General features: G+C 47.6%; 1 protein-coding gene across 1 annotated transcript; it reads left to right on the top strand.

Annotated features, from left to right (window-relative positions):
- The first annotated feature begins 38,423 nt into the window (after positions 1-38,423).
- Positions 38,424-128,498, top strand: LOC139229623 (apolipoprotein L3-like). The gene is made up of 4 exons (XM_070861137.1): positions 38,424-38,488; positions 39,318-39,411; positions 103,574-103,657; positions 127,731-128,498. Exon 4 carries the CDS (start codon positions 127,753-127,755, stop codon positions 128,488-128,490), a length of 738 nt encoding a protein of 245 aa, XP_070717238.1. The 5' UTR covers positions 38,424-38,488; positions 39,318-39,411; positions 103,574-103,657; positions 127,731-127,752; the 3' UTR covers positions 128,491-128,498.
- Positions 128,499-129,742: the final 1,244 nt, after the last annotated feature.

Genomic DNA, 129,742 nt, shown 5'->3' with positions numbered 1-129,742 from the left:
TCCGTACTACGGAAACGGAAAGGCATCGGAAAAGCCGTTTTTTAGCGTTCAACGCGCATGCGCTGAAAACCGACTTTTCCGTTCTGTCAAGTTTCTGGCTTGACAGATCTTGCGCATATCGGGAGCGAGGACATTTGCAAGGGTAAGATTGCAGTATTTACGCACATCTTGCCCAGCAAATGTCCTCAAAACTCTTGCGCCTGATAAAAGCACGCGCATAGCCTACTTTCACAGGCGTAAGAGTTTTAAACTATACAAAAACATTTTAAAATAAAGTTATAAAAACATATTTTGTTGTTAAAAAACCCTCCCCACTACAGTAAGTTTATTTTAAAGCATAATTTTAAAAACTTTTTTAAAAATTGGGAAAATATATATTTTTTAAATACATAAGCAACTAATTTAAATTAATAAAAATGTGTTGTGCACTTTTTCTATTATTATTACATATTAGTGTTTTGGGGGCTGTTTCTCATTCATAATAATGGGGACTCCAACTTACGGAGTTCCTATTATGAATGAGAATATACTATACCTGATTGGCTGCCTAGAGCCATGTGACTCCAGCTCCAGGCCTGTGCACATCCCAACGTGAACGCGCTCCATTGCGCAAGATGAGGCCTCGACTCCGGGATCTCTGGCGAGCATTCGACCAAAAGGTAAGTGCGCATCTTCTGTCCTATTTTTAGTCGAACGCCCGCAGGAAGAAAAAAACGGGATTTCTGGGCCATTGCTAACAACTAATAGTTCTTCACTTGGAAGACAAAAAGATACTTAACAAACCAAAATTCATACATATAAAAAATTATGGCAATGCGTAAGGTTTGCAAAGATATTTGGCTAAGGGCACAGGAAGATGCCAGGGACCGGAGACTAAAACTTGAAGCACAGGAAAAGGCGACAGCCAACTACGGTTTTGAATCGATGAGGGACATTGATAGCCTGACATAAGTAGTGGGGAAAATGTTGGAATCAATGATTAAAGATGTAATAGCAGTGAATTTGGAAAGCAGTGACAGGATCGGTCCAAGACAGCATGGATTTATGAAAAGGAAATCATGCTTGACAAATCTTCGAGAATTTTTTGAGGATGTAACTAGTAGAGTGGACAAGGAACCAGTGGATGTGGTGTATTTGGACTTTCAAAAGGGTTTTGACAAGGTCCCACACAAGAGATTAGTGTGCGAAATTAAAGCACATGGTATTGGAGGTAATATACTGATGTGGATAGAGTTTGGCAGACAGGAAGCAAAGAGTAGGAATAAACAGGTCCTTTTCAGAATGGCAGGCAGTGATTAGTGGGGTACCGCAAGGTTCTGTGCTGGAACCCCAGCTATTTACAATATACATTAATGATTTAGACGAAGGAATTGAATGTAATATCTCTAAGTTTGCAGATGACACTAAGCTGGGTGGCAGTGTAAGGAGGATGCTAAGAGGCTGCAGGCTGACTTGGACAGGTTAGGTGAGTGGGCAAATGTAGTATAATGTAGATAAATGTGAGGTTATCCAGTTTGGTGGCAAAAACAAGAAGGCAGAATATTATCTGAATGATGACAGATTAGGAAAAGGGGAGGTGCAACAAGACTTGGGTGTCATGATACATCAGTCATTGAAAGTTAACATGCAGGTACAGCAGGTGGTGAAGAAGGCAAATGGCATGTTGGCCTTCATAGCGAGAGGATAGGAGCAGGGAGGTCTTACTGCAGTTGTACAGGGACTTGGTGAGGCCACATCTTGTGCAGTTTTGGTCTCCTAATCTGAGGAAGGACATTCTTGCTATTGAGGAATTGTAGCGATTCCCGGGATGGCAGGACTAACATATGAAGACTGGATTGACTAGGCTTATATTCACTGTAATTTAGAAGAATGAGAGGGGATGTCATAGAAACATATAACATTCTGACAGGATTGGACAGGTTGGGTGCAGGAAGAATGTTCCCGACGTTGGGGAAGTCCAGAACCAGGGGTCACAGTCTAAGGCTAAGGGGTAAGCCATTTAGGACCGAGATGAGGAGAAACTTTTTCACTTAGAGAATTGTGAACCTGTGGAATTCTTTATACCACAGAAGGTTGTTGAGGCCAGTTGGTTAGATATATTCAAAATGGAGTTAGATGTGACCCTCATGGCTAATGGGATGAAGGGGTATGGAGAGAAAGCAGGAATGAGGTACTTAAGTTGCATGATCAGCTATGATATTGAATGGTGGTGCAGGCTAGAAGGGCCGAATGACCTGCTCCTGCACCTATTTTCTGTTTCGATGAAAGTGGACATTGTAATGTTTAAAAGCTTTTCTGATTTACTATAAAAAGGAGCATTCATGGAAATATGTGGCCTGGATTTTTGAGCAAGTCTCGATTGGTTTCGATGGGAGAAATTAGCATCTGGACAATGCTCTAGGTTTCACTCAAACAATGGGCTCAGATTAACTTCATGGCCTGAATCAGAAAAACGTTTATCTGTGAGCCGACGACCAGACACACCCATCAACAGTAGGAGGAAACCACACTAAGTGTGTATTTCAGGGAGTGGGAAATCTGGCAGACTCTGCACATCTCCGGTGGTTGAATTCCCGGTTGATGATGTGTGAATGTCGGCCATTCTGAAACTACGGTTGGGGGAGGGCTTTGTGACCAAAAGACTTTGGGCCGGATGTTCCTTTGAGATCACCCCCGCCTGATCCTTCGCGGTGTTCCGGCGGTTGTGTCTTATTTCACCACTGGAATGCCGCTGGAGCGTTCTCCCACGGTTTTCGGGTGCTCCATGTCGGCGGCGGCGAAGCGGTGCGGGAGCGAAGCGGAGCGGGCGGTATGCGGGCGGAGGCCGCTCGACTCGGGAATCTTCGGCTCCCAAGTTGTGCGCACGCGCGCGCGGCTGTCCAGCTCCGCCCCCCGCGAGAGGCCAGAGACTGCCGGCCTGAGATCAGGGTCGCGGGGGGAGAGAGATTGCTGTGTGGGGGTGGGGGGAGAGATCGCTGTGTGGGGGGGGAGGTGGGGGAGGAGAGATCGCTGTGTGGGGGGGAGGTGGGGGGAGAAATCACTGTGTGGCGGGGGGAGGAGAGATCGCTGTGTGGCGGGGGAGGGGGGAGAGAGATCGCTGTGTGGCGGGGGAGGGGGGAGGAGGGAGGAGAGATCACTGTGTGGCGGGGGAGGGGGGAGGAGAGATCGCTGTGTGGTGGGGGAGGGGGGAGGAGAGATCGCTGTGTGGGGGGGGAGGTGGGGGGAGAGATCGCTGTGTGGGGGGGGAGGGGGGAGGAGAGATCGCTGTGTGGTGGGGGAGGGGGGAGGAGAGATCGCTGTGTGGGGGGGGAGGTGGGGGGAGAGATCGCTGTGTGGGGGGGGAGGTGGGGGGAGAGATCGCTGTGTGGGGGAGGAGGGGGGGAGAGAGATCGCTGTGTGGGGGGGGAGGTGCGGGGAGAGATCGCTGTGTGGCGGGGGAGGTGGAGGGAGAGATCGCTGTGTGGGGGGGAGGGGGGAGAGAGATCGCTGTGTGGGGGGGAGGGGGGAGGGGGGAGGAGAGATCGCTGTGTGGGGGGGGAGGTGGGGGGAGAGATCGCTGTGTGGGGGGGAGGGGGGAGAGAGATCGCTGTGTGGGGGGGAGGTGGGGGGAGAGATCGCTGTGTGGGGGGGGAGGGGGGAGAGAGATCGCTGTGTGGTGGGGGGAGGGGGGAGAGATCGCTGTGTGGGGGGGGAGGGGGGGAGAGAGATCGCTGTGTTGGGGGGGCGGGGGGGAGAGATCGCTGGGGGAGGGGGGAGGAGAGATCGCTGTGTGGGGGGGAGGTGGGGGGAGAGATCGCTGTGTGGGGGGGGAGGGGGGAGAGAGATCGCTGTGTGGGGGGGCGGGAGGGAGAGATCACTGGGGGAGGGGGGAGGAGAGATCGCTGTGTGGGGGGGAGGTGGGGGGAGAGATCGCTGTGTGGGGGGGAGGTGTGGGGAGAGATCGCTGTGTGGGGGGGAGGTGGGGGGAGAGATCGCTGTGTGGGGGGGAGGGGGGGAGAGATCGCTGTGTGGGGGGGAAGGTGGGGGGAGAGATCGCTGTGTGGGGGGGGAGGTGGGGGGAGAGAGCGCTGTGTGGGGGGGAGGTGGGGGGAGAGATCGCTGTGTGGGGGGGAGATGGGGGGAGAGATCGCTGTGTGGGGGGGAAGTGGGAGGAGAGATCGCTGTGTGGGGGGGAAGTTGGGGGGAGAGATCGCTGTGTGGGGGGGGAGGTGGGGGGAGAGAGCGCTGTGTGGGGGGGAGGGGGGGAGAGATCGCTGTGTGGGGGGGAAGTGGGGGGAGAGATCGCTGTGTGGGGGGGAGGTGGGGGGAGAGATCGCTGTGTGGGGGGGAGGTGGGAGGAGAGATCGCTGTGTGGGGGGGAGGTGGGGGGAGAGATCGCTGTGTGGGGGGGAGGTGGGAGGAGAGATCGCTGTGTGGGGGGGAGGTGGGGGGAGAGATCGCTGTGTGGGGGGGGAGGGGGGGAGAGAGATCGCTATGTGGGGGGGGCGGCGGGAGGAGAGATCGCTGTGTGGGGGAGGCGGGGGGAAGGGGGGAGAGATCGCTGTGTGGGGGGGGGAGAGCGCTGTGTGGGGGTGGCGGGGAGAGATCGCTGTGTGGGGGGGCGAGAGATCGCTGTGTGGGGGGGGGCGGGAGGAGGGGGGGGAGAGATCGCTGTGTGGGGGAGGAGGGGGGAGAGATCGCTGTGTGGGGGGGGGGGGGAGAGATCGCTGTGTGGGGGAGGGGGGGGAGAGATCGCTGTGTGGGGGGGGAGTGGGGGAGAGATCGCTGTGTGGGGGGGCGGGGGGGAGAGATCGCTGTGTGGGGGTGGGAGTGGGGGAGAGATCGCTGTGTGGGGGGGCGGGGGGGGAGAGATCGCTGTGTGGGGGGGGCGGGGGGGGGAGAGATCGCTGTGTGGGGGGGCGGGAGGAGGGGGGGAGTGATCGCTGTGTGGGGGAGGAGAGATCGCTGTGTGGGGGAGGCAGGGGGAGGGGGGAGAGATCGCTGTGTGGGGGGGGGAGAGCGCTGTGTGGGGGGGGAGGGGGCGGAGAGATCGCTGTGTGGGGGGGGGCGGGAGGAGGGGGGGAGAGATCGCTGTGTGGGGGAGGAGAGATCGCTGTGTGGGGGAGGCGGGAGAGATCGCTGTGTGGGGGGAGGGGGGGAGAGATCGCTGTGTGGGGGCGGAGAGATCTCTGTGTGGGGGAGGCGGGAGAGATCGCTGTGTGGGGGGGGAGATCGCTGTGTGGGGGAGGCGGGGGGGAGAGATCGCTGTGTGGGGGAGGCGGGGGGGAGAGATCGCTGTGTGGGGGGGGAGAGATCGCTGTGTGGGGGGAGGGGGGGAGAGATCGCTGTGTGGGGGGGAGAGATCGCTGTGTGGGGGAGGCGGGGGGGAGAGATCGCTGTGGGGGGGGAGAGATCGCTGTGTGGGGGGGGGCGGGGGGAGGGGGGGAGAGGTCGCTGTGTGGGGGGAGGAAGGGAGAGATCGCTGTGTGGGGGGGGAGTGGGGGAGAGATCGCTGTGTGGGGGGGGCGGGGGGGGAGAGATCGCTGTGTGGGGGGGCGGGAGGAGGGGGGGGAGAGATCGCTGTGTGGGGGAGGAGAGATCGCTGTGTGGGGGAGGCAGGGGGAGGGGGGAGAGATCGCTGTGTGGGGGGGGAGAGCGCTGTGTGGGGGGGAGGGGGGGAGAGATTGCTGTGTGGGGGCGGAGAGATCGCTGTGTGGGGGGGGCGGGAGGAGGGGGGGAGAGATCGCTGTGTGGGGGAGGAGAGATCGCTGTGTGGGGGAGGCGGGAGAGATCGCTGTGTGGGGGAGGCGGGAGAGATCGCTGTGTGGGGGGGAGATCGCTGTGTGGGGGGAGGGGGTGAGAGATCGCTGTGTGGGGGGGAGAGATCGCTGTGTGGGGGAGGCGGGGGGAGAGATCGCTGTGGGGGGGAGAGATCGCTGTGTGGGGGGGGGGCGGGGGGAGGGGGGGGAGAGATCGCTGTGTGGGGGGAGGAAGGGAGAGATCGCTGTGGCGGGGGGAGGAAGAGATCGCAGTGTGGGGGGGGAGGAAGCGAGAGATCACTGTGGGGGGAGGGGAGGGAGAGATCGCTGTGGGGGGGAGAGATCGCTGTGTGGGGGGGGGGGGGGAGGGGGGGAGAGATCGCTGTGTGGGGGGGGAGGAAGCGAGAGATCACTGTGGGGGGAGGGGAGGGAGAGATCGCTGTGGCGGGGGGGAGGATGAGATCGCAGTGTGGGTGGGGGGAGGAAGGGAGAGATCGCTGTGGCGGGGGGAGGAAGAGATCGCAGTGTGGGGGGGGAGGAAGGGAGAGATCACTGTGGGGGGAGGGGAGGGAGAGATCGCTGTGTGACGGGGGGGGGAGTGAGATCGTTGGGGGTGGGGGTGGAGAGAGATCGCTGTGGGGGGGGAGAGAGTGAGATCGTTGGGGGGAGAGAGATCGCTGTGTGGGGGTGGAGAGATCGCTGTAGGGGGAGGGGAGGGAGAGATCGCAGTGTGGGGGGGGATGGAAGAGATCGCAGTGTGCGGGGGGGAGAGATCGCAGTGTGAGGCGGGGGGAGGAAGAGATCGCAGTGTCGGTTGGGGGGGGGGAGCGGAGCGGGAGAGATCATTGTGGGGGTGGGGGAGAGATCGCTGTGGGGAGGGGAGGGAGAGATCGCTGTAGGGGTGTGGGGTGAGAGCGAGATTGCTGTGAGGGGGAGGGAGTGAGAATGAGATCACTGGTGGGGTGTGGGTAGAGAGAGTGAGATCCCTGGGAGGGTGGGGTGTGGGGGGAGAGCGAGATTGCTGTGAGGTGGGGGACGAGAGTGAGATCGCTGGGGGGTGGGGGGAAGTGTGAGATCGTTGTGCGGTGGAGTGAGACAGACTGGGAGGTGAGATAGACTGGGGGGTGGGGGTGCGTGCGGAGAGAGAGACTGGGGGTGAGAGAGTCTAATGTGAGTGAGAGAGACTAAAGTAAATAATGCTTTATTAGACCATTTATATTATTGCCTAACACTAGAAAATACTACAATCCATTTAAAAATACATCAAACTATGGAGAACTATTGAGATCTGTGTAAAATCAAACAACCCAGTCAGATCCGTGTCCACACCGCCCACTTGAGATCCAGTATGACCTGCTTTTTCAGGATGGTATTAAGGTCTGGTGGTAAACGGATCTGAATGATGAAACTTCCCTTTTAGGTGGAATTTGGGCGGTAATATTTGGGTGGAAAGTATCGAATACCGCCCAGCGGTAATGACTGTGAAATTTACTGCCGGGCGGCAAATGAGCGATTTGAGAGGAAACTCTAGCCCATAAAGACGGAAGGACATGGACAGGACTCGCTCTCGAGGACTGCGGAGGTCAGGTGAAGACAGACAGGGACCGCTCATTCCCAGCACCAGGGCCCACAATCAACATCGGTGACGACCAGCCCGATTGGGTGGTTGTATGTTTCAACCAAATCTCTCAGGGGTTTTGTGTGTTTTGTTGGTTTTAATAAACTAATAGTTTTGGGTTGAGCCTTAACCTTTGTGTCGTGTATATTTTGTTCCTGTAAATCCCAGAGTCAAAGAACTGGACTAAGGACAAGAAAAGCAAAAACCTTACCGAAGTGGTGACCAGCGCAAGACTCTGAGGTTTAGAATAAAAACAGGCACAAAGTGTGGCAAGAAACACGAAGGAGGCCGAGGCGGTCTCAGGGAGGCCGAGGCGGTAGGTAAATATTTCCAAGCCAGGGGCAAAGGAAATGAACTCTCCGCAGGTAAAAGCGGCAGAGTGGGTGGCCAGTGGTAGTTGTAGGAAGTCTATGGAGGCTAAGGCAGCATCCTACATCTAATAAGTTAGACATTTCTGAGTCATGGGCACGAGAAATGTTACACTCTGAGGACCCGCAGGAAAAAGCAGCAGAGTAGATGGTTAGTAGTAAGCATAAAAGGTCGAGAGAGAAGGCAATTTGGCTGATGTGCCTACAGAAGCAAACACAGCTTCTCAGGGAAAAGGTGAGACAGCCGGAGGACGAGAAAAGAGAACTGCAAAGCAAAATAAGTGATAAGGACGCCTTAGTAGAACAGCTGACGAAAGATTTAAGTGAGGAAAGGCAGAGCAACAAGTGAAGGAGGAAATGGTGCGGAACAATCTAGAATACTTGCAGTGTCAGGTGACTGAGTGCATGAGACAGCAGCAGACTTGCTGCGAACAAAGTGAAAGAAATCTAGAAAGAGCCAAAGAATATAAAAATAGTGTAACAAGTAGCTCAGAATCAGCGTCATGAGGGGGCCTTGTAAGGAAAGGATCCATCAGTTAACCTCAGACCTAAACGGCCAAAGGGGTGGTTTGTCTCCTGGCGCCTGGAGAAGTTGGGGAAGACTGGGATCTAGAGGGGAAGGAATCAGACGATGGGCCCCAGTATAGCGAGCAGCGGTCTGCTCCTGAGGCACCAGGACCCCCCCCCCCCCCCCGAGACCGATGTGTCCCCTGTGACAGCAGAAGTTCAGTCCGCCCCACAAGGTGATGGATGGGGTTAAACTGAAGCAGGGAGGGGATGCCTCTGTTCATTTTGCCAACCTGGAGCAGATAGGGGGCATTAATAACTGCAATGAGGACGAGATGAGGAAGTTGATACTGCTCTCCCTGGATGGGAAGCTATATCAGAGTTTGTCGACAGCCACTAATTTTGGGGAAGGAACCATGCATGGCTGAAAAGAGGACATTTTGGTAGCTTTACGGCACAGAAGGTAGTCCATTCTGGAGGTAGAGCAGACTAAACAGCAAGTAGGTGACGGTCCCTCAGTCATGGGTAGTAATCAGCAGGATTACTACATCCAAAAGGTTAAAGCGCATTCCAAGACAGAGCCTAAATGGGAAGGGAATCAGAAGGCTGATATACTGGCCAAAGCAGGGAAAGGGATATCTTGGGTCCCGTACCGATCTGGACAGATTATGGTTGTAAAGGGAAAAGAGGGACCCAAGGAGGTACACTTGTCGCCCGATTTAAAGCAGGCTCCTTTGTAAGATGCAGATCTTAAAATGGTGATTAGGGATAAGGTAGGAGGGAAGCCTGGAGTGGGATCTTTCGGAGCTGCAGACGTAGCAGTGAAGCAGGGAATGTTATTCAAGGGAAATAGATGGGTCGTGCCTGTGCGGTGCAGGGAAGAATTTTTGCAGCTCGCTCATGGGGGTCCGGGGTCCTAGAAACTCCGAGGAATACAGGGAAAGTGGCATGTGGCATATAACCCCCAATCATCGGGTCCAGTAGAGAGGACGAACCACACCTTAATAGAGAGGCTTAGGAAAGAGATAGGTGAGATCCCAAAGAAATGGGATGAGGTCCTACCCCTAATACTGATGAATATCAGAGCCAGTCTCTCTAAAAGTACGGGACACTCCCCGCATGAGCTGATGACAGGGAGGTCAATGAGGACCCCGACTCATGTGTTGGCACCAGTCCTGACCGAAACACAGGTTAAAGAGGTCACACGGGACAAATTTGTCAGAGATTTCTACGATACTCTGAGGGGGCTGCATTGGGAGGCAGCTAACAATATGGGAAGGCAGCAGCAACAGAATGAAATGTTGTTGGAACCACGGGTAACACAAGAATGGAAGGTCGGGGATCAGGTAATGGTCAGGAATTATGCCAGAGTAGGAGCATTTGAGCCATTATATAAAGAACCATATAACATCGTAGAGAAGGCGAGTCCTATGGTCTATGCGACCCAGCTGCCGAAGTGAGTAAGATGGTTTCATATAAACCAATGCAAGCTGTATAACCCGTGAGAGAGAAGTAAAGGCCCAAGGAACTGCGATGAGCTTGATCAATGTAAGTCTTCCGCCCATGCTGTGGGATGATGAAGATGAGGAAAACTCAGGGGACGGAGCGGTGAGATGGAACGGTCGGGTGCCAAGACCCAGGGTGCTTTGGACGCCTCCTCCTACTCCACCCCTGAGCCTCAAGAAGCCCAAGCATCCGGACAAGGGAAAGGTGAATGGTGATCAGAACGTGAAGCGTATCAAGGCATGAAGTGTAAATGTGTGTGTAATTTAAGTGGGACCTGTGAAGGGGAGACCCCTCACAGAGCATTGCTATTCTTTTATTTTGTTATTATAGAATCGAATCGACTCGAGGACGCGAGATGAGGTGGAGACTGCGGATGAGCGTGTGGATGATCCTGATTAAAGCAGGGTGGGGAGATAGGGGAGACATCGAAACATTCCTTACATAGGGGTGCATAGGAGGAACCGGCCCCACTATAACTCAGGCAGAGGGGGCGGGGGGCAATACGAAGTAATAAGGGTACAAGTGCCTATGCTCACGCTGGAAGTTGGCCAGGGTGGCTAGGGTTAAACTCGACCAAGTACTCGAGGCAAACCGAAAACAAACTTGGGGAGGTATCAGTGTCCTGCCCAAAGGTGGACATTGTTGTGTATCTGTAAAGCATGCACTCCCATGTTCCGCTACCAGGGAGCTTATCCCCTGAAGTCCCAAGGGATCCCAGCATCCCTTGGGAGCACTGTATATAAGCCGGCCCCTAAGGCCTGTTTCTCACTCTGGAGTGTCTTATTAAAGACTGAGGTCACTGTTACTTTAACCTCCCTGTGTGCAGCCTCATCTGTGTTAGGAAGACAATAACCGGCAACGAGAATACGAATCCAACACAAAGATGCAGCAAACTGTGGGCATCTCGGAGGGTGAGGACTCGGAAGCCTATGTCGAACGGCTAGACCAGTACTTTGTAGCCAACGAGCTGGACGGAGAAGGAAGCGCTGCAAAAAGGAGAGCGGTCCTCCTCACAGTCTGCGGGACACCGACCTACAGCCTCATGAAGAATCTTCTGGCTCCGGTGAAACACACAGATAAGTCGTAAAAGGAGCTGTGTACACTGGTTCGGGAGCATCTTAACCCGAGGGAGAGTGCTGATAGCGAGGTATCGGTTCTACACGTGCCAGCGACCTGAAGGTCAGGAAGTGGCGAGCTACGTCGCTGAGCTAAGGAGACTTGCAGGACAATGTGAGTTTGATGGCTACCTGGAGCAGATGCTCAGAGACTTTTTTGTACTGGGCATTGGCCACGAGACCATCCTACGAAAACTTTTGACTGTAGAGACACTGACCCTCAGTAAGGCCATTGCGATAGCACAGGCTTTTATGTCCACCAGTGATAACACCAAACAAATATCTCAGCGCACAAGTGCTAGCAATGTTCATAAATTAACTGGAACTGTTTGCGAGCAGAAATGTACAGGGCAGAACCCACGAGTCTGCAACTGCCATCAGGCCTCAGATGACTCAGAGTCCGCAACAAAGGATGAATGCAAGGCAATTCACACCTTGTTGGCGTTGTGGAGGCTTCCATTCAGCCTATTCATGCCGCTTCAAAAGGATATATTTGCAAGAGCTGTGGAACAATGAGGCACCTCCAATGAGCTGCAAGCTCTCCAAAACCTGCTAACCACCACGTGGCAGAGGAAGATCGGTCCATGGTGGATCAAAGCAATTTCGAGCCTCAGAGAGAGGAGGCAGATGCTGAAGTACACGGGGTGCACACATTTTCGACGAAATGTCCAACGTAAAATTGAGTGGCTTACCCGTAGCCATGGAGCTGGACATTGGCGCTAGCCAATCCACCATGAGTAAAAAGATGTTTGAGAGACTGTGGTATAACAAGGCATTCAGACCAGCCCTGAGCCCCATCCACACGAAACTGAGAATGTACACCAAAGAGCTTATCACTGTCCTGGGCAGCGCCATGGTCATGGTCACCTACGAGGGCTCGGTACATGAACTGCCACTCTGGATTGTCCCGGGCGATGGCCCCACACTGCTTGGAAGGGGCTGGCTGGGCAAAATCCGCTGGAACTGGGATGACATCTGAGCGCTATCACATGTCGATGAGGCATCATGTACCCAGGTTCTTAACAAATTTCATTCCCTTTTTGAGCCAGACATTGGAAACTTTTCCGGGGTGAAGGTGCGGATCCACTTGGTCCCAGAGGCACGACCCATTCACCACAAGGTGCGAGCAGTACCTCACATGATGAGGGAGAGAGTGGAAATCGAGCTGGACAGGCTGCAACACGAGGGCATCATCTCCCCAGTGGAATTCAGCAAGTGGGCCAACCCGATTGTTCCAGTACTCAAAAGTGATGGCACGGTCAGGATTTGTGGCGATTAGTAACTAATAAAGTAACTATTAATCGTTTCTCGCTACAGGACCAATATCCGCTACCTAAGGCAGACGACTTATTTGCGACGCTGGCAGGAGGCAAGACCTTCACCAAGCTCGACCTGACTTCGGACTACATGACGTAGGAGCTGGAGGAGTCTTCGAAGGGCCTCACCTGCATCAACACGCACAAGGGACTTTTCATCTACAACAGATGCCCGTTTGGAATTCGGTCGGCTATAGCGATCTTCCAAAGAAACATGGAGAGCCTACTCAAGTCGGTACCACACATGGTGGTCTTCCAGGACGACATATTGGTCACAGGTCGGGACACCGCCGAGCACCTACAAAAGCTGGAGGAGGTCCTCCAATGACTGGATCGCGTAGGGCTGCGGCTGGAGAGGTCGAAATGCATCTTCAAGGCAACAGAAGTGGAGTTTTTGGGGAGAAAGATCGCGGCGGATGGCATTCGGCCCACAGGCGCCAAGACAGAGGCTATCAGGAACGCGCCCAGGCCACAGAACGTCTCGGAGCTGCGGTCGTTCCTGGGACTCCTCAACTATTTTGGTAACTTTCTACCGGGGTTAAGCATCCGCTTAGAGCCCCTACATGTGTTATTGAGCAAAGGTGAGAACTGGGTATGGGGAAAAAAAAACAAGTAATTGCTTTTGAAAAAGCCAGAAACATTTTATGCTCCAACAAGCTGTTTGTATTGTATAACCCGTGTAAAAGTCTTGTGCTAGCATGTGACGCGTTGTCGTACGGAGTCGGGCTAACTTTGCGGGGAAGTTGCACCCTGCCGCCTATGCTTCCAGGAGCTTGTCTAAGGCTGAGAGGGCCTACAGCATGATTGAGAAAGAGGCATTAGCGTGTGTGTTTGGGGTAAAGAAAATGCATCAGTACCTGTTTGGCCTCAAACTTGAGTTGGAAACCGATCACAAGACCCTCACATCCCTGTTCGCTGAAAACAAGGGGATAAATACTAATGCCTCAGCCCGCATACAAAGGTGGGCACTCAGCGTATAACTATACCATCCGCCACAGGCCAGGTGCCGAGAACTGTGCAGATACTCTCAGTCGGCTACCATTGCCCACTGCGGGGGTGGAAATGGCGCAGCCTGCAAACTTGTTGATGGTGGGACAGCCCGCAGACTTGTTGATGGTCATGGAAGCATTTGAAAATGATAAATCACCTGTCACGGCCCGCCAGATTCGGACATGGACCAGCCAAGATCCGCTGGTCTCCCTCGTAAAAAACTGTGCACTGCATGGGAGCTGGGCCAGCATCCCCGTTGAAATGCAAGAGCCAATCAAGCCGATCCAGCGGCGAAAGGACGAGCTGTCCATTCAGGCAGACTGCCTGTTGTGGGGTAACCACGTAGTGCTACCCAAAAATGGCAGGGTGATGTTCATCTCGGATCTCCACAGCACACACTCGGGTATAGTAATGATGAAAGCGATAGCCAGATCCCACGTGTGGTGGCCCGGTATCAACTCTGACTTAGAGTCCTGTGTACGGCAATGCAGCTTATGTGCTCAGTTGAGGCACCACTAAATTTGTGGTCCTGGCCCTCCAGACCATGGTCGAGGATCCATGTCAACTATGCAGGCCCGTTTCTCAGTAAAATGTTCCTGGTGGTGGTGGATGCTTTTTCAAAATGGATTGAATGTGAAATGATGTCGGGAAGCACCGCCACCGCCACCATTGAAAGCCTGAGGGCCATGTTTGCCACCTGCGGCCTGCCTGACATACTGGTCAGTGACAACGGGCCATGTTTCACCAGTGCCGAATTTAAAGAATTCATGACCCGCAATGCGATCAAACATTTCACCTCGGCCCCATTTAAACCAGCCTCCAATGGGCAGGCAGAGCGGGCAGTACAAACAATCAAACAGAGCCTTAAACGAGTCACAGAAGGCTCACTCCAAACCCGCCTGTTCCGAGTACTGCTCAGCTACCGCACGAGACCCCACTCGCTCACAGGGCTGCCCCCGGATGAGCTACTCATGAAAAGGACACGTAAAACCAGACTCTCGCTGGTTCACCCCAACCTGCATGATCAGGTAGAGAGCAGGCGGCAGCAACAAAATGTAACTTAAGGGGTTGACTGTGGATGGGCAATGGCAGACATTTAGAGACCACATGGATGAACTACAACAACTGTACATTCCTGTCCGGCGTAAAAATAAAAAAGGGAAGGTGGCTCAACCGTGGCTATCAAGGGAAATCAGGGATAGTATTAAAGCCAAGGAAGTGGCATACAAATTGGCCAGAAATAGCAGCGAACCTGGGGACTGGGAGAAATTTAGAACTCAGCAGAGGAGGACAAAGGGTTTGATTATGGCAGGGAAAATGGAGTACGAGAAGAAGCTTGCAGGGAACATTAAGGCGGATTGCAAAAGTTTCTAGCGCTATGTAAAGACAAAAAGGTTAGTAAAGACAAACGTAGGTCCCCTGCAGTCAGAATCAGGGGAAGTCATAACGGGGAACAAAGAAATGGCTGACCAATTGAACAATTACTTTGGTTCGGTATTCACTAAGGAGGACACAAACAACCTTCCGGATATAAAAGGGATCAGAGGTTCTAGTAAGGAGGAGGAACTGAGGGAAATCCTTATTAGTCGGGAAATTGTGTTGGGGAAATTGATAGGATTGAAGGCCGATAAATCCCCAGGGCCTGATGGACTGCATCCCAGAGTACTGAAGGAGGTGGCCTTGGAAATAGCGGATGCATTGACAGTCATTTTCCAACATTCCATTGACTCTGGATCAGTTCCTATCGAGTGGAGGGTAGCCAATGTAACCCCACTTTTTAAAAAAGGAGGGAGAGAGAAAACAGGGAATTATAGACCGGTCAACCTGACCTCATAGTGGGTAAAATGATGGAATCAATTATTAAGGATGTCATAGCAGCGCATTTGGAAAAAGGTGACATGATAGGTCCAAGTCAGCATGGATTTGTGAAAGGCAAATCATGCTTGACAAATCTTCTGGAATTTTTTGAGGGTGTTTCCAGTAAAGTGGACAAGGAAGAACCAGTTGATGTGGTATATTTGGACTTTCAGAAGGCTTTCGACAAGGTCCCACACAAGAGATTAATGTGCAAAGTTAAAGCACATGGGATTGGGGGTAGTGTGCTGACGTGGATTGAGAACTGGTTGTCAGACAGAAAGCAAAGAGTAGGAGTAAATGGGTACTTTTCAGAATGGCAGGCAGTGACTAGTGGGGTACCGCAAGGTTCTGTGCTGGAGCCCCAGCTGTTTACATTGTACATTAATGATTTAGACGAGGGGATTAAATGTAGTATCTCCAAATTTGCAGATGACACTAAGTTGGGTGGCAGTGTGAGCTGCGAGGAGGATGCTATGAGGCTGCAGAGTGACTTGGATAGGTTAGGTGAGTGGGCAAATGCATGGCAGATGAAGTATAATGTGGATAAATGTGAGGTTATCCACTTTGGTGGTAAAAACAGAGAGACAGACTATTATCTGAATGGTGACAGATTAGGAAAACGGGAGGTGCAACGAGACCTGGGTGTCATGATACATCAGTCATTGAAGGTTGGCATGCAGGTACAGCAGGCGGTTAAGAAAGCAAATGGCATGTTGCCCTTCATAGCTAGGGGATTTGAGTACAGGGGCAGGGAGGTGTTGCTACAGTTGTACAGGGCCTTAGTGAGGCCAAACCTGGAGTATTGTGTACAGTTTTGGTCTCCTAACTTGAGGAAGGACATTCTTGCTATTGAGGGAGTGCAGCGAAGATTCACCAGACTGATTCCCGGGATGGTGGGACTGACCTATCAAGAAAGACTGGATCAACTGGGCTTGTATTCACTGGAGTTCAGAAGAATGAGAGGGGACCTCATAGAAACGTTTAAAATTCTGACGGGTTTAGACAGGTTAGATGCAGGAAGAATGTTCCCAATGTTGGGGAAGTCCAGAACCAGGGGTCACAGTCTAAGGATAAGGGGTAAGCCATTTAGGACCGAGATGAGGAGAAACTTCTTCACCCAGAGAATGGTGAACCTGTGGAATTCTCTACCACAGAAAGTAGTTGAGGCCAATTCACTAAATATATTCAAAAGGGAGTTAGATGAAGTCCTTGCTACTAGGGAGATCAAGGGGTATGGCGAGAAAGCAGGAAGGGGGTACTGAAGTTGCATGTTCAGCTATGAACTCATTGAATGGCGGTGCAGGCTAGAAGGGCTGAATTGCCTACTCCTGCACCTATTTTCTATATTTCTATGTTTCTATGTCAACGATGGTCGCGCCACTGTGTCACGGGAAATTGATCTGAATGACCCTGTATGTGCTAAACTATGGACATGGTCCCAAGCGGATTGCGGGCACGGTGATAGCTAAAGAAGGGAGTCGGGTGTTTGTAGTCAAACTCGACAATGGACAAATTTGCAGAAAACACCTGGACCAAATGAGGCTGCGGTTCACAGACTGCCCTGAACAACCCACAGCTGACACCACCTTTTTCGAGCCCACAACACACACCCAAAGGATCAACGACACAACCCCGGACCAGGAAATCGAACCCATCGTGTCCAACAGCCCAGCAAGGCCAGGCTCACCCAGCAGCCCTGCAGGGAGAACAACACGCCAGCCCAGCGAGGGCACAGCCAACACACCAGAACAGACATTGGTACCGAGGCGGTCCACCAGGGAAAGAAAGGCTCCCGACTGCCTCACCTTGTAAATAGTTTTCACTTTGACTTTGGGGGGTGGGGGCGGGGGGGAGTGATATTGTGTATCTGCAAAGCATGCACTCCCATGTTCCACCACCAAGGAGCTCATCCCCTGAAGTCCCAAGGGATCCCAGCATCCCTTGGGAGCACTGTATATAAAAGCTGGCCCCTCAGGCCTGTTCCTCACTCTGGAGTGTCTTAATAAAGACTGAGGTCACTGTTACTTTAACCTCCCTGTGTACAGCCTCATCTGTGTTCGGAACACAATAGACATGACGACCAAGAAGAGTACGGGTGAAAGAGGGTCGGTGGGTTTGTCTGGAAATTAAAGGGATCACACATGGTCGGGTGGTGGTGGTTACGGAAAACACACAGGAGTAAAATTAACGCATCTGTGGAATGGGAGAAGTTGGGTAATAACTCAAACAGGCGGGATGAAGTTGTGTCGGGAGAAATGGTGGGAGACAGAGCAAGGGATTTGTGTGTGTGTGGTCGGGTCGGGCCTAAATTGCAAGGGGGGGTGTGGCCATTGTTTTTAAACAGCAGTGGCAGGATTCCGGGTCGGTTATGAATTGGACACAGGGTTTTGAATCTTGCGTGACCTTGGATCGTCCAAAAGCAGTTACGGCGACCGAACTAATCATGAGCAGGTTGAAGCCTCTACCAAAAATCCCAGAGACTCAGAGTAAGGAAGTTAAATGTCCCATGACGACATCCGGACCTAAAAATGTGCTGGTGTTAATCCCAACAGAGAAAATGCTGTATCATACCGTGTATTATGAAGTAGCGTCGGTTATTCTTAATCTAACTGAGTACCAATTGTCCCAGTGGTGCCTGCCAGAGATGGAAAAGCTATGAGCTGTTGTTAAACAATTCTACCAGAAGAATTACGGAGATGAAAGTCAGGGGGAAGCATACAAACCAATAAACAACAGCCACACGGGCTGGAGGCGACAAAAAAGGGGACTGATTAATGATGTGGCTACGGCGTTTAGTACGGGGACGTCACTGGTCAATAGCATGGGCAATGCGCAGTTGTAATTGCAAGTAAATTGCAAGTAAAGGACCAGCTAAAGAAAATACTTGGGGAGGGTAGTGACATTGAGAGTCACGAATTACAGGAAGACCAGGTGATTTTAATTCATCTAAAGGAGATGATGGCTGAGGTGGAGACTCACGCTCAGACCATCAATGTATTAATAAAAGATGGTCGGAATGTGGCGGATTGGTCTGACGAAAATGATGTGTGTGTCATGTACGGAGCCTGGTTGTTAAATGAGGTGCTCAGTAATTTGGAAGATTTAAAACAAGGCCACGTACCATCATGGATCAGTAACAAGCACCTAATGGCTTTAAGTGTTTATGACAACCTCTTGAATCCATGTCTATAATGGGGATAAGCACATAAGAACACAAGAAATAGCAGCAGGAGTAGGTCATACAACCCTTCGAGCTTGCTCCGTCATTCAATAAGATCATGGCTGATCTGATCATGGACTCAGCTCCACTTCCCTGCCTGCTCCCCATAACCCCTTATCGTTTAAGAAACTGTCTTAAATTCATTCAATGTCCCAGCGTCCACAGCTCTCTGAGGCAGCGAATTCCACAGATTTACAACCCTCTAAGAGAAGAAATTTCAGTTTTAAATGGGCGGCCCCTTATTCTCAGATCATGCCCTTAAGTTCTAGTCTCCCCCATCAGTGGAAACATCCTCTCTGCATCCACCTTGTGAAGCCCCCTCATAATCTTATACATTTTGATAAGATCACCTCTCATTCTTCTGAATTCCAATGAGTAGAGGCCTAAACTACTCAACCTATCCTCATAAGTCAACCCCCTCATCCCCGGAATCAACCTAGTGAACCTTCTCTGAACTGCCTCTAAAGCAAGTATATCCTTTCTTAAATATGGAAACCAAAACTGCATGCAGTATTCCAGGTGTGGCCTCACCAATACCCTGTATAGCGGTAGCAAGACTTAGCCTGCCTATGTCCTTTTGCAGATTTTTTGTGTCCTCCTCACGCATTGCTTTTCCTCCCATCTTTGTATCATCAGCAAACTTGGCTATGTTACACTCAGTCCCTTCTTCCAAGTCGGTAATAAAGATTGTAAATAGTTGGGGTCCCAACACTGATCCCTGAGGCACCCCACTAGTTACTGATTACCAATCCGAGAATGAACCATTTACCCCGACTCTCTGTTTTCTGTTAGTTAGCCAATCCTCTATCCATGCTAATATATTACCCCAGCCCTGTGAACTTTTATCTTGTGCAGTAACCTTTTATGTGGTACCTTGTCAATTGCCTTCCGGAAGTCCAAATACACCACATCCACTAGTTCTCTGTTATCCACCCTGTCCATTACATCCTCAAAGAATTCCAGAAAATTGTCAAACATGACTTCCCCTTCATAAATCCATGCTGACTCTGCCTGACCAAATTTTGCTTTTCCAAATGTCCTGCTACTGCTTCTTTAATAATGAACCCCAACATTTTCCCAACCACAGATGTTAGGCTAACTGGTCTATAGTTTCCTGCTTTTTGTCTGCCTCCTTTTTTAAATAGGGGCGTTACATTTGCAGTTTTCTAATCTGCTGGGACCTCCTCAGAATCCAGGGAATTTTGATAAATTACAACTAAGATAGTTCTTAGGATGCAGGTGATAGATCAGTCGCAATGACTGATATCAGATGGAAAACATTGGGGTAATTCGGAATGGGGTACATGTGAAACATCATAAAACCCCTCAGTATGTGGTGAAGTTGAGAGACTCGATAACCGGTACTAGTCTGGAGGGACGTCAAAGAGAAGGTACATATGTGGTATTGTGCCCCTATCATTTGAATCCTTTCGACTGGCCGGTATGTGGGTTTGTGGATTTGAGTACATAGATGGGCTGCCTTTTAGCTGTATCATGAAAGTAACTCACAACCATGCCCTGCCCTAGGTTGCATACAAGGGTAACGGAACCTACTGTGTCACCACTAGCGAAAGTTGGTATAGAGTACACCATGACACTTGGTGCCCAGTGAAAGATCCCACCTTTTGCTTCAAACCCCAGGTAGAGACACAAGTAGCACAAGAAAGGATAATTCCTATCCTAGACCACAAACATGTCAGTATTACAGTTAATGGTACTTTACCGAACCTCAGGAGTACATATCGTGTTTTGGGTATGATATCCCACCATTACCCAAACATTTGAGTAAAGGACAAAGAGCTGTCCCACAAACATTATTACATACTACACCAGAGAAATGAGAAAGCAAGGGAGGAAACTGAAGAAATGATTACCCCCTCCATGGTGGGATGTGGGACTCAACATTGAGATCCCTCCTTGGATTCGAATCGCATCACATATGTTGGTGTTTGTACAGTTGATTATTGTGTTATATCTGTTAATCTTGTCATGTAAATTAAAAAGAAAGACAAAAAGGGGGAACCTGAAAGGATTATTTGAAGTGGGAGGGTGAGAATGTATGAACTGAAGTCAGATGTATGAAATATAAAGATTTAGTTGAGATCGGCAATGCACTCAAAGGCAAAGAAGAAGGAGAAGTCGCCTGGAGTAATGTCTCTAGTTTTAAGAATAGATATTAAAGGGGGGAATGTAAGGTTCGCAGAGATATTTGGCTCAGGGCACAGGAAGATGCCTGGGTTTGGAGATTAAAACTTGAGGCACAGGAAAAGGCGACAGCCAACTACGGTTTTGAATCGATGAAGGACATTGATACTGGACATTGGAATGTTTTAAAGCTTTTTTGATTGACTATGAAAAGGAGCATTCATGGCAACATGTGGCCTGCAATCTTGAGCAAGTCTCGATTGGTTTCGATGGGAGAAATTAGCATCTGGACAATGCTCTAGGTTTCACTCAAACAACGGGGTCAGATTAACTTCATGGCCTGAATCAGAAAAACGTTTATCTGTGAGCCGACGACCAGACACACCCATCAACAGTAAGAGGAAACCACAGTAACTGTATTTCAGGGAGTGGGAAACAAACATGAGGAGTCATCTTCAATCTTGCAGACTCTGCATATCTCCGGTGGTTCAATTACCGGTCGATGATGTGCGAATGTCGGCCATTCTGAAGCCCAGCAACTGAAACTACGGTTGGGGAAGGGCTTTGTGACAAAAAAAGACTTTAAGACGGAAGGACATGGACAGGGAAACACACAGGAAGACTGTCTCTAGCTCTCGAGAACTGTGGCAGTCAGGTGAAGACAGACGGTGACCGGTCATTCCCGGCTTCAGGGCCGACAATTGATATTGGTGACAACCAGCCCGATTGGGGATTGTATCTTTCAACCAAATCTCGAAGGGGTTGTGTCGTGTTTTGTTGGTTTTCATAAACTAATAGTTTTGGGTTCAGCCTAAACCTTTGTGTCGTGTATATTTTGTTCCAGTAAATCCCAGAGGCAAAGAAGGACAAGGAAAGCAAAAACCCTGCAGGAATGTTAAAAAAATACATCAAAATGCAGAAACATCAAGATGGAGGGGAGGTTGAGGGCGCCTGCCTTCGATGAGACGGAGTTATCTGCCCTTCTGGAGAACATAACAGAGAGGTACTCCGAGCTAACCAAGGGTGGTATTGGAAAGCACCCCCGCCACCCCCAAGGAGTACAAGCGAATATGGAACGAGATCGGGGAGGCTGTGTCCTCTAAAAGTATGATGGTGCGCACCGGGGAAAGGGGCCGTAAGAGGTGAAATGATCCAGTGAGGGTAACAAGAATAAGTAATTACTTTATTTCTGCACACCCCCCCCGCCCATTTGCTATGTACCATATAAATGTGGGTTCAGTGTCACAAGGATGATGTTATTTATCTTAAGGTTACGGCGATGTATTTGTGCTTTTCAGGCAATGACAAGAGGATCAACGCAGTGCTTTATTAATGTGTGTATGTGTGTGTGTGTGTATCTGTGCGATATTAATTGGATTGAAAATTTTTCCTTTGTGTAGTGTGCCCCGTGTCTCGATTACTCTCCCTTGAGTCGACCTATGCTTTAAAACTCCCCGGTTCGGGTTGTTTCCCTTTGGATGGCAGAAACTTTTGCAATAGTTCCTGCCCAGCCCGTCGATTAGCGGTCAGAGAGAGAGAGATCAAGGTCTGATAGGTCTTCTCCTATGCCCCAGTGGGATTACTGTGTAATCTGGTCGTGAGCGGATGCCACACCGGTTGGTCTTCTGAAATATACCGCAAACCACAAGCCCCACAACATCCAAGTTCGGACCCAAGGAGTTACTATGGATAGATTATAATTGACTCAGCCAAAACAAAACAGTTCAGATTGGTCAAAGATCGATTCCTTTTATTACACTCACAAAACGACAACCCCTACTCCTCTCGCTTATGGCTTAAATAGGTGACTGTGGCACTAGCTTAAAACTTTAGACTAAATATCCACCCTGTTGGCACTTTATTAAATGCTTCCTGGAAGTCCATATAACTAACGTTCCCTCAGATCCAACCCTATCTGTCATTAAACCTGCTGACAATGGTGGTGCTGTTGTTGTTTGGCGAACCGACCTCTACCATGCGGAGGCCGAACACCAACACTCTGACACCTCCTCCTATCCCCCCCTGGACCATGACCCTATTACCGAACATCAAGACATTGTTTCCAAGACTGTCACTGACCTCATTTCCTCTGGAGATCTTACTCCAAGGCCACCAACCTCATAGTTCCCCAACCCTCCTTCAACCTCCTTCCCAAGGTCCACAAACAGGACTGCCCTGGTAGACCCATTGTTTCAGCCTGTTCTTCCCTCATGGAAATTGTCTCTTCCTATCTCAACTTTTTTGCTTCTCCCCTTGCCCAGTCCCTTCCCATCTATATCTACATGGGTTACACAGAACAAGCAGTTTGTTTGAACATAACAGATTTCTGGCTTTCTCAAAGGCAGCCTCTTGTGAATTCCCCCATACCCAGTCATCTCCCTTGCGCAGTAGCACCCGGGTTCTAGCAAGGTGCTTAACCCGGGTAGGAAATTACTGAAATAGTTGAGGAGTCCCAGGAACGACCGCAGCTCCATCACGTTCTGTGGTCTCGGCATGTTCTTGATGGCCTCCGTCTTGGCATCAGTGGGTCTGATGCCGTCTGCCGCGATTCTTCTCCCTAAGAACTCGACCTCTGGCACCAGGAAAACACACTTCGAACGTTTCAACCCGAGTCCCACACAATCTAGCTGACTTAGACCCTCTTCCAGACTCTTCAACTGTTCAATGGTGTCCCGACCTGTGACCAGTATGTCGTCTTGGAAAAACACTGTGCGAGGAACCAACTTTAGCACGCTCTCCATGTTTCGTTGGAAAATTGCCGCAGCCAACCGAATCCCGAACAGGCATCTGTTATAGATGAACAGACCTTTGTGCATGTTGATGCAGGTGAGGCCTTTCTAAGATTCCTCCAGCTCCTGCGTCATGTACGCCAAGATCAGGTCCAACTTGGTGAACGTCTTTCCTTCAGCCAGGGTCGCAAATAGGTCGCCTGCCTTGGGTAGCGAGTACTGGTCCTGTAGTGAAGAACGGTTAATCGTTACTTTATAGTCCCCACAAATTCTGACCGTGCCGTCACCTTTAAGTACCGGGACAATCAGACTGCCCCACTTGTTGAATTCCAGCGGCGCGATGATGCCTTCATGCTGCAGCCTGTCCAACTCAATTTCCACTTTCTCTCACATCATATACGGTACCGCCCGTGCCTTGTAGTGGATGGGTCGTGTACTGGGAAGCAAATGGGTCTGCACTTTCGCCCCCGAGAAACTTCCAATTCCTGGCTCGAACAATGATGGAAATTTGCTCAGAACCTGGGCACATGAGGCGTCGTCAACAGACGAAAGCACTCGGATGTTATCCCAGTTCCAGCGGATTTTTCACAGCCAGCTTCTGCCGAACAGTGTGGGGCCATCCCCTGGTAAAATCCATAGTGGGAGTTCGTGCACTGCTCCATCATACGAGACTTTGACTTCTGCACTCCCAATTACAGGGATCAGTTCTTTGGAGTAATTCCTTAGCTTGGTGTGAATGGGGCTGAGCTTGGTTGGGCCTGTGTGCCTTGTTGCACCACAGCCTGTCGAAGGCCTTTTTGCTCATTATGGACTGACTTGTCCCCGTGTGCAATTGCATGGATACTGGAATTCCGTTCGGTTCAACTTTTAACATTATTAGTGGACATTTCTGCCTCCCCGGTTCGAGTCTCTAGTTCAGCGTGATCCACCGTGGATCGATCTTCCTCTGCAACGTAGTGGTTTGCAGGGTTGGCAGCTCACCTGCACATTCGCTGGAGGTGTCTCATTGTTCTGCAGCCATTGCACACATAGTGCTTGAAGCGGCATTGATGGGCCCGCTGATCACCTCCACAACGCCAACAAGGTGTTAACTGCTTCGCATTAACGATTGATGGCGGACGCTGGGTTATCTGAGGTCGTGCAGCAGCCGGCGTATACGGTCTGCCATGTATATTCCTGCTCAAAAATGACGTCACTTTGTGCACAGTACTGGTCGAAACCTTTTTATGCTGCAAAATTTGTTCAGTGTTATCGCTGGTGGACATAAATGCCTATGCTATCGTTATGGCTTCACTCAGATTCGGTGTTTCAACAGTCAATAGTTTGCGAATGATTACCTCATGGCCAATGCCAAGCACAAAAAAGTCTCTCAGCATTTGTTCTCGGAATCCATCAAATTCGCTATGTCCAGCAAGGCGCCTTACTTCGCCGACGTAGCTCGCCATTTCCTCGCCCTCTGACTGTTGACACGTGTAGAATCGATACCTCGCCATCAAAACGCTTTCCTTAGGATTTAGGTGCTCCCGGACTAGCTTACACAGTTCTTCATAGGATTTGGCTGTTGTCTTTACCGGAGCTAGAAGATTCTTCATGAGGCCATAGGTTGTTGCCCCACAGATGGTGAGGAGGATTGCCCTTTGTTTGGCAGCATTCTCGTCCCCTTCCAGCTCGTTGGCTACGAAGTATTGGTCGAGGTCTCTCCACGAAGGCCTCCCAATCATCCCCTTCTGAGAACTTCTCCAGGATACCAACTGTACTTTGCATTTTCATGCGGTTGTTCATTATCTCGTCGCCAATTGTTACGCTCATAATAAAGGATGAAACTGAGTACAGTGAGCAATGAGTAAGTGTGACCTTAGCTCCTTTAATTAGACTGCAGCGTGCAGGGACCGCGTGGGTGGCCTGCTTATGTACAGTGCTCCCAAGGGATGCTGGGATCCCTTGGGACTCCAAAAGGTAGGCCCTCTGGTGGTGGTGTGATACAGGTTGCCAAGGGTTAAATACATAACAGACGCCCTCTGCCACTTTGTTTCCAGTTTCCTTGCCCCAACTGTCTCCTTTTCACAGTGGGTGGGACGTCCAATCCCTCTAAAACTCCATCTCCCACCAGGACAGCCTGAGAGCACTCCGCCCAACCAGTCCCCATCCATCACCACCCTCCTCCTCCACCTGGCTAAACTTGTTCTCACATTGATCAACTTCTCCTTTGATTCCACTCATTTCCTCCAAATTAAAGATGTTGCTCTGGGAACCCACATGGGTCCTATCTCTGCCTGCCTTTTTCTGGAATATGTGGAACATTCTTTGTTCCAGTCCTACTCAGGTCCCCTCCCTCACCTCTTTTTCCGATACATTGATGACTGTATCGGTGCCGTTTCCTGCTCTCGCCCTGAACTTGAAAATGTCATTCACTTTGCATCCAATTTCCACCCTTCCCTCAACTTCATCACTGACTCTTCCCCTCCCTTCCTCAACTTCTCCGTCTCCATCTCTGAGGATAGACTATTGACAAACATTCACTATAAGCCCACTGACTCCCACAGCTACCTGGACTACACTTCCTCCTATCCTGCTTCCTGTAAAGACTCCATTCCATTCTCCCAGTTTCTCCGCATCTGTTGGATCTGCTCTGACGATACCACCTTCCATACTAGTGCTTCCGATATGTCTTCCTTTTTCCTCAAACGAGGATTCCCTTCGATTGTGGTTGACATGGCCCTCGACCATGTGTCTGTTCTAATTCCACACTTCTGTTTCAACTCTTCCCCTCCCTACCAGAACTGGGTTAGCATTTCCCTTACTTTTCACCCCACCAGCTCCACATTCAACAAATCATCCTCCGCCAATTCTGCCATCTCCAGTGTGATCCCACCTCTTAAACACACCTTCCCCTCCTCTCCCCTTTCAGCATTCTCCCTCCGTGACACCCTGGTCTCCATTCTTCAATCATCCCCAACAACCCTTCACCTTCCCACACCACCTACCCGTGCAAGCCCAGGAGATGCACCACCTGCCCGTCTACCTCCTCCCTTCCCATTGTCCAGGGGCTAAACACTCCTTCCGCATTAAAACAGCGATTTGCTTGTACTTCTTGCAATTTAGTGTACTGTATTCGTTACTCATGATGCAGTCTCCTCTACACTGGGGATACTAAATGCAGATTGGATGACCGTTTTGCGGAACTCCTTCGTTCAGTCCCTAAGCATGACCCCGAGCTTCCGGTTGCCTGTCATTTTAATTCTCCACTCCACTCCCACTCGAATCTCTCCATCCTCGGCCTCTTACACTGTTCCAATGAAGCTCAATATAAGCTCGAGGAACATCTTTCAATTTGGTACTTTGCGGCCTTCTGGACTCAACATCGATTTCAACAATTTCAGCCATAAACTCTGCCCCTATTTTTTTTTCTCTTATATGGCAGCTGTTGATGATTCTGCCATTCCCATTTACACCTCATCTAGACTCAGCTTTTCTTTTTTAACTTGCCCCATTACCATCTCCTTTTGCCTTGAACCATCATTTATATTAACGACTTGGAAAAAGGGACTGAGTGTAACGTAGCCAAGTTTGCTGACGATGCAAAGATGGGAGGAAAAACAATGTGTGAGGAGGACACAAAAAATCTGCAAAAGGACATAGACAGGCTAAGTGAGGCAGATAGAGTATAATATTGGAAAGTGTGAGGTCTTGCACTTCGGCGGAAAAAATCAAAGAGCAAGTTATTATTTAAATGGAGAAAGATTGCAAAGTGCTGCAGCACAGTGGGACCTGGGGGTACTTGTGCATGAAACACAAAAGGTTAGTATGCAGGTACAGCAAGTAATCAGGAAGGCCAATGGAATCTTGGCCTTTATTGCAAGGGGAATGGAGTATAAAAGCAGGAAAGTCTTGCTACAGTTGGACAGGGTATTGATGAGGCCACACCTGGAATACTGCGTGAGTTTTGGTTTCCATATTTACGAAAGGATATACTTGCTTTGGAGGCAGTTCAGAGAAGGTTTACTAGGTTGATTCCCAGGATGAGGGGGTTGACAAATGAGAAAAGGTCGAATAGGTTGGGCCTCTACTCATTGGAATTCAGAAGAATGAGAGGTGATCTTATCGAAATATATAAGATTATGAGGGGGCTTGACAAGGTGGATGCAAAGAGAATGTTTCCACTGATAGGGGAGACTAGAATTAGAGAACATAATCTTAGAATAAGGGGCCGCCCATTTTAAACTGAGATGAGGAAAAATGTCTTCTCTCAGTGGGTTGTGGATCTGTGGAATTCGCTGCCTGAGAGAGCTGTGGAAGCTGGGACATTCAATAAATTTAAGTCAGAAATAGACAGTTTCTTAAACAATAAGGGGTTATGGAGAGCGAGCAGGGAAGTGGACCTGAGTTCATGATCGGATCAGCCATGGTCGCATTGGATGGCGGAGCAAGCTCGACGGGCCATATGGCCTACTCCTGCTCCTCTTTCTTATGTTCTTATATTCTTATGTATCATCTCTTTTGTCTTTTAATCTCTCCTGCCTTCCATCCTATCACAGACCTTCCCTTTGTTCTTTCCTCCCCTCCCCACTTTTCCTGTCCCGACACTTGCTTACAATCTGTTACATCTCTAATTTTTTCCACTTCTGATAAAGGGACATTGACCTGAAACATTAACTCTCTTTCTCTCTTCACAAATGCTAACTGACCGACTGAGTATTTCCGGCAACTTCTGTTTTTATTCCATAGACATTCCCCTTTCAACGACTGAATTCACCTCTTCAAAAAATTCAATCAGGTTTGTCAAGCATGCAGGCTCTCTCCGATCTACTGAAAATTTTCGAGGTGTTCATCCAACCTATCCTTAATTATAGACTCTCATCATAGGCAGTCCCTCGAAATCGAGGAAGACTTGCTTCCACTCCAAAACTGAGTTCTCAGGTGACTGAACAGTCCAATTTGGGAATTACAGTCTCTGTCACAGGTGGGACAGACAGTCGTTGGAGGAAAGGGTGGGTGGGGAGTCTGGTTTGCTGCATGCTCCTTCTGCTGCCTGCGCTTGTTTTCTGCATGCCTTCGGCGACGAGACTCGAGGTGCTCAGCGCCCTCCCGGATGCTTTTCCTCCACTTATGGCAGCCTTTGGCCAGGGACTCCCAGGTGTCGGTGGGGATGTTGCACTTTATCAAGGAGGCTTTGAGGGTGTCCTTGAAATATTTCTTCTGCCCACCTGGGGCTCGCTTGCCGTGTAGGAGTTTCGAGTAGAGCGCTTGCTTTGGGAGTCCTGTGTCTGGCTTGCAGACAACGTGGCCCGCCCAATGGAGCTGGTCGAGTGTGGTCAATGATTTGATGCTGGGGATGTTGTTCTGATTGAGAACACTGATATTGGTGCATCTGTCCTCCCAGGGGATTTGCAGGATCTTGCAGAGGCATCGTTGGTGGTATTTCTACAGCGATTTGAGGAGGTGTCAAATGTATATGGTCCATGTCTCTGAGCCATAGAAGAGGGCAGGTATCACTACAGCCCTGTAGACCATGAGCTTGGTGCCAGATTTGAGGGCCTAGTCTTCGAACACTGTCTTCCTTAGGCAGCCTAAGGCTGCGCTGGCGCACTGGAGGCGATAAATAAGAATTAGGAACAGGAGTAGGCCATCAAGCCCCTCGAGCCTGCTCCGCCATTCAACAAGATTATGGCTGATCTGGCCGTGGACTCAGCTCCACTTACCCGCCCGTTCCCCATAACCCTTAATTCCCTTATTGGTTACAAATCTATCTATCTGTGACTTGAATACATTCAATGAGCTAGCCTCAACTGCTTCCTTGGGCAGAGAATTCCAGATTCACAACCCTCTGGGAGAAGAAATTCCTTCTCAACTCGGTTTTAAATTGGCTCCCCCGTATTTTGAGGCTGTGCCCCCTAGTTCTAGTCTCCCCGACCAGTGGAAACAACCTCTCTGCCTCTATCTTGTCTATCCCTTTCATTATTTTAAATGTTTCTATAAGATCACCCCTCATCCTTCTGAACTCCAACGAGTAAAGACCCAGTCTACTCAATCTATCATCATAAGGTAACCCCCATCTCCGGAATCAGCCTAGTGAATCGTCTCTGCACCCCCTCCAAAGCAGTATATCCTTCCTTAAGTAAGGTGACCAAAACTGCACAGATTACTCCAGGTGCGGCCTCACCAATACCCTATACAGTTGCAGAAGGACCTCCCTGCTTTTGTACTCCATCCCTCTCGCAATGAAGACCAACATTCCATTCGCATTCCTGATTACCTGTTGCACCTGCAAACTAACTTTTTGGAATTCATGCACAAGGACCCCCAGGTCCCTCTGCACTGCAGCATGTTGTAATTTCTCCCCATTCAAATAATATTCCCTTTTACTGGTTTTTTCCCCCCAAGGTGGATGACCTCACACTTTCCGACATTGTATTCCATCTGCTAAACCTTAGCCCATTCGCTTAACCTATCCAAATCTCTTTGCAGCCTCTCTGTGTCCTCTACACAACCCGCTTTCCCACTAATCTTTGTGTCATCTGCAAATTTTGTTACACTACACTCTGTCCCCTCTTCCAGGTCATCTATGTATATTGTAAACAATTGTGGTCCCAGCACCAATCCCTGTGGCACACCACTAACCACAGATTTCCAACCCAAAAAGGACCCATTTATCCCAATTCTCTGCTTTCTGTTAGCCAGCCAATTCTCTATCCATGCTAATACATTTCCTCTTGACTCCGCATACCTTTATCTTCTGCAGTAAACTTTTGTGTGGCACCTTATCGAATGCCTTTTGGAAATCTAAATACACCACATCCATCTGTACACCTATATCCATCATGCTCGTTATATCCTCAAAGAATTCCAGTAAATTAGTTAAACATGATTTCCCCTTCATGAATCCATGCTGAGTCTGCTTGATTGCACTATTGCTATCTAGATGTCCCGCTATTTCTTCCTTAATGATAGTTTCAAGCATTTTCCCCACGACAGATGTTAAACTAACTGGCCTATAGTTACCTGCCTTTTGTCTGCCCCCTTTTTTAAACAGAGGAGTTACATTAGCTGCTTTCCAATCCACTGGTACCTCCCCAGAGTCCAGAGAATTTTGGTCGATTATAACGAATGCATCTGCTATAACTTCCGCCATCTCTTTTAATACCCTGGGATGCATTTCATCAGGACCAGGGGACTTGTCTACCTTGAGTCTCATTAGCCTGTCCTGCACTACCCCCCGAGTGATAGTGATTGTCTCAAGGTCCTCCCTTCCCACATTCCTGTGATCAGCAATTTCTGGCATGGGTTCTGTGTCTTCCACTGTGAAGACTGAAGCAAAATAATTGTTTAAGGTCTCAGTCATTTCCACATTTCCCATTATTAAATCCCCCTTCTCATCTTCTAAGGGACCAACATTTACTTTAGTCACTCTTTTCCATTTTATATATCTGTAAAAGCTTTTACTATCCGTTTTTATGTTTTGCGCATGTTTACCTTCGTAATCTATCTTTCCTTTCTTTATTGCTTTATTAGTCATTCTTTGCTGTCGTTTAAAATTTTCCCAATCTTCTATTTTCCCACTAACCTTGGCCACCTTATACGCATTGGTTTTTAATTTGATACTCTCCTTTATTTCCTTGGTTATCCACGGCTGGTTATCCCTTCTCTTACCGCCCTTCTTTTTCACTGGAATATATTTTTGTTGAGCACTATGAAAGAGCTCCTTAAAAGTCCTCCACTGTTCTTCAATTGTGCCACCGTTTAGTCTGTGTTTCCAGTCTACTTTAGCCAACTCTGCCCTCATCCCACTGTAGTCCCCTTTGGTTAAGCATAGTACGCCGTTTGAAACACTACTTCCTCACCCTCAATCTGTATTACAAATTCAACCATACTGTGATCACTCATTCCGAGAGGATCATTCCGATGTTGAACATAGAAACATAGAAAATAGGTGCAGGAGTAGGCCATTCGGCCCTTCGAGCCTGCACTACCATTCAATAAGATCATGGTGATCATTCACCTCAGTACCCCTTTCCTGCTTTCTCTCCATACCCCTTGATCCCTTTAGCCGTAAGAGCCATATCTAACTCCCTCTTGAATACATCTAACGAACTGGCATCAACAACTCTCTGTAGTAGAGAATTCCACAGGTTAACAACTTTGAGTGAAGAAGTTTCTCCTCATTTCAGTTCTAAATGGCTTACCCCTTATCCTTAGACTGTGACTCCTGGTTCTGGACTTCCCCAACATCGGGAGCATTCCTCCTGCATCTAACCTGTGCAGTCCCGTCATAATTTTATATGTCTTTATGAGAACCCCTCTCATTCTTCTAAACTCCTGTGAATACAGGCCCAGTAGGCCCAGTCGATCCAGTCTCTCCTCATATGTAAGTCTTGCCATCCCGGGAATCAGTCTGGTGAACCTTCACTGCACTCCCTCAATAGCAAGAACGACCTTCCTCAGATTAGGAGATCAAAACTGAATACAATATTCCAGGTGAGGCCTCACTAAGGCCCTGTACAAGTGCAGTTAGACCTCCCTGCTCCTATACTTAAATCCCCTAACTATGAAGGCCAACATGCCATTTGCCTTCATCACCGCTTGCTGTACCTGCATGCCAACTTTCAATGACTGATGTACCATGACACATCTGCACCTCCCCTTCTCCTAATCTGTCGCCATTCAGATAATATTCTGCTTTTCTGTTTTTGCCACCAAAGTGGATAACCTCACATTTATCCACATTATACTGCATCTGCAATGCATTTGCCCATTCACCTAACCTGTCTAAGTCACCCTTCAGCCTCTTAGCATCGTCCTCACAGCTCGCACCGCCACACAGCTTACTGTCATCTGCAAACTTGGAGTCACAGCACTGAGCCCTGCGGCGCCCCACTACTCACTGCCTGCCATTCTGAAAAGGACCCGTTTATCCAGACTCTCTGCTTCCTGTCTGCCAGCCAGTTCTCTATCCACGTCAGTACATTACCCCAATACCATGTGCTTTGATTTTGTACACCAATCTCTTGTGCGGTATCTTGTCAGATGCCTTTTGAAAGTCCAAATACACCACATCCACTGGTTCTCCCTTGTCCACTCTACTAGTTACATCCTCAAAAAATTCAAGAAGATTTGTCAAGCATGATTTCCCTTTCATAAATCCATGCTGACTTGGACCGATCCAGTCACTGCTTTCCAAATGCACTGCTATTTCATCTTTAATGATTGATTCAAACATTTTCCCCACTACCGATGTCAGGCTAACCGGTCTATAATTCCTTGTTTTTTCTTTCCATCCTTTTTAAAAAAGTGGTGTTACATTAGCTACCCTCCAGTCCATAGGAACTGATCCAGAGTCAATAGAATGTTGGAAAATGATCACCTATGCATCCACTATTTCTAGGGCCACTTCCTTAAGTACTCTGGGATGCAGACTATCAGGCCCTGGGGATTTATTGGCCTGCAATCCCATCAATATCCCTAACGCAATTTCCTGACTAATAAGGATTTCCTTATCGTCGCTGTCTGCCCTTCCTTGTCGTTGATGTCTGCCGTTGCTGATAATAGGCTCCCGAGGTATGGAAAGTGGTCCACATTGTCTAGGGCCATGCCGTGGATCTTGATGACCTTGGCGGGAGGTGGGGAGGCGGAGCGGGAGGCGGGGGGGGGCGGCGGGCGAGGAAGACAGTACTGTGTGACAGGGTCAGATTGGCAGAGAACCTTTGTCTTACGGATGCAATTTCCCGACAACAGATGTTAGGCTAACTGGTCTATAAGTCTCTTGTTTCTCTCTCTCGGCATTCTTAAGAAGTGGAGTGACTTGTGCAGTTTTCCAATCTAAAGGAACGGTTCTTGAATTGAGATAACTTTGGAAGATTATAGTTAGGGCACCTGCAATCTGCTCACCTACTTCCTTTGAATTCTTGGATTGAAAACCATGTGGCCGTGGGGATTTGTCACTGTTTAGTGCCATTATTTTCTTTATTATTGTTAATTTACTTCCGTTAATTTTATTGCGTCTGTATCACCGATTCAATATTTGTTTCTTTGGGATTTCTGGCAGGTTATCCTCTTTTTCTAGCCTACACCATTACCTCTGATGTCGCCCAAGGATCTATCCTAGGCCCCCTCCAATTTCTAAACGACCTGCTGCCCATCAGCGACGACATGTGATAACATGGCATCAGTTTCCGGTTGTGACGAAACGTCATCGACTTGAAACATTAACTTTGTTTCTTTCTCCATAGATGCTGCCCAACCTGCTGAACAATTCCAGCACTTTGTATTTTTATATTAGTTTGCTCATAAGAACATAAGAAATAGTAGGAAATTTGGCCCCTCGAACCTGCTCCGCCATTTAATAAGATCATGACTGATAAGATCATGTATGCTGACAACACCCAGCTCTACCTCACCACTTCTCTCGACCCCGCCACTGTCTCTAAGTTGTCAGACTACTACTACATCCTGCAACTAAATATTGGGAAGACCGAAGCAATTGTCTTCAGTCCTCAGTTCCCTCGCCAATTCCATCCCTCTCCCTGGCAACTGTGTACAGTCGAACCACACTGTCCGCAACCTTGGTGTCATATTTGACCCTGAAATGAGCTTGTGACCACATATCCCCAGCAGAACTAAGACTGCCCATTTTCACCTCCCTAACCTCGCCGGTCTCTGCCCTTGCCTCAGCTCACCTGCTCCTAAAACCCTAATGATGATTCCAATAGACTCCTAGCTGGCGACTCTCGTTTTACCATCTGTAAACTTGTTGTTGTGGGAGTGAAAGCACGCATTTCTGAAACTTCGACGCAGTTTGGAGAAATCGAAAGGGTTAAAAGTTGAAGGTTGAAGTTTGGATTAAAACAGAGGATGTTTGGATTGAAACAGGCTGCTCGACGAAATGAAGCCATGTAGCCATTCAAATGTGACTATCTGATCACCTGTGTGTATACAGTGAAGATGTTGACTATGACTTGGAGTTCAGTCTCTGAATGTGCGCAGATGCAAGCGTCATCCGCGTACTGTAGTTCAACAACAGAGATTGGGACGGTCTTGGATCTGGCCTGGAGACGGCGATGGTTGAACAGGTTCCCATTGGTTCTGCAGTTTAGTTCCACTCCAGCGGGGAGCTTACACTAAGGCCTTACACTAAACATCCATAAGACAAAGGTCCTCCACCAAGGTGACCCCGCCACACAGCATTGTCCCCCAGTCAAATCCACGGCGCGGCCCTGGACAACGTGGACCACTTTCAAGACGTCGGGAGCCTATTATCAACAAGGCAGACATAAACGACAAAATTCAACACTGCCTTCAGTGCGTCAGTGCAGCCTTTGGCCCCCTGACGAAGAGAGTGTTCGAAGATCAGGCCCCCAAATCTGGCACCAAGCTCATGGTCTACAGGGCTGTAGTGATACTCACCCTCCTGTATGGCTCAGAGATGTGGACCATACACAGTAGACACCTCAAATCGCTGCAGAAATACCACCAACAATGTCTCTGCAAGATCCTGCAAATCCCCTCGGAGGACAGACGCACCAATGTTAGCGTTCTCGATCAGGCCAACGTCCCCAGCATCGAAGCACTGGCCGCACTCGACCAGCTCCGTTGGGTGGGCCACGTTGTTCGCATGCCTGACACAAAACTTTCAAAGCAAGCGCTCTACTCGGAACTCCTACACGGTAAACGAGCCCAAGGTGGGCAGAGGAAACCCTCAAAGCCTTCTTGATAAAATGCAACATCCCCACCAACATCTGGAAGTCCCTGGCCAAAGATCGCCCTAAGTGGAGGAAGTGCCTCCAGGAGGGCACTGAGCACCTCGAGTCTCGTCGCCGAGAGCATGCAGAAAGCAAGCGCAGGCAGCAGAAGGAGCGTGCGGCAAACCAGACTCCCCACCCACCGTTTCCTTCAACGACTATCTGTCCCACCTGTGATACAGACTGTAATTCCCATATTGGACTGTTCAGTCACCTGAGAACTCAACTTTAGAGTGGAAGCAAGTCTTCATCGATTTCGAGGGACTGCCTATGATGATGATGATGATGATGATACAGTACTTCATGGTGGGAGTCGATTTATGGCAGTGAGACTTGACTTCAGGATAATGAATAGCTGGTCATTTATCTGTATGTTAACTATTTGTATGTATCATCAATACTATCTATGCATGGAATCAAAGAAACTCCTCTGTTTCTGATCACTTGGTTTGTGTACAGTAATTCATGACATCATCTGCATGTTAATTGTTTGTATGTACTAGGCAAGGAAACAAAGGTTTTTAAGTATAAGAGATATAACTGGTTTTTGTTAGACACACACACTGGACACTGGACATTCGGAATGTGTGTGCCTCACAAGCAGCCACTGGAAACCGAAACAAGCAGAAAGTTGGCTTGTGTAGTGTTTGTGTCTCAGTAGCATTCATATTGGGTTTGTTAGTATGAATGTTTAAATAAAAGACCTGATTCTGCCATTACTACAACTGAGTGTGTGTGTAATTCGACGCTTAAAGCTACAAAGCGAAAAGAACAACAAAGCTGTACAACAATTGGCATCCAAAATTCTGCTCCCTGTGTCCTAACTCGCACCAAGTCCTGTTCACCCATCACCCCTGTGCTTACTGATCTGCACTGGCTTCCAGTTAAGCAATGACTCAATATGAAAATTCTCATCCTGGTTTTCAAATCCCTTCATGGCTTCACCCCTCCCGATCTCTGTAATCTCCTCCAGCCCGACAACCCTCCGAGATCTTTGCGCTCCTCCAATTCTGGCCTCTTGTGCATCCCCATTTATAGTTGTTCCACTATTGGTGATCATGTCTTCAGCTGCCAAGGCCCTAAGCTCTGGAATTACCTCTCTATTCTCCTTCAAGCTGCTTCTTAAAACCTACTTCTTTCATCTGCCCTAATATCTCTATGTGGCTCTCTGTCAAATTTTGTTTGAAAATGCGTCTTGGGATGTTTTACTCCATTAAAGGCGCTAGATAAATACAAGTTGTTGTAATCTTAAAAGAGATTGTGATCTGTCTTTTGGCTAAGAATACTGTGGTTTAGGTTTTGTATGAAATGCGTCAGTTTCACAGTACATACGTGCTAAATCTCTAGTATGCACAGAGATCACCCTAAGTGGAGGAAGTGCATAAGAACATAAGAATTAGGAACAGGAGTAGGCCATCTAGCCCCTCGAGCCTGCTCCGCCATTCAACAAGATCATGGCTGATCTGGCCGTGGACTCAGCTCCACTTACCCGCCCGCTCCCCGTAACCCTTAATTCCCTTATTGGTTAAAAATCTATCTATCTGTGACTTGAATACATTCAATGAGCTAGCCTCAATTGCTTCCTTGGGCAGAGAATTCCACAGATTCACAACCTTCTGGGAGAAGAAATTCCTTCTCAACTCGGTTTTAAATTGGCTCCCCCGTATTTTGAGGCTGTGCCCCTTAGTTCTAGTCTCCTCTACCAGTGGAAACAACCTCTCTGCCTCTATCTTGTCTATCCCTTTCATGATTTTAAATGTTTCTATAAGATCACCCCTCATCCTTCTGAACTCCAATGAGTAAAGACCCAGTCTACTCAATCTATCATCATAAGGTAACCCCCTCATCTCCGGAATCAGCCTAGTGAATCGTCTCTGTACCCCCTCCAAAGCCAGTATATCCTTCCTTAAGTAAGGTGACCAAAACTGCATGCAGCACTCCAGGTGCGGCCTCACCAATACCCTATACAGTTGCAGCAGGACCTCCCTGCTTTTGTACTCCATCCCTCTCGCAATGAAGGCCAACATTCCATTCGCCTTCCTGATTACCTGCTGCACCTGCAAACTAACTTTTTGGGATTCATGCACAAGGACCCCCAGGTCCCTCTGCATCTCAGCAAGTTGTAATTTCTCCCCATTCAAATAATATTCCCTTTTACTGTTTTTTTTCCCAAGGTGGATGTCCTCACACTTTCCGACATTGTATTCCATCTGCCAAACCTTCGCCCATTCGCTTAACCTATCCAAATCTCTTTGCAGCCTCTCTGTGTCCTCTACACAACCCGCTTTCCCACTAATCTTAGTGTCATCTGCAAATTTTGTTACACTACGCTCTGTCCCTTCTTCCAGGTCATCTATGTATATTGTAAACAGTTGTGGTCCCAGCACCGATCCCTGTGGCACACCACTAACCACCGATTTCCAACCCAAAAAGGACCCATTTATCCCGACTCTCTGCTTTCTGTTCGCCAGCCAATTCTCTATCCATGCTAATACATTTCCTCTGACTCCGCGTACCTCTATCTTCTGCAGTAACCTTTTGTGTGGCACCTTATCGAATGCCTTTTGGAAATCTAAATACACCACATCCATCGGTACACCTCTATCCACCATGCTCGTTATATCCTCAAAGAATTCCAGTAAATTAGTTAAACATGATTTCCCCTTCATGAATCCATGCTGCGTCTGCTTGATTGCACTATTCCTATCTAGATGTCCTGCTATTTCTTCCTTAATGATAGTTTCAAGCATTATCCCCACTACAGATGTTAAACTAACCGGCCTATAGTTACCTGCCTTTTGTGTGCCCCCTTTTTTAAACAGAGGCGTTATATTAGCTGCTTTCCAATCCACTGGTACCTCCCCAGAGTCCAGAGAATTTTGGTAGATTATAAAGAATGCATCTGCTATAACTTCCACCATCTCTTTTAATACCCTGGGATGCATTTCATCAGGACCAGGGGGCTTTTCTACCTTGAGTCCCATTAGCCTGTCCAGCACTACCCCCTTCGTGATAGTGATTGTCTCAAGGTCCTCCCTTCCCACATTGCCACATTCCCACATCTGGGAGGGCGCTGAGCACCTTGAGTCTCATCGCCGAGAGCTTGCAGAAACCAAGCGCAGGCAGCGGAAGGATTGTGCGGCAAACCAGTCACACCCATCCTTTCCTTCAACGACTGTCTGTCGCACCTGTGACAGAGACTGTAATTTCCGCATTGGAATGTTCAGTCACCCAAGGACTCATTTTTAGAGTGGAAGCACGTCTTCCTCGATTTTGAGGGACTGCCTATGATGATGGCCATGCAAGGAAACAAGAGTTCAAAGGCTTTTGGGGTATAAGAGATGTAACTGGTTTTTGTTAGACACACACACTACACACTAGACATTAGGAAGGTGTGTGTGTCACAAGCAGCAAGTTGGCTTGTGAAGTGTTTGTGTCTCAGTAGCATTCATACTGGGAATACTGTGTTTTAGGTTTTCTGTGAAATGTGTCTGCTTACCGGAAATATTGAGGTTTCACTTTCACAGTACTACGTATAGATACAGCCCAGGTCTATAAATGCTAAATCTTCAGTATGCATAGAGGCAGCTGCATCCGCAACAAGTGCAGATCACTGTGAATCCGCAATCGTTGTTGTTTCAGAACAGGTAAGTACAGGGCATTTTGCTATCAGTGGGGAAATGAGAGTTTGTAGTTACGGTCTCCTTCTAATAACTGTCAATTAAATCCAGATCAAAATGGATTGTAAACAATTAAAGAAACAAATACTGATTAGATCTACAACGAATATGTATGCTATCCTATTGTGATTGCTACTTTTCGGTGAGTTTGCGCAAAAGGGATACCAGGAACAAAATAAATTCACGAATTGCAGTGCAGTTATACTAATCTGAGTAACTATTTGGGCAGAGATTGCTGTAAAAGTAACAGTCAGACGAACAGTGAGCGCTCAGTTACTTGTGTGCAAATTGGGCAGCAATTTCCTGCGACCACACATACGCAGTTAAACATGGAAATCCGTAAGTGGCTGGCCGAGATGTCCAGCTCCTTCAAAAGCTGTGGCAAAGCGGCATCTCGCCATCTGACTCATTAATCATAAGTATTGAATGGCGTGAAGTTCCTGTACTTACCGCACAGATATGGACTAAACTCGCCACAAAAATGTTAGGGCGTGTCTATTGCAGTCTAAGTACCCTATTAACAGCGTGATATTCACTGTTCTGACACTTGATATTTATGGGATGGGATGGGATGATTTCGGAGCCGTGGGCGGGAATTCCGGGAGTAGGTATTTCCCACACGTCCTGCAGTTTTTAACTACAGGAAGCCTTTAAAACATTTTCCCCAGATTTCCCGCCCGACAGCCAGGCTGATTCATTGTTGCCTGATTATGTTTATATGAAGTGCTGTTGGTATATTTTTCCATGCTAAATGCACTGTATAAATGCAACTTGTTGATTTTGATTCATTCCTCAGATTCGAAGAATTCGTTTGAAGTCATTATTCAATATCAATTGTGTGCAAAGAGGGGCTGTTTTCTTTCTTATCATAGAAACGGATTCAACAATCGGTAATGTTAAACATTTTATTTGAATTGACAAAAAAGCAAGATTGCCTGCCATGTCGGGTCTTTTTCATTCTTCAAATAGGAAGCATCCTCCACCCCTGGCTTGAGATGAGCCGGCTGATCAACTATTCTGGGTAACCCATCAGTTGGGCAATGCTGCCCAGTGATGTTTTTAACATGTGAATGTCAGATGACCACACAGCCCTGATCCACATGGTTGTCCTCACATTTGCCCATATAAGAACATCAGAAATTGGACCAGGAGCAGGCAATTTGGCCCCTCGAGCCTGCTCCACCATTTAATAAGATCATGGCTGATCTGATCTTGGGCTCAGCTCCACTTCCCTGCCGGCTCCCCATAACCCTTCACTCCCTTATCTTTCAAAAATCTCTCTCTATCCACGTTAAATATATTCAATAACCCAGCCTCCACAAGTCTCTGGGGCAGAGATCCATAGATTTACGTTCCTCTGAAAGAAGAAATTCCTCCTCATCTCAATTCAGATCCCTTATTCTGAAACTATGCACCCTAGTTCGAGATTCCCCACGAGAAGAAACATCCTCTCTGCATCAACTTTGTCAAGCCCCCTCAGTATCTTGTATGTTTCAATAAGATCACCTCTCATTCTTCTAAACTCCAATGAGTATAGGCCAAACCTGCTCAACCTTTCTTCATAAGTCAACCCCTTCATCTCCGGAATCAACCTAGTGAACCTTCTCTGAACTGCCTCCAATGGAAGTATATCCTTCCTTAACTAAGAAGACCAAAACTGTATGCAGTACTCCAGGTGTGGCCTCACCAATACCCTGTACAGTTGTAGCAGGACTTCTCTGCTTTTGTACTCCATCTCCCTTGCAATAAAGGCCAGCATTACATTTGCCTTCCTAATTACTTGCTGTACCTGCATGCTAACTTTTTGTGTTTCATGCACAAAGACTACCAGGTCCCTCTACTGCAGCATTTTGTAACCTCTCTCCATTTAAATTAGCTTTTTCAGTTTTCCTGCCAAAGTGAATAACCTCACACTTTCCCACATTATATTCCATCTGCCAAATGTTTGCCCACTCACTTAGCCTGTTTATATCCCTTTGCAGATTGTTTGTGTCCTCCTCACAACTTACTTTCCTACCTAGCTTTATATCATGAGCAAACTTGGCTACATTACACTCGGTCCCTTCATCCAAGTCATTAATATAGATTGTAAATAGTTGAGGCCCCAGCACTGATCCCTGTGGCACCCCACTAGTTAGTGTTTACCAATTGGAAAATGACCTATTTATCCTGACTCTCTGTTTTCTGTTAGTTAGCCAATCCTCTATCCATGCTAATATATTACCCCCAACCCCGTGAGCTCTTATCTTGTGCAGTAACCTTTTATATGGCACCTTATCGAATGCTTTCTGGAAATCCAAATACACCATATCCACTGGTTCCCCCTTATCCACCCTGCACGTTACATCCTCAAGGAAATCCAGAAAATTTGTCAAATTTGTTTTCCCTTTTATAAAACCATGCTGACTCTGCTTGTCTGTTTTATGCTTTTCCAAATTGTGATGTATGTAGCACTCAAATCACTGACTCCACACAGTCTGGTGTTGTAGTAACTGCTGTGACCTTAGTCCTTTATTGTGTAACTTCAGAGTGCCTCTCAGGTGTGGTGGGCAGCCTTTTATACCCTGTCTTGCAGGTACTTTTCTGTCTCCCACCACAACGCCCCCTGTGGCGCTCCATTGTAACTATACATTTAATGTACATGGACAATACATAACACAAATATCCTGCTACTGCTTCCTTAATAATGGACTCCAGCATTTTACCAACAACTGATGTCAGGCTAACTGGTCTATAGTTTCCTGATTTCTGTCTCCCTCCTTTTTAAAATAGGGGCGTTACATTTGCGGTTTTCCAATCCACTGGGATCTCTCCAGACTCCTAGTCAGTTTGGTAGATTACAACCAATGCATCCACTATTTCTGCAGCCACTTCTTTTAACTCCCTCGAATGCAAGCCATCGGGTCCAGGGGACTTGTCCACCTTTTAGTCTCATTATTTTACTGAGTACTTTTTCTTTAGTGATATAAAGTCCTGTACCTACATGAGTGGCAGTTCATTTTCAACTATATTAACGAATACTTTGCCCCTTTCCTTTATGAAAATGGATGCAATGTAGATACTGCTATCGAGGAGGAGTGTGATATTCTCGATGAAATAAATATAGTGCGAGAGGAAGTATTAAGGGGTTTAACAGCTTTGAAAGTAGATAAGTCCCTAGGCCCGGATGAAATGCATCCCAGGCTGTTAAGCGAAGTAAAAGAGGAAATTGGCCTTGACTATCATTTTCCAGTCCTCTTTGGATCTGGGCATAGTGCCAGAGGATTGGAGGACTGCTAATGTAGTACCCTTGTTTAAGAAGAGAGAACGGGATAGGCCAAGTAATTACAGGCTTGTCAGCCTAACCTCAGTGGTGGGAAAATTATTGCAAAAAATATGGAAAGACAGGGTTAAATCTGAATTTGGAAAGGCAAGGATTAATTCGGGAGTCAGCACGGATTTGTAAAGGGAAAATCGTGTCTGATTAACCTGATTGAATTTTTTGAGGAGGTAACCAAGAGGGTCGATGAGGGTAGTGCGTACGATGTAGTATATATGGACTTTAGCAAAGCTTTTGATAAGGTCCCACATGGTAGACTGGTCATGAAGGTTAAAGCCCATGGGATACAGGGCAAAGTGTCAAGTTGGAACCAAAATTGGTTTGGAGGTAGGAATCAAAGGGCAATGATTGATGGATGTTTTTGTGACTGGAAGGATGTTTCCAGTGGGGTTCCGCAGGGCTCAGTGCTGGGACCCTTGCTTTTTGTGGTTTATATCAACGATTTAGATTTGAATATAGGGAGTATGATTAAGAAGTTTGCAGACGACACTAAAATTGGCTGTGTGGTTGATAATGAAGAGGAAAGTCATGGGCTGCAGGAGGTTATCAATCTACTGGTCAGGTGGGCAGAGCAGTGGAAAATGGAATTTAATTCAAAGAAGTGTGAGGTGATGCACTTTGGGAGGGCTAATAAGGAAAGGGTATACACATTAAGCGATAGGCCACTTAATAGTGTGGATAAACAAAGGGACCTTGGAGTGCTTGTCCACAGAAATCTTTTGATAGGAAACATAAAACATTAAATCATGGCCCCCCGATCTTGGGGACACACCAAACATTTTCCAGTCCCCTTTTTTGTTTTTTTGGGGGTTTTTTTGTTGTTTTTTTTTTGTTTTTTTGGGGCATTAAAATCATGTTTTTCCTCCAAGTGCCCCCTATAAAAGGGGAGGGGGACACTAAAAAACACCAGCAATTAAAACAAAATAAACTTTAAAATATAAAATCAAATTAAAATTTGGTTGCCGGGGGTGATGATGCACTCCAGTCCCTCCGGTGCCCACCTCTCGCGGAAGGCCGCGAGCGTACCGGTGGACACCGCGTGCTCCATCTCCAAGGACACCCTGGCGCGGATGTACACGCGGAAGAGAGGCAGGCAGTCAGGTTGAACGACCCCCTCGACCGCCCGCTGCCTGGACCGGCTGATGGCACCCTTGGCCGTGCCCAGGAGCAGTTCTACGAGGAGGCCCTCGGACCTACCCGCTCCCCTCCGCACAGGGTGCCCAAAGATCAGGAGTGTGGGACTGAAGTGCAGCCAGAATTTCAGGAGCAGCCCCTTTAAATAATAAAACAGGGGCTGCAACCTCGTGCATCCGATAAATACATGGAACACGGACTCCTCCAGACCGCAGAAATTGCAGGCGGCCTGGGAGCCCGTGAACCGGCTTAAAAATTTATTGCACGACACTGCTCCGTGCACCACCCTCCAGGCCAAGTCCCCGATAAATACTGGGAGGACTCCCGCGTAGAGTGCCCTCCATCGGGGACCCCCGCCTCCTCCGGACGGCAAGATGGTACGCCATGGCGTGTCCGGACGGTAGGCGAGGATGGCAAAGTTGAGGGTGTGCAGGAGCAGCCCGTACAGGAAACCCCTCCGCGCGGAACTGAAAGGCACGGAGGGGATTTCCTCGAGGCGGCTCAAGTTGTGAGGCGCCGGCACCCGAGGGAGGTTCCGGGGTTTGGCGCCGATGAGGAATTCCGTCCGGACGGGGGTCAGTTCGGAAGGGATCTCCCCACGTGCTTGAGCCTCCTCGATGCACCTAACGGAGTCGGGGCCCAGAGCTGTTTTTAGCAATTCGATGGCATCGGCCGCGCGGCGGACGTTGGCAGAATTTAGGCGCCGCACCAGCGTGTCTGGCGCCATCCAGCCCGCTCCTCCGCCATCGAGCAGGTCCCTGACCCTGGTCACCTCACCAGCCACAGCCCTCTCGTCCGACCGCCACCTAAAACCTCGGTCGTGGAGGTATGGATTCCCGAGCAGCGGCTCCTGCAGGACAGCCGCCACTCCAGCCGGTGGAGAGCTGCGCTTGGTGGAGTCTTTATTCCAGACCCTGGTGAGTTCCTTGTAAAAGACAGGCAGCTCCTGGAAGGCGGTCCTGACGCCCCCCCAAGCTCACAAACAGGAGCTGCGTGTCGTAGTTGAGGCCGTGCTGCTGGCGGAAGAAATACGTCGCCAGAGCGCACCACCTCGGAGGGGGCTCGACGTAAAGGTATCTCTGCAGGGTCTGAAGACGGAAAGTCGCGAGCTGGGTGCTGACGCACACCAACGACTGACCGCCCTCCCCAAGCGGGAGACTCAAGACCGCGGCAGAGACCCAGTGCTTCCTGTTGTTCCAGAAGAAGTCCACCAGCTTCTTCTGTAACTTGGCGACAAACGCAGAGGGAGTGGTCAAAGTGACCAGCCGGTACCACAACATGGCGGCCACCAGCTGGTTTATGACTAGCGCTCGACCCCTGTAGGACAGCACTCGGAGCAGTCCTGTCCAGCGCCCTAGGCAAGCGGCGACCTTGGCCTCCAGCTCTTGCCAGTTCGCCGGCCAGGCTTCCTCGTCGGGGCTAAGGTAGACTCCCAGATAGAGGAGATGGGTCGTGCTCCAAGCAAAAGGCCTGAGCTCCTCCGGCAGGGAGTCCACCCGCCACTGACCCACCAGGAGTCCGGAACATTTCTCCCAGTTATCCTGGCGGAGGATGAGGCCGAGTAAATCTCCTGGCACTCACGCATCCTCCGCAGGTCAGCGGGATCCTCTACTGCGAGGAGCACGTCATCGGCGTAAGCCGAGAGGACGACCTCCATGCCCGGCCCTTGCAGAGCCAGTCCCGTCAACCTCGTCCGCAGGAGGCGCAGGAAAGGCTCCACGCAGATGGCATATAACTGGCCGGACATGGGGCATCCCTGACGTACCCCTCTCCCAAAGCGAAGGGGCGCTGTCAAGGACCTGTTAACCTTAATCAGACACTCCGCGGCGGCGTACAAATGTCGGATCCGGGCGACGAAATGCGTCCCGAACCCGAAAGCGCACAGAGTCCCGAACAGATAGTCGTGATCCACCCTGTCGAACGCCTTCTCTTGGTCGAGGGATAGGAAGGCGACCGACAGACCAGCCTCCTGGGAATGATGGATGAGGTCCCGGACCAGATGTATGTTATCGTGGATTGTCCGGCCCGGGACCGTGTAGGACTGGTCGGGGTGGATCATGTGGTCCAGCACGGCGCCAAGGCGAGCAGACATCGCACTGGCGAAGATTCTGTAGTCCGTGCTGAGGAGGGAGACCGGGCGCCAGTTCTTAAGGCGGCGGAGATCGCCCTTCTTAGGCAGCAGGATGATGACTGCCCTGCGCCAAGAGAGGGGCATCTCCCCGGTCGCCAGACTTTCCCCCAGGACCCGCGCGCAGTCGCCCCCCAGGATGTCCCAGAACGCCCTGTGGAACTGCACGGTCAGCCCGTCCAGCCCCGGGGCTTTTCCCCTCGAGAGCCAGGCGAGGGCACCGGTCAGCTCCGCCAGGCTTAGCGGAGCTTCCAGATTTTCGCCGCCCTCCGGGTTGACCTTCGGCAGGTCCTCCCACAAAACTCTACGCGCTTCCTCGCTGGACGGATCCGGAGAGAACAGAGCCCCGTAATATTCACGGGCCCTGTTGTTGACGCCCTCCGGATCCGAGACGAGAGAGCCGTCGTCGGCCAGCAGCGTCAAGAGCTGCTTACGGACAATCTGTCTTTTTTCCAGCGATTGGAAGAAGGAGGAACCACGGTCCAGATCCCGCAGGAACCGGATCCGCGACCTCATGAACGCGCCTCGGGACCCGACGAGCTGCAGGTCCTTCAGCGCGGCCTTCTTCGCTTCGTACACCATCCGCAGGGCCGGGTCCTCGACGACTTGACCGAGACGGGACTCCAGTTCGAGCACCTCTTTTTCTAGGCGCCCGACCCTGGCCGCCCGCCTCTTTGTCGACCCCCTCGCGTACTCTTGACAGAAGACGCGGACGTGATCCTTGCCCACGTCCCACCATAGCCTCAAGGAGGGGAAGCCCCCCTGCTTCCTTCTCCAGTCGGACCAGAAACGACGGAACGAGTCCTGGAACCGCACGTCCTCCAGCAGCTGGTTGTTAAAATGCCAGTACGCGGACCCCGTCCTCGCGCGGAGCGAAGCGAGCTCCGCCCACACCAGGTGGTGGTCTGAACACGGCACCGGTCGCATGGAGGCCGCCGGGACGCAGGAAACGTACGCCCGAGACATGTAAAGGCGGTCGACTCTGGACCATCCTACTCCAGGCCTCACCCAAGTAAAGGCGCTGGAGTCGGGATGGAGATTTCGCCAGACGTCCACCAAGTCGAAGGACCCGACCATGTCCCTCAACTTCTCCATCGCCGTCATGCTCTGCGGGGCACCAGAGCGGTCCCTCGCCTCGAGGGTGCAGTTAAAATCCCCCCCGAGGACAATGCAGTCGCCGACGTCGACGGAGCCAGAAGACCGGACACCTCTTCAAAGAAGCGCGTTTGCTGCGGGCCGGGCTGAGGGGCGTACACGTTCACGAGATAGAGCGGCACGTCCCCCAGGCGAACCGTGACGTGCAGCAAGCGGCCTGGCATGGGCTCCTCGACCCCCAAGATCTCCGGCTGAAAATGCGGGGCCAACAAGATGGCCACCCCACAAGAAGTGGTCGTGAGGTGGCTCATGCGGACCTCTCCTTGCCATTCCAGGAGCCACATGGCTTCGTCTCCCGGAACGGTGTGGGTTTCTTGCAGGAAGCACACCGCATATTTCCCCTCCCGCAGGAGCGAAAAATTGTTAAATCTACGGTGTGCCCCTCTGCCGCCGTTGATGTTGAGGCTGGCTATGGTTATCTTCATGACAAAAGCATAGTGCAACCTCTACCTAACCTATTGTGGGGGGGGAGTGGAGTCGTTTGTTGACCTCCACTCCTTCAGCAGCCCAGCGAGGAACTTTTTGAGCCGGCGCAGCTCAAGGCCTTGCGCCTTTGATAAGGGCCCGCCCGCGGCCATGGTTTTAGCGGCGGCGCGGATGGACGCGACGAGCAGCCCCGGCTCGGACCATCTTTCCCGGGCCAGATGGGCTCGGTTGCGGCGACCCCGGCACTGGACCATAAAGTCCCGGAGTTCCTCTACGGGAATGAGGGGGGACTCAGCGGCAGGCACGAGGAGATCGACCGCCTCACTGGCGATGGACTCGAGATCTTCTCCCTCGTCCCCCACCGAGTCCCCGTCCCCCTCCGGGAGGTCGCTGCCAGCAGCCGGCCCGTCGACCGCACGAGGTACGGCAAACGGCCCGGCCGCTCCTTCCGGCCCTGGCTCTGCCCCGATCCCACCCCCAGGATCGTCGGCAGAGGAGTCCCCACTGGGCTCTTTTAAAAGCGGTGCTGGGTCAGGAAGTGACAGCGGAAGGGGTTCCTCCTCCACCCCAGGAACCGGGAAACACGGAGAGACCTGGTCAAAGAAATGTACCAGGTCCTCCAAGTACCCCAGCTCCAAAGTATGGGGCGAGGGTTGTTGTTCTTCCCCCTCCCCGCCGCCACCCCCCGGCCCAGCGTGTACAGATTCATTAAAATTGTTGATACTGTGTATTTCTGCCGAGTCGAGCAAGTCCCGGGGGAAGTTGGATATTGGCTGGGCGGGCTCAGGTTCGGCCTTTTCGGCCCTGCCCGCCTCAGTCCCCAGGACGCTCGACCCGGCGGCATCGTATTCCTCCGCTGGCCCCACGCCCCCCACGACAGGCAGATCCTCCACGCCATCCCCGGGAGGCAGAGGCTGGGCAGCCTCGACTGCCCCTCCCTCCCTGGAGACAGATTCCTCCCATCTACGGCGCAGTTTGGGGGCGCTGGTGGGGGACGCGGGACACGCGGCGGGCACCGACTCCTCTGCGGAGGGATGTTGTTTCCCCTCCGCCTCATTGGATTGGCGCCTCCTTTTGTTCCTCGGGGTGCGCGGAGGCAGTGAGACCTCCATGTCTGCCGAGGCCTCCCGCTCCGCCCCCCTCTTTTTCTTATCTTGCCCGCGCCCGAGCCCCTCTGCGGTATTGGTCAAGGGCTCGGGCACGGGCTCAGGGCACCCCGCGCTCGCCGATGACTGGGTTAGGCTGAGCGCGGTGGTCAAACTTTCTGGCGCACTGAGGTGACCCGCCTCGAGATGTTTCGCCTTCCTCCGCGCCTTCTTTCCGATCGGACGCTCTCCCTCCCCCCCCGCCAGAGGCCGTGAAAACAAAGGCCCCCGACGATGCCCGCGCACCTACGGCTCCCGGCACGCGGACGCTACTAGGGGGTGGCGGCGGCGCCAGCCTTGGCCGCCTTCGGTGGTTTGGCGGCCTTGGAGGCGGGGCAGTTCTTGGGAACGTGTGCCACCTCCCTGCAGGCATAGCACCGCACGCCGTCCGACGTCCAGAAGACGCGGTAGGCAGTCCCCTCGTGCACCACATTAAAAGTGCCCTCTGTCGTCTCCTCCCGCGCCAGCCGGACAAAGAGCTGGCGGCGGAAGGAGAACACGTGGCGCAGGCTGCTCTCCCTGAGGCCGAGCGGTATGGGGTTGATCCCTGACCTTACCTCCCCCAGCTGGTATAGGTGAGGGAGGAGGAGCTCAGCGGGAACAAAGGGCGGGACGTTTGAAAGGACGACCCTCTGTGCGGTGGCCTCGAGAGGGTCCACCGGCAGGAACGTCCCGTCCACCGTGAGCCCCTTTTCGAGGGCCAGGGACACCGCCCGCTCCGATCCCAGGAAGAACACAGCCTTCTCAGACATCTTGGAGGCCGCAACAATGGCCGAGGGGCCGACTACCCCAGCCATCGCCGGCATGCACTCTTCAATGCTCATTGTGGGGTGAGTGTAGCTCTTGACCCCGTTTTTCTTCGTAATTAGTCTGAAAGGTGGCAGGGCATTAGGTGGCGCAGGCGGCGCCGTGGGTTTGGACGCCGCCTGCGCATAAGTCTTAGCTGGCCCTGCCACCGGCGTGGATGGGGTCGCCATCACTGGGTCCCTTGAAGGGCTACACCCACCCCAAAGTCACATGCCTTAATGGTCTTAAATTGGCCTCTTTTGAATTTATGAGCAGAGGAGCTCTCAATGAAGCACACCTCTCCCCTAGTTGACAATTGGGGAGGGGCCTTGCTCCCTCTGCTCAGTTGTCTTAATTATTTTTCCAATTAAGGAGGAAAGGAGCTCTCAGAGAGAGAGGGGAGAGACAGAGAGAGATAGGGAGAGGGGGTGGGAAAGAGGGAAGCTGTGAGGGCAGGTCTCCCCTCACAGCGATGGGTGGGTGTTTTTCTGGGGCGCACTCCCCAGATGATGGAAAGCAAAGCAAGGCACAGTCTTATGGGATGGTCTTCGGGCGGGAGAAGAAGATGTCTTCACCTGGGACAGCTGGAGCCACCCAGGCACACACTCCCAACGATGTTTAATAGGGTGATTTAGTAAATCTTCAGCCAGGTAGCTCCAGCTATCCCGGGCTAGGCAATGGGGGAGGGGTGCTTCAGTAGTGTGTGGGGCCTAGCTGTAAGCAAGACCCCCACACACACTTCCACACACACACACCCCCCCGCGATGTTCCGGCCTCGAAGAAAATCTTCTTTTCTCCCCCACGAATAAAACAATGTCTTTCGGGGAATGCACCAACACCCACCTGTAGAATGTTGTAGAATCTCCCTCCTTCGACACAGGTTGTTGCTCTTTTCCCACTCTCTCCAACTCTTTGTAGAAGTAAATAAAGTTGTTGAAATTTGTTGAAATTTTCAGCTCTCCTCCTCTCCCTCCGGATGTTGTATTGTAGCAAGCCAGCCCTTTCCTCCTCTTCCTGGGCTGGTCTCAGGGCTCACTCCAGGCCTTCCAGACAGGAGCTGAAGCAGGGAGTTCCTTCTCTCACAGCAGCACAGCTCCAACTGAATAGGCCACGCCTCCAAAGCTCCACCATTGGTCCACAGATCCCCTGAAAGTAGCAGGCCAGGTGGATAAGGTGGTTAAGAAGGCATACGAAATGCTTGCCTTTATTGGCCGAGGCATAGAATATAAGAGTAGGGAGGTTATGCTTAAATTGTAAAATACTTTGGTTAGGTCTCAGCTGGAGTATTGCTTGCAGTTCTGGTCACCATATTATAGTAAGGACATGATTGCACTAGAGAGGGTGCAGAGGAGATTTACTAGGATGCTGCCTGGAATGGAGAATCTTAGTTATGGGGACAGATTGGATAGGCTGGGTTTGTTCTCATTGGAACAGAGGAGGTTGAGAGGAGACCTCATTGAGGTGTACAAAATATTGAGGGGCCTGGACATAGTGGATAGTAATGGTCTATTTCCATTGGTAGAGGGGTCTATAACAAGGGGGCATAGTTTTAAGGTGGTTGGTGGAAGGTTTAGAGGAGATTTGAGGGGGGGCTTCTTTACGCAAAGGGTTGTGAGGATTTGGAACTCGCTGCCTGGAAGAGTGGTGTATGCAGAAACCCTCACCACTTTTAAGACATGTTTGGATGGGCACTTAAAGTGCAAACGTGCAGGGTTACGGACCTCGAGCTGGTAACTGGGATTAGACTGGATGACCTTTTGTTGGATGGAGCAGATATAATGGTAAGTACTGCAGGGAATAGAATACGACCAGGGTGATCTCCTGGACTAGTTTCGATCGCCTGGATGGGTCGGAGAGGAATTTTCCCAAATTTTTTCTCCCTAAATTGGCCTGGGATTTTATCTGGTTTTTGTCTCTCCCAGGAGATCACATGGCTCCGGTTCGGGTGGAGTGCAGAATGTTTTGGGATAGGGGTTGTCGCAGTTGTGTTGTGGCGGATTGGTTGGGCTGGGTGCTCTTTGGCTTTCCGTCATTGTTCATAGGTTTATATGTAACCTTCAGGGCTGTTGACCAAGGGCCGTGTGGCTCTTTGTCGGCCGGCGCGGACACGATGGGTCGGAATGGCCTCCTATATAAAAAAATATATAGTCCTCATAGAAAAATTTCTATGTTTCTATATTGTAAAATGTAACAAGCTGAAAGAAACCAACCCAAAGGAGATGGGTGCTGTGGTGATGGAACCATATTCTGTGAGAGTGGGCAGAGCCAGTATCAAACAAGGGGGGGTTTAAGGGTGATGGAACTATGGGCTGCGAAAGTGGGTAGGTCCAAAATTAAACTAAAAGAGAATGGTGGAAGAACAACTGGACTGCGAGAGTGGGTCGAAGTAGTATTCAAGAAGTGGGTGTAAAGGTGCTGGAACCATGGTTGGTGAAGATGGATTGGGCTAGTATTAAAGGAGAGGGATGAAAGGACAGAAAAAGACTAGGAGGATTACAGAAAGCAATAAATGGAGACCGTGAAAATAATGCAGATGATTTCAAAGTCACTCGTACAGGTTATTCTAAATACATCCAGAAAATGAATATCAAAGGAGGGGTGGGTCCGTTACAAGAAAAACAGATAGTAAAAGCTTTTACTGATATATAAAACGGAAAAGAGTGACTAAAGTAAATGTTGGTCCCTTAGAAGATGAGAAGGGGGATTTAATAATGGGAAATGTGTAAATGGCTGAGACCTTAAACAATTATTTTGCTTCGGTCTTCACAGTGGAAGACACAAAAACCATGCCAAAAATTGCTGGTCACGGGAATGTGGGAAGGGAGGACCTTGAGACAATCACTATCACTAAGGGGGTAGTGCTGGACAGGCTAATGGGACTCAAGGTAGACAAGTCCCCTGGTCCTGATGAAATGCATCCTAGGGTATTAAAAGAGATGGCGGAAGTTATAGCAGATGCATTCGTTATAATCTACCAAAATTCTCTGGACTCTGGGGAGGTACCAGCAGATTGGAAAGCAGCTAATATAACGCCTCTGTTTAAAAAAGGGGGCAGACAAAAGGCAGGTAACTGTAGGCCGGTTAGTTTAACATCTGTAGTAGAGAAAATGCTTGAAACTATCTTTAAGGAAGAAATAGCAGGACATCTAGATAGGAATAGTGCAATCAAGCAGACGCAGCATGGATTCATGAAGGGGAAATCATGTTTAACTAATTTACTGGAATTCTTTGAGGATATAACGAGCATGGTGATAGAGGTGTACCGATGGATGTGGTGTATTTAGATTTCCAAAAGGCATTCGATAAGGTGCCACACAAAACGTTACTGCAGAAGATCGAGGTACGCGGTGTCAGAGGAAATGTATTAGCATGGATAGAGAATTGGCTGGCAAACAGAAAGCAGAGAGTCGGGATGAATGGGTCATTTTCGGGTTGGAAATCGGTGGTTAGTGGTGTGGAATTCTCTGCCCCAGAGAGCTGTGGAGGCTGGGTCATTGAACATATTGAAAGCGGAGATAGATAGATTTTTGAGCGATAAGGGAAGTGAAGCTGAGTCCATGATCAGATCAGCCATGATATTAATTGGCGGAGCAGGCTCGAAGGGCCAGGTGGCCTACTCCTGCTCCTATTTCTAACGTTATAGCAACTTCTTGCTAGGCAGCCCTCCTTGCTATTACCGGCTTTAAGGTTAACAAAGTTCACAACGCAGATTAACAAGGCCATAAAAATGCAAACAAAGCACTGGGGTTCATTTCTAGAGATATAGAATTGAAAAGTTAAGTTAAACTTTTAGGTCACACTTTAGAGTACTGTGCATAGTTCTGGATATTATGAAAACGATAAAGAGGCATTGGGGAAGGTGCAAAAAAGATTTACGAGGATGATACTAGAACTGTGAGTTTATAAACTGTCAGGAAAGTCTGACCAGGCTGGGATCTTTTCTATATAAAAGAGAAGGCCAAGGGATAACCTAATAGAAGTCTTTAAAATTTTGATAGGGTTTGATAGGGTGATTGTAGAGAAGATATTTCCACTTATGGAGGAGTCCAAAACTCGAGGCCATCAATAAATGCAATAAGGAATTCAGGAGAAACTTCTTTACTCAGAGGGCAGTTAGCATGTGGAACTTGCTACCACAAGGAATAATTGAGAAGAACAACATCGGTGCATTTCAGGGGAAGCTAGCTGCATACATGAGGGAGAAAAACAATAGAAGGATATTGTCATGTATACAACTATTATTATAACCCATGTATAAGCTGACCTAAGTTGTACACCTTGAGAACATTGACCACAAGGGGGTGAACTTGTGGGAGACACTCCTAACCTGGACTTTCAGGTATAAAAGGGGAAGCTCCACCCACCTTCATCACTTGAGTTCTTGGTAATAAAGGTAACTGGTCACAGAGTGACCTTCTCTCAAGTATGGGCCTCGTGTGCATTTATACTGTATAGTAAAGACATATCATTGGCGACGAGAAATTGGGATTTAAACCATGCGAGCATGGCCACGAGCAGCACAGAAGAGAGATACTGTGTGGGTGATGATTGGGATGACTTTATTGAGAGACTACAGCAAAGTTTTGTCACTCAGGAATGGTTGGGACAGGATTCGGCCGACAAACGCAGGGCTCATCTCCTGCCAGTTTGTGGATCCAGAACGTACTCCCTGATGAAGGACCTTCTAGCGCCAGAGAAGCTGGCAGACAAGACGTTCGAAGAGCTCAGTAAGTTGATCGGGGAACACCTTAAACCGGCGAGCAGCATGCACATGGCGAGACATCGGTTTTACACGCACCAGCGGCGAGAAGGGCAAAGCGTTCCAGACTTCGTGGCAGATCTCCGGTGACTGGCGAGCCTATGTAAGTTTCCAGATGCATGCAGAGCGGAGATGCTGCGAGACTTTTTTATTGAGGGCATCGGGCACGCTGGGGTTTTCAGGAAACTGATTGAGACCAAAGACTTCACCTTGGAAGTGGCGGCTCTGATAGCCCAGACCCCAGAGTTATCTCAGGGGAGGAAGAGATCAGAATGATGTATGACAAAAATCTTGGTTCAAATGAGGCAAACAACCAGGGAGTCAACATTGTTAACGCGGCACACAGTTCTCTAGGCAGACAAGGGCAATCGGATATGCCCCAGCATGTCGTCGAACCCAAAGGGGGAATTCAACAGAGACAATGGCTAGCTGAACGGCGATTCATGCCATCACAATGGACAATGCGGCCAGTAATGGGGCCATCAACACCTGTTAATGGTGCACTTAAGGACAGTTACAGAAATAGTCAGAGACGATCGACTGGTAATGAACCTTTTGTTTCCAACAACGGGGCCTCCAGCTCATGCTGGAGGTGTGGAGGCAAACACCCAGCCAGAGCTTGCAGGTATCAGCAATATACCTGCAGAAACTGCAATGTCAGCAGTCATTTGGCGTGTATGTGCAGGAAGCCTGCAGCCAGGTTGACGTACGAGGAGTACGGGCCCGATGTAAGCCCTACGAGGCAAATGAATACTGGGGGAAATCGCTGGAAGCTGAAGTTCAGCGAGTTCATGTGGAGCACATATACAGTTCATATACCAGGACACCACCGATAATGATGAAAGTGCTCCTCAATGGCATCCCAGTATTAATGGAGCTAGACACGGGGGCCAGCCAGTCCCTGATGAGCATCAAACAGTTCGAAAGGTTGTGGGTGTCCAAGGCCAGGAGGCCAAAATTATTGCCGATTGACGCACAGCTACGGACATATACAAAGGAGATCATTCCGGTGCTAGGCAGCGCCACGGTAGTCGTGACCCACAAAGATTCGGAGAACAGGTTGCCACTCTGGATTGTCCTGGGGGACGGTCCCGCACAGCTGGGAAGGAGTTGGCTTGCTGTCATGAACTGGAAATGGGGCGATGTCAATGCAATTTCTTCTGTGGAGCGAGTATCAGGTCCTGGACAAATTTGACTCATTATTTCAACCCGGCATCGGCACTTTCATGGGGGCCAAGGCAGTAATTCACATAAACCTGGACGCCAGGCCTGTACACCACAAGGCCAGAGTGGTGCCGTACGTGATGCAGGAAAAGATAGAATCCGAATTGGACCGCCTGCTGAGGGAAGGCATCATCTCGCCAGTCGAATTCAGTGACTGGGCGAGCCTGATTGTGCCGGTGCTCAAGGCGGATGGGTCGGTCAGGATATGTGGCGATTACAAGGCCACCATCAATCGGGTGTCATCCAAGACCAGTACCCGCTACTGAGAGCAGAGGACCTCTTTGCGACGCTATCCGGTGGCAAACTTTTTTCAAAATTGGACCTGACCTCAGCTTACATGACCCAGGAGCTGGTGAGTGAGTCGAAGAAGCTGACCACCATCATGACACACAAGGGGTTGTTTGAGTATAACAGATGTCTGTTCGGGATTCGTTCGGCCGCCGCGATCTTTCAGCGAAATATGGAAAGTCTCCTCAAGTCGATTCCAAGGACGGTGGTTTATCAAGGCAACGTCCTCATCACGGGTCACGATACTGAAGAACACCTCCATAACCTGGGGGAGGTGCTACGCAGACTGGATCGGGTAGGGCTGCGACGGAAAAAGGCGAAGTGCATCTTCTTAGCTCCAGAGGTAGAATTCCTGGGGAGGAGGGTAGCAGCAGACGGGATCAGACCTATTGTGTCCAAAACGGAAGCAATCCAGCGAGCACCCAGACCCTGTAACATGACGGAGCAGTGTTCGTTCCTGGGGCTCCTGAACTATTTTGGTAACTTTCTTCCCAAATTGAGCACGTTGTTAAAGCCACTACACGTGCTCCTATGCAAAGGTCGCGATTGGATCTGGGGGGACAGCCAGGAAAGGGCTTTTGATGGAGCATAACAAATTGCGTGCTCTAACAAACTGTTAACGTTATATGACCCGTGTAAGAAACTTGTTTTAACGTGCGATGCGTCGTCCTATGGTTTCGGGTGTGTGTTGCAGCATGCGAATGCCAATGGTCAGTTACAGCCGGTAGCTTATGCCTCCAGAAGTCTGTCCCAGGCAGAAAGGGGCTACGGAATGGTAGAAAAGGAAGCGCTCCCATGTGTATATGCAGTAAAAAAAAAATGCACTGCTACCTGTTTGGCAGGAAATTTGAGCTGGAGACAGATCACAAACTCCTAACGACCCTTTTGGCCGACAACAAGGCCATAAATGCGAATGCATCGACCCGCATACAGAGATGGGCACTCATGTTAGCCGCCTATGACTACACAATTCGGCACAGACCAGGCACTGAAAACAACACCGATGCACTCAGCAGGCTCCCACTGGCCACCACTGAGGGGCCAACTGAGCATGATGCTGAGATGGTCATGGCTGTTGAAGCTTTCGAAAGCGAAGGCTCACCTCTGACAGCCCGTCAGATTAAAGTCTGGACAAATAAAGACCTGCTACTGTCTTTAGTTAAGAAATGTGTCCTAAATGGGGACTGGGCAGCCACGTACGGGGCATGCCCTGAGGAATTTAAACCTTTTAATAGGCGCAAGGATGAACTCTCGATTCAGGCCGATTGCCTCCTGTGGGGATACCGAGTAGTCATGCCCCAGATGGGCAGAGAGGTGTTTATCAGAGAACTTCACAATGTGCACCCGGGCATTAGCATGATGAAGGCAATTGCCTGGTCACAGGTTTGGTGGCCAGGGTTAGATGCAGACCTGCAACTTTGTGTTCGCAGGTGCAACACGTGTGCTCAGCTGGGCAACGCATCTGGGGAAGCCCCCCTTAGGCCCTGGTCCAGGCCTGCCAAGCCATGGTCACGCATCCATGTGGACTACGCAGGTCCTTTCATGGGAAAAATGTTTTTGGTTGTAGTAGACGCCTACTCCAAATGGATTGAGTATGCCATTTTAAATTCAAGCACATCCTCTGCCACGGTAGAAAGTCTACGAGCAATGTTCAGTAGCCTGACATCAGTAGTGGGGAAAATGTTGGAATCAATCATTAAGGATGAAATAGCAGCGCATTTGGAAAGCAGTGACAGGATCGGACCAAGTCAGCATGGATTTATGAAAGGGAAATCATGCTTGACGAATCTTCAGGAATTTTTTGAGGATGTAACTAGCAGAGTGGAGAAGGGAGAACCAGTGGATGTGGTGTATTTGGACTTTCAAAAGGCTTTTGACAAGGTCCCGCACAAGAGATTGGTGTGCAAAATCAAAGCACGTGATATTGGGGTAATATACTGACGTGGATAGGGAACTGGTTGGCAGACAGGAAGCAGAGAGTCGGGATAAACGGGTCCTTTTCAGAATGGCAGGCAGTGACTAGTGGAGTGCCGCAGGGCTCAGTGCTGGGACTCCAGCTCTTTACAATATACATTAACGATTTGGATGAAGGAATAGAGTGTAATAGCTCCAAGTTTGCAGATGACACTAAACTGGGTGGCGGTGTGAGCTGTGAGGAGGACGCTAACAGGCTGCAGGGTAACTTGGACAGGTTAGGTGAGTGGGCAAATACATGGCAGATGCAGTTTAATGTGGATAAATGTGAGGTTATCCATTTTGGGGGCAAAAACAAGAAAGCAGAATATTATCTGAATGGCGGCAGACTAGGAAAAGGGGAGGTGCAATGAGACCTGGGTGTCATGGTTCATCAGTCACTGAAAGTGGTCATGCAGGTACAGCAGGCGGCAAAGAAGGCAAATGGTATGTTGGCTTTCATAACTAGGGGATTTGAATATAGAAGCAGGGAGGTCTTAATACAGCTGTACAGGGCCTTGGTGAGGCCTCACCTGGAATATTGTGTTCAGTTTTGGTCTCCTAATCTGAGGAAGGATGTTCTTGCTATTGAGGGAATGCAGCGAAGGTTCACCAAACTGATTCCAGGGATGGCTGGGCTGTCATATGAGAAGAGACTGGATCAACTGGGCCTTTATTCACTGGAGTTTAGAAGGATGAGAGGGAATCTCATAGAAGCATATAAGATTCTGACGGGACTGGACAGGATAGATGCGGGAAGAATGTTCCCGATGTTGGGGAAGTCCAGAACCAGGGGACATAGTCTTAGGATAAGGGGTAGACCATTTAGGACTGAGATGAGGAGAAACTTCTTCACTCAGAGAGTTGTTAACCTGTGGAATTCCCTGCCGCAGAGAGTTGTTGATGCCAGTTCACAAGATATATTCAAGAGGGAGTTAGATATGGCCCTTATGGTTAAGGGGATCAAGGGGTATGGAGAGAAAGCAGGAAAGGGGTACTGAAGGAATGATCAGCCATGGATCTTATTGAATGGCGGTGCAGGCTCGAATGGTCTACTCCTGCATCTATTTTCTATTTTTCTATGTTTCTATGTTCGCCGCCCATGGTCTACCCAATGTCTTGGTCAGCGACAATGGCCCGTGCTTCACAAGCACTGAATTCCAGGACTTCATGGCAAACAATGGAATCAACCATGTCAGAACAGCACCGTTCAAGCTGGCCTCAAACGGCCAGGTGGAACGAGCAGTGCAGATAATCAAACAAGGGATGCTCAGAATCCAAGAGGGTTCCCTACAAAGCCGCTTATCACGCCTCCTGTTGGCCAATAGATCCCGACCACACTCGCTGACAGCGATTCCACCCGCAGAGCTGCTAATGAAAAGGACTCTCAAAACCAGATTATCCCTTATACACCCCACTATGAAAAGAAATTGTTGAGAGCAGGTGTCAGTCACAATGTGACTACCATGACAGGAATGTGAGGGCGCGATGTATTGATGTCAATAACCTTGTTTTTGTGCTTAATTACTCTGCAGGGCCCAAATGGCTTGCAGGCACTGTGATTGCCAAAGAGGGGAATAGGGTTAGAAACATAGAAAATAGGTGCAGGAGTAGGCCATTCGGCCCTTCGAGCCTGCACCGCATCTGACAAGGGTTACCGCACAAGATAAAAGTTCATGGGATTGGGGGTAATATATTAGCATGGATAGAGTATTGGCTAACTAACGGAAAACAGAGGGTCGGGATAAAGGGTGTTGTAATATATTTATGCTTGGGGTCACCAAACACCAGAGGGCACCACTGTCGGATGTCATTTAGGCAATATAGCAAGTCGGATCTTGTACTGATCCAAAGTGGAATAAAAGAGATCGGGTACACACCCTGTGTTATTACAGGTTCATTGTCGGGTTGGCAATCAATAACTAGTGGGGTGTTGCAGGGATCCGTGCTTGGATCCCAACTATTTACAATCTATATTAATGACTTAGAAGAAGGGACCGAGTGTAATGTAGCCAAGTTTGCTGATGATAGAAAGATGGGAGGAAAAGCAATGTGTGAGGAGGACACAAAAAAAATCTGCAAAAGGACATAGACAGGCTAGGTGAATGGGTAAAAATTTGGCAGATGGAAAGTGTGAGGTTATGCACTTTGACAGAAAAAAATCAAAGAGGAAGTTATTATTTAAATGGAGAAAAATTGAAAAGTGCTGCAGTACAGCGGGACCTGGAGGTACTTGTGCATGAAACATAAAAGGTTAGTATGCAGTACAGCAAGTGATCAGGAAAGCCAGTGGAATCTTGGCCTTTATTGCAAAGGGGATGGAGTATAAAAGCAAGGAAGTCTTGCTACAGTTATACAGGATATTGGTGGGGCCACACCTGGAATACTGTGTAGTTTTGGTTTCCATATTTAAAAAAGGATATACTTGCTTTGGAGGCAAGGTTCACGAGGTTGATTCCGGAGATGAAGGGGTTGACTTATGAGGAAAGGGTGAGTAGGTTGGGCCTCTACTCATTGGAATTCAGAAGAATGAGAGTTGATCTTATCGAAACGTATAAGATTATGAGGGGCCTTGACAAGGTGGATGCAGAGAGGATATTTCCATTATGGTTGCAAATGCCCAGGAAGAACTTGCTTAAGTACTGACTGGAGGAGGGAGTGAACAGGCACTAAATTGGTGAGTTGGTGAGGCGGGAGTGCGTGGTGTCAGAGCGGCCTATAAAAGGCCCAGCGGCAGTGAGAGGCAGCGGCAGTTGGTGAGGCGTACTTTGCAGCTGCAGGGAGAAGGCAAAAAAGAAGTAGAAAGAAACAGAAAGATGACGTCACAGCCAAGGGGGTAAGTGATTGGCTGGTGATTGGTGAGTAGTTTTTCTTTCTTCTCTTCTATAACAGTGAGTAAACTTTAGCATTGTTGTTGCCTATCTAAGGGTTAAGTCATGGCAGGACAGATCGGTCACGTGTTATGCTCCTCCTGTACCATGTGGGAACTCAGGGACGACTCCAGTGTTCCTGACGACTACGTGTGCGGGAAGTATATCCGCCTCCAGCTCCTGACGGACCGCGTTGCGGAATTGGAGCTGAGGGTCGATTCACTCTGGAGCATCCACAATGCTGAGAATGACGTGAGTAGCACGTGTAGCGAGTTGGTCTTACCGCAGGTGAAGGGTCCACAGCCAGATAGGGAATGGAAGACCAGCAGGAAGAGAAGTGCAAGGACGGTAGTGCAGGGGTCCCCTGTGGTCATCCCCCTGCAAAACAGATACACTGCTTTGAGTACTGTCGGGGGGATGACTCATCAGGGGAGGGCAGCAGCAGCCAAGTTCATGGCACCGTGGCTGGCTCTGTTGCACAGGAGGGCAGGAAAAAGAGTGGGAGAGCGATAGTGATAGGGGGTTCAATTGTAAGGGGAATAGATAGGCGTTTCTGCGGCCGCAACCGAGACTCCAGGATGGTATGTTGCCTCCCTGGTGCAAGGGTCAAGGATGTCTCTGAGCGGGAGGGAAAACAGCCAGTTGTCGTGGTGCACATTGGTACCAACGGCATAGGTAAAAAAAGGGATGAGGTCCTACGAAACGAATTTAAGGAGCTAGGAGCTAAATTAAAAAGTAGGACCTCAAATGTAGTAATCTCAGGATTGCTACCAGTGCCACGTGCTATTCAGAGTAGGAATCGCAGGATAGCGCAGATGAATACGTGGCTTGAGCTGTGGTTCAGCAGGGAGGGATTCAAATTCCTGGGGCATTGGAACCGGTTCTGGGGGAGGTGGGACCAGTACAAACTGGACGGTCTGCACCTGGGCAGGACCGGAACCAATGTCCTAGGGGGAGTGTTTGCTAGTGCTGTTGGGGAGGAGTTAAACTAATATGGCAGGGGATGGGAACCAATGCAGGGAGACAAAGGGAAACAAAAAGGAGACAAAAGCAAAAGACAGAAAGGAGATGAGGAAAAGTGGAGGGCAGAGAAACCCAAGACAAAGAACAAAAAGGGCCACTGTACAGCAAAATTCTAAAAGGACAAAGGGTGTTAAAAAAACAAGTCTGAAGGCTTTGTGTCTTAATGCAAGGAGTATCCGTAATAAGGTGGATGAATTAACTGTGCAAATAGATGTTAACAAATATGATGTGATTGGGATTACGGAGACGTGGCTCCAGGATGATCAAGGCTGGGAACTCAATATCCAGGGGTATTCAACATTCAGGAAGGATAGAATAAAAGGAAAAGGAGGTGGGGGAGCATTGCTGGTTAAAGAGGAGATTAATGCAATAGTTAGAATGGACATTAGCTTGGATGATGTGAAATCTATATGGGTAGAGCTGCAGAACACCAAAGGGCAAAAAACTTTAGTGGGAGTTGTTTACAGACCTCCAAACAGTAGTAGTGATGTTGGGGAGGGCATCAAACAGGAAATTAGGGGTGCATGCAATAAGGATGCAGCAGTTATAATGGGTGACTTTAATATGCACATAGATTGGGCTAACCAAACTGGAAGCAATACGGTGGAGGAGGATTTCCTGGAGTGCATAAGGGATGGTTTTCTGGACCAATATGTCGAGGAACCAACTTGGGGGGAGGCCATCTTCGACTGGGTGTTGTGTAATGAGAGAGGATTAATTAGCAATCTCATTGTGCGAGGCCCCTTGGGGAAGAGTGACCATAATATGGTGGAATTCTGCATTAGGATGGAGAATGAAACAGTTAATTCAGAGACCATGGTCCAGAACTTAAAGAAGGGTAACTTTGAAGGTATGAGGTGTGAATTGGCTAAGATTGATTGGCGAATGATACTTAAGGGGTTGACTGTGGATGGGTAATGGCAGACATTTAGAGACCGCATGGATGAACTACAACAATTGTACATTCCTGTCAGCCATAAAAATAAAAAAGGGAAGATGGCTCAACTGTGGCTATCAAGGGAAATCAGGGATAGTATTAAAGCCAAGGAAGTGGCATACAAATTGGCCTAAAATAGCAGTGAACCTGGAGACTGGGAGAAATTTGGAACTCAGCAGAGGAGGACAAAGGGTTTGATTAGGGCAGGGAAAATGGAGTACGAGAAGAAGCTTGCAGGGAACATTAAGACGGACTGCAAAAGCTTCTATCGATATGTAAAGAGAAAAAGGTTAGTAAAGACAGAATCAGGGGAAGTCATAACGGGGAACAAAGAAATGGCGGACCAATTGAACAAGTACTTTGGTTCGGTATTCACTAAGGAGGACACTGACAACCTTCCGGATATAAGAGGGGTCAGAGGGTCTAGTAAGGAGGAGGAACTGAGGGAAATCCTTATTAGTCGGGAAATTGTATTGGGGAAATTGATGGGATTGAAGGCCGATAAATCCCCAGGGCCTGATGGACTGTATCCCAGAGTACTTAAGGAGGTGGCTTTGGAAATAGCGGATGCATTGACAGTCATTTTCCAACATTCCATTGACTCTGGATCAGTTCCTATGGAGTGAAGGGTAGCCAATGTAACCCCACTTTTTAAAAAAGGAGGGAGAGAGAAAACAGGGAATTATAGAGCGGTCAGCCTGACATCGGTAGTGGGTAAGATGATGGAATCAATTATTAAGGATGTCATAGCAGCGCATTTGAAAAGAGGTGACATGATAGGTCCAAGTCAGCATGGATTTGTGGAAGGGAAATCATGCTTGACAAATCTTCTAGAATTTTTTGAGGATGTTTCCAGTAGAGTGGACAAGGGAGAACCAGTTGATGTGGTATATTTGGACTTTCAGAAGGCTTTCGACAAGGTCCCACACAAGAGATTAATGTGCAAAGTTAAAGCGCATGGGATTGGGGGTAGTGTGCTGACATGGATTGAGAACTGGTTGTCAGACAGGAAGCAAGGAGTAGGAGTAAATGGGTACTTTTCAGAATGGCAGGCGGTGACTAGTGGGGTACCGCAAGGTTCTGTGCTGGGGCCCCAGCTGTTTACACTGTACATTAATGATTTAGACGAGGGGATTAAATGTAGTATCTCCAAATTTGCGGATGACACTAAGTTAGGTGGCAGTATGAGCTGCGAGGAGGATGCTATGAGGCTGCAGAGCGACTTGGATAGGTTAGGTGAGTGGGCAAATGCATGGCAGATGAAGTATAATGTGGATAAATGTGAGGTTATCCACTTTGGTGGTAAAAACAGAGAGACAGACTATTATCTGAATGGTGACAGATTAGGAAAAGGGGAGGTGCAACGAGACCTGGGTGTCATGGTACATCAGTCATTGAAGGTTAGCATGCAGGTACAGCAAGCGGTTAAGAAAGCAAATGGCATGTTGGCCTTCATAGCGAGGGGATTTGAGTACAGGGGCAGGGAGGTGTTGCTACAGTTGTACAGGGCATTGGTGAGGCCACACCTGGAGTATTGTGTACAGTTTTGGTCTCCTAACCTGAGGAAGGACATTCTTGCTATTGAGGGAGTGCAGCGAAGGTTCACCAGACTGATTCCCGGGATGGCGGGACTGACCTATCAAGAAAGACTGGGTCAACTGGGCTTGTATTCACTGGAGTTCAGAAGAATGAGAGGGGACCTCATAGAAACGTTTAAAATTCTGACGTTGTTAGACAGGTTAGATGCAGGAAGAATGTTCCCAATGTTGAGGAAGTCCAGAACCAGAGGTCACAGTCTAAGGATAAGGGGTAAGCCATTTAGGACCGAGATGAGGAGAAACTTCTTCACCCAGAGAGTGGTGAACCTGTGGAATTCTCTTCCACAGAATGTTGTTGAGGCCAATTCACTAAATATATTTAAAAAGGTGTTAGATGTAGTCCTTACTACTAGGGGGATCAAGGGGTATGGTGAGAAAGCAGGAATGGGATACTGAAGTTGCATGTTCAGCCATGAACTCATTGAATGGCGGTGCAGGCTAGAAGGGCCGAATGGCCGACTCCTGCACCTATTTTCTATGTTTCTATGTTTCTATAAATCCTTGGTGCAGCCAGTAGAATAGATAAGGAAAATTCTCTTCCACTTCCCCCTCCCCTTCAGGGGACAGGAAGCCCTCCAGGCATCTTCTTTGCAGACAGTGAGCAGAAATCACTTGAGTAGCTCAACGCCAGGAGGATTGCAATTCATAATGACTTGGCTACTGTCCACTTTCCTTTCAAAACCGCCATAATCAGCCCATCCTCAAAACACCGAAACTCAACCCCGCTGTCCTTGCAAACTATTGTCGCATATCTAACCTCCTTTTCCTCCCCAAAGTTCTTCAGCATGTTGTCACCTCTCAAATCTGTGCCCATTTTCCCCATTGTGTTTCTGTCCCTGCCACAGCACTGAAATGGCCCTAATCAAAGTTATAAAATGCATCCTCTGTGACTGCGAGTGTGGTACACTATCCCTCATTGTCCTCTCTGTACCTTTGACAATGTCGACCATATCAACCTGCTGCAATGCCGCTTATGCTGTCTGAGGAAAAGAGTGTTTGAAGACCTGGCCCGCAAATCTACAACCAAACTCATGGTCTACAGGGCTGTAGTCATATCCGCCCTCCTGTATCGATCTGAGGCATGGATGATGTATAGAAGGCACCTCAAGTCGCTGGAGATATATCACCAATGATGTCTCCGCAAGATCCTGCGAATCCCCTGGGAAGACAGACGCACCAACATCAGTGTCCTCGTCCAGACTAGCATCCCCAGTATTGAAGCACTGACCACACTCAATCAGCTTCGCTGGGCAGGCCACATAGTACGCATGCCAGATATGAGACTCCCAAAGCAAATGCTTTATGTGGAGCTCCTTCACAGCAAACGAGCCAAAGGTGGGCAGAGGAAACATTATAAGGACATCCTCAAAGCCTCCCTGATAAAGTGCGACATCACCACTGACATCTGGGAGACCCTGGCCGCAGACCATCCGAGGTGGAGAAAGTCCATCCGGGAGGGCGTTAAGCTCTTCGAGTCTGAACGCAAAGAGCATGAAGAAGCCAAGCGCAGGCAGGGGAAGGAGCGCGTAGCAAACCAGCTCCACCAACCCCTTCCCTCAACGAATGTCTATTCCACCTGTAACAGGGTTTGTGGCTCTCGTATCATAGAAACATAGAAAATAGGTGCAGGAGTAGACTATTCGGCCCTTCGAGCCTACACCGCCATTCAATAAAATCATGGCTGACCACTCCCTCAGTACCCCTTTCCTGATTTCTCTCCATACTCCTTGATCCCCTTAGCCGTAAGAGCCATATCTAACTCCCTCTTGAATAGATCCAATGAACTGGCATCAACAACACTCTGCGGCAGGGAATTCCACAGGTTAACAACTCTGAGTGAAGAAGTTTCTCCTCATAAGAAATAGGAACAGGAGTAGGCATTACGGCCCTTCGAGCCTGCTCCGCCATTCAATACGATCATGACTGATCTGATCATGGACTCAGCTCCACTTCCCTACCCGCTCCCCATAACCCCTTATCATTTAAGAAACTGTCTATTTCTGTCTTAAATTTATTCAATGTCCCAGCTTTGTGAGGCAGCGAATTCCACAGATTCACAACCCTCAGCATAAATTTCTCCTCAACTCAGTTTTAAATGGGCGACCCCTTATTCTAAGATCATGCTCTCTAGTTCTAGTTTCCCCCATCAGTGAAAACATCCTCTCTGCATCCACCTTGTCAAGCCTCCTCATAATCTTATACGTTTCGATAAGATCACCTCTCATTCTTCTGAATTCCAATGAGCAGAGGCCCAATCTACTCAACCTTTCCTCATAAGTCAACCCCCTCATCTCCAGAATCAACCTAGTGAACCTTCTCTGAACTGCCTCCAAAGCAAGTATATCCTTTCGTAAATATGGAAACCAAAACTGCACACAGTATTCCAGGTGTGGCCTCACCAATACCCTGTATAGCTATACCAAGACTTCCCTGCTTTTATACTCGATCCCCTTTGCAATCAAGGTCAAGATTCCATTGGCCTTCCTGATCACTTGTTGTACCTTGCCTACTATCCTTTTCTGTTTCATGCACAAGTACCCCCAGGTTCTGCTGTACTGCAGCACTTTGCAATCTTTCTCCATTTAAATAATAACTTGCTCTTTGATTTTTTTTTCTGCCAAAGTGCATGACCTCACACTTTCCAACATTATACTCCATCTGCCAAATTTTTGCCCACTCACTTAGCCTTTCTATGTCCTTTTGCAGATTTTTTGTGTCCTCCTCACACATTGCTTTTCCTCCCATCTTTGTATCGTCAGCAAACTTGGCTACGTTACACTCAGTCCCTTCTTCCAAGTCATTAATATAGATTGTAAATAGTTGGGGTCCCAGCACTGATTCCTGCGGCACTCCACTCGTTACTGGTTGCCAACCAGAGAATGAACCATTTATCCCGACTCTCTGTTTTCTGTTAGCCAATCCTCTATCCATGCTAATATATTAACCCCAATCCCGTGAACTTTTATCTTGTGCAGTAACCTTTTATGCAGCACCTTGTCAAATGCCTTCTGGAAGTCCAAATACACTACATCCACTGGTTCCCCTTTATCCACCCTGTTCATTACTTCCTCAAAGAATTCCAGCAAATTTGTCAAACATGACTTCCCCTTCATAAATCCATGCTGACTCCGCCTGCCCGAATTTTGCTTTTCTAAATGTCCTGCTACTGCATCTTTAATAATGGACTCCAATATTTTCCCAACCACAGATGTTAGGCTAACTGGTCTATAGTTTCCTGCTTTTTGTCAGCCTCTTTTTTTTTAATAGGGGCATTACATTTGCAGTTTTCCAATCTGCTGCGACCTCCCCAGAATCCAGGGAATTTTGGTAAATTACAACCAATACATCCACAATCCCTGCTGCCAATTCCTGATAAACGTTATGTTCTATTATATACTAACATGGTTTCAAAGAATTAAATCCATCATATGATGTGAATATTTTATAACTAGTATTTTTTAATTGTTTCCCATATTACAACAGTGACTACACTCCAAAAAGTACTTCATTGGCTGTAAAGCACTTTGAGACGTCCGGTGGAAGGCGCTATATAAATCCAAGTCTTTCTTTTTCTTTCTTAATCCTTTTTGCAACACACAAAATCCCTTAAAATTGAAAATCTTCCGCCTTATGACAAATTCTTGTGGTGTTTTCAATTATTCCCTACACAAAAGTCACAAATTTTGGTTATATTTTCAAAATTTGCTGCAAGAAAAAATACTAAAGATATTAGAACTATTGGCACGTTTTCTTCCTATAGATTACCTATAATTGGGTTCTTCTCAATCTTCACACATGGTTCACAAACAAGTACTGCATTAAATTTGAAGTAGTACTGGAGATATTTCTCAATTAAGGTTTTAGCACTACACGAGCCCTTTTAGGCAGCAGATTATATACAAGCACAACTGTATGCAAGGTACCTCACCACTTGACCAGATAAAACAACAAGGAGACTGAAGATACGCAAAAATATTAAACACGAAGATGCTTTAGAGTAAAGAGGCAGTGCAGGTAACTAATGAATCCATATCTCCCAAAATGTATTCCCTTTCCAATGATCAAGTCAAGGCTCATATTAATTATCTCAATTTTTAACAGAGAAATAAATGGTAAATGAAATATAGTTCCCAAAGAAGTTAAGTGTTGATTTTCCAAGAAGGAATTGACAAATACAACATCCAGTGTGGTTGTACTAGTCACCAAGGGATGTACGATACAGTGGATAACTTTACACTTTGGTGTGCATACCAAAAATATTGACAAAGTGTCTGACGTTGAGTTATGTAACTTTTGAGGCACAAACCAGCTTAATGCAAATAACTACCTATGACAACATGCTTCTGTAGAACTGATTATAAAAAGAGAGATCTCTTGGAGCAATTTATAGGTTGGGGATAGAAAGTAGAAACTTAAGCAGTGAAGATGGAAGGATGAGCATCAAAAAGGGACAAATGGGCAATCAAAACCAAGGGCTTTAAGGAGAATGATACCAGGACTTCGAGGGTTAAATTATGAGGACAGGTTGCATAACATTGGCTTGTAGTCCTTGAGTATAGAAAATTGAAGGGTGATCTGATCGAGATGCTTAAAATGTAAAATGGATTTGACAGGGTAGATATGGAGAAAGTATTTCTTCTGGTGGGGGGAATCAAGAACAAGAAGACATCATTTCAAAATAAGAGTTAGGCCAATCAGGAATTAAATCAGGAAGCACTTTTTCACACAAAAAGGTAGAAGAAATCTGAAATAAAAACAGAAAATGTTGGAAACACAACTTTCCACCATATGTCTGTGGATGCTGGGACACTTGGAGCTTTCAAGACGGAGATTGATCGAATTTTGTTAGGTAAGGGTATCAAGGGATATGGAGCAAAGGCAGGTAAATGGAGTTGAGGTGCAGATCATCCATCATCTAACTGAATTGCAGAGCAGGCTCGATGAGCTGAATGGCCAATTCCTGTTCTTACGTTTTTCAAGACAGGAAAGAGTTGGAACGGCAGAGAAGCGTTAAGACAGAAACTATAAAAAATTACTCTAGGGGTCTACATCAAAGGTGCTTTTGGACAACTACTTCTTACTCATACATAAAACACATTGTCATAATCTTCAGTGGTTAGGAAAGAAGAGGAAAGAGTGGCTGATGTTTACTGTTGAATTGGAGATTAGGTTTCTCCCATCTGATTTCCTGCTCTGAGCCACTTTCACCCGGCAACAAAAATGGCTCTTTGACTCTCAAAGCAATTGTCTTAGATAGTTTATGGTTTGCTACTCATGGCATTTATACCTCTTTTTTGAGGGGGGAGAGGAAAATTAGTGATTTGAAAAGTTTCTCCGGCATTCCAGTATGGCTTTAATCTTTTCACAAAGAGGAATTTCCTTCAGAAAGGAACCATAATAACTATGCATTATTCTCAGAAAGGTTTGAAATATACAGCCAGTCAGAAGAGGATGCTGTCAACAACTGAACATTTCCGCGCTTTAAGAGCCTTAATAGACTGAATTAGAGCCACTTGCTGGTGCATTGATTTTACTCAGTGGGTCTGATGAGCGGCCATTTTTATTTGTAAAAGACTTTCCCACATTAGGGGGCTGATTTTCCAACATTCCTCCTGCAGATCCGCCAAGTGCCACTTTGGAGGTGGCTTGGAGCGGGCAGGAGGGGAGAGCCGGCGGGAACCACCCGCTGACGTCAACAGATGGCCGAGTGGCACAACTGAGTTCCCGCCCACCAAGCTCCCAGATTCCTGTGGGTGGGAGTCGACTCATCTCAGTCCTAAATGGCCTACCCCTTACCCTAAGACTGTCCCCTGGTTCTGGACTTCTCCAACATCGGGAAAATTCTTCCCACATCTTACCTGTCCAGTCCCGTCAGAATCTTATACGTTTCTATGAGATCCCCTCTCATCCTTCTAAACTTCAGTGAATAAAGACCCAGTTGATCCAGTCTCTCCTCATATGACAGTCCAGCCATCCCTGGAATCAGTCTGGTGAACCTTCGCTGCACTCCCTCAATAGCAAGAACGTCCTTCCTCCAATTAGGAGACCAAAACTGAACACAATATTCCAGGTGAGGCCTCACTAAGGCCCTGTACAACTGCAGTAAGACCTCTCTGCTCCTAATCTCAAATCCCCTAGCTATGAAGGCCAACATACCATTTGCCTTCTTCACCGCCTGCTTACCTGCATGCCAACTTTCACTGACTGATGTACCATGCATGACACCTAGGTTTTGTTGCACATCCCCTTTTCCTAATCTGACGCCATTCAGATAATATTCTGCCTTCGTGTTTTTGCCACCAAAGTGGATAACCTCACATTTATCCACATTATACTGCATCTGCCACTTGTTTTCCCACTCACCTAACCTGTCCAAGTCACCCTGCAGCCTTTTAGCCTCCTCCTCACAGCTCACATCCCACCCAGTTTAGTGTCATCTGCAAACTTGGAGATATTACATTCAATTCCTTCATGCAAATCATTAATGTATATTGCAAACAGCTGGGGTCCCAGCCCTGAGCCCTGCGGCACTCCACTAGTCACTGCCTGCCATTCTGAAAAGAACCCGTTTATTCTGACTCTCTGCTTCCTGTCTGCCAACCAGTTCTCGATCCACGTCAGTACATTGCCCCCAATACCATGTGCTTTAATTTTGCACACCAATCTCTTGTGTGTGACCTTGTCAAAAGCCTTTTGAAAGTCCAAATACACCAGATCCACTGGTTCTCCCTTGTCCACTCTACTAGTTACATCCTCAAAAAATTCTAGAAGATTTGTCAAGCAGGATTTCTCTTTCATAAATCGATGCTGACTTGGACGTAGGAGACCTTTATAGTAGCACTGCCAATTACAGGAATCACTTTTGTGTTAGTTCTTAGTTTTGTGCGAACTGGAGTTAAGACTGGCCTTGAGGCCTTGTTGCACCACAACCTTTCAAAAGTCTTTTTGCCCATGATGGACTGGCTTGCGCTCGTTTTCTGCTCCATCGACATTCAGCATTATCGGGGGACAATTTGTGGTAAATATGTGCACCCCATGAACCTCTGCCTCCTCGGTCTGAGACTTTGGTTCGTCATGATCCTCCGTGGATCTGTCCTCCTCTGCAACATGGTGATTTGCAGGTTTAACAGGATTTGCTGCTCGCCTGCACACTTGTTGGAGATGTCCCATTGTTCCACAGCCCTTGCAAATGTATCCTTTGAATCGGCATGAATGGAAACGATGATTACCCCGCACGCCATCAAGGTGTTAATGGCCTTGTATTCATCACCCTTGATGGTGGACTCTGAGACATCTGCAGATGTGCAACGCTGCAGGTATGTGTGACCTGCCCTGTACGTTACGATTCAAAAACATCACTTTGGTAACAGTACTTGTAGCAGCACTTGTGTGCTGAGAGATCTGCTTCGTATTGTCACTGGTGTTGATTTCTGAGTTCTTTCCCCTCAATCTGGTTCAGTGAAATCACTGAGTCGAATACCGATTGTGCTTTAAACAAAGCAGTCTTTATTTAACCGGCTGAGACTTATCAGACAGAAGGTTTACTCTCTTGATAGAGCGTACACACTTCCTACGGATAAGTGAAGTTACATCGTAAAGCGACGACAGTTATACATTTTCGGAAATAGATAACAAGATACAATTAGAGTGACATCCTAGTTCAGCCTATCCCTTTTGATCCTTCCTTTCCTTTGTCCACTCATGAGCCGACATCTATATGGGCTGTTTTTACTAAAGCTCAGGCATTGCTTCTAAATGTTACAATTTTACTAGCGTGACTACTAACTGAAACCTTGCAATTCTTCTACTTGTGCTGATGTTGTATTTTCATATTTTCATTTATCCATTTCATGTTACAATTTATACTGGTATGATTAGTAACTTAAAACCTTGAGAAAGCCTATTAATTGTGCTGATGTTGTATTATTTGCAATCTGACATTCTCTTAGCTATTTTTCCATGGCTTATACATTTTCATATATCCAGTTCACTTCACTGTCTTTATTTCCATATATCCAGTTCACATATCCACATTCCCCCCTTTTCTCATTCTATGATAACATTTAGGATTATTCTAGGAGTATTGCATTCATCCGTTCACACTCTGTTTCCTGAATCATATTGTTGTTATTGTCGAGTAGTTCTTTAGTTCGTTGGATCATAACCCGGGAGCCCTTGACCACAAGAGGGTTTGCTAACCTTGCCATCATTACTTTACAGCAGAGGTTAAGGCAACCAACAATCAGACAATAGGTAATTATTACTACGATGAGAATAATTGCCCCATGCATTAGATAGGATCTCCAAGATCCACCTAACAGCCAATCAGATCTGCTAGATCCTCTTGCTGGTGTGGATAACTTCTTTACCTCCCTTCTTATGTGATAGTCTGGCTCTGAATCCATCTGACAGTCTCAGTTAAGGTCAGTGGAACAGGGCGCAAAGGAATTCCCCCTTTGGAATGTATAGGGATATGGGAACACACCCAGCATCTAGAAAAGTGCCCATTTTGTGCATAAACATAAGACATATACAAAAAGGTGTTTACATGGAGCTCTCGCCTCTGTCTCCTTTCCCATGCGCCGAAACTGTCATATATCAATACTATTATATAGACTGTGGCAAACAGACATGGTTTCATCTTACGGCTCAGGATTCGGATAAATAGTCCAATTATTTTGCTGAATAAAAGAGTTCAGTTTTCCCGTCTCTCTTCTCAGGTCACCGTCGGTGTAGCTGGCTGTCTATCACTACGGGTAAAAGTTCAAACTGGTCTCCTCGGGACCCACTCTTTTAATCAGGACGCCGCTAGAGATGGCCTTGTTCAGCTATGGAGAAGAGGAAATCTGGAACAGAAACAGGAATTAGAATAACCAGTAAAATAGGTTTGTTAGAGGGTGGTGAGCTTGCAGTGGTGCAGGTGAACCCAGGCATTTTTCCCCTCAACCTTGGCTGCAGTGGGGGTAGTGAGTAACACCTGAAAAGGGCCCTCCCATCGTGGCTCCAATCCCTTCTGAATCCATCTCTTAATCAGGACATACTTCCCTGGTGCTACGAGGGACATTTTGGGTAAAACTGGGAGGTCGAGGTGAGCCTCTCGAACCCAGTTGTAAGCTAGTCGCAGAGCCTGTGTCAGAGAAAGAACATAGGTGGTCATCAGTCGAGCCGGGATACCATATCTAGGAACAATTTCCCTTATTCACACCTTAACAACAGTTTGAGCCTGTAGGCTTCAATCCATTTGCTAAACACATCTACTATTACTAACACATATTTGTAACACTGAACCCTTTGCAACTCAATGTAGTCCAACTGCAAGGTCTCAAAGGGACCTTCTGGTAGGGGCGTCTTACCCCAAGAACAGGGGACTCCCTTCCCTGGATTGTGCTGTTGGCAAACAAGGCAACGACTACTGATGTTCTGGGCCAACACCTGGAGTCTTGGGTGCCACCAAGTAGCCAAAAGCGTATCACTTGTTGCCCTTGCTCCACAATGAGTAGCAAAATGCATACATTCAATAACCCATAGAGCCAACTCATCAGACATGCAAGTCTGTTCCGCGGGAGTGGTCCAGAGTTTAGAAACATTGTCATAGGTACATCCATAATATTTCCATAACAGTTTTATCTTTCTCAGGAGCGTCCTCCTGTGCTTTAATTACATCTTGGATGGTTGGCATTGGTTTTTCCGAGGCTAACTTATCCTTTTTCAGGACTTTTAGTTTGACTCATCATTCTGGGCACCACCATTTGTTGTCCACGAGAGGTCTGTTTGGCCTCTTGGTCAGCACAGTGGTTTCCTATATCAACTGGAGAGTTTCCGGTAGTGTGGGCGGTACATTTGACAATGGCAATGCGCTTGGGGAGCATGAAGGCTTGCAACAAATCAGATACTAGCTGCTTATGAGATATCTCATTCCTATTTGAAGTTAGGAATCCCCTATTTTTCCATAATTGTCCGAAATCATGGGCTACTCCAAAGGCATACCCAGAGTCAGTATAGATATTGACCTTGAGGTTCTTAGCCAAGATACAGGCTCGGGTGAGGGCGAATAGTTCAGCTTGTTGAGCGGAATAGGCGTTCTCAAAGGCGGTAGATTCCAGTACCTGATTCTCCTGGTCTACTATGGTGTATCCCGAATTTCGTCTGCCTTCTCGGTCAATGGAAGAGCTTCCGTCAACATACATAATACAGTCAGGGTCCTCCATTGGTACATCAACTAAATCCTCCCTGACCGAGTTAGCTTCTTGAATTAAAGATAAACAGTCATGACTCGGTTCTTCCTCATCTTGGGGTGGCTTGGTCAGAAAACAGGCCGGATTAATGGCAGTACAGTGCCGAAAGGTCAGCCTTGGATTATTTAGTAGGTAGATCTCATATCTACTTTGCCTGGCCATGGTAAGATGTTGAGTCTGCAGTTGACCCAAGAGGGCAGCTACGGAGTGAGAGGTATATACGACAATATCCTGCTGGAGGGTAAGGTTGGTGGCAGATTGAAGGCTATTGTAGATGGCAGTTAATATTTGAGTACATATGGGGTGTCCCAAGGCAACAGGGTCTATTTTATAAGAGTAGTAAGCAACAGGCCTATGCTTATCCCCATGTTTCTGAGTTAAGACAGCGGTAGCACAATCTTTCAAGATCGTACAATACAGTTGAAAGGGCCGGTCATAGAGGGGCTGGCCCAAAGCCGGAGCTTGTAGCAGGGCTGTTTTTAGTTCCTTAAAGGCTTGGACGTCTGTGGTTCTTCCTTGGTAGTGTATGGTGTGAGTTGCTTGGTCATCAGGGCAGTATTAGGGATCCAGGATCGACAGTAATTTATCATCCCCAACCACTGCCGCATTTGTCTAGCCGTGCCAGGGACTGAAAACTGGCAGATGGGTTTGATTCGACATGCCTCCAAGGCTCGGTGGGTGCCTGATAAAATGATCCCAAGAAATTTGACTTGAGACTGGCCAATTTTGACCTTTGACGGGGAAACTATGTATCCCAGGGAGGACAAGTAATTCAATAACTGATTAGCATCCTCTCTATTACTTGGTTCATCTGTGCTGGATACCAGTAAATCGTCCACATACTGAATTAAAGTAGATCCCTTAGTCAGCGTGAGAGACTGTAACTGTTTCTGCAGGCACCTTGAGAATAAGGTTGGGGAGTGGATGAACCCTTGGGGAAGTCTAGTCCAGGTATATTGCTGTCCCTGGTAAGTGAAGGCGAATAGGTACTGACTCGCCTGGGCTAGCGGCAAAGCGAAGAAGGCATGTTGGAGGTCTATTATTGCGAAGATCTTGGCGTTTGCTGGGATTAAAGACAGTATCTGTGCTGGGTTGGGAACCAGAGCGTGCAGGGGCTGGACGATAGCATTGATAGCTCAAAGGTCTTGGACTAAATGGTATTCGTTTGGTCTGCCTGGCTTAGGGACTGCCAGTATAGGAGTATTACACAGGGACTGGCATCGGACCAAAATCCCCTGTTCCATTAGCTTAATCAGTCAGTGGATACTCGGTATTGCCTGTGATTTCAGTGGGTACTGTCGGATAGAGGGCCAGTCCACATTGCCCTTCACTGGGATCTCAATCGGATCAATGGGAGTATAACCCACATGGGAGGGGTCCTCTGCCCACACATGAGGATCCACATAGTCAGGTATGTCAGAGCCAGTATGACGCTGCAGAGTCGTTAAGACCTTCTTGGGGTCCCCATGAAATTGGACTGTTCGGCCATGTTTTACAATTTGCACATCCCGGCTGGTAGGGTCAACCTCGTCTATGGCCTGGCGCACCATAACTCCCAAATCTTTAGCATGGTGAGGAGCTAATACTTCATGAGTAATATGTGGTGCCACCGTTAGGGGCTGTCTCCACAGATTCTTATCCATTTCCACAAAATCTGCCTCTCCTTCCGGTCCAGTCACTCTAGCTCTTAATAGAATTCCCTTCACTTCCCCTTCGTGATCCTGATAAAAGTTCTGCAGGTCCTGATTCTTTCCACTGGGATCGTATGCTAGGGTTACGTGATAGGGTGCCTGCGGCAGGTCCAGAGACCACCACTGAGGGGTTCTAGTGGTATAATACTTAATGCCGCTTAAGGATTCCCTGTTTTACAATAATCCCATCATCTCCACACTCTAAATGCAACTGGAATTTGCAGAGGATGTCTCTAGCCATCAAGTTACAATCCAGATTGGTAGTGATGACAAATTGATGTTCTACCGATTCTTCCTGGTAACCCACTTTAACCGGTTCTGACACCGGGAATGTAGAGACTCGTCCCAGGAAACCTGACAGCTCCTGTGTTTCACTGGAGGCAGGGAATTTAAGCTTTGATTGTACAGAAGACATGAAGGCTCCCGTATCTATCAAAAAGGGTTGCCACTCATTCAGAATTTTTAACAATATCATTGGTTCGTCGTCCGAGGAGGGTCCCTGCACAATCAAGCTACGTAGTCAATACGAATAATCGGGGGACAATTGACCAAAGGGGTTGTTCTGGGAGAAGTTAGTGTAAGATCCTTGTCCTCTCCCCCCTTGCCACCCTCCTCTTCCTCTTCCTTTTTCATGCTGACGGTAGGGGCAATTTTTATTCCAATGTCCTTCTTGCCCACAAATAAAACATTCATTTCCTCTTACCCAGTCCCGACCTCTTCCCATACCATGCCGGGGAGAATAGGGCGGTCTGTAATAAGCAGGGCCCGGGCCGTTTGGGTGTTTAGTATAGCCGTATCCTTGCTTATCCACCCAATCCTGCATGCAACACTGCGGTTCCATCTGGTATCCCCTTGGGTCGGGTTTTGGTCCTTCCACCCGAGATGGCTCTTCCTTTCTAGTCACGTATTTAGACTTGACCCGGGTTGGGGGTGCACCTCCCCCCTCTCCTTTCTTTTCCTGCCAATAATATCTAACCGCCCTTTCCATCTGGGCTTTACTGTTATCTGCTCAATTCATATTATTTGTCCGGATAGCGTGAGCAATCAAATAGGGCAGGCACTGAAGTAGACTAGCGCAGAATTGAGGAGAATCCTCTCCTTCCCTGAAGGCATTATCTCCTGATTGACTCCCGTATATTTCAATAAATCTTTCCATAAATTCATCGGCAGTTTCTTCTCGTTTGAGTTTAGTTTCTAATACTGCGGCCATACTGATGGGCTTCTGAAGGGTCGTGGTGAGAGCATTAAAGATAGCGTTTAGGTGATCCTGGACATCGTTAGGGTGTGCAACCGCCAATGCATCATGAGTAGCACGTCCTAGGTGAGTTAGAAATCTGGTATGCTCAGTTGGGCTCAGGGTTTGCTTTACCAAAGCCCAAAGGTCCCTTGATTCTGCATTAGAAACTGAAATAGTAGTTCGAAGATGATCTATAAATTTGATAGGTTCCTTTTTTCGATCTGGTATGCTAGCCATAAGGGCCATAATTTTGTTCGGTTTCCAGAGCACATAGACATCTATGGTGGGGTGGTTTGCAGCTAGTTGTGCATCAGGGTTTGGCATTTGTCGGACTGGGAATTGGTGTCGGGGCTTTGGGATCTTGGAAGGCATTTCTAGGTCGGAAGAAGTTTCGGAGCTGTCTGACTGCTCAACACCTCCACGTCTTGATCGGCGGGAGTGTTTGCTATGCCTTTCACAACTGGGACTGGTAGTTTGACTAGAAGATTTACGGAACTGTTTGTGATGTCGAGATATAGTTCTGCCCTTCCGAGTGTGAGATCTGGTCCTCTCAGCTATATTGCCTGTGAACTGGGGATCCGAATCGCTATTAGAGGATGAGGCAGTTTGGGCTTGTTGCTTCGTTGGTATAGGGTTACATTTATTTTTAACTCCTCTCGTCGGAGTGTAAGGTGGAGGGTGATGGGAAGAGGACTGGAGCAAGGGGATAGGGGGTGCGGGAGGCGCCATTGGGCGCTGAGTCAGTGACTATTCATCAATTTCATCATCAGCCTCGGTCAACACAAAGCCAGCCATTTGACTACATAGTCGGTCAATACCTTTCTGAGGTCCCAGCGGATCTCTTAGTACGTTTTTCGTGCGCACATTCTTTTTTTAAGACGTCTACAGTTTTAACATGTCCTCCCTTTTTCAATGAGAGTCCTAATTTAATAGCATTTATTTGCCAACTTGACAGAAGTGATGCATCTTGTAATTTTTGACAATAGTGTCGCCATGTTGCAATTAAATTCTTGTCCCTTTTCCCTCGTCCCCTTCCCCAAATTAATCCCTGTGCTTTTTTTTCCACCTCCATGCTTCTAGTGCCACCTAGAGGCCATTGGTCATCTCCTAATAATTTGTTGAGGGCTCCTGATAATTTTCTAAATTCTTCAGCTCTTTCAGGGAATTCCTCACATAACTTTTGTTGCGGACTACCTGCATCCGTTGTTTTATCCAACTGATTACCCATTTTCACGCCGCCCCATGTATTTAAACTAACTCTAATTCCCGCGTCGCCCCGCGGTTCGCGTCGCCGCGCGATTTAAACTAACTCTAACTTCCGCGTCGCCCCGCGGTTCGCGTCACCGCGCGATTTAAACTAACACTAACTTCCGCGTCGCCCCTCGGTTCGCGTCGCCGCGCGATTTAAACTAACTCTAACTTCCGCGTCGGCCCGCGGTTCACGTTGCTGCGCGATTGCGTCGGCCCGCGGTTCACGTCACCTCGCAATCGTGTCGGCCCGTGGTTCACGTCGCTGCACGATCGCGTCGGCCCGCGGTTCACGTCACCTCGCAATCGCGTCGGCCCGCGGTTCACGTCGCTGCGCGATCGCGTCAGCCTGCGGTTCACGTCGCTGCGCGATCGCGTCAGCCCACGGTTCACGTCGCTGCGCAACCTCGCGGCGGCCTGCAGTTCGCGTCACCACGCAACCTCGCGTCGGCCCGCGTCACCACGCAACCTTGCGTCAGCCCGCGGTTCGCGTCGCTGCGCGATCTTGCGTTACCCCACGGTTCGCGTCGCTGCGCGATCTTGCATGACCCCACGGTTTGCGTTGCTGCGCGATCTTGCATGACCCCGCGGTTCGCGTTACCCTATCTAGCCCTATCTTCCGTGTCGCCGTGCGGATTGCGTCGCCCCGCGATTGGATCTAGCCTTATCTAGCCCTATTTAAACTAGTCCTATCTAATCCTACCTTCCGCGTTGTCGCGCGATTCGCATCCAATCAGTGCCTAGACGGGCCAAGTGATATACAAGGTCGACGTCACACCTGACTTGGATGCTTATCCTCTATAAGCCTTACTTAATTCCCCATAAGCCTTACTTAATTCCCTGTGAGCCTAATTTAATTCCCTATGAGCCTAATTTAATTTGTTCTAGTCTCCAGATTTCCCTATCCTTTCACGTCACTGCGCAGTTTAAATCCAATCAGTGCCTAGACGGGCCAAGTGATATACAAGGTCGACATCACACCTGACTTGGACACTTATTTCCTAAGTTTAGAAGGTATTCGCCAGATTGTTATGGATCTCGTTCAGACACTACCTGAGAACCAGCGAGTGGCCAAACTTTCCTCAGACTTTTGAAACCGAGGGAAACTGGAGCAGTATTAAAAGTATACTTACTCCAGTGGCCACTTTCCCCTCGTCTCATCCAAGGCTAGTCTGGCTCTTAATTCGCAAGTTTTCAGCAGTCGTCCGTTGAAATCCCACTTCTGACACCAAATGTTGATTTCTGAGTTCTTTTCCCTCAATCTGGTTCAGTGAAATCACTGAGTCGAATACCGATTGTGCTTTAAACAAAGCAGTCTTTATTTAATCGGCTGAGACTTATCAGACAGAAGGTTTACTCTCTTGATAGAGCGTACACACTTCCTATGGATAAGTGAAGTTACATCGTAACGCGACGACAGTTATACATTTTCGGAAATAGATAACAAGATACAATTAGAGTGACATCCTAGTTCAGCCTATCCCTTTTGATCCTTCCTTTCCTTTGTCCACTCATGAGCCGACATCTATATGGGCTGTTTTTACTAAAGCTCAGGCATTGCTTCTAAATGTTACAATTTTACTGGCGTGACTACCAACTGAAACCTTGCAATTCTTCTACTTGTGCTGATGTTGTATTTTCATATTTTCATTTATCCATTTCATGTTACAATTTATACTGGCATGATTAGTAACTTAAAACCTTGAGAAAGCCTATTAATTGTGCTGATGTTGTATTATTTGCAATCTGACATTCTCTTAGCTATTTTTCCATGGCTTATACATTTTTATATATCCAGTTCACTTCACTGTCTTTATTTCCATATATCCAGTTCACATATCCACATTGGTAGCAATAAACATCTGGGCTATCACTGGCCTTGCTCAAGGTTGGGGTCGCTACATCAAAAGTTTGCAAAATTTGGTTTCTTGGCCAATGCCAAGTATGAAAAGGTCTCTGAGCATGTGCTCCAAATGTCCTTCAAATTCGCAATGTCCTGCAAGGCGTCTTAGCTCGGTGACATAACTCGCCACTTTCTGGCCTTCAGCCCTTTTGTAAGTGTGGAACCGGTACCTCGCCATCAGAATGCTTTCCTTCGGGTTCAAATGCTCTCGGACAGTGTGCACAAATTGTCGTACGATTTCTCCATGGGTTTCGCTCAGGTGAGCAGATTCTTCATGAAGCCACACGTTAGTGCCCCACAGACGGTGAGGAGGATCGCCCTTTGTTTGGCAGCATTCTCTTCCACATCTAGCTCATTGGTCACTAAGTATTGGTTGAGTCGCTCCACAAAAGTGTCCCAATCATCTCCCTCCAAGAGTTTCTCCAGGATGCCCACTGTTCTCTGCATCTTTGGGTTTGCTATCTGTATTTCATCGCCAGTTGTTATGTATGGAGAAAGAGTCAGACTAAGCACTATGAGTTCAAAGTAAAGTGTGACCTTAGTCTTTTATTGCAGTTCTCCCGAGTGCCTCGCCAACCTGTGAGCCCTCCTTAAATACCTGTACTCCCAAAGGATTATGGGATCCCTTGGGACTCCAAGGGATGAGCCCTCTGGTGGCTGTAATGAGTAAATACAAGTTTACATATATAACACTAACTTTTTGTCTTTCATGCACAAAAACCCCCAAGTCCCTCTGTACTGCAGCATTTTATAATTTTTCTCCATTTAAATAATAATTTGCTTTCTTGTTTTTTCGCCAAAGTGGATAACCTTACACTTTCCCATCTTATACTCCATCTCCAATTTTTTTCCCTCTCACTTAGTCTGTCTATATTCCTTTGCAGATTTTATGTGTACTCCTCACAATTTGCTTTCCCACCCATATTTGTATCATCAGCAAACTTGGCTACAATACTCTTAATGATCCATATCATTAATATAGATTGTAAATAGTTGAGGCCCCAGCACCGATCCCTGTGGCACCCCACTAGTTACTGTTTGTAAAATATTGCCAAAAGTAACAAGCCAAGAGAAAAATAGAAAGGAGATGGGGGTTTGGTGATAGAAACATGGGCTATGAGAGTGGGTAGATATAGTATTAAGGGAAAATGGTGTGTGGGTAGTAGAACCACAGGGTGTACAAATGGGCAGGGCCAGTATTAAACGAGAGGGGTGTAAGGTGATGGAATGGTGAGTAGTGTAAGTTGGAGTCCATTATTAAGGAAGCAGCAGCAGGACATTTGGAAAAGCATAATTCAGTCAAGCAGAGTCAGCATGGTTTTATGAAAGGGAAATCATGTTTGACAAATTTGCAGGAGTTCTTTGAGGATGTAACGAGCAGAGTGGATAAGGGGGGACCAGTGGATGTGGTGTATTTGGATTTCCAGAAGGCATTCGATAAGGTGCCTCATAAAAGTTTACTGCAAAGATAAAAGTTCACGGGGTCGGGAGCAATATATTAGCATGGATAGAGGATTGGCAAACTAACAGAAAAGAGTGAATCGGGATGAATGGATATTTTTCCAGTTGTCAAACAGTAACTGGTGGGTTGCCACAGGGATCGGTGCCGGGGCCTCAACTATTTACAATCTATATTAATGATTAATGATGAGGGACCGAGCGTAATGTAGCCACATTTGCTGATGATACAAAGATGGGTGGGAAAGCAAATTGTGAGTTGAACACAAAAAATCTGCAAAAGGATATAGACAGGCTAAGTGAGCGGGCAACAATTTGGCAGATGGAGTATAATGTGCGAAAATATGAGGTTATCCACTTTGGCAGGAAAAATAGAAAAGCAAATTATTATTTAAATGGAGTAAAATTGCAAAGTGCTGCGGTACAGAGGGACCTGGGGGTACTTGTGAATGAAACACAAAAATTGAGTACCGCAGGTACAGCAAGTAATCAGGAAGGCAAATGGAATGTTAGCCTTTATTGCAAGGGGGATGGAGAATAAAAGCAGAGAAGTCCTGCTACAACTGTATATGGTATTGGTGATGTCACACCTAGAATACTGCGTTCAGTTTTGGTCTCCGTATTTAAGGAAGGATATACTTGCATTGGAGGCAGTTCAGAGAAGGTTCACCTAGGTTAATTCCGGAGATGAGGGGGTTGACGGATCAAGATAGGTTGAGTAGATTGGGTCTGTATTCCTTCCAGTTCAGAAGGATGAGAGATGATCTTATCGAAACATAAGCTAATGAGGGATCTCAACAAGGTGGATGCAGAGAGGATATTTCTACTCATAGGGGAAACTAGAACTAGGGGGCATAGCCTCAGAATAAGGGGCCGTCCATTTAAAACTGAGACGAGGAGGAATTTCTTCTCTCAGAGGATTGTAAATGTGTGGAATTCTCTGCCCCAGAGAGCTGTGGAGGCTTGGTCATTGAATATATTTGAAGGCAGAGATAGACAGATTTTTGAGCGCTAAGGGAATAAAGGGTTTTGGGGAGCGGGCAGGGAAGTGTAGCTGAGTCCATGAATGTAGTAAAACATCCCAAGGCATTTCATAACCATGTTACAAGACAAACAGATAAATTTGACACCGACCACAAAAGAAGAAATTGAGGCAGATGACCAAAAGCTTGTTTAAAGAGGTAGGTTTTAAGGAGTATCTTTAAGGAGGAAAGAAAGGTAGCGAGACGGAGAGGTTTAGGGAGGGAGTTCCAGAGGCCAGAATTTGAGGAGCGCAGACATCTTATGGGATTGTTAGGCTGAAAAAGATTACAGAGATAGGGAGGGGCAAGGCCATGGAGGGATTTGTAAACAAGGATGATAATTTTGAAATCAAGGCATTGTTTAACTGGGAGCCAATGTAGGTCAGAAAGCACAGGGGTGATGGGTGATCCCCAGGGCCTGATGGACTGCATCCCAGAGTACTTAAGGAAGTGGCCTTGGAAATAGCGGATGCATTGACAGTTATTTTCCAACATTCCATAGACTCTGGATCAGTTCCTATTGAGTGGAGGGTAGCCAATGTAACGCCACTTTTTAAAAAAGGAGGGAGAGAGAAAACAGGAAATTATAGACCGGTCAGCCTGACCTCAGTAGTGGGTAAAATAATGGAATCAAATATCAATTATATCATCGCAGCGCATTTGGAAAGAGGTGACATGATAGGTCCAAGTCAGCATGGATTTGTGAAAGGGAAATCATGCTTGACAAATCTGGGATTTTTTGGGGTGTTTCCAGTAAAGTGGACAAGGGAGATGTGGTATATTTGGACTTTCAGAAGGCTTTTGACAAGGTCCCACACAAGAGATTAATGTGCAAAGTTAAAGCACATGGGATTGGGGGTAGTGTGCTGATGTGGATTGAGAACTGGTTGTCAGACAGGAAGCAAAGAGTAGGAGTAAATGGGTACTTTTCAGAATGGCAGGCAGTGACTAGTGGGGTACCGCAAGGTTCTGTGCTGGGGCCCCAGCTGTTTACATTGTACATTAATGATTTAGACAAGGGGATTAAATGTAGTATCTCCAAATTTGCGGATTACACGAAGTTGGGTGGCAGTGTGAGCTGCGAGGAGGATGCTATGAGGCTGCAGAGTGACTTGGATAGGTTAGGTGAGTGGGCAAATGAAGTATAATGTGGATAAATGTGAGGTTATCCACTTTGGTGGTAAAAACAGAGAGACAGACTATTATCTGAATGGTGACAGATTAGAAAAAGGGGAGGTGCAACGAGACCTGGGTGTCATGGTACATCAGTCATTGAAGGTTGGCATGCAGGTACAGCAGGCGGTTAAGAAAGCAAATGGCATGTTGGCCTTCATAGCGAGGGGATTTGAGTACAGGGGCAGGGAGGTGTTGCTACAGTTGTACAGGGCCTTGGTGAGGCCACAACTGGAGTATTGTGTACAGTTTTGGTCTCCTAACTTGAGGAAGGACATTCTTGCTATTGAGGGAGTGCAGCGATGATTCACCAGACTGATTCCCAGGATGGTGCGACTGACCTATCAAGAAAGACTGGATCAACTGGGCTTGTATTCACTGGAGTTCAGAAGAATGAGAGGGGACCTCATAGAAACGTTTAAAATTGTGACAGGTTTGGACAGGTTAGATGCAGGAAGAATGCTCCCAATGTTGGGGAAGTCCAGAACCAGGGGTCACAGTCTAAGGATAAGGGGTAAGCCATTTAGGACCGAGATGAGGAGCAACTTCTTCACCCAGAGAGTGGTGAACCTGTGGAATTCTCTACCACAGAAAGTAGTTGAGGCCAATTCACTAAATATATTCAAAAGGGAGTTAGATGAAGTCCTTACTACTCGGGGGATCAAGGGGTATGGTGAGAAAGCAGGAAGGGGGTACTGAACTTGCATGTTCAGCCATGAACTCATTGAATGGCAGTGCAGGCTAGAAGGGCTGAATGGCCTACTCCTGCACCTATTTTCTATGTTTCTATGTTTCTATGATTGGTGCGGGTTAGTACACGGGCTGCTGAGTTTGGATGACTTCAAGTTTATGTGGTGTGGAATGTGGGAGGCCACCCAGGAGTGAGTTGTAGTCAAGTCTAGAGGTAACAAAGGCCTGAATGAGGGTTTCAGCAGCAGAAGAGCTGAGGCAGGGGCGGAGGCGGGCAATGTTACAGAGGTGGAAAAAGACGGTTTTAGTTATGCCATGGATATGTGCCTGGAAACTCATTTCATGGCCAAAGCGCTGCTTGGACGGATACGGGAGAGGATGCTCCCGAGGTGGGAATGTGCTCTGAGCCGAAGCAAGATGTTGCTGCTGGCTCTCCTGTGTGTTTGGCAATGGGAGTGAGGCACCTTGGGGTGCAGTGCTGCGCTCCGGGACCACTGGGAGCCCTCTGCCACCAGTGTTCCTGGCTACCACCTCCAGGGCCTCCTCCATCCCTTCCATGTTATATCTTATTTGTTGGAGAAAAACTCGGTGCCAACTATGTTCTTGGTGCTTAGTAGGCTTTTTGCTACTGGTGAATCTCCCTCTTGCCTCCCACAACAGCCAGAGCCATGCATGCTTTCAGTGCCTCTGAGCATCCTCTCTCTCTCTGTCTCCTCTTCTGCACATGTCATGATGACCCTTGACCTCCTGAATCGAGCGTTGCCATGCCGCTGCCAAGGACAGCCACACTTTATGGCAGAAGGTCAAAAAATTTAACGTTACCGCCCATTTTATATTGCTAGCGGTAATGCCCATTTTCAAAAATGGAAACGAGGTGTTTTGAGAATGGGCGCGAAGCCGGCGCTCTGAAAACCCTTTTTTAATGCCCACGCCGAAAATAACGCCCATTTTTGGGCGATAAGCATAAAAGTGGAGGTTCTAGCCCATTGACTTCAGTCTCCCCAATATTTAATTGGAGAAAATGTTTGCTCATCCAGTCGGACAAACAATCTGACAATTTAGATACCAAGCAGGGGTCAAAAGAAGTGGTGGAGAGGTAGAGCTGGGTGTTGTCAACATACATGTGAAAACTAACTCCGTGTTTTCGTATGCTATCTCCAAGGGGCAGCATATAAATGAGAAATAAGACGGGACCAAGGACAGATCCTTGGGGGACACCAGAGGTAACGATGCATGAGTGGCAAGAGAAATCATTGCAGGAGATTTTCTGGCTACGATTAGTTAGATAAGAAAGGAGCCAGGCGAGTGCAGTCCTACCTAGCTGGACATTGGTGGAGAGGCTAAATCAAAATACTTGCACAAAAAGAATGTTAAAGGATGGGTGGGTCCGTTACAAGCAGATCTAGTTGCGACCATAGTAGCGGTTAACAATCTGGCAGAAGTGCTGAACGAAGTGTCTTCATAATGGAAAAGGAGGGTGTAACAGTAGATGGACAGCGAGGGTGAGGACAACACCAGAGCAACAGGGAAAGAGTGTTCAATACCAGAGGTACAGGTAAGACAAGATATTTGTGAAGGGATTAATTACAAACAAAAAGCTGTAATGGATAATTTAACAAGAATGAAGCCAGTCAAATGTTCAGGTCCAGACGTGTCCCCCTCACATTTATTGGGACAAATTTTACTCTCTAACTTAGCCTTATAAGAACATAAGAAATAGGAGCAGGAGTAGGCCATACGGCCCCTCGAGCCTGCTCCACCAATTAATACAATCATAGCTGATCCGATCATGGATTCAGGTCCACTTCCCTGTCCGCTCCCCATAACCCCTTATTTCCTTATCGTTTAAGAAACTGTCTATTTCTGTTTTAAATTTATTCAAATTCCCAGCTTCCGCAGCTCTCTGAGGCAGCGAAGTCCACAGATTTACAACCCTCTGAGAGAAGAAATTCCTCCTCATCTCAGTTTTTAAATTCTAAGATTATGCCCCCGAGTTCTAGTCTATCAGTGGAAACATCCTCTCTGCATCCACCTTGTCAAGCCTCCTCATAATCTTACACATTTCAATAAGATCACCTCTCATTCTTCTGAATTCCAATGAGTAGAGGCCCAAACTACTCAACCTTTCCTCATAAGTCAACCCCCTCATCTCCTATCTGCCTCCAAAGCAAGTATATCATTTTTAAATATGGAAACCAAAACTCTACGCACTATTCCAGGAGTGGCCTCACCGATAGCCTGTATAACTGTAACAAGACTTACCTGCTTTTATACTCCATCCCCGTTGCAATAAAGCCCAAGATTCCATTGGCCTTCCTGATCACTTGCGATTCCTGCATACTAACCTTTTGTGTTTCATGCACAAGTAGCCCTAGATCCTGCTATATTGAGCAAATTTTCTCCGTTTAACTAATAACTTGCTCTTTGATTTTTTTCCGCCAAAGTGCAGAATCACACACTTTCCAACATTATACTCCATCTGCCAAATTTTTGCCCACTCACTTAGCCTGTCTATGTTCTTTTGCAGATTTTGTGTGTCCTCCTCACACATTGCTTTTCCTCCCATCTTTGTATCGTGAGAAAACTTGGCTACGTTACACTCGGTCCCTTCTTTCAAGTCATTAATATAGATTGTAAATAGTTGAGGTCCCAGCACTGATCCCTGCGGCACCCCACTAGTTACTGATTGCCAACCAGAGAATGAACCATTTATCCTGACTCTCTGTTTTCTGTTAGTTAGCCAATCGTCTATCCATGCTAATATATTGACCTCAACCCGGTGAACTTTTATCTTGTGCAGTAACCTTTTACGTGGCACCTTGTCAAATGCCTTCTGGAAGTCCAAATGCACCACATCCACTGGTTCCCCTTTATCCACCCTGTTCGTTACATTCTCAAAGAATTCCAACAAATTTGTCAAACATGACATCCATTTCATAAATCCTGCCTGACTGAATGATGTTTTTCCAAATGTCCTGCTACTGCTTTTATAATGGGCTCCAACATTTTCCCATCCACAGATGTTATGCTAAACTGGTCTATAGTTTCCTGCTTTATGTCTGCCTCCTTTTTAAAATGGGGGCATTAGATTTGCAGTTTTCCAATCTGTTGGGACCTCTCCAGAATCCAGGGAATTTTGGTAAATTACAACCAATGCATCCACTATCCCTGCCGTTAGTTCGCAAGACCCTACGATGCAAGCCATCAGGTCCAAGGGATTTATCCGCCTTTAGTCCCATTATCTTACATCGTACCATCTCCTCAGTGCTTGTGATTGTGTTCAATTCCTCTCTCCCACCTCTATACCCCTTGACTATCCACTGTTGGGATATTTTTAGTGTCCTCTACCATTAAGACTGATAAAAAATATTTGTTCAGAGTTTCTGCCATCTCGATGTTCCCCATTACTAATTCCCCGGTCTCGTCCTCTAAGGGACCAACATTTACTTTAGCCACCCTTTTCCCTTTTATAAACCCATATAAAATCTCGCTATCTGTTTTTATATTTCGTGCTCTGCCCTCAAACCTTCATAGTCTCCTTTATTTAAGCTTAGTACGTTGCTTTGAGATCAAACTTTCTCACCCTCCATCTGAATTTGAAATTCAATCATGCTATGATCACTCATTCCAAGAGGATCCGTTACTAGGAAATTGTTTATTAATCCTGTCTCATTACACAGGACCAGATCTAAGATAGCCTGCCCCCTGGTTGGTTCAATTACATACTGCTCAAGGAACATAGAAACATAGAAAATAGGTGCATGAGTATGCCATTCGGCCCTTCGAGCCTGCATCATCATTCAATATGATCATGGCTGATCATGCAACTTCCGTACCCCATCGCTGCTTTCTCTCCATACCCCTTGATCCCTTTAGCCATAAGGGCCATATCCAACTCCCTCGTGAATATATCTAATGAACTGGCATCAACAACTCTTGCGGAAGAGAATTCCACGGATTCACAATTCTCTGAATGAAGAAGTTTCTCCTCATCTCGGTCCTAAATGGCATACCCTTATCCTTAGACTGTGACCCTTGGTTCTGGACTTACCCAACATCGGGAACATTCTTCCTGCATCTAACCTGTCCAATCCCGTCAGAATTTTATATGTTTCTATCAGATCCCCTCTCATTCTTCTAAATTCCAGTGAATATAAGCCTAGTCGATCCAGTCTTTCTTCATCTGTCAGTTCTGCCATCCCAGAAATCAGTCTGGTGAACCTTCGCTGCACTCCCTTAATAGCAATAATGTCCTTCCTCAGTTTAGGAGACCAAAACTGTACACAATATTCAAGGTGTGGCCTCATCAAGGCCCTGTACAACTGAAGTAAGACCTCCCTGCTCCTATACTCAAATCCTCTCGCTATGAAGGCCAACATGCCACTTGCCTTCTTCAGCGCCTGCTGTACCTGCATGCCAACTTTCAATGACTGATGTACCATGACACCCAGGTTTCGTTGCACCTTCCCTTTTCCTAATTTGTCACCATTCAGATAATATTCTGCCTTTCTGTTTTTGCCACCAGAGTGGATAACCTCACATTTATCTACATTATACTGCATCTACCATGCATTTGCCCATTCACCTAACCTGTCCAAGTCATCCTGCAGTCTCTTAGCATCCTCCTCACAGCTCACACAGCCACCCAGCTTAGTGTCAACTGCAAACTTGGAGATATTACACTCAATTCCTTTGTCTAAATCATTAATGTATATTGTAAAGAGCTGGGGTCCCAGCACTGAAGCTTGCAGTACTCCACTAGTCACTGCCTGCCATTCTGAAAAGGACCTGTTTATTCCTACTCTTTGTTTCCTGTTTGCCAACCAGTTCTCTATCCACATCAATACATTACCCCCCAATACCATGTGATTTAATTTTACACACTCATCTCTTGTGCCCTTGTCAAAAGCTTTTTGAAAGTCCAAATACACCACATCCACTGGTTCTCCCTTGTCCACTCTACTAGTTATAGCCTCAAAAAATTCGAGAAGATTTGTTAAGCATGATTTCCCTTTCATAAACCTATGCTGACTTGGACTGATCCTGTCACTGCTTTCCAAATGCGCTGCTATTACATCTTTAATAATTGATTCCAACATTTTCCCCACTACTGGTGTCAGGCTAACTGGTCTATAATTCCCTGTTTTCTCTCTCCCTTCTTTTTTAAAAAGTGAGGTTACATTAGCTACCCTCCAGTCCAAAGGAACTGATCCAGAGTCTATAGAATGTTGGAAAATGACCACCAATGCATTCACTATTTGTAGGGCCACTTCCTTAAGTACGCTGAGATGCAGACTATCAGGCCCTGGGGATTTATCGGCCTTCCATCCCATCAATTTCCCTAACACAATTTCCTGGCTAATAAGGATTTCCTTCAGTTCCTCCTTCTCGCTAGACTCTTGGTCCCCCAGTATTTCCAGAGCATTATTTGTGTCTTCCTTAGTGAAGACAGAACCAAAGTGTTTGTTCAATTGGTTTGCCATTTCTTTGATCCCCATTATAAATTCACCTGATTCTGACTGTAAGGGTCCTACATTTGTCTTCACTAATCTTTTTCTCTTCACATATCTTTAGAAGCTTTTGCAGTCAGTTTTTGCACTCTATGAACTCGTCCTCAAGGTTACCCTGACCAATTTGATTTGTCCAATCAATATGGAGGTTAAAATCACTCGATTATTGCTGTTCCCGTTTTACAAGCCCCCACTATTTCCTGGTTTATACTCCAACCAACAGAGTGGCTACTGTTAGGGGCCTATAGACGACTCCCACCCGTGACTTTTCCCCCTTATTATTCCTTTTCTCCACCCAAACTATTTCAACATCCTGATCATTTGAGCCAATATCGTTTCTCACTATTGCAATGATTCTATCCTTTATCAACAGAGCTACCCCATCTCCTTTTCCTTTCTGTCTGTCCTTCTGGATTGTCAAATACCACTAACTATTTAGTTCCCAGTCCTCGTCACCTTGCAACCATGTCTCTGTAATGGCTATCAGATCATACCCATTTGTATCTATTTGTGCCGTCAACTCATCTATTTTGTTACGAATGCTATGTGCATTTAGACAAAGCCTTTAAATTTGTTTTCTTATTTTTATTTCCTGCTTGTTTCCTCTCTCCTTCAAACTCACTTTCTTTATTTTTGCTTTCTAATTCCAGCTTTTCTCCCCTCCCTACTGAATTTATTTTCAGGTTCTCTTGTAACATTTAGAAAGAACAAAGGGGTAGGAAAATCTTTCATGCAAGTGTGCAGGTGGTGCAACAGAAGGTTTGTGTGTGTTGCAGGTACGCTAAACTAGTACAGGAGGCCATTCAAGTGGGAGTGAAAATGAATTTTGTAGTAGTAGGGGACAGTATAGTCGGGGGATAGATACTGTTCTCTGCAGCCATGACCGGGAGTTCCAAAGGCTGTGTTGCCAGGAATAAGGATCTCTCCTCATTGCTATAGAAGAATTTGGAGCAGGAGAGGAGGATCCAGTTGGTCTACATAGGAACCAATGACATAGGTAGAACTAGTAATGAGGTTCTGCTGAAAGAGGTTGAGGAGCTAGGGTGCAAATTAAAATGCAGAACCTTAAAGGTAATAATATCTGGATTGTTACCTGAGCCACAAATTGGCATAGGGACAAGCAGATCAGGAATTTAAATGCGAGGCTCAAAGAGTGGTGCAGGAGGTTTCAATTCATGGGGCACTGGCACCAGTACCAGGGAAAGAGGGATCTGTTCCATTGGTATGGGCTCCACTTAAACCAGGCTAGGACCAGTGTCCTGGCAAATCGAATAACTAGAGTTGTAGATAGGACTTTAAACTTTAAAAATGGGGGGAGGCGTCAGGTAGGGAATAATGGTAAAGTAGTAGCCCCCGACCTGCAAGAGAACACTGCTGCAGGTCGGGTTATAAAAGAGCTGGAGTGGCGGGCCTGAAACATCGTGGCCCCCCAACCTGCGAGAGAACACCTCCTCAGGTCGGGCTATAAAAGAGCTGGAGTATTCCACCACAACTTCCAGCGCGAGCTGCTCCAAGTGTGCGATGGTTTTGAGGTGGGCGACTGGGTGACATCATCAAAACCCAGGTCGCCGTTTGGAGCGTGGGCAGGAACATCGGTGGGTCCCAGGTACAGTGGAGGAGCGGGAAGGTCTTGGCGGAGGAGCGATGAGAGATTGTGGCGTAGGAGCAGTGAGAGATTGCGGTGGAGGTGCGGTGAATGTTTTTGTGATGGAGGAGCAGCGAGAGATCGTGACAGATGAGCGGTGTGAGATTGCGGCAGAGATGCGGCAAATGTTTGTGGTGGAGGAGCGGCGAGAGATCGTGGTGGAGGTGCAGCAAATGAAGGTATGGGGCCCAGAAGAGCCAAGGCCCCAGGGGCAGCACGGGCGCGCACTAAGTCCGTGCAGCAGAGCAGGTCTCCAGTCGTCCTGGTTTACCCTTGCCACTGGAGAAAGACCTATCTCTGTCGAGCCCGTGTGGTGGCTATTGTGCAACGGTCGCCACACGTCAAAGAAATCCACGCACAGGCATCTTCCACCCCTTCAATTGGAGTCAGGACTGGAATATCGGGTCCTTCATTGAAACATCTGTGAACTCATGTGGGAGCAAGTCATCCTCGTTCAAAGACCGTCTATGATGATGATTATACCACAAGCTGAATCGACGGCGTCGAAGGATGAGGTCGCCGAACCCGATCGCCGAAATAGGGGAAGAGGTCCTGGTCCAGGTCGCTGCTGTCGCGGGCTCGGTTGTCGCCGGTAGTCCAGTCGTCGTTGTCGATGAGTGTTGTGGAGGCTTGGAGGGAAGCCTGAGGTAGAGCCGAATTTGTGGATTGGGGTTTAAAGTAAAGATTTAAGGAAATGCACCCCCTATTAGGGTCTAATAGGGCTAGGGGAAGTTTAGACAGTGGGAGGAGGGAGGTTGAGGGTGACTACACCCTCACTCCAAACACTGACACCTGCTCGACTATGTCATCGTCCGAGCCAGGAATCACAAGGGTGTGTGCATCACCCGCGCCATGACAGGAGCTGACAACTACTGAACGGACCACCGTCTAATCCGATCCATCATTGACATCAACTTAGCCCCAAAGCGGCGAGGGCAGCAGAAACAGTGCCACAAAAAAGTCAATGGCGGGGCACTCAAAGACCCAGCTAAGAGAGCCCTATACAGTCAGCGCCTCACAACTAACCTGGCATGCCTTGATGACCCCGAGACTCAGAATGCCCACAGCATCCGGTCTGCCCTCCAGACCTCCTTAACCTGCGAAGAGACATTCGGTCACTCAACCAGGAAACACCAGGACTGGTTTGATGAGAATGACCAGGAGATCCAAGAGCTAATAGATTGCAATCGCAGGGCATTTCTGAGCCTTAAACAACAACCCAACTCGGAAGCAGCAAGGCAGCACTACAGACTGCTTAAGGCCGAGGTCCAACATAAAATTCAGGACCTAAGGAACAAATCGTGGATGGAGAAAGCACAGAAATACAGCAGCTGGCCGACAGCCATGATGTGCGAGGATTCTTCATCGCAGTCAAGGCCACCTACGGTCCAAACACCCAAGGCCCCACCCCACTGTTGGTCAAGAACGGGGAAACACTCATCAAGGACACCGAGGCAGTCAGGGCCCGCTGGAAGGAACACTTCGAAGATCTCCCCAATCGAGACTCTGCCTTTGACTCGAGTGTTCTTGCTCCATCCTGCAGCATGCGACCTGCCACCACCTCAGTAAGACCCCAGCACTGCACGAGGTAGAAAAAGCCATAAGACAGCTTAAAAACAATACCCGCTGAGGCACAGAAGTATGGCAGAGAGGCACTGTTGGTGCAAATACATGACCTCATCTGTCTCATCTGGAGGGCGGAGAGCACCCGGGAGATCTCAGAGATGCAGTAATCGTGACCATCTTTAAAAAAGGGGACAAGTCCGACTGCGGCAACTACAGAGGAATCTCCTGCTATCAACCACTGGGAAAATCGTTGCTAGAGTCCTCCTCAACTGTTTTCTCCCTGTGGCTGAGGAGCTCCTCCCGGAGTCACAGTGCGGAATTTGTACCCTACGGGGCACAATGGACATGATTTTTACAGCGCGACAGCTGCAGGCAAAATGCAGGAAACAGCACCAGCCCTTATCCATGGCCTTTTTCGACCTTGCAAAGGCCTTTGACATTCTCAACCGCGAGGGTCTACGGAGCGTCCAGTGGCAAGGGGGTCCAAGACGACTGGAGACCAGGCACTGCTGTATGAGCCTAGTTGCCTACGGCGGGATGTTGGCCGCAAGCTCGACGCTGAATAGCGCCCTTGGTGGCCTGCTGCTTGGTTAGGGGCAGGCATTGAGAGGGTCAGTGGTCTGCTGGAGTTCAGTGTGGAAGGTCAGGGTGGTCAAAGCCATGGGTATTCACCACATGCTGGGGGAGGAGAGGTCAGGTCACCAGTGGTGGAGGAGGCCCGATCACCGCTGGAGGAATTCCGGTTGTCATTGGGAATGGCCCGATCATCGTTAGAGGGCTGGAGGCCTGATCGCCGTTGGAGGGGTCCGATCGCCGTTGGAGGGGGTCCGATCGCCATTGGAGGGCGTCCGATCGCCTTTGGAGGGGGACAATTGCCGTTGGAGGGGGTCCAATCGCCACTGGAGGGGCCTGATTGCCATTGGGGGGGGAGTCCAATCGTGGTTAGAGAGGCCTGATCGCCTGGGCGGAGGCTCACTTGGCTCGCTGGGCACCGTCGAGGATCAGGGATTGTGTGGGGCACCTGAGTCGACATGGAAGAAAGAGGGCCAGGTCCAAATCCAGGTTGCCATTGCAGAAGGCTCGGTCGCTGGTAGTCTGGTAGTCTGGTCGTCGTCACCGATGAGAGGCGTGGACGTTTAAGGGAAGGTTCGCGCCTGAGGTAGGCCCAAATTTGTAGGATTATTGTTTAAAGTAAACTATTAAGAAAATGGACCCCTTATTACCATCTATTAAGGCTAGGGGAAGTTTAGACAGTGGGAGGGGGGAGGTTGAGGGTGTAAAGTTGTCGGATGGCGGAAGATGAAAAGGGTAGAGTTGTTTTGGCAGGGGAGCCCCCTCGGGAGCTGCCACCCCAGCGGCCATCTTCATAGTGAAGATGTTGCTCAGCTAAGCCCATGTGCTAGTTGGTGTGCAACGACCACCCCACGCTAAAAGAACTCACGCACAGGCATCTTCCACTCATCTAACATGAAGTTTTGGACCTGGAACGTCAGGAACCTAATGGACAACTCCAACAGTGACAGGCCGGAACGCTGCACCGCCATAGTTGCTCGGGAACTTAGATGCTTTGTCGTCGACATTGCTGCCCTAAGCGAGACCCGGCGGGCAGGGGAAGACCAGCTCAAGAAACACGGTGGAGGTTATGCCCTTTTCTGGAAAGGAAAACCAGAGGAAGAAGACCGCTTTCATGGAGTCGGCTTCGCCGTCAAAAATGAACTGGTAGGCCGCCTCAAAGACTCCCCCTGCGGGGTTAACGAACGCCTCATGACCCTTTGCCTTACCCTATCCTGGAACCAATGCACCACAGTCATCAGTGCGTACGCCCCAACACTCGATGCAGCGGATGAAGCTAAAGAGGGTTTTTATTCCAACCTCGAGATATCCCTGTCCTGCGTCCCCACAGGCGACAAATTGATCCTCCTAGGTGACTTTAATGCCAGGGTCGGCAAAGACACAGCCCTCTGGGGAGGTGTGATTGGCAGAGAGGGGGTAGGGAAATCCAACTCCAACGACACCCTACTTCTGACAAAATGTCAAGAACACAAACTCCTCATCACCAACACCCTGTTCCGCTAGAAGGACAAATACCAGGCATTGTGGCAGCACCCTCGCTCCAAACACTGGCACCTGCTAGACTATGTCATCGTCCGAGTCAGGGATCGCAAGGATGTGCGCATCACCCACACCATGACAGAAGCTGATGACTGCTGGAAGGACCATCGCCTAATCCGATCCGTCATCAATATTAACATAGCCCCAAAGCAGAGAGGACAGCAGAAGCAGTGCCGCAAAAAAGTTAATACCGGGGCACTTAAAGACCCAGCTAACAGAACCCTATACAACCAGCGCCTCACAGCCATTCTGGCGTGCCTTGATGACCCTGAGATGCTCAATGCCCACAGCGCTTAGTCTGCCCTCCAGGCCTCTATAACCAGTGCCTGTGAAGAGACACTTGGTTTCTCAACCAGAAAACATCAGAACTGGTTGATGAAAACGATCAGGACATCCAAGAGCTAATAGATCATAAGCGCAGAGCATTTCTGAGCCTCAAGCAACAATCCAACTCGGGAGCTACAAAGCAACGTTACAGACGGTTCAAGGCTGAGGTCCAACAAAAATCCCGAGACCTAAAGAACAGGTGGTGGATGGAGAAAGCGCAGGTGATACAACAACTAGCCAACAGCCACGACACACGAGGATTCTTCATTGCAGTCAAGGCCACCTATGGTCCAAACTCCCACTCCTGGCCAAGAACAGGGAAACACTCATCAAGGACATTGAGGCAGTCAGGGCCCGCTTCGAAGATCTACTCAATCGAGATTCTACCTTTGACTCAAATGTTCCCAACTCCGTCACGCAGCATGCAACCCGCCACCATCTCAGTGAAACCCCAACGCTACACGAGGTAGGCAAAGCCATAAAACAGCTCAAGAATAACAAGGCTACAGGTGCAGATGGAATTCCTGCCGAGGCGCTAAAATATGGCGGAGAGGCACTGTTGGCGCAGATACATGACCTCATCTCTCTCATTTGGAGGGAGGAGAGTATGCCGGGAGATATCAGAGATGCAGTGATCGTGTCCATTTTTAAAAAGGGGAACAAATCCCAACTGCGGCAACTACAGGGGAATCTCTCTGCTATCAACCACTAGGAAGGTTGTCACTAGAGTTCTCCTCAACCGTCTTCTCCCTGTGGCCGAGGAGCTCCTCCCGGAGTCACAGTGCAGATTTTGTTCCCTACCAAAACGACAGACATGATCTTTGCAGCACGACAACTGCAGGAAGAATGCAGGGAGCAGCACCAGCCCTTATACATGGCTTTTTTAATCTTACAAAGTCCTTTGACACTGTGGACTGTGAGGGCTCATGGCACGTCCTCCTCCGTTTTGGATGCCCCCGAAAGTTTGTCAACATCCTTCGCCTGCTTCACGACGACATACAGGCTGTGATCCTTATCAGCAGATCCATTACAGACCCATTTCACGTCCAGACCAGGGTCAAACAGGGCTGCGTCATTGCTCCAACCCTTTTCTCAATCTTCTTCGTTGCCATGCTCCACCTCACTGTCAACAAACTTCCCGCTGGACTGGAACTAAACTACAGTGGGAAGCTGTTTAACATAAGCCGCCTCCAGGCCAGGTCCAAGATCACCCAAACCTCTGTCATTGAACTGCAGTTCGCGGATGAAGGCCATGCCTGCGCACATTCTGAGGCTGAACTCCAGGATATAGTCGATGTATTCCCCGAGGCATATGAAAGCATGGGCCTCACGCTTAACATCCGTAAGACAAAGGTCTTCCACCAGCCTGTCCTCGCCGCACAGCACTGCCCCCCCAGTCATCATGGTGCACACCGTGGCCGTCGACAATGTGGACCATTTCCCATACCTCGGGAGCCTCTTGTCAACAAAGGCAGACATTGATGCGGAGATTCAACATCGCCTCCAGCGCGCCAATGCAGTGTTCGAAGACCAGGCCCTCAAACCTACCACCAAGCTCATGGTCTACAGGGCTGTAGTAATACCCGCCCTCCTGTATGGATCAGATGCATGGACGATGTGCAGAAGACACATCAAATCTGTGGAGAGATATCACCAACGATGTCTTCACAAGATCCTGCAAATCCCACGTCCGTGTTCTTGCCCAGGCTAACATCCCCTGCATTGAAGCACTAACTACTCTCGATCAACTTTGCTGGGCAGGCCACTTAGTTCGCATGCCAGACACGAGACTCCCTAAGCAATTGCTCTACGTGGAGCTCCTTCATGACAAACGAGCCAAAGATGGGCAGCGGAAACGTTACAAGGACACCCTCAAAGCCTCCCTCGCGAAGCACAACATCACCACTGACACCTGGGAGACCCTGGCCGAAGACCGCCCTAGATGGAGAAAGTGCATCCGGGAGGGCGTTGAGCCCCTCGAATCTCAACGCTGCGAGGGTGAAGAGGTCAGGCCAGGCAGTGGAAGGAGCGTGTGGTAAATCACTGCCAACCCCCCTTCCCCTGACGAATATCTGTCCCACCAAGGACAGGGTCTGTGGCTCTCGTGTTGGACTGTTCAGCCACCAAAGAATTCACTTTAGGAGTGGAAGCAAGTCTTCCTCGATTTCGAGGGATTGTCAATGATGATGATGATGGAGCGTCCTCCTCCATTTCGGATGACCCCAAAAGTTTATCACCATCCTCTGCCTGCTCCACAACGACATGCAGGCCGTTATCCTTACCAATGGATCCATTAGAGACCCAATCCACGACCGGATCGGGGTCAAGCAGGGCTGCGTCATCGCCCCAACCCTTTCATGCTTCACCTCACAGTCAACAAGCTCCCCACTGGGGTGGAACTAAATGACAGAATCAGTGGGAACCTGTTCAACCTTCGTCGTCTCCAGGCCAGGTCCAAGACCGCCCCAACCTCTGTCATCGAGCTACAGTATGTGGACGATGCCTGCGTCTGCACACATACAGAGGCTGAACTCCAAGTCATAGTCAACGTATTTACTGAAGCGTACGAAAGCATGGGCCTTACGCTAAACATCCGTAAGACAAAGGTCCTCCACCATTCTGTCCCCGCTGCACAGCACTGCCCCCCAGTCATCAAGATCCATGGCGCGGCCTTGGACCATTTCCCATACCTCGGGAGCCTCTTACCAACAAGAGCAGACATTGACGACGATATTCAGCACCGCCTCCAGTGTGCCAGTGCAGCCTGAGGAAAAATCGGCAGCAGTCGGAGAGCGAGGAGGAGGAGCAGCGTTGAGTCAGGAGGCCTATAAAGGCCAGCCGGTGCAGCTGCAGTGGGGTGAGTAGGCAAAATAAAAGTAGAAAGAAATCGAAAGATGATGTCACAGCCAAGGAGGTAAGTGAATGGCTGGTGATTGGTAAGTAGTTTTTCTTCTTTTTCTTTTTTCTTTTCTATATCAGTAAGTAACATTTAGCATTGTTGTTGGCAATTTGTTAATCTAAGGGTTAAGTCATGGCAGGAGAGCTCGAACACGTGTTATGCTCCTCCTGTACTACGTGGGAAGTCAGGGATGCTTCCGGTGTCCCTGACGACTATGTGTGCAGGAAGTGTATCCGCCTCCAGCTCCTGACGGACCGTATTGCGGCACTGGAGCTGCGGGTAGATGAACTCTGGAGCATCCACGATGCTGAGAATGATGTGAATCGCACGTTTAATGAGTGGTCTTACCGCAGGTAAAGAGTACACAGCCAGATAGTAAATGGGTGACCAACAGGAAGAGCAGTGGAAGGAAGGTAGTGCAGGGGTCCCCCTGTGATCATCCCCCTGCAAAACAGATAGGCCGCTTTGGGTACTGTTGAGGCGGATGACTCATCAGGGGAGGGCAGCAGCAGCCAAGTTCATGACACCATGGGTGGCTCTGCTGCACAGGAGGACAGGAAAAAGAGTGGGAGAGCTATAGTGATAGGGGGTTCGATTATAAGGGGAATAGATAGGCATTTCTGCGGCCGTAACTGAGACTCCAGGATGGTATGTTGCCTCCCTGGTGCAAGGGTCAAGGATGTCTCGGAGCGCGTGCAGGACATTCTGAAAAGGGAGGTTGAACAGCCACTTGTCGTGGTGCTCATACGTACCAACGATATAGGTAAAAAATGGGATGAGGTCTTATGAGACGAATTTAGGGAGCTAGGAGCTAAATTAAAAAGGAGGGCCTCAAAAGTAATAATCTCAGGATTGCTACCAGTGCCACGTGCTAGTCAGAGTAGGAATCGCAGGATAGCTCAGATGAATACGTGGCTTGAGGAGTGGTGCAGAAGGGAGGGATTCAAATTCCCGGGACATTGGAACCGGTTCTGGGGGAGGTGGGACCAGTACAAACCGGATGGTCTGCACCTGGGCACGACTGGAACCAATGTCCTGGGGGCAGTGTTTGCTAGTGCTGTTGGGGAGGAGTTAAACTAACATGGCAGGGGGATGGGATGGGAGACAGAGGGAAATAAAATGGAGGCAGAAGCAAAAGATAGAAAGGAGAATAGTAAAAGTGGAGGGCAGAGAAACCCAAGGCAAAAAACAAAAAGGGCCACATTACAGCAAAGTTCTAAAGGGGCAAAGTGTGTCAAAAAGACAAGCCTGAAGACTCTGTGCCTCAATGCGAGGAGTATTCGGAATAAGGTGGACGAATTAACTGCGCAGACAGCAGTTAACGGATATGATGTAATTGGCATCACGGAGACATGGCTCCAAGGTGACCAAGGCTGGGAACTCAACATCCAGGGGTATTCAACATTTCGGAAGGATAGGCAGGGAGGAAAAGGAGGCGGGGTGGCGTTGCTGGTTAAAGAGGAAATTAATGCAATAGTAAGGAAGGACATTAGCTTGGATGATGTGGAATCGGTATGGGTGGAGCTGCGGAATTCCAAAGGGCAGAAAACGCTGGTGGGAGTTGTGTACAGACCACCAAACAGTAGTAGTGAGGTTGGGGACAGCATCAAACAAGAAATAAGGGATGCATGCAGTAGATGTATAGCAGTTATCATGGGCGACTCTAATCTACATATTGATTGGGCTAACCAAACTGGGAGTAATGCGGTGGAGGAGGATTTCCTGGAGTGTATTAAGGATGGTTTTCTCGACCAACATGTCGAGGAACCAACTAGAGAGCTGGCCATCCTAGACTGGGTGATATGTAATGAGAAGGGACTAATTAGCAATATTGTTGTGCGAGGCTCCTTGGGGAAGAGTGACCATAATATGGTAGAATTCTTTATTAAGATGGAGAGTGACACAGTTAATTCGGAAATTAGGATCCTGAACTTAAGGAAAGGGAACTTCGATGGTATGAGGCGTGAATTGACTAGAATAGACTGGCCAAGGATACTTAAAGGGTTGATGGTGGATAAGCAATGGCAAACATTTAAAGATCACATGGATGAAGTTCAGCAATTGTACATCCCTGTCTGGAGTAAAAATGAAACGGGGAAGGTGGCTCAACCATGGCTAACAAGAGAAATTAAGGATAGTGTCAAAACCAAGGAAGAGGCATATAAATTGGCTAGAAAAAGTAGCAAACCTGAGGACTGGGAGAAATTTAGAATTCAACAGAGGAGGACTAAGTGTTTAATTAAGAGGGGGAAAATAGAGTACGAGAGCAAGCTTGCAGGATACATAAAAACTGACTGCAAAAGCTTCTATAAATATGTGAAGAGAAAAAGATTAGTGAAGGCAAACGTGGGTCCCTTGCAGTCAGATTCAGGTGAATTTATAATGGCGAACAAAGAAATGGCAGACCAATTGAACAAATACTTCGGTTCTGTCTTCACGAAGGAAGACACGAATAACCTTCCGAATGTACTAGGGGACAGTGGGTCTAGTGAGAAGGAGGAACTGAAGGATATTCTTATTAGGCAGGAAATTTTGTTAGGGAAATTGATGGGATTGAAGGCTGATAAATCCCCGGGGCCTGATAGTCTGCATCCCAGAGTACTTAAGGAAGTGGCCCTAGAAATAGTGGATGCATTGGTGATCATTTTCCAACAGTCTATTGACTCTGGATCAGTTCCTATGGACTGGAGGGTAGCTAATGTAACACCACTTTTTAAAAAAGGAGGGAGAGAGAAAACGGGTAATTATAGACCGGTTAGCCTGACGTCAGTAGTGGGGAAAATGTTGGAATCAATCATTAAGGATGAAATAGCAGCGCATTTGGAAAGCAGTGATAGGATCGGTCCAAGTCAGCATGGATTTATGAAAGGGAGATCATGCTTGACGAATCTTCTGGAATTTTTTGAGAATGCAACTAGCAGAGTGGACAAGGGAGAACCAGTAGATGTGGTGTATTTGGACTTTCAAAATACTTTTGACAAGGTCCCACACAAGAGATTGGTGTGCAATGTCAAAGCACATGGTATTGGGGGTAATGTACTGGCGTGGATAGAGAACTGGTTGGCAGACAGGAAGCAGAGAGTCGGGATAAACGGGTCCTTTTCAGAATGGCAGGCAGTGACTAGTGGAGTGCCGCAGGGCTCAGTGCTGGGACCCCAGCTCTTTACAGTATGCATTAACAATTTAGATGAAGGAATTGAGTGTAATATCTCCAAGTTTGCAGATGATTTGAAACTGGGTGGCGGTGTGAGCTGTGAGAGGGATGCTAAGAGACTGCAGGGTGACTTGGGCAGGTTAGGTGAGTGGGCATGGCAGATGCAGTATAATGTGGATAAATGTGAGGTTATTTATTTTGGGGGCAAAAACACGGAGGCAGAATATTATCTGAATGGTGGCAGATTAGGAAAAGGGGAGGTGCAACGAGACCTGGGTGTCATGGTTCATCAGTCATTGAAGGTTGGCATGCAGGTACAACAGGCAGTGAAGAAGGCAAATGGTATGTTGGCCTTCATAGCTAGGGGATTTGCGTATAGGAGCAGGGAGGTCTTACTGCAGTTGTACAGCGCCTTACTGAGGCCTCACCTGGAATATTGTGTTCAGTTTAGGTCTCCTAATCTGAGGAAGGTCATTATTGCTATTGAGGGAGTGCAGCGAAGGTTCACCAGACTAATTCCAGGGATGGCTGGGCTGTCATATGAGGAGAGACTGGATCAACTGGGCCTTTATTCACTAGAGTTTAGAAGGATGAGAGGGGATCTCATAGAACCGTATAAGATTCTGACGGGACTGGACAGGTTAGATGCGGGAAGAATGTTCCCGATGTTGGGGAGGTCCAAAACCAGAGGACATGGTCTTAGGACTGAGATGAGGAGAAACTTCTTCACTCAGAGAGTTGTTAACCTGTGGAATTCCCTGCCGCACAGAGTTGTTGATGCCAGTTCATTGGATATATTCAAGAGGGAGTTAGATATGGCCCTTATGGCTAAGGGGATCAAGGGGTATGGAGAGAAAGCAGGAAAGGGGTACTGAGAGAATGATCAGCCATGATCTTATTGAATGGTGGTGCATGCTCGAAGGGCTGAATGGCCTACTCCTCCACCTATTTTCAACGTTTCTAAAAGAGTGTTCGAAGACCAGGCCCTCAAATCTGCCACCAAGCTCATGGTCTACAGGGCTGTAATAATACCCGCCCTCCAGTATGGCTCAGAGAAATGGACCATGTACAGTAGGCACCTCAAGTTGCTGAAGAAATACCACCAACGATGTCTCCGCAAGATCCTACAAATCCCCTGGGAGAACAGCGCACCAACGTTAGCGTCCTCGACCAGGCCTACATCCCCAGCATTGAAGCACTGACCACACTTGATCAGCTCCGCTAGGCAGGCCACATTGTTTGCAAGCCAGACACGAGACTCCTAAAGCAAGCGCTCCACTCTGAACTTCTTCACAGCAAATGAGCCAAAGGTGGGCAGAGGAAACATTACCAGGACACCCTCAAAGCCTCCCTGATGAAGTGCAATATCCCCATTGACACCTGGGAGTCCCTGGCCAAAGACCGCCCTAAGTGGAGGAAGTGCATCCTGGAGGGCGCTGAGCACCTCAAGTCTCGTCGCCAAGACCATGCAGTAATCAAGCGCAGGCAGCGGAAAGAGCGTGCAGCAAGCCAGTACCACCCACCCTTTCCCTCAACGACTATCTGTCCCATCTGTGACAGGGACTGTGGTTCCTGTATTGGACTTTCAGCCACCTAAGAACTCATTTTTAGAGTGGAAGCAAGTCTTCCTCGATTCCGAGGAACTGCTTATGGTGATGATTGTACTACACTGTAAACGATGCAGCAGTCATTTGACAAACTTCTTCAGGGTATTTCATTTCTTCCTCATCTGTGAAAATAACCTCTTTACAGCACTGATATTGAAGCCACTGCTTGTCAGGGAGCCCTTCTTGCTGTTGCCGCCCATAACATAACTTCCAACTTTCTCAAAAATAAACCGGTCATTCCTCCCCAGACTCTTAGCTCATCTCCTAGCAGAAGTAGATAAATTGACCTTGTGACACACAACAGATGTGCAGGTATTGTTTTAGGGAGCTGCACACACACTATTAAGGTTAACAAGGTTTGCAATGCAGGTTAGCAAGGCCATAAAAAGTGCAAGCAAAGCACTTGGGTTAATTTATAAAGGAATAGAATTGAAAAGCAGAGAAGTTATGTTAAACTTCTTGGAAATTCCGGCCTCCCGGGTCTGTACGGAGTATCTACGGACCCGGGAAGACATCTCAAAAGCCGTTTTTCAGTGCACAATTTTAATTTTTATTATTTTTAAAACCTTATTTTTAAAAACCCTGCCCACTACTTTACATTTATTTTTTAACCATAATTAAAAAAACTTTTTAAAAACTCGGAACTTTTTTTTTCTCGAAGATATTTAGCAACTTTAATTTTAATTATGTGAGGTGTGTTTTTTTTTATTATACGTGTTTAGTGTGTTTGGATTTTTTTCTCATTAATCGCAATGAGAACCAGTAGATACGGAGAAAGCTGTGGAATACTGTACCTATTTGCTGAACACATGACTGCTTCTTCTGCGTAGGAACCAGGAGGACCGGAGCACACTTCGCAACGCGGGAAGAGAAGGCCTCCCCACCGGAATCTCACTCTCCTCTCAGACCATTAGGTAAATTCGTGGAAATGTTTCAGGTCAGAGGCAATTGCCCGCAAGAAGCCTCCGACCGCAATTTCAGCCCCAATAAGATCATCTCTCATTCTTCTGAACTCCAATGAGTATAGGCCAAACCTACTCTACCTTTATTCATAAGTCAATCCCTTCATCTCAGGAATCAACCTACTGAACCTTCTCTAAACAGCCTCCAATGCAAGTATTAATTCACAGTTTATGCCATCTCCATGTTCCCCATTACTAATTCCCCGGTCTTGTCCTCTCAGGGACCAACATTTACTTTAGCCACTCTTTTCCTTTTTATATACTTATAGAAAATCTTGCTTTTTCTTTTTCTATTTTGTGCTAGTTTACTTTCATAGTCAGTCTTCCCTTTCTTTATCATTTTTTTAGTCATTCTTTGCTGGCTTTTAAAAGCTTCCCAATCTTCAGTCCTCCCACTAGTTTTGGCCACTTTGTATGCCCTTGTTTTTAATTGGCTACCGTCCTTTATTTCTTTAGTTAGCCACAGATGGCTATCTTTTCTTTTACACCCTTTCCTCCTCACTGGAATATATTTTCTTGAGAGTTGTGAAATATCTTCTTAAATGTCTGCCACTGCTCATCAACCGTCCATACCTTAATCTATTTTCCCAGTCCACTTTATCCAACTCTGCCCTCATACCTTTGTAGTCTTTATTTAAGCTTAATACTCTGGTTTGTGATACAACTTTCTCACCCTCCATCTGAATTTGAAATTCAACCATGCTTTGATCACTCATTCCAAGGGGATCCTTTACTACAAGATTGTTTATTAGTCCTGTCTCATTACACAGGACCGGATCTATGATAGCCTTCCCCCTGGTTGGTTCCATTACATACTGCTCAATCCCTTATGCACTCTATGAACTCTTCCTCAAGGCTACCCTGACCAATTTGATTGTCTAATCAAGATGGAGGTTAAAATCACCCATGATTATTGCTGTTCCCTTTTTACAAGCCCCCAGTATTTCTTGGTTTATACTCTGACCAACAGAGTTGCTACTGTTAGGGGGCCTATAGACTACGTACACCAGTGACTTTTCCCCCTTATTATTCCTTATCTCCACCCAAACTGTTTCAACATCCTGATCATTTGAGCCAATATCGTTTCTCACTATTGCAGTGATTCCCTTCTTTAGCAACAGAGCTACCCCACCTCCCCGGCACTGTACAGTCTATGGACCCGGAAGGCATCGCAAAAGCCGTTTTTTGGTACACAATGCGCATGTGCTGAAAACCGGCTTTTCCGATCCCCTTATCTCAGGAGCGAGGACTTTTGCAAGGGCAAGATTGCGGGAGTTAGAAACATAGAAACATAGAAAATAGGTGCAGGAGTAGGCCATTCAGCCCTTCTAGCCTGCACCGCCATTCAATGAGTTCATGGCTGAACATGCAACTTCAGTACCACATTCCTGCTTTCTCGCCATACCCCTTGATCCCCCTACTAGTAAGGACTACATCTAACTCCTTTTTGAATATATTTAGTGAATTGGCCTCAACAACTTTCTGTGGCAGAGATGTGTTACCCAAATCTTGCCCAGCAAATATCCTCAAAGTTCTTGCGCTTGATAAAAGCAGTGCTGGGCAAAGTCCTGGCCTCCAAATGACAAAAAGTGAAAAGCAGACTATTTTTTAAATGGTGAGAGATTGGGAAATATTGGTATTCAGAGTACTTGGATGTCCCTGTACACAAATCATTGAAAGTTAAAATGCAAGCAATTAAGAAAGCAAATCATATGTTAGCCTTTATTACAAAAGGATTTGAGCAGAAGAGTAAACAAATCTTACTGCAATTATATAGGGTATTGGTGAGACCAAGCCTGGAGTATTGTGTACACTTCTGGTCTCCTTACCTAAGGAAGGATATACTTGCTTTAGAGAAAGTGCAATGAAGGTTCGCTAGACTGATTCCTGGGATGGGGGAATTATCCTATGAGAACAGATTACAGGTACAACGACCTGAATCAGGAATTCCAAAAACCAGGATTGTCTGAAAACCGGACAATTTTGATAAAAGTGCATTTCAGATTGACTGCTCTAGCGTGTGATCGGTCCGAGCCTCGCCGAATGACCCTCGACCCTACCCGGCCCAACCTGACCCACGTGCTCCCCTCGACCCAGCCCAACCCGACCTGACCTATACACTGTGGTGTATATCGAGATTTACAGGTATTGTGAATTTGTGTTGTTTGCCATTACAAACATGTCAAAAACGCCAGCAGATACCCCAGTGGTAATACAGATAGTGCAAAGAGGAAACATAATTCGCTGTCAATTGCCAAGAAGGTAGAGTTACTGCAGAAATTCGATAAAGATGCTTCAGTGCAAAGACTGAGTGAGAAGTATGGAGTTGGAAACTCTACCATTTATGATATAAAAAAACATAAAAGAACAGATCATGAAGTTTTAAGCAGAAAGTGACGTTCAGAAAGAAATGGATTCGAGAAAAACTTTGCATCAGCCTAAAAGTGATGATTTGGATCGAGTAATGATGGAGTGGTGGCGACAGAGGAGAAGTGAAAAGGTTCCTTTGTCTGGCCCAATGGCGATGCATCAAGCCAAGGTATTCCACGCAGAACTGGAGACTGAAACTCCATGTGACTCTTCAGGTTGGCTAACCAAATTTAAAAGGTGTGATGGCATCAGGCATTTGAAACTGTGGTGAAAAAGTCTCCACAGATCATGAGGCAGCTGAAAGTTATATCGGTGAGTTTGTTAAACTAATTGCTGATGAAAACCTTTCAGCTGATCAAATCTTTAATGCCGATGAGACATCACTGTTTTGGCACCATATACAAAGAAAGACATTAGCAACAGCAGAAGAATCGCAGCCAGCAGGTGTAAAAGACATCAAAGATAGACTGACTGTGCTTGCTTGTGCAAATGCAGCTGGGATACATAAGTGTAACCTTATGGTCATTGGGACATACCAGCGTCCACAATGTTTCACGGGCATGAGAGTATTCATAGAAACATAGAAATTAGGTGCAGGTGTAGGCCATTCGGCCCGTCGAGCCTGCACCACCATTCAATATGATCATGGCTGATCATGCAACTTCAGTATCCCATTCCAGCTTTCTCTTCATACCCCTTGATCCCTTTAGCCGTAAGGGCCACATCTAACTCCCTTTTGAATATATGCAACGAACTGGCCTCAACAACTTTCTGTGGTACAGAATTCCACAGGTTCACTTTTCTCTGAGTGAAGAAGTTTCTCCTCATCTCGGTCCTAAATGGCTGACCCCTTATCCTTAGACTGTGACCCCTGGTTCTGGACTTCCACAACACAGGGAACATTCTTCCTGCATCCAACCTGTCTAATCCCTTCAGAATTTTACATGTTTCGATGAGATCCCCTCTCATTCTTCTAAATTCCAGTGAATATAAGCCTAGTTGATCCAGTCTTTCTTCATATGTCAGTCCTGCCATCCCAGGAGTCAGTCTGGTGAACCTTCGATGCATTCCCTCAATAGCAAGAATGTCTTTCTTCAGATTAGCAGGTCAAAACTGTACACAATATTAAAGGTGTGACTCACCAAGGCCCTGTACAACTGCAGTATGACCTCCCTGCTCCTAAACTCAAATAGTCTCGCTATTAAAGCCAACATGCCATTTGCCTTCTTCAAAGCACGCTGTATCTGCATGCCAACTTTCAATCACTGATGTACCATGATACCAGGTCTCATTGCACCTCCCCTTTTCCTAATCTGTCACCATTCGGATAATATTTTGCCTTCCTGTTTTTGCCACCAAAGTGGATAACCTCACATTTATCTACATTATACTGCATTTGCCATGCATTTGCCCACTCACCTAACCTGTCCAAGTCACCCTGCAGCCTCTTAGTATCCTCCTCACATTTCACTGCCACCCAGCTTAGTGTCATCTGCAAACTTGGAGACATTACATTCAATTCCTTTGTCTAAATCATTAATGTATATTAGAAACATAGAAAATAGGTGCAGGAGTAAGCCATTCGGCCCTTCGAGCCTGCACCGCCATTCAATGAGTTCATGGCTGAACATGCAACATCAGTACCCCATTCCTGCTTTCTCGCCATTCCCCTTGATCCCCCTAGTAGTAAGGACTACATCTAACTCCTTTTTGAATATATTTAGTGAATTGGCCTCAACAACTTTCTGTGGAAGAGAATTCCACAGGTTCACCACCCTCTGGGTGAAGAAGTTTCTCCTCATCTCGGTCCTAAATGGCTTACCCCTTATCCTTAGAATGTGACCCCTGGTTCTGGACTTCCCCAACATCGGGAACATTCTTCCTGCATCTAATCTGTCCAATCCCGTCAGAATTTTATATGTTTCTATGAGATCCCCTCTCATTCTTCTAAATTCCAGTGAATATAAGCCTAGTCGATCCAGTCTTTCTTCATCTGTCAGTCCGGCCATCCCGGGAATCAGTCTGGTGAACCTTTGCTGCACTCCCTCAATAGCAAGAGTATCCTTCCTCAGATTAGGAGACCAAAACTGTACACAATATTCAAGGTGTGGCCTCACAGAGGTCCTGTACAACTGCAGTAAGAGCTCTCTGCTCCTATACTCAAATCCTCTCGCTATGAATGTCAACATGCCATTTCCCTTCTTCACTGCCTGCTGTACCTGTATGCTAACTTTCAATGACTGATGTACCATGACACCCAGTCTTGTTGCACCTCCCTTTTTCCTAATCTGTCACCATTCAGATAATATTCTGCCTTCCTGTTTTTGCTACCAAAGTGGATAGCCTCACATTTATCTACATTATACTGCATCTGACATGCATTTGCCCACTCACCTAACCTGTCCAAGCCACCATGCAGCCTCTTAGCATCCTCCTCACAGCTCACACTGCCACCCAGCTTAGTGTCATCTGTAAACTTGGAGATATTACATTCAATTCCTTCGTCTAAATCATTAATGAATATTGTAAATATCTGGAGTCCCAGCACTGAACCTTGCGGTACACCATGAGTCACTGCCTGCCATTCTGAAAAGGACCTGTTTATTCCTACTCTTTACTTCCTGTCTGCCAACCAGTTCTCTATCCACGTCAATACATTACTCCCAATACCATGTGTTTTAATTTTGCACACTAATCTCTTGTGTGGGACCTTGTCAAAAGCCTTTTGAAAGTCCAAATACACCACATCCACTGGTTCCCCCTTGTCCACTCTACTAGTTGCATCCTCAAAAAATTCAAGAAGATTGGTCAAGCATGATTTCTCTTTCATAAATCCATGCTGACTTGGACTGATCCTGTCACTGCTTTCCAAATGCGCTGCTATTACATCTTTAATAATTGATTCCAACATTTTCCCCACTACCGATGTCAGGCTAACCGGTCTAGAATTCCCTGTTTTCTCTCTCCTGCCTTTTTTAAAATGTGGGGTTACATTAGCTACCCTTCAATCCATAGGAACTGATCCAGAGTATATAGAATGTTGGAAAATGACCACCAATGAATCCACTATTTCCAGGGCCACTTCCTTAAGTACCCTGGGGTGCAGACTATCAGGCATTGGAGATGTATTGGCCTTCAATCCCATCAATTTCCCTAACACAATTTCCTGAATAATAAGGATTTCCTTCAGTTCCTTCTTCTCGCTAATCCCTCGGTCCCCAAGTATTTCCGGAAGGTTATTTGTGTCTTCCTTAGTGAAGACAGAACCAAAGTATTTGTTCACTTGGTCTGCTATTTCTTTGTTCCCCATTATAAATTCACCCGATTCTGACTGCAAGGGACCTACATTTGTCTTCACTAATCTTTTTCTCTTCATACATCTATAGAAGCTTTTGCAGTCAGTTTTTATGTTCCCTGCAAGCTTACTTCATATTCTATTTCCCCCCTCCTCTGCTGGATTCTAAATTTCTCCCAGTCCTCAGGTTTTTCTGGGCCAATTTATCTGGCACTTACTTGGATTTAACACTATCCCTAATTTCCCTTGTTAGCCACGATTGAGCCACCTTCGCCGTTTTCTTTTTATGCCAGACAGGAATGTACAATTGTTGAAGTTCATCCATGTGATCTTTAAATGTCTGCCATTGCTTATCCACCGTCAACCCTTTAAGTATCATTTGTCAGTCTATTCTAGCCAATTGACGTCTCATATCATCGAAGTTACCTTTCTTTAAGTTCAAGACCCTAGTCTCTGAATTAACTGTGTCACTCTCCATCTTAATGAAGAATTCTACAATATTATGGTCACTCTTCCCCAAGGGGCCTCGCACTATTAGTATTATTGCACTTCCCAGTACATTATTATGCTAATAAGAGAGCATTGGGAACCATGGTAATTTTATTGGACTGGTTTGAAAAGCATTTTGTTCCCGCGGCTCATGCTCATTGTAGAGCAGCTGGCCGTGATGAAAATTGCAAAATATTCTTTCTGATAGACAATTTCTCAGCACATCCTGATGCTGAGCTTCTAATAAAACAAAATGTGTATGGAATCTATTTACCTCCCAATGTAACATCATTGGTAAAGCCAATGGACCAAGGAATTTTGAGGTCAATGAAGTGTCTCTACAAAGACAAATTCATAATATATTTGCTTAGTACTGAGAACAGGGGCATGGGGATAGCAGCGTTCTCAAAAGATTTTTCTGCGAAGGATGCCATATGGGCAGCTTGCGGATGCTTGGGGTGAGCTAACTAAAAACACCTTGACTAATGCTTGGCATAACCTGTGGCCAGCAACTATGTGTAATGAAGATGACGATGATGCTGATGATGAATTTGAAGGTCTTCATGTGTCCAATGAGAAGAAAATGATTTCTGAACTTTTAGAATATGTAAAAGGGCTAACTTGTGAAGCTACGCTAACACTGAATGAAGACAATGGGCTCAATTTTCCCCAAACCCATTTTCTGGCGTATTGCCAGAGTTTTCTTGGGCAGAAATATTTTTGCCAAACTTTCCCCGATATATAATTCAAATTTGGCACCGCGCAGCGTGTCCAGTTTCCTCGGGGGGGGGGGGGGGGCGGTGTTGAGCCGTCTGTCTGCACCAAAAAAAAATACCGCACCTTCTGCGCATGTGCGGGAAATAAAAACGTTTTTAATGTCGCTCCAATGGGCGCGCATGCTCAGTACAGCTCGGATTTAGCAACCGGCCATTTTCAAGAGCCAGTTGTGTGTGTGTGTGTGAGAAGGAGTGCTGTGTGAGAGCATTGGAAAAATCACAGCTGCAACGCGGACCAAGGACCAAGAATTTCTTGCTGGAAGAAGTTACTGTGATTGAGAACAGATGGCAGGAGCTGGACACCAGCAGAGGTCACATAAAAGTTCCACAAAAAGAAATAAGAAATGCTGGAACCAAGTTGCAGAAAATTACTGCGCAATGGTGAACACCATGAGATCTGGAAGCCAGTGTAAAAAAAATGGCAGGACCTTGGTCAAGTAGTTAATGTAAGTAATATTTTCATTTATTCAATGCAATTGTAAATGTGACCAGCTGTATATGTCCCACCCAGCAGAAAGACACCCTCTCTTAAAAAGTTGCATTTTCATCTTCGCAGAGGAAAGTGGCACACAACAAAAGGGAATGAACTCGAACAGGAGGAGGCCTGACAAATCTGCACCCACTGACACCCTTGGAAGCGAGGATCACTGCTTTGATGGGTCCTGCCTGGAGAAAAGCAATTAGTACTGCACAAGCTGGGCCCACACTCGAGGGAGAGGGTAAGCCCTGTAAATTCATCATAATCCTTCAAATCAACCCACTGCCTGACCTGCGATGTGTGAGTCTACTCATGCCACCCATCCTGCCCCCTCCTCTGCTAATAACTATTTGTCTGTTCTGTTTTATTTTGCAGAACTGGAGGCCAACCCTGACAATGCAGACGAACATTCAGACAAGGATGAGCCTGAAGAGAGGTTGACTTATGAGGAAAGGTTGAGTAGGTTGGGCCTCTACTCATTGGAATTCAGAAGAATGAGAGGTGATCTTATCGAAACGTATAAGATTATGAAGGGGCTTGACAAGGTGGATGCAGAGAGGATATTTCCACTAATAGGGGAGAGAACTTGAGGGAATAATCTTAGAATAAGGGGCCGCCCATTTAAAACTGAGATGAGGAGAAATTTCTTCTCTGAGGGTTGCAAATCTGTGGAATTTACTGCCTCAGAGAGCTGTGGAAGCTGGGACATTGAATAAGTGTAAGACAGAAATAGACAGTTTCTTAAACGATAAGGGGATAAGGGGTTCTGGGGAGCGGGCGGGGAAGTGGAGCTGAGTCCATGATCAGATCAGCCATGATCTTATTGATGGTGGAGAAGGCTCGAGGGGCCGTATGGCCTACTCCTGTTCCTATTTCTTATGTTATGTTCTTATGTAACAGCTTACAATCCAACCCTCCAGACCAAGCGGGAGTGGACTAAGCTGGATGAAGCTCCCACTGTTGTACTGAATATGGAGGATGGGCTGCTCATGGAGGTGCCAGTCCCTTCTGTGACTAGTGATTTTAGTGTTGGTGAGACATTCCATGGTTTCACACCTTCCGAGATTGCGGGTCCCAATAGTGGGGTGCAGTGAGGCACACTCAGGACCCCACCGTCTGAGGCTACAGGTCCCAGTGGGATGCAGCGAGCCACACCCAGGGTGAAGAGGGAAGGGAGAGCTCGATCACACTCTCCTGAGATGCAGGATGTAACAGATGTGGTTCAGATGATGTCATTGCGTGCGGTGAGCATTGACCTTACCCGATCACTCCTGGACACCATCAGTGGGGTGAGTGATGAGGTAGTGGGACTGTTGGGAGAAGTAACAACACTCGCCGGGACCATCAGTGAGGGAATAGTGGCCATGAGCGAGGGAATGTCAGAGGTAGTGCAAACCACGGCACTGGCCATGAGGGAGGGAATGTCAGTGGTAGTGCAAACCATGACATTGGCATTGAGTGAGGGAATGTCAGAGGTAGTACTGGCCATTTGGGAGAGCTTGTTGCAGTCTGCTGAGACAACGTCAGTGTGCATGAGGAACGGCATGTTGGAGTTAGCTGCGGCAAAAGGGAACATGCCCAGACCCCGCACCCATTGATAGAATTAACTGTCCCCGCACCAGCCTCTGAAGAGCCCCAAGCCGGGCCCTCCACATTGCCACCTGGGCCCTCCACATTGCCGCCTGCTGCCCTCTCCGCGCGCCCCCACCCACCTCAACAGGTGCGCACTACCCGAGATCTTAGAAAGAATAAGCTTGGTACCAAGCCCAGAAACACTGCGCCACCATGTGGGCAGGGGTGGTGGAGAGACCAAGACAGAGTGCAGCGGGCGGTCTTAGACTAAGGGGGATGAGAGATGGGTGCAGCCTTTCTTTACTGCTGGTGTTGTTGTTGCTGTTATTATTATTGTTACTGTTGTAACTGTGCTCAAAATAAAAGTTTTTTGTAAGTTATGTAAATTTCTGGCTGCTGCTCAAACATGGCAGATATAATGCTATCGCGTAGGATGAACGCATCATCGGTGCTGCCAGAGTATCTTGCATCGACTGACATGATACGATGCATGTCGTCACACACGAGCTGCACATTAATGGAGTGGAAACCATTTCTATTCCTGTACATCTCGGAATCCTGCAAAGGTGCTCACAAGGCGATGTGGTTACAATCAATGCAGCCCTATACCTTTGGGAAGCCAGCAATCGTTGAGAAGCCCACAGCCCTGTCATGGATTGCTTGGGCGATCATGGGGAACTTGATGAAGTCATTCCTCTGCGCATACAGTGCAGCCATGACCTGGTGAATGGAGAAATGTGTTGCATGCTGAGAGATGGTGCACACATCCCCAGTTGTAGCTTGAAATGATCCGGAGACATAGAATGAAAGTGCAGCTGTAACCTTCACTTCAACTGACAAAGCAGTCCCCCTGACACTTCTCGGCTGCAGGTCTGATCTCACCAACTCACAAATCTCACGGATGATTTATTTGCGGAAACGCAGCCTTCTGACACAGTCTGCATCCCTCAGGTGCAGGTACGAATGCATGTCTCGATATACCTGAGGTATGTAAGGCCTCCTGCCCAACACCCTATGGGCTCTGATGTTCCTGATGCGATGAGCTCTAATCAATTGTCTCCTACGTAGCACCATGATACAGAAGGCTCACACAAGGTATGGCATTTTCAGCATTGCCCCCATACTTAAAGTTAAACTTTCAAAGAAGCTCAAAACAGCAGGAAAGCAGGCAGCACAGGTTTGCAGTTCACTCTCTCCCTAAAGTCTGTATGGATGGACCAAACACAAAGGTCTTATGACCTCTCCTCTCTCCACCCCTCGAGTCTTGTGACCTCTTTCTCTCTGTCTTCCCGGGCTACAAACCATAAGATCGTCTCTCTCTCTTCCTCTCCCTCCCCGGGCTACAAGCCGTATCTCTCCATTCTCTCCTCTCTTCCCCGCCCCCACCCCTGCCCCCCCACAACTTGTTTTGTAGCCGAACCCCAAGCCGCTGTGTCCGGATATGAGGCCGATTCTGCCGGCCAAAGCTACAACCCTCCAGGCCTTCTTCAAGATGTTCAGTGGTGGCGTGTGAGTGAGTTCAAAAATGAGAGAACTTGTGAAATCCAATAAACTTTGACGTTGACAGGTAAAACAATGTTGATCTTTATTATTGATTTTGACAGTGTTCTTGACTCCCTCCAAATTCTTCGATTTAAAAACAACGGCGTATTTTCAGCGCAGATTTGTGAATGTACGCTGGTTTCTTAACTCACCAGAAGTTTTTTTGGGAGTGGCCAACGTAATGGAGAAAAATGTTGGCCAAACTGCAGTGAAAAAAACCTGGCCTACAAAATTCGTAACTAGGTCCATTAAGCCGACACAGATCGCAGGGGGAAAGTTAGAAAAAAAAAATACGCCAAAAATTTAACTCAATATGCCAAAAAAAGCAGCCTACTCCAAAAAAACGGCGCAAATCACTGGGGAAAATTGAGTCTGATGTCACAGAAGTTATAGACATAGACAATGATGCTCACATTGTGTACACAGTAACAGATGTAGAAACTGTGGGCATGGTTTTGCATCCAGAGGAAAAGGATGAAAGCAGTGAGGATGACAATGATGATGGTGGTAATCAAATGGAAAAGTGTCCATTGACAAAACTGTCAATCTTGGTCATGAATTAATTAACACCCTCGACCAACAAAACTTCATAAGTGAAGAGGAAATAATGCACGTGTATAAAATTCGGGGAAAAGTAATCAAACAAAAGCCCAAAATACTAAAACAATGAAAATTAGTCGATATGTTTAAGAGGGTATTGCAGCAGAGTGCCAAAAATTTATAGCCTACAATTACACCAGCAATTTCCACACTCAAAGATCCTATTGCTGGCCCATTTCAACCCCAGACATCATAGCTGAGCCCTCTACCCCAAGCTCTTCCTCAAGCACAAACTCCAGCCAATTGTAACCTGTACCTATTTCTGTGCAGCTTCCAGGAAGAATATTATTCTTTATACATTATTCTGATTCACACCTGTACTCTGTTTACCAAATAAAAACCTTTATTTATTCTATTTCATGCTTTGATTAGATTCCTTTTAATATTTTATACTTAAGCTTGGGTTGTGCTAAGCCGTTTTAATGTCCAATCCGAAATCCGAAAAATACAAACACCGGCACAGCCTCGGCCCCGAGGTTGCCAGATTTGGGACATTGTACCTGTACAAGGGTTTGACAGGGTAGATGTTTCCCCTGGTTGGAAAGTCTAGAACAAGTAGTCACAGTCTCAGAATAAGGGGTCGGCCATTTTGGACTGAGATGAAGAGAAATTTATTCACTGAAAAGGTTTTTGATCTTGAAATTCTCTACCCCAGAGGGCTGTGGATGCTGTCGTTGGGTATATTCAAGACCGAGATTGATTGATTTTTGGATATTATGGGAACCATCATCATAGGCAGTCCCTTGGAGTCGAGGATGACTTGCTTCCATTCTAAAAATGAGTTCTCAAGTGACTGACGAACCCAATGCAGGAACTACAGTCTCGGTCACAGGTGGGACAGACAGTGGTTGAAGAAAAGAGTGGGTGGGGAGCCTGGGTTGACGCATGCTCCTTCCGCTGCCTACGCTTGGTTTCTGCATGCTCTCGGCGATGAAACTCGAGGTGCTCAGCGCCCTCCTGGATGCTCTTCCTCCACTTTGGGCGGTCTTGGGCCAAGGATTCCCAGGTGTTGGTGGAGATGTTACACTTTATCAAGGAGGCTTTGCGGGTGTCCTTGAAGCGGTTCCTTTGGGGCTCGCTTGCCTTGTCGAAGCTCCGAGTAGAGCGCCTGCTTTGGGAGACTTGTGTTGGGCATGCGGACGATGTGGCTTACCCAATAGAGCTGATTGAGCGTGGTCAATGTTTCAACGCTGGGGATGTTGGCCTGAGCGAGAACACTGATGTTAGTGCATCTATCCTGCCAATGGATTTGCAGGATCTTGTGGAGCCAGTGCTGGTGGTATTTCTCCAGCGTTTTGAGGTGTCTGCTGTATATAGTCCTCATCTCTGAGCCATATAGGAGGACGGGTATCACTACTGCCCTGTAAACCATAAGCTTGGTGCCAGATTTGAGGTCCTGATCTTCAAACACGCTCTTCCTCAGGCGACCGAAGGCTGCGCTGGCACACTGAAGGCAGTGTTGGACCTTGTCATCGATGTCTGCCCTTGCTGTGACAGTAGGCTCCCGAGCTTTGGAAAATGGTCCACGTTGTCCAAAGCCTCAACGTGGATTTTGATAACCGGGGAGCAGTGCTGTGTGGCGGGGTTAGGTTGGTGGAGGATCTTTGTCTTACGGATGTTTAGTGTAAGCCCATGCTCTCATATGCCTCAGTGAAGGTGTTGAAGGCCTCCGAGTGTGCTCAGACGCAAGCGTCGTTTGAGTACTGTAGTTCAATGACAGAGGATAGGACGGCCTTGGATCTGGCCTGGAGGCGGCAGAGGTTGAACAGATTTCCATTTGTTCTATAATTTAGCTCCACTTCAGCGGGAGCTTGCGGAGGGTGAGATGAAGCATTGCAGCAAGGAAGATCGAGAAGATTGGAATAGTCGGAAAGGACACACCCCTCTGGGGAGGTGCGATCGGTAGAGAAATCCAACTCCAGCGCTACCTTGCCCCTGACAAAATGCCTAGAACATGGCCTTGTCATTACCAACACCTTGTTCCGTTAGAGACAAGAATAAGGCATCATGGCAACACCCTCGCTCCAAGCACTGGCATCTGCTCGACTACATCATTGTCCGAGCGAGGGACCGCAAGGACGTGCGCATCACCCATACCATGACAGGAGCTGACGACTGCAGGACGGATCACTGCCTAATCCGCTCAATCATCAACCTCAATATAGCCCCAAAGCAGCGGCGGCAACAGCGACAATGTCACAGGAAAACCAACGCTGGGGCAGTCAAAGACCCTGATAAGAAAGCCCTATTCAGCCAGCGCCTCACTGCCAACCTGGCGACTCCCGTTGACCCAGAGACATAGAGTGTGCACAGCGCCTGGTCTATCCTCAAGACCTCTATAATCAGCATCTGCAAAGAGACGCTCGGTCACTCGACCGGGAAACACCGACTGGTTTGACGAGAATGACTAGGAGATCCAGGAGCTAATAGCGCAAGGCATTTCTGAATTTAAAACAGCAACCCAACTCAAGAGCAAAAATGCAGCTCTACAGATGGCTAAAGGCCGAGGTCCAACAAAAAACCCGTGACCTAAGGCACAGGAGATCCAGCAGTTAGCCGACAACCACAACGTGCGTGGATTGTTCAGCGCAGACAAGACCACCTACAGCCAAACACCCAAGGCCCTACCCCACTGCTGACCAAGAATGGTGAGGTATTCATCAAGGACAGAGAGGCAGTCAGTGCCCGTTCTAAGGAGCATTTTGAAGATCTCCTTAACTGAGACTATCATCGATGCGAGTGTCCTCGACTCCATCCTGCAGCATGCTACCCACCACCATCTGAGCACAACTCCCAGCCCGGTATGAGGTAGAAAAGACCATCTATCAGCTGATGAATAACAAGGCAATAGGAGCAGATGGAATTCCTGCCGAATCACTAAAGCATGGCAGAGAAGCACTATTGGCACAAATACATGACCACATTTCTCTTATCTGGAAGGAGGAGAGCATGCCAAGATATCTCAGAGACGCCATAATCGTGACCATTTTCAAAAAAGTGGACAAGTCCGACTGTGGTAACTACAGAGGAATCTCCCTGCTGTCAGCCACAGGGATAGTCATTGCAAGAATCCTCCTCAATCGTCTTCGCCCTGTGGCTGAAGAGTTCCTCCCTGAGTAGCAATGTGGAATCTGTCCACTAAGGGGTACAACGGACATGATCTTCACCACGCGATGACAAGAGAAATGCAACAAACAGCACCAACCCTTGAACATGGCCTTCTTTGATCTTACAAAGGCCTTTAACACTGTCAACTGTGAGGGATTATGGAGCATCCTCCTCCGTTTCGGCTGCCCTCAAAAGTTTGTCACCATCCTCCACCTGCTCCACGATGACATGCAAGCCGTGATCCTGAGCAGCGGATCCACCACAGACCCAATCCACATCCGGATCGGGGTCAAGCAATGCTGCGTCATCGCACCAACACTCTTCTTGATTTTCCTTGCTGGAAACCAAGGGATATGGGGATAGTACAGAAAGGTGGAGTTGGGTAGATCAGCCATGATCTTATTGAATGGTGGAGCATGCTCAAATGCAAAATAGCCGACTCCTGTTCCTATTTCTTACGTTCCTATTTTTAAAAAGGAAATAGAGGCATTGGAGGAGTGCAAAAAAAGATTTATAAAGATGATACGAGAACTGAGAGGTTATAACTATCAGGAAGGACTGTCCTGGCTGAGGCTCTAGAAAAGAGATGGCTGAGAGGCGACCTATAGAGATCTTTAAAATGGGGTTGAAAGGGTGATCATGGAGAAGATATTTTCACTTGTGGAGGAGTCCAAAACTATGGGTCATAAATATAAGATAGTCATTAATAAATGGCATTAGGAATTCAGGAGAAACTTCTTTACTAATGAGTGGTTAATACGTGGAACTTGCTACCACATGGAGTAGTTGAGGCAAACAGCATAGATCTATTTAAGGAGAAGCTAGATAAACAAAGGAATGAGAAAGTAATAGAAGAATATGCTGACAAGATTCGATGAATTAGGGTGGGAGGAAGCTCATCTGGAACATAAACACCAGCACAGATCAGTTGGGCCGAATGGCCTGTTTCTGTGCTGTAAGTTCTGTATATGTGTAAAATAGACATCAGACTGACACTCTAGCTATCCTACTGTGCTGCAGGAAAATCTGTGACTGGTAAAATGCATTTCTCTGGTATTAATACTGTTTATTTTTGTTTACTTCATTTAACGGATAAATAATTAAAGAAAGAGGAGCTCAGGTATATACACATATTGTGCGGCAGTTGTGTGAATGAGCTGTCCTAAATTATAAATGATCCAATTATCTTTTCTTATTATTTGCACCCTTTCATCTATTTTCCCAGTCCAATTTAGTGTAGGATTTCTCCTATGGGTTTCGAACATCAAATCTTATAAGGACACTTGAGATTTTTCAATACAATAACTTTTATTCAAAAGATTAAAATGACTATAAGTTCCGAGTTCAACACTACCACATACAGATTTAAAATCAAACACCAAAAACCACAAATCTCCAGCTTACTGATTTTAGATTCACATACCCCAATTCTCCCAGTTGCTTGCAATTTAAACAACCTTAAACTTCGCAATGTATATGCTTTAATTGGTTATGAACAATTCTCCCGCAATATATATATCCAACTGTTTACAGTTATCCTATTTACCCCCAATTACATATAATTAAAATCTTACATTAACTGGTCATACATTCAGCAATAACTATGCTCAAACTGACTCAGTATAATTCAATGGGTGATCAGTCCATCTGAATATGTACATTCCATGTGTTCCCTTCCTAGTGTTCCCTTCCTAGTGTTCGACGGCCGTCTTCCAACACCTCCTTCCGGTGTTCCATTCCAAGCTCTAGAGAAAGAATTCCTTTGTCTTGTGTGTTTTATAATACCTCAAACAAACTGCTCCTGGTTAACAGCCAAATGTCCAGTTCTGTTTGCTTAGAGATCACGTGACCATTTCCCCTGTTTGGCCAACTCAAATGCCCTTCAACATGCCTCATGTCGCTTCCTGTTTGAATTCAAACTTTATTAAATCTGCTTGAATTCCAGCTGCTCGTAGATCCCCTCCCCCGAGGCTACTTCAGACAGACAGGAAACAGATGAGTTTTCTTCTCCCACAAGCCTTCATTAGCCAACTCTATCTTCCTACTTTTGTAATTGTCTTTATTTAAGTTCAGGACACTAGTTTGAGACCTAACTTTCTCAACCTCAAACTGAATTTGAAATTCAACTGTGTTATGATCACTCTTCCCAAGAGGAACTTTTACGATGAGATCACTAATTAATCCAGTCTCATTACACATTACCAGATCTAAAATAATCTGCTCCCTGGTTGATTCCACAATGTATTGTTCTGACAAATAATCCCAAATACACTCTATGAACTCTTCCTCAAGGCTACTGTTGCCAATTTGATTTGTCCAATCAATATGAAGATTAAAATCGCCCATGATTATTGTCATGCATTCAACCAGAATTGTGATTCAGGTATAATCTGACCTAAGTTGTACACTGTGAGAACAATGACCACTAGGTGGTGAACTTGTGGGAGACACTCCTAACCTGGACCTTCAGGTATAAAAGGGGAAGCTCCACCCACTTCCATCACTTGAGTGCTAAGGAATAAAGGACAGGTCACAGACTGACCTTCTCTCAAGCATGGGCCTCGTGTGCATTTATACTGTATAGTAAGGACATATCAATTATTGCCATACCTTTCTTACAAGTCTCCATTATTTATTGATTTATACTCTATCCTACAATGTAGCTACTATTAGGGGGTCTATAGACTACTCCCACCAGTGACTTATTTCCATTGCTAATTCTTATCGCCACCCAAACTGATTCTACATGTCACACTCTGGTTACCCCTATCATTACCTTACACTATTGCCTTCTCCTTTCTCTTTGACTTTTTAACTTTCCGCTCACCTGATCCCTCCCTCCCGACTATTTAGTTTAAAGCCCAATCCACATCCTCCTATTAATTGTTTAATGGTCCACCACCATTCATGACTGGATGTGGCAGGACTGCAGAGCTTTGATCTGATCCGTTGATTGTGGGATCACTTAGCTGTTTATAGCTTGCTGCTTCCACTGCTTAGCATGCATGTAGGCCAAGTGATGCAACATGCAGCAGACAACGACGAAGTTTGACATCCGCTCAGCCGAGTACTGGAGGGCTCCTCCCGAATGGTCATGGCAACGGAACCTTGCTTCAGCACACCGACCGTCTGCTCAATGATGATCCTGGTGGCAGCATGACTGTCATTATATGAGTGCTGGGCAGTAGTGTTGGGGTTGTGGAGGGGAGTTATGAGCCAGGTGGAGAGTGGATAGCCCTTGTCTCCCAGCAGCCAGCCAGTAGCATTATGTGGTGGCTGGAAGAGATCCGGCACACTGATCTGGCGCAGCATGAACGCATCGTGGCTGCTGCCAGGATAACGGGCATTGACTGTGAGGAGTCACTGTGTTTGGTCGCACACCAACTGTGAGTGGTAGCCTTTGTGGTTACAGAAGATCTCAGGGTTGTTATGCGGTGCCCGCAAAATGAAGTGGGTGCAGTTGATAGCGTCCTGCACCATGGGGAAGCCGACTATCCTGACAAAGCCACATGCACGTTCAAGTTGCTTCTCTCTGCTCATGGGAAAGGAAATGTACTCCCTTCTCATCTGCAGAGAGCATCTGTGACCCTGCAGATGGAGAAATGAACTGTAAACTGGGAGATGTTGGAGATGTCGCCTGTGGCAGACCAGAAGGATCTGCTGGCGTAGAAATTGAGTGCGATTGACTGCCACTGAGAGAGCTGTGCTGACCCTGCTGTGAGGTTGGAGATCTGGCTGCAGGAGGTTGCAGATCTCTGTGACCACGTCCTTGCTGAATCAAAGTCTTCTAACACATTGTTCCTCAGTAGGAGAACTGTTACCTGTATAGCCTGGGTGGGTAAGGCCACTTGTTGACATCAGTATTGGCCCTCCTACCTCTTGCCACATTTTGTATTCTTCTCTGTGCCTCAGTTGTCTCTGATGTTAATGCCAGAGGATGAGGTCAAGTGCCAGTACAGCCACCATGATGGGATACAAATATATCACTTTCAAATCTAACCTCGATAAAAGTAAAGAATCCTTATGAGCCAGCATGCTCTTTTTGCTGAAAAACGCTACAATCGCTCAAAAGGCTTCTTTGGATTTGGCAAAGTAAAAAGTCAGCTTTGTTGGCCGACTGAAAGGAAACAGGATGTGAGCGCCTTTAAGTAGCGCTCCTCCAGAGACCACCCGACCGCAAAATACCCGCTCAGCCTGTCGTTAACAATGAAAGGTACACAAGCAGGTTGCCACAGCGGATTTTTAAGTGGGGGCACTTCCGAGGCGATGTGTCCAGAGTTGATGGGGGCAAAATTTCCCCTTTTTAAACGGCCTTTCCACCCAGGGGGCAGGTGGTGGGAGCGAAAGCCCACAATTGCCCCTGGGATGGCGGTGGTGTAAAAAGGTTATCGCCGCACCCCGTGGTTGCTCCTCGCCTGGTGCGCTGACCCCTTACTGCCTGGCGCCAACCGCTTTTGCACCACTTGGGGAAATTGCCCAGTGGGAGAGGGGTCAGCGCCAGGCGATGCCACCGACCTGCCAGTGGCTGAGGCACTGCGGCCACTCTTAAAGTGGTGGGCCTACTGCTGCGGCCCCCATTTTATTTTTATTGTCGACCGACTCTGTGGTCAGCTCAACAATGGTTCGGCTGGGCCACAAACAGCAGCCCGGTATCCCCTTTGGGGAGCTAGGCCGCTGGCTTAGTTGAGCCCCTTTCTGGTGGCTCAGTGGGTGCCATGGAGACCACACTAGGCCTCACAGCATCCCTGCCCTTTAAGTGAAGGGAGGATGTTGTAACGCGTTAGCATAATGCAGCACGTCCGCGTCGAATTGATGTCATCAGCACCGCGCTGACATGCTCAGTGCACCACTGAATGACAACGCTCCGCACCCACTCTGATCCCGTTTCCAACAGCGCACGAGTGCGCCGGCATGCTTTTTAAAAAACAAAATACGGAATTTCTTGGCTCTTCTATCCCACCACCTCCTGCCGGACGGAAATAATTCGAATAATTCGCATTATCCGCCCAAAACGAAGTGGGGGGGGGTAATTTCCCGGCGGAGGGCAGGATTACAAGAGGCTTTGAGTAAAGACGTCTTACTGCAATTATATAGGGCCCTGGTGAGACCACACCAGGAATATTGTGTACAGTTTTGTGTGCTGAAATTGCACTCCGCTCGAAACAGCCACCCCGTTTTGTGTTTTTTCACCGCCACGGAAGTCGATGTCGCCTCTTGAGCGAAATTCCGGTTTATATGTTTTTATTTGGATCAGGAAGTCGCTCTTAATGGGGGCAATGAGTACTAGAGGGGGGATACGCATGGTGGCAACAAATGAAGGCGGAATTTGGAGGGTGATGTGGAGTGGTTGCCTGTTGGTGGTCTGGCCGAACCCGTGGCACAATTGTCGGGCCGACATGGCAGTCGGCCAACAAAAAAAAATATGGAGGCAGTGGCAGTGCATCCTCCCCTTTAAGGGAAACTGCACTGCCACTGCAGAAGGCTATAGCCTCGATCACCAGAGAAAAGATTGTTTTGGCGCCGCCGGGCGGGCCGAAGATTTTCAGAGTGGAATATCACTGTCGGGGGTTGGAGGGAGGGGTGGCTGGTGGCATGTTGATGACGCACTTAACACTGATAGGCATCAGCGGAACGGTAGGTGGGGATCGGGTACCACCAGAAAACCTCGGAAGGACAATTGGGCTATCAGCGGCCATACCACGAAAAGTCGGCAGCCACTCCACTCCGCCGGTGACCGCCGATTTGCGAAGGTAACAGGCCTTCAGGAAAGGGGCTATTTCGGCCCCTTGGTCTTCTTACATAAGGAAGGATATACTTGCCATAGAGAGAATGCAATGAAGGCTCACCAGATTGATTCCTGGGAAAGGGGGATTGCCTTACGAGGAGAGATTGAGTAGACTAGGCATATATTCTCTATACTGAGAGATGATCTCATTGAAACATACAAAATTCTTACAGGTTTGATCAGGTAGATGCAGGGAAGATGTTTCCCCTGGCTGGGGAGTCTAGAACTAGGGGTCACAGTCTCAGAATAAGGGGTTGGCCATTTAGAATGCGATGAAGAGAAACGTTTTTACTCAGAGGGTGGTGAATATTTGGAATTCTCTTCCCCCGAAGGCTGTAGATGCTCAGTCTTTGAGTATATTCAAGACAGAGATCGTTAGATTTTTGGAAATTAAGGGAATCAAGGAATATGGGGATAATACAGGAAAGTGGAGTTGAGGTGGTAGACTAGCCATGATGTTATTGAAGGATGGAGCAGGCCCGAGGGGCCGAATGGCCTGCTCCTGCTCTTATTTCTTACGTTCTTATGATCCCGGACGCAGGAGATCGGGATGCACTGACACAGCACCGCCACTAAATACCCACCGAATGTGACAGGAGTTGATGTCAGCGTCGCGCAAGTCAAAAAGGCCTTTGCACCCCGTTAGCGTCCCCCATGGGAGGCGCAAAGGAGGGGAATTTCTAGCCCTAAGCGTTTATAACCTGTGCAAGTAAAAAATAAGTTAAGGATGAGTGAACAAAAGCTGCTTACAGGACAAAAAGTATAGAAACATAGAAACATAGAAAATAGGTGCAGGAGCAGGCCATTCAGCCCTTCTAGCCTGCACCGCCATTCAATGAGCTCATGGCTGAACATGAAACTTCAGTACCCCCTTCCTGCTTTCTCGCCATAACCCTTGATCCCCCGAGTAGTAAGGACTTCATCTAACTCCCTTTTGAATATATTTAGTGAATTGGCCTCAACTACTTTCTGTGGTAGAGAATTCCACAGGTTCACCACTCTCTAGGTGAAGAAGTTTCTCCTCATCTCGGTCCTAAATGGCTTACCCCTTATCCTCAGACTGTGACCCCTGGTTCTGGACTTCCCCAACATTGGGAACATTTTTCCTGCATCTAACCTGTCTAAACCCGTCAGAATTTTAAACGTTTCTATGAGGTCCCCTCTCATTCTTCTGAACTCCAGTGAATACAAGCCCAGTTGATCCAGTCTTTCTTGATAGGTCAGTCCCGCCATCCCGGGAATCAGTCTGATGAATCTTCGCTGCACTCCCTCAACAGCAAGAATGTCCTTCCTCAAGTTAGGAGACCAAAACTGTACACAATACTCCAGGTGTGGCCTCACCAAGGCCCTGTACAACTGTAGCAACACCTCCCTGCCCCTGTATTCAAATCCCCTCGCTATGAAGGCCAACATGCCATTTGCTTTCTTAACCGCCTGCTGTACCTGCATGCTAACCTTCAATGACTGATGTACCATGACACCCAGGTCTCGTTGCACCTTCCCTTTTCCTAATCTGTCACCATTCAGATAATAGTCTGTCTCTCTGTTTTTACCACCAAAGTGGATAACCTTACATTTATCCACATTATACTTCATCTGCCATGCATTTGCCCACTCACCTAACCTATCCAAGTCACTCTGCAGCCTCATAGCATCCTCCTCGCAGCTCACACTGCCACCCAACTTAGTGTCATCCGCAAATTTGGAGATACTGCATTTAATCCCCTCGTCTAAATCATTAATGTACAATGTAAACAGCTGGGGCCCCAGCACAGAACCTTGCGGTACCCCACTAGTCACTGCCTGCCATTCTGAAAAGTACCCGTTTACTCCTACTCTTTGCTTCCTGTCTGACAACCAGTTCTCAATCCACGTCAGCACACTACCCCCAATCCCATGTGCTTTAACTTTGCACATTAATCTCTTGTGTGGGACCTTGTCGAAAGCCTTCTGAAAGTCCAAATATACCACATCAACTGGTTCTCCTTTGTCCACTTTACTGGAAACATCCTCAAAAAATTCCAGAAGATTTGTCAAGCATGATTTCCCTTTCACAAATCCATGCTGACTTGGACCTATCATGTCACCATTTTCCAGATGCACTGCTATGACATCCTTAATAATTGATTCCATCATTTTACCCACTACTGAGGTCAGGCTGACCGGTCTATAATTCCCTGTTTTCTCTCTCCCTCCTTTTTTAAAAAGTGGGATTACATTGGCTACCCTCCACTCCATAGGAACTGATCCAGAGTCAATGGAATGTTGGAAAATGACTGTCAATGCATCCGCTATTTCCAAGGCCACCTCCTTAAGTACTCTGGGATGCAGTCCATCAGGCCCTGGGGATTTATCGGCCTTCAATCCCATCAATTTCCCCAACACAATTTCCCGACTAATAAAGATTTCCCTCAGTTCCCCCTCCTTACTAGACCCTCTGACCCCTTTTATATCCGGAAGGTTGTTTGTATCCTCCTTAGTGAATACCGAACCAAAGTACTTGTTCAATTGGTCTGCCATTTCTTTGTTCCCCATTATGACTTCCCCTGGTTCTGACTGCAGGGGACCTACGTTTGTCTTTACTAACCTTTTTCTCTTTACATACCTATAGAAACTTTTGCAATCCGCCTTAATGTTCCCTGCAAGCTTCTTCTCCTACTCCATTTTCCCTGCACTAATCAAACCCTTTGTCCTCCTCTGCTGAGTTCTAAATTTCTCCCATTCCCCAGGTTCACTGCTATTTCTGGCCAATTTGTATGCCACTTCCTTGGCTTTAATACTATCCCTGATTTCCCTAGATAGCCACGGTTGAGCCACCTTCCCTTTTTTATTTTTACGCCAGACAGGAATGTACAATTGTTGTAATTCATCCATGCGGTCTCTAAATGTCTGCCATTGCCCATCCACAGTCAACCCCTTAAGTATCATTCGCCAATCTATCCTAGCCAATTCACACCTTATACCTTCAAAGTTACCCTTCTTTAAGTTCTGGACCATGGTCTCTGAATTTACTGTTTCATTCTCCATCCTAATGCAGAATTCCAGCATATTATGGTCACTCTTCCCCAAGGGGCCTCGCACAATGAGATTGCTAATTAATCCTCTCTCATTACACAACACCCAGTCTAAGATGGCCTCCCCCCTAGTTGGTTCCTCAACATATTGGTCTAGAAAACCATCCCTTATGCACTCCAGGAAATCCTCCTCCACCGTATTGCTTCCAGTTTGGCTAGCCCAATCTATGTGCATATTAAAGTCACCCATTATAACTGCTACACCTTTATTGCATGCACCCCTAATTTCCTGTTTGATGCCCTCCCCAACATCCCTATTACTGTTTGGAGGTCTGTACACAACTCCTACTAACGTTTTTTGCCCTTTGGTGTTCTGCAGCTCTACCCATATAGATTCCACATCATCCAAGCTAATGTCTTTCCTAATTATTGCATTAATCTCCTCTTTAACCAGCAATGCTACCCCACCTCCTTTTCCTTTTATTCTATCCTTCCTGAATGTTGAATACCCCTGAATGTTGAGTTCCCAGCCCTGATCATCCTGGAGCCACGTCTCCGTAATCCCAATCACATCATATTTGTTCACATCTATTTGCACAATTAATTCATCCACCTTATTGCGGATACTCCTTGCATTAAGACACAAAGCCTTCAGGCTTGTTTTTTTAACACCCTTTGTCCTTTTAGAATTTTGCTGTACAGTGGCCCTTTTTGTTCTTTGCCTTGGGTTTCTATTGAGAGAATAGTGAAGAGGGCATCGGTGTGGATTGGCAAACCTCCCATGACTAAAGGATTCAGGTACAAATGACTATGTAGTGGCTGATCGCATTAGCTGCGCCCGCCACCCCTCCCCCTACATCTAACAGTGGCGTTGTAGAGGCTGAAACTGCAAAATTACTGATGACGAGAGAAGCCACAATTTTGTTTCTATTTGATGTTTATTACTTGTGGCATATCAAAATAAATTAAGAATAAATTTTGTTTTCGTGCTTACAGGAATATCTTTTCAGATGACGAAATGGAAATTAAGATTGTGAAGAAATTTCTAAAGCAGTTCCCCACATGGCAGAAAGAGATGACAGAATACAGCATGAAGCTACGAGAGATTGCGCAAGATATTGACGAGTTTCACAAAGCTGCCACCATTGCGAATGTCGCAGGGTCTTCTGTAGGTATTGCTGGAGGAGCTCTAACCATTGCAGGATTAATTGCTTCTCCTTTCACATTCGGTACCTCGTTAGTGCTCACTGGGGTGGGAATTGGGGTGGGTGTAGTTGGTGGTGTCACGAACATTGCAGCCAACGTTACTGATGCTTCTGCACAAAAGAATAAACAGAAAGAAGTAGAAGAAATTTTCAATAAGTATCAAAAATCAAGCAAATTAATGTCAGACCTGTTAAATCAGGTCTGCTGTGTAATTCAGTCATGGATTCAATGCAGGGTGGAAGATATACCAGAAACTATATTTAAAAGTACTGCTGAGACTTTCATGAAAAGCTTGATCACAATAACTGTAGTGACTTCAGCAGTGACCAAAAATACTTTAAAAACATTCAAAGCTGTTTCAGGAATTTTGTCAGGACTCCTTATAATCTGGGATATCTATTCTGTAGTGAAGGATGCAACTGAACTTTATAATGGAAATAAGACTGACATTTCTGAAAAGATACATGAGATAGCTGAAAATATAGAGGAGGAAATAAAGATGCCGGCAGAAGTTTATGAAAAACTGCAGAAACATTTAAATTTGAAGTGATGGCATGGAGATGGAATTGACACTACTAATATTGTCAACCACTCCCCCCAAATTATGAGAAAAAATTCTTATTTCTTATAAGCTATGATTACATTAAACTTTACAAATTCAGTTTTGATTTCCATTAATGAAATGCGCAAATGGAAAGTCTAGCCCACTTCCATATACTTGGGCTTAGCCAAATCTGTCTCCGAACTCACACCGTCCTGTTTACCCATCACCGTTGTGCTCACTGCATTGGCTCTCGATCCACCAATGCCTCAAATTTAAAATTCTGATTTTTGTGTTCAAGTGCCTTTATCTCTTGTCTCTTGCTATCTCTGTAAACCTCCTCTAGCTCTATAGTCCTTCAAGAACTCTGCATTCCTTCAACTCTGGCCACCTACGCACCCAACATTCTCTTCATGCCTTGAACAGTCTAGGCCCAACGTGCTGAAACTCCCTCCCTAAATACCTCTGTCTCTCCAACTCTCTTTCTTCAAGCCCCTCACTAAAACCTCTGTCTTTGAGCAAGCTTTAGTCAGCCCTTTTAATGTCTCCTTCTTTGGTTCTGGATTAAGCTTCTGTAAAGCGCCTTAGGATGTTTTCCAATCTTAAAGGCGCTATATAAAAGCAATGTATTGTTATCATATCTAATTGCTGTCTGAGGGGAGAAATTGGTTGGCATCCGAAACGGGTGCCATGACTGAAATGTGTGCCACTGCCTAGACTGCTGTAAACCCTAGAACTGTTTTTGACCACATTCAGATCAGCGCTCCTAATTACATGCAAGGGGCCTAGCATCTTAAAAATTGCCCGATCAAATTCCGTGTTTGCTGCACTTCAGGGATGAATCCTAGAGTCATGTCTGCTGCTGCAGAAATGCCTGTCTGAAGGGAGATATTTCACAACGCTCAAGAAAAATATATTCCAGTCAGAGAAAAGATAGCCATCCATGGCTAACTAAAGAAATAAAGGACGGTATCCAATTAAAAACAAGGGCATAGAATGTGGCCAAAACTAGTGGGAGGACAGAAGATTGGGAAGCTTTTAGAAGCCAGCAAAAGATGACTAAAAAAATGACTAAGGGAAGATAGACTGTGAAAGAAAACTAGCACGTAATATAAAAACAAATAGCAAGATTTTCTATAGATATATAGGGCCCAAGTTTCCACATGATTTGCGCCTGATTTTTAGGAGCAACTGGTGGAGAACGGACTATCTTAGAAATCGCAATTCTCCACATTTTTTTTTCTGCAGTTCTAGTCAGGTA

The sequence above is a fragment of the Pristiophorus japonicus genome, chromosome 2, assembly GCF_044704955.1.
Source record: "Pristiophorus japonicus isolate sPriJap1 chromosome 2, sPriJap1.hap1, whole genome shotgun sequence".
NCBI lineage: Eukaryota > Metazoa > Chordata > Chondrichthyes > Pristiophoridae > Pristiophorus > Pristiophorus japonicus.
This window is presented reverse-complemented; position numbering and strand designations above follow the sequence as displayed.

What these genes read in the sequence shown, in the direction of transcription:
- LOC139229623 (XM_070861137.1), top strand. Translation starts at nt 127,753, where the DNA reads ATGGAAATTAAGATTGTGAAGAAATTTCTAAAGCAGTTCCCCACATGG.